At 48.3% G+C, this 122,817-nt stretch overlaps 5 protein-coding genes and 1 long non-coding RNA gene across 12 annotated transcripts in view; 1 reads left to right on the forward strand and 5 right to left on the reverse strand.

Annotated features, from left to right (window-relative positions):
- Piwil2 (piwi like RNA-mediated gene silencing 2) overlaps positions 1-17,522 on the reverse strand; it is a 52,143-nt gene extending 34,621 nt beyond the window's left edge. The window contains exons 1-9 of one of the 2 annotated variants that reach the window (XM_027390207.2): positions 17,304-17,522; positions 14,946-15,033; positions 14,643-14,781; positions 13,339-13,545; positions 12,458-12,568; positions 6,733-6,850; positions 5,989-6,113; positions 4,919-4,999; positions 4,498-4,611 (exon numbers count right to left, since the gene is read on the reverse strand). In XM_027390207.2, coding sequence (XP_027246008.1) covers positions 4,498-4,611; positions 4,919-4,999; positions 5,989-6,113; positions 6,733-6,850; positions 12,458-12,568; positions 13,339-13,545; positions 14,643-14,781; positions 14,946-15,033; positions 17,304-17,495 — 1,175 coding nt within the window. In that variant the 5' untranslated portion in view covers positions 17,496-17,522. The remainder of the gene's footprint in view (positions 1-4,497; positions 4,612-4,918; positions 5,000-5,988; positions 6,114-6,732; positions 6,851-12,457; positions 12,569-13,338; positions 13,546-14,642; positions 14,782-14,945; positions 15,034-17,303) is intronic. The other variant, XM_035452329.1, reaches the window with a different exon arrangement.
- Positions 17,523-30,110: 12,588 nt separating this feature from the next.
- On the reverse strand, positions 30,111-35,406 carry Polr3d (RNA polymerase III subunit D). The gene is given in 9 exon segments (XM_027390200.2): positions 30,111-30,879; positions 31,012-31,164; positions 31,328-31,593; positions 31,903-32,071; positions 33,037-33,161; positions 33,304-33,455; positions 34,572-34,615; positions 35,207-35,300; positions 35,302-35,406. Coding segments are annotated over 9 exon segments (1,194 nt in total). The 5' UTR covers positions 35,370-35,406; the 3' UTR covers positions 30,111-30,756.
- Positions 35,407-54,925: 19,519 nt separating this feature from the next.
- On the forward strand, positions 54,926-60,404 carry Phyhip (phytanoyl-CoA 2-hydroxylase interacting protein). Its single transcript, XM_035452743.1, has 4 exons — positions 54,926-55,090; positions 56,318-56,492; positions 58,501-58,618; positions 59,870-60,404. The coding sequence occupies exons 1-4, from the start codon at positions 54,926-54,928 to the stop codon at positions 60,402-60,404; spliced, it is 993 nt and encodes a 330-aa protein (XP_035308634.1).
- LOC118239649 lies at positions 56,813-64,284 on the reverse strand. The gene is made up of 3 exons (XR_004772375.1): positions 64,083-64,284; positions 59,623-60,426; positions 56,813-58,671 (listed from the first exon to the last, which is right to left on the reverse strand). It is a non-coding gene; the product is annotated as an uncharacterized LOC118239649 (long non-coding RNA).
- A 3,389-nt stretch (positions 64,285-67,673) lies between these two features.
- Bmp1 (bone morphogenetic protein 1) lies at positions 67,674-114,530 on the reverse strand. 5 transcript variants are annotated; one of them, XM_027390192.2, is made up of 20 exons: positions 114,177-114,530; positions 105,639-105,752; positions 102,663-102,833; positions 102,367-102,484; positions 101,903-102,081; positions 101,376-101,481; positions 99,164-99,288; positions 98,514-98,629; positions 88,346-88,448; positions 85,464-85,580; positions 85,119-85,264; positions 84,802-84,997; positions 84,106-84,231; positions 83,271-83,431; positions 82,674-82,854; positions 78,795-78,920; positions 73,468-73,595; positions 72,886-73,099; positions 71,140-71,390; positions 67,674-68,386 (listed from the first exon to the last, which is right to left on the reverse strand). In XM_027390192.2, the coding sequence occupies exons 1-20, from the start codon at positions 114,343-114,345 to the stop codon at positions 68,252-68,254; spliced, it is 2,982 nt and encodes a 993-aa protein (XP_027245993.1). In that variant the 5' UTR covers positions 114,346-114,530; the 3' UTR covers positions 67,674-68,251. The 5 variants fall into 5 exon arrangements, with proteins under 5 accessions (XP_027245993.1, XP_027245995.1, XP_027245996.1 ...); XM_027390194.1 differs by lacking the exons at positions 105,639-105,752; positions 114,177-114,530 and having other exon boundaries at positions 101,903-102,118; positions 102,663-102,805; XM_027390195.2 differs by lacking the exons at positions 67,674-68,386; positions 71,140-71,390 and having other exon boundaries at positions 72,959-73,099; positions 73,383-73,595; positions 114,177-114,461.
- A 1,116-nt stretch (positions 114,531-115,646) lies between these two features.
- Sftpc (surfactant protein C) lies at positions 115,647-118,096 on the reverse strand. Of its 2 annotated transcripts, none has more exons than XM_035452135.1 (5): positions 118,055-118,096; positions 116,904-117,062; positions 116,461-116,583; positions 116,120-116,230; positions 115,647-115,787 (listed from the first exon to the last, which is right to left on the reverse strand). In XM_035452135.1, exons 1-5 carry the CDS (start codon positions 118,094-118,096, stop codon positions 115,647-115,649), a joined length of 576 nt encoding a protein of 191 aa, XP_035308026.1. The 2 variants fall into 2 exon arrangements, with proteins under 2 accessions (XP_035308026.1, XP_035308025.1); XM_035452134.1 differs by having other exon boundaries at positions 115,647-115,811.
- Positions 118,097-122,817: the final 4,721 nt, after the last annotated feature.

The raw sequence follows: 122,817 nt of genomic DNA on the forward strand, positions 1-122,817 counted from the left end.
CTCATACATATATAATAAAGTAAAAATAAATATTTTAAAAAGGAAAATATAGTATTTTCAGCATCATAGAATATTGTTCCATGCAAAAAGGAATGCTGTATCATGAATGGATCTTAAAAACATACCAAGAAAGTTTTTCTTTTTTTTTTCTTTTTTTTTTTTAGATTTTATTTATTTGTTATGTTCTGCTTCCATGTATATCTACACACCAGAAGAGGGCACCAGATCTCATAAGGGATGGCTGTGAGCCACCATGTGGTTGCTGGGAATTGAACTCAGGACCTCTGGAATAGCAGCTGGTGTTCTTAACCTCTGAGCAATCTCTCCAGCCCACCAAGAAAGTTTTTCATATGAAATATTTGTAATAGACAGAAAACAAATTAGTGAGGCAGGAAGATTACAAATCTGAGGCCAATCTCAACCAGTAGGAAAAAAGGAAGGGAGAGAGGGAAGGAAGGAACACCACACACACACACACACACACACACACAGAGAGAGAGAGACGAGAGAGAGAGAGAGAGAGAGAGAGAGAGAGAGAGAGAGAGAGACAGACAGAGAGAGAGAGAGAGAGAGAGAGAGAGAGAGAGAGAGAGAGAGAGAGAGAACAGCAGAGTGGTAGTTTCCCTGGACCTGAGGGAAAAGATGGAAATTGATGGCCATGTGTGGGCTTCTCTCTGCAGTGATGATAATGTCCTAAAACTGTCTACAGTGACAATATACAGCACTATGCATACACTAACAGACACAGAACAGCACACTCCAAGTAAGTATATTTCATCATTTATCTCAATAAAGCTATGAAATAAGATCACACTGGGGCCAGCTAGATGGCTCAGTGGGTAAAAACTTGCTACCAAATCTGAAGACCTGAGTTTGATTCCTGGATTTTCCAGGTAGAGGAAGAGAACCCATTCCTTCAAACCATCCTCTGACCTTCACACCACACACACACATATACACAAATAAACAAACAGATGTAAGAAAAATCACACACAGGCTAGACCGTACTCAGTGCTGGGATGCTAGCTTAACATGCATAACAGCCTTGGGTTCTGTCTCCAGTAACAAAAACAACGACAGCAATATAAAAAAAGACCAGACATATACTTATCTCTGTCTTTGTGGATCAGGAATTGAGTGCGGCTTAGCAAGGCAGCTCTCACAAGGCTGCAGACAAGGTTCCAAGCCAGCTGTAGCCACCTCAAGGCTGAACTGAAACAAGATGTGTTACTAACCCACGGAAGTGAGCACTCCACAGGGCTGCCCTGTAACATGGCCACTCGTTTCCCCTCAGGGCTTCCCCAAAAGACCCTCAGACAGCACACCCAGTCAGAAAGCACAATCTTTTCCTACTCTACCCTCCTGCATATTTTATAAATAAGATACACTCAAGAGTGAAGGCCAACATAAGGACCTCACAGACCTCACAGTACCATTATTAGGAAGTGAGAAGAGCCTCTCCTTGACCAGACTCTAGTCTAGTAGGGCCCTTCCATGTCTACTACTGTACTAGATTTTAGCAAGAATCCGACTGAGTCAGTTTAGCCAGAATCCCAGCCTTGATATCTGATTGCCTTCCATATCTGATCAAAGCCTTCATTGCCATCATCCCTCGAGGCGATGTCCTAGGCCTGCCACATCATGAATCCTCTTCATTCTGCTTGGCTAGAGTCCCTCCCTGCAGTGTTTCCTTCCCTGTTAGTAAACCCTTTACTCTCCCCTACACCGTTATTGTTTTATACATTCCCATTTCCCAAGTCAGATATGTTGATGCAAAAGGATTGCTTAAGCCCAATCAGGAGTTTCTGTTTTGTTTTGGAGACAGAGTCTCTCTCTGTGTAGCCCTGTCCTGGAACTCACTCTGTAGACCTGGTTGGGTCTGGCCTTGAACTTGGGAGATCTAGCCTGCCTCTGCCTCTGCCTCCGCCTCCCAAGTTCTGGGATTAAAGGCATGTACCACACCACTGCCCGGCTCCAACCAGGAGTTTAGAGACAAGCCTAGCAACACAGCAAAAGCCCACCTAGAGCAGTCCCATTTTGCCTTGTGGTCTTCACAGCTGAGTCCATCCCTCCCAAATGGACCTCATGGTTTCACCAATGATCCTCACAAAGTCCACCTTACCATTTCTGAACAAGTGTCATGACTTTTTTTTTTCTTTAACAGAACTAAACTAGATAAACTATATCAAAATTTCTGAAATGCAAAGACAAAAATTAACAATTTAAAAAATAATTGTAACACAGGCAGTTGACTTGTGAATACAATGTAAGCTAGAAGATACTAGAATACAGACAAAATGTTAGAAGAAAATAGCTACCAAGTGCAGAATTTTAAAAGTAAAATAAACATCTAAATTGCCATCAGCAAATCTATACTAAATAACATACTATAGTATTACTTCAGCCAAAAAGAAAACTGTTCCAGACAGAATCCTAAAATGCACAGAAAGGAACACAGAATAAGTAATATTTCAGGAGACTACATTGAGAAACCCGCAGGAAACTGGGTCAGTCAAAATTCCATCATGGGGTGTGAGGGGTTACTCGCCCCACAGATTTACAGGAAGTTAATGGTTGCCAGTGGGGACAGGCTAGCAAGGTCCCACCCTTCTCTAAGGATCCAATAGCTACTGGGTGATTGGAAAGCATTTTATTTTTGGTTTTTTTTTTCAGAATAAAACAATTTTATTTCTATGAACTCACAAAAAAGAATACAGATGGGTTCAAGGAGGCCAACAGTTTCCAGTCCCCAAACTACAAGCCGAGCAAACATACAATTAGAACTCTTTCATGGCCATTCTGAAGCAATGGAGCTATTAGAAATAAGGTTTATTTACTCAGGGTCCACACTTGCAATCAATTATCACTTAGGCAGAGCCCATTTTAATTTCTTCATTTTGAACTTCCTGATTAGATTAAAGCATTTGCAATTCTGCACCCCGCAGCACCTCCTTGAAGCCCTCAAAGAGCTTGACATCACTCTGGTTCTGGGCACACTCTGGAAACTGTCTGATCTCAACGTGTGCTGTGGTCTTTGTACAGCAACAGGAAGCATTTTCTGTAGTGGCGCACAGCTCCTGGTAAAGCAGCTCTCACCTGTGCTCACATGAGCAACCCTAAACTGCTGAACTACAAAAAATATGCCCAACAGAATAATGCACACGAGGGAAAGAGCAACTGACTAGAAAGAGGCAAGGAGTAAACGTGAGTACAAGAAAGGGGATGAGGGCAAGATGACCAAAACTCATCACAGACATGTGAAATATCATGGAACCACCATGACTGTAATTAATACATGCTAATAAAACAACAAGAGACATTTTGAACCTTCCAAAGGGACAAGGACTCATGGTAAAGACAACACTGAAGACTTGAGAAACAGAACTAAATGGCTCTGCTCGCTCAATGATCAGCGGACTGACTGGAAAGCAGCAGTGCCCTAATTCTGAAGGAAAAGGACTTCCTGCCCAGAACTTCACTCAGTCTAAGGTAAACACCCGGGGTGCACAGCATTTCCTCCTATGTACCCTTCTCCAAGGAGACAATGGAGCACATGGCCTGCACCAGAGCAGGGGACAACACAGAGATGCGTTAGACCTGACAGGTGGCAGCACCAGGAAGGAGATGGGGGTAGCCCAGCCAGCCAGAAGAAAACCCAGCCAAGCCGACCAGCACCAGTGCTCAGCAGACGTGAAGATGGTCCTAAATTTCACTGGGAGAATCATTAAGTCAGTTACTGAGAATGTAGCAGCAAGAGGTGACACTGAACCCATCGGGTAAACCAAAATATGCAAGTTATTCCTGGGCAATGAAAAAAATCTACTATTTCTGAAGACTGAGCGAGTGGCTCTGGCCATTTCCTGGGTCTATAATAACACAAAAGGTCCTCAGGTTGTAGTGGCCAGTCCAGTGGCAGGTTCCCCTGAAAGCCGAAGATCTGCTCTAGAGCTAAGTGGCACTGCACTGCAATCATACTAGCGGCCAGCCTGGACTACAGTCTTAAGTTCCAGGTTAGCCTGTGACTATCTTATTTAATATACAGAATAAGACCATCTGGGAAGTACAAAAACAAACAAACAAACAAACAAACAAAAAAACCCAACCAATCACTTCAGCCTGTGTGTGACAATAAAAGTGATGCCAGACACAAGACTCAAAAACAGGGCTCACCCACCCAGGAAGTATGACTTGCTGGAGAACAGCAGATGCCAACTCAGATGCCCTAGCCTCACTAGACTTCAGGAGAGAGCACACTCTTTCAGCTCTCTGTTCTGTTTTGTTTTCTGAGACAAGTTCTCACACTGTACCTCAGGCTGGTCTGGAACCCTCTAGACAGCCAAGGTCAAGCTTGAACTTGAGGTGATCCTCTTGCCTCAGCCCTGGGGGAGTCACCGTACTTGGCTTCAATTCTTTTAATACATTTTATGATTAAAAATCCCCACAGGACAGAGTCCAGTGCCATCATGGTGTTAAAGGTGGATTCCATCATTCACTCACATGACATCCAGTACAGAATCATTCCGAATGACTTTATGAGAGACATCAGCAAGCAGGAAGAGACCTCCATCTGTCCTCCGGATGCTAGCTGCGTAGCCAGGCCAGATCTGCAACCTGAAGAAAGAGGTGTTCCAAGAGCATCAGGGCCATGGAATTCCATGCCCCTATTTGACACAACACTGATACTGCCTTTCCTGAAATAATGAGGAAGCCCTAGGGGGAAAACATAATCAAATCAATATCAGAACAAATTTACTAAAAAAATATAAACAAACAAAAAGGTTTAGTTGATTAAACTGCAGTTACCATCCTAACATACTGGTGAAGTTTTGTCCTAAGTATAGTGGGCATAATGAAAAGTTTCTTTCCAGAACATTCAAAAGTGGAGGAAAGCAAACAAACAAACAAAAAACCCACCAACCTGTGTTGCTGTAGCACCATGGCACTTGTAGGGTCGTAGAAGTTTCTCCCCACAAGCTTCATATCCAAAAGTTTCATTACCCTGAAATAAACGTGAGGGCTGAGTTTCCTTTCTCCTTCTCAGTGGGGGTGAGAGTGGGTGGTGGTACAGAGCCTAATACTCTTTAGGCAAGCACTCACCATGTAGCTGTGTCTCCCCCCCCAAAAAAAAAGCTCTTTCAGCTATGGCTTCCTCTACAAACCTGAAGGTGCTTTTTGCACAATGTAGCCTATGTTTAGAATAATCTAAAGTAAAGTAGCAAGGCATCCACCTGGAGTCTGTTCAAATGACTGAAGGCTCTCAGTATCAACCTTGCCACACACAGGGCTATTTCCCAGCCTAATTATATTACTAATTATATTACTGTCCACCATGAACTGAAGAGAATGCAGGTGAACTAGTTACCAGATTTGTCAACAGCCCATCAAGGGGACTGTGTGTGTTCCAGCAGCTCACTTTAGGTTCTTGTTCATTAAATGAGAGGCAGTTTGGGATTAATATCTGTGCAAAACTGAAAGCCTCTCAAGAGAAGATCAACAATTATAAGCTATGTATTATCTTTAAAGGCTAGAAAAGATCTCCCAGCAAACATGTTTGTACTCTGAAAAGCCCCTCCACTCATAACTCATGAAGTAAACAATACTGACATCTGTTTAGACTGAGCATGGTTGCTCGTGCCTATAATCCCAGCACTAGGGAAGCTGAGGCAGGAGAATCAGGATGGGCAATCCTCAGCCACATATCAAGTTTGAGACTAGCCTGAGTTACAGGAAATCCTATCTCAAAACAAACATCTGGTCTGAAAATTCTTAAACTAATCCAAAGGAACCCATTTGCTTACTCAGCTACCCACACGCCTAATTGCAGGGACCCAAACCTGGCCCATCAAGTGAGAGACAATTTTTGAGTGAGTTGATGTTAAGGTCACCATTAAGTGCTTCCTAGGTGTGTGTGGCACCACCCACATTTTCTGGGGAGCCTTACTCAAAGCGCGGCAAGTTACCAGCACAAGACTGCAGCAGCTTCCTTACCGTCGGAAAACAACATTGTAGAAGGGAATGCACAAGTCAGAGCACGGCTCAAGGATCTTCGTCAGCTGAATCTTGATGTTGATCTCAGCATCATCAGTTTTCCTCTGGCTTTTTAACTCAACAACCTTACAAATAAATACGCACAAGTAACAAGAAATGACAGATATGAAGCCTCAGCCTTAACTTACCAACTTCTAGAGCCCAAAATATAGCTTCTATTTCTCCCTCACTTTGCAGTCTACGCTGGCAAAATCAATGTGACAATCAATAAACAATTAAATAATTCAAAGTTGAAATTTTAAATCTTCATTTTTATTTTTCAATTGATTTTTTGATTTGTACATGTGCACCATGTGTGTGCAGGTGCCCAAGGAGGCCACAAGAGGGCGCTGGATCCCCTCGTATTAGACAGATGACTGAGACCCACCCAGGACAGAGCCTAGGAACCAAACCTCTGGGTTCTCTGCAGGAGAGTCAAGTGCTCTTCACTGCTGAGCTCTCCAGGCCCTGAAGTTGAAAATTTATGTGATTCTTTGCCACAGAGGCCAAAAGCTTCCTACCACTCTACCTATGTGAAGTTACTTTTTAAACATAAGTGGGGGGATTCCTGCTCTGCTCTGCAGAAGTCTCCCTTCTGTCTAAAAACGGGAAGGTAAAAGCCAAACATCCAGGAAGTCTGTACTTCGCTACCACTCAAACCACTGGAGCATGAGTTCCACCCAGACCATCTCCACTGGGTCTCACTTGTTGAAGCTTAACAGGAAGATAGAGAATAGACCCATCAAAAGCAGTGACGCTTCCCGTGACAGCTTGGTGGTCCTTCAACATGCCAAATCTCATGCTTTTGCACTCCACATTAGGGCTGCAAAACAACAAAGAGACTTTAGTTTGGATTACCTCAAACGGCAATCTTACTATTATTACTGTTCTTCTGCAACTGCACTCCACCTAGTGGTCACATTTATAATTACACACCTGGTTAAAGAGACAATGACTCAAAGATAACCTGCTTGGTAGAAACTTCAGAAATTGTAAATAATATACCAGGATTGGAGTGTATGCCTGCAATTCAGCCATGTAAGAAACTGATGTAGGAGGGTCAGTTAAGACCTCTCTGGACAACAGAGAGAGACCTGAATCGAAGGAAAACAAAACAAAAACTAACCATAATTCTTAGCTAGCTTCACATGTCATGTGTATCCTTCTAGATTACAGAGCAGGGGTCAGTCCATGCTGGAAGTATCTAAGGCTTTACAGGACCATATGACCATGCATCTCTGCTGTCATAACACAAAATCAGCCACAGCACAGAAACTGGCAAAATCTCAATAAAAAAAAAAAAAATCTCAAAAAAAAAGTTCACTGTAGAACAAGCCATGGGCCAGGCTGACCCCTGGACTGAGTGTAGCTTGCCAGTCCCTGCTGAGTCTTCAGGGACACACATTTTTAGAGTGCTCTTTTTCTTCTAAGTGTTCAAAGCCTTTTTTCAAGATTTCTTTTTACTTATGTGTATATGCATGTGTGTCTGCAGAGGCCACAGCAGGTAGCAGATCCCCTGGAGCTAGAGTGGCAGGGGGCTGTGAGTCACCTGACATGGATGCTGGTAACTGAACTCAGTCCTCTACAAGAGCAGCAAGGGTTTTTGTTGTAGTGGTGGGGTTTTGTTTTTATTTAGTTTTTACCTCTGAACCATCTCTCCAACCCCTAAACTGTTTTTATTTATTTTGTTGTTGATACAGGGTCTATGTAGACCAGGATTAAAGGCATGAACCACAATATCCCACCAGAAGGTATTTTTTAAAATGAGATTTTAATAATTTTTCAGTAATGGAAATTTCAACTTTTTATTAACTTGTTGTAACAAACTGGCAGCTTAAAAAATTCCAACAGCTACCCTATAGAATGATTGTTCCACTATATTACACTAAGATACAATCTTGTTCTACAACTATAAAGTGTGAATAAATCCAAGACTAAAAAATAGTCAAGTATGTTCAAATATAGGAAGACTTTTAAAAAGTTCACTGCATCACCCTTAAAATTAAATACATTAACATTTCTCCTCAAAAAAAAAATTCTCAAATGCAGGCTGAGTATACCTTATGCCAAATGCTTAAACCCGAAGTGTTTTTAATCATGGAATATTTGCATATACATAATATCCCAGGGATGAGACCCAAGTCTAAACATGAAATGCACTCATGTGTCATATACACCCAGTTCAAAGGTGTATATGTTAAAAAGAAAAAAGTATATGGGGGCCTGGGGATTTCTTAAAGGGTTTTATTATGTAGCCCTGCTGACTTGGAATTCCCTGTGTAGACCAGGTTAGCCTTGACCTCAAAGGAGATTAGCCCGCCTCTGCTTCCTGAGTGCTAGGATTAAAGTCCTGCACCACCACAGCTGGTCTAGATTGGTTTCATGTATGAATATTTCGCCTAACTGGTTTGTTATGTACCACATAGGTGCCTAATGACCATGGAGGTCAGAAGACATCTCTGAATCCCCTAGAACTGGTGTTACTGATGTTTCAGTCATCGTGTGGGTGCCAAGAACTAAACTTTAGCCTTCTGTAAGAGCAGCCAGTGCTCGTTACCACTGAACCATCTTTCCAGCCCCTTACATAATGCTTTTCAGACAATTTTGTAGACAAAAATTTCTAGGTATATAATCTACTCATGGCATGGCATCATGTCTACATTTTATAAACTTCAGATTCTAGAGGATCTCAAGTTTGGATTTTCCAGATCAGGACAATCAACTTGAACACACTCAGAGCAACACTCTGACATTTGTCTTCCTGTTCATATTCCCTGAAAGCTACGGAGATTCGGAGATTCCTTTCGTGCACTACATCAGCATTTCCCATATTCTCGGTACCTTCCCAGTCACCTCTTATCACCTTCACACTGGGGCTTCAAAAGTCCCTAGGGCTAGGGAGGTGACTCAGTCAGTACTGTGTTTGACACTTGCCCTAGTTTGCTTTTCTATAGCTGTGATAAAACAACATGACCAAAAAAGCAAATTAAGGGAGGAGATGGCTTATTCCAGTTATAACTCTCAGGTCACAGGGCCGGGACTGAAGCCATGGAGGAGTGCTGCTTACTGGTTTGCTCTTCATGCTTTCTTACATCACCCAGGGCCACCAGCCCAGGGATGCCACTACCCACAGCGGGCTGGGAACTCCCATGTCAGTCACTAATCAAGAAATGCCCTTCAGACTTGCCTATGGCGATCTAATAAGAGCATTTCTCAGCTGTAGTTCCTCTTCCCACATAACTCTAGTTCGTGTCAAGTTGACATCAAACTAACCAGGATAACACTATAGCATGAAGACTCAAGTTTGACCCTAGCACCCATGGTGGCCTACTTGTAGTTCCACTTACTGGGAGCAATAGACAGGTAGATACCCGAACTTGCTGGCCAGCCAGCCTACATCAGAGCTGCAGGTCCTAGTAAGGAACCCCATCTTTATAAACAAGGCTGACAGGCTGCTGAAGAACAACACCCAAAGCTTACCTCTGAACTTCTGTGCATGTTCACACACAAGCACCATTTGGATTATACAATTCCCAACCCCACAAATCAATTCATGGCTTCTTCATGGCCCAATCAATGCAAGAAGCCCTTCCAGCTTCATCAGAACTTGCCAGTCCATTCACAAAGGGGGCAAGCATTCTTCCCTGACATCCAGCCTGGCCCCTCATGGTCCATGATAGGCCTGCTTCCTGAGACTCCACTTGGTTGTCTCTTCTGCCTCCCCCCCACCCCTCATCAAATGTGAGTTGTACTCTGGTTGCTTACCCTGTAGGAAATCTTCGTTTTGTTTTTGGTTTGGTTGGTTTTTTGAGACAGGGTTTCTCCATGTAGCAACCCTAGCTGCTCTGTAGACCCGGCTGGCCTTGAACTCACTGAGATCCACCTGCCTCTGCCTCCAGAGGGCTGGGATTAAAGGTGTGCACATTTCTAGTTTTTGAAATGAGTGGTGGGTTCATGGGCCAGTCCTCATGTGTTCTCCCTAGTTCCTTTAATCTTAGGCATTTTCTCTGTAACCTAAGACTTTATAGAAGACCACCAAGGGTAGGCTGAAAGCAAGTCAAGTAACTTTTTTTCTTGTGGCCAAAATCAACCTTGTCCTTCTCCAGATGGGTCCTTTCTTTGGTAGTTACAATTCTTCTGGGTCCTTTCCCCCAGCCATCACTTTCTCCTCTCTTTTCACTCCACTTTTTCCTCTTCCACAATATCACCATTTAGTAGTCATCCTTCAAAAACTCATATTTCTTTGTAGAGCCATTTTGGAAAACAGTATGGAAGGCTCTTCAAGAAACTGAAAACAGGGCTGAGGAGAAGGCTTAATTGGTAAAAGTTCTTACCTAGCAAGCACAAGGACCTGCATTCAACACCTCCCACCCAAATGCACGTAAAAGTACGGGGCATGATGGCATCGCATTATTTATGCACTGTATACGTGTAGTACCTGTGGGGGCCAGAAAGGGTGATATAGATGGTTGTGAGCCACTATGGAGATGTTGGGAATTGAACTCAGGTCCTCTGGAAGAGCAGACAGTGGGTTTAACTACTGAACCATCTCTCTAGCATGCCCTATAGTCACACAGTCAAGAGGATCTCTGGGGTCTGCTAGCCAGACAGTCTGGCCTAACTGGCGAAGTTCAACCCAATGAAAGACCTTGTTTTACACTGATGACAGTTTATGATGGAGAGGATGTGGAGTAAGGGGAACACTCCTCCATTGCTGGTGGGAATGCAAACTTGTACAGCTGTTTTGGAAATCAGTATGGCAGTTTCTCAGAAAATTGGGAATGGAACTACCTCAAGACCCAGCCAAGATTCACTCTTGGGCATATACCCAAAGGATGCTTCATCATACCACAAAGACACTTGCTCAGCTATGTTCACAGCAGCTTTGTTCTTATTGCCAGAAACTGGAAACAACCTTAGATGTCCCTCAACCAAAGAATGGCTAAAGAAAAGCCTTTAAATCCTAGTCCTTAGGAGACAGAGGCAGGTGGATCTCTGAATTTGAGTTTAGTCTAGTCTACAGAGTGAGTTTCAGGACAGCCAGAGCTATACCAAGAGCTGTCTTAACCCCCCCCCCAAAAAATTGTTTAGTTGGTGGTGGAGGTGGCACATGCCTTTAATCCCAGTACTCTGGAGGCAGAGCCAGGTGGATCTCTGTGAGCTGGAGGTCAGCCTGGTCTACAAAGTGAATTTCAAAACAGCCAGGACCACTACACAAAAAAGCTTGCCTCAAAACCACAAACAAACAAAACAAAATGAAAATGTGGTACATTTACACAATGGATTACTACCCAGCTGTTAAAAAAATGACATCATGAAATTTGCAGGCAAATGGATGGAAATAGAAAAAAAAAATCATCCTCAATGAGGTAGCTCAGACCCAGAAAGACAAATATGGTATATACTCACTTATAAGTGGATATTAAGTAAATGATAATCATGCTACAATCACAGACCTAGAGAGCTAAGCAACAAGGATGGGGGAAGGCTGCATGGATCTCCCTGGGAAGGGGAAATAGTTGCAGGTGGACAGGGGTTGGGCGAGTACAGGAATGGGAGAGATCAGGTGGGGTGGGGATGGATAGAGGGAGAGTATTCGGGGAGAAAAACTGAGATTGAGGGACATGGGGGAGGGGTGATATGGAAACCTAGTGCAGTGAAAACTCCCTGGAATCTATGAAGGTGACCCTAGCAAGGACTCCTAGTAATGGAGGATATGTAGCCTGAATTGGCCATCTTCTATAATCAGGCAAGGCTCCCACTGGTGGGACTGGAACACCAACTCAGCCACAAAACCTTCAAACTATAATCTGTCCTGCCTTCAAGATGTGTTGAGGCAATGGTGGTGCAGAACTTGTGGCAGTGGCCAAGCAATGACTGGTCTAATTTGAGGTCCATACCAGGAGAGGGAGACCATGACTGACATTGCCTGGATGACCAGGAACCTGAGGCTGGAGAGCCCAGAAACCTAGGGTAGAATCAAACATGATTGAAAAACTGGATTCATTCGATTTCTAATGATGTTTTGGTATACTCATATATGGGTGCCTAACACAGCTGTCATCAGAGAGGCTTCCTCTGGCAGCTGATGGGAGCAGCTACAGAGACCCACAATCTGGAGAGAAAGCCCGGGTTGGAGGCACCATCAGGTCCCTCCCCTTGAAGCTTGGGGTACTCCACAGAAGAGAGGGAGGAAAAATTGTGGAAGCCAGAGCAGTCCAGGAGGCAGCCTACAGAAACTGAAGTGGCAAAGAGCTAAAACTCAAACAAATACTAACTTTGAACTTCTTCCCAGAACCTTGAGTGCAAGCTTAGTGCATGTGGTGTAGTTAGTCAGGAACAGTTCAGAGCAGTACTGAGTTACCTCCAGTGATCTAGGCCATCCCTGTCCTCTAGGAAGTGCACGAGGGAGGAAAACAGCTGTACACACCTGAAAGTCACATGATACTGATAAACTGCTTCATTGTGACACTGGATTTTGATGAGGTTCAGTCCCAAAGACTGAGGTGTTCCTTTTGATCCTTGCTTGACCAAAACCTCTCTGGAAAAGAAGGAAAGTAAAAGAGAAAGGAAGGAGAAAAAAAAGTACAAGCCAAGCATGATAATACACAACTTAGTTCCATGCATTCTGGAGGCTAAAGCAGAAGTTCCAGGCCAGCTGGGACTACCACATACATACATACATACATATATACATACATACATACATACATACATACATACATACATACATACATACATACATACATATATACATACATACATACATACATATATACATACATACATACATACATACATACATACACACACACACCATATACCTCAATAACCAACTGACCACTCCCCACCTCATCAACTGGGAAAATACCTTTTTTCCATTTCACTTACAGATACACAAACAAGAAGTCAAGGTATACAAATGCAGCCACATCCAATTATACATTAAAGTCACCCATGCTGCCCTACAAATAGTGCCACAATAACCAAGGCCAGCTACTTAAGGACAAAGAATCTGTTCCACAGAGACAGATGTGGGGCTGTTAATATTGCTCCTAGGTGACATCCTTATCTTCAACATGACAGCAAACTGTCAGTCTGATGTGGAAGGGAAGTGACAAGTCATGAGTCTGCTCACCGGAACAGCCAACTGTTTATTTTCATAGTTAAACCCACTACTTCTTCAGGAATCTCTTCATCTGTGGACTCAGAACAGTATCCACATTTCTACCCAAGTGCCTGAGAGCAGGCCGCAGAGGTACCTCTTCCTCCACCATCCCTGCTTTAGAGCAGTAGGTCATCTTAACTCACTTTTCCTTTCGTTCCATAGTCAGGACTGGAAGGGGATCTGCAGAGTGCAGTGAGGTTGGAGACAGAGTGGGAGGCTGTGGCAGCCGTGGGGGATCCCGAGCCGTCAGGCCAAAGGCACTGGGAGGTTTGTCCACCCCTCTGCCTATACTGCTGGCTGCTCTTCCCAGCGGTAACAACGATACATCAGAACTGCCTCTTCCCAGCATTCTGAAATGAGAAAGAGGAAATCAGGGCTTTCCTGGTCTACACATCTAGACCATCCATCCCCTCAAGTGTACCAATCCTTTCATTTTAAAAAACTGGTTGTGAATTTTTTTACTGAACATGATTTGGTGGAGTGGAGGGACCACACTTGTTCAGGGGACCACTACTAGGGTCTATTTGACCTCACAGCCATCAAGGAAGAGCTGCTTCTCAGCTATCCTGTCTTCAAATTCATGTGCATAAACTTAGTGAAGCATGGATCTCCGTTTTTTTGTTGTTTTTGGGTTTGTTTTTGATTTTGATTTTTCTAGTTGTGGTTTCTCTGTGTAGCTTTTTAGACTATACTGGCCTTGAACTCATAGAGATCCACCTGCCTCTGCCTCTCAAGTGTTGGGATTAAAGACGTGCACCACCACCGCTGGCTAGCATGTATTTTCTTTGAGGTATGGGTCTTCTGGTGGCCTGGGAACTTGAACTTGGCTCTACACAGGGCCTCAATGACATGTTCCTTATTCTGCAGTTTGGTGTGGATGGACATGATGACCTGGCCAGTGTGAACCCTGGCCATCGCCCTAGGGCTTCTCAAAGGCTCCACACAAACCTGTCTGGAGCCTAGGCTGGGGACAGCACTGACATCAGAGACATGACTAGCCTCCACAAAATTGTTTCCAAGGTCCTTTGGGCAATCATGTTGGCAACATGGTCATGCATTCCCAAGGAAGCTGCTATTTTCATCCACTGCCTAACATTCTTTTCTTGTAGGGCCCAAGGGGGCCCAAGCACAGCCTTAAGATTCTCTTAAAATAATGACCCATTCAATAGCCAGTCTTGGTATGCCTTCTCAGAGCCATCTCCCTAGGCAGAATCAAGGGGAGTGTGACTCATTTTACCACCTGGGGTCATTCTGAAGAGTCAAAATAAGCTGTGAGGTGCCCAATGGGAACTATTCTCCCTTCCCAATGACTTTCTGGATGAACAGACACCAACTATTCCTGGGAAACACCCACCATGAATGCCAGCTTGAAAATGTTCATCTGGGTTGTAACATGCCTGTCCCAGAGCCTGCACTTGAGGCTACAGGACAAAATGACTTTACCTACCTACTCCAACCAACGGAAGCTTCTGCCAACTTGCTGTCCCCAGCTGCCAGCACCGAAGGATCAGGCAAAGAGGACCGGGGTTCTTCTCTGTCTTTGTGGACCATGCTAACAGACAAGCCTCGACCTAGAACACCTCTGCCTACAAGAGCCAAACCTCAGCTGTTACTGTGAGCTGAGCACATTGTATAGTTAGGTTTTTGAAAACAAACAATGTGAACACAAAAACCAAGCCATACAGGTCTCCACAACACAAGAACTAAGCGGCCACACATGCCTCCACATTTCCAGTTGATTTCCACATACCTAAAGGCGGCACTTCTCGTTTTGAAGGGGTCCGGAAGGCTGTGTCAAGACCCATGCCACGGAACATGGACACTAAACCCACAGACTCCTAGGGAAAAATAATTATTAAGATTATCCTAAGAAATGGATTGGAGCCCTAGAAACAATGGCTTTCTAAATAAAAAATCGCCTTCTTCAAATCCTATTAATGATATAAGAACAAGAGACATCAGCTGGTGAGGTGGCTTGGAGACTAAAAGTAACTATTGCAAATGTGAGAATCTGAGAATGATCCCTGGGACCCACATGGTGGAAGGAGAGAGCCACTCTCAAAAGCTGTCCCCTGACATTCACATACACGCTGTCATGTGTACATGCGCACACACACAAAATGAATGCAAATAAAAAACTTTTAAAAAATGGATACAATTCTTCATATGTTTTTCAACACTTATTACCACTTCATAGTAGACTTTAAAGTAAATGTAGTTGGGTTAAAATCTATGAATTTAAGGGGCTAGAGAAAGGGTTAAGCAGTTAAGAGCACTGGCTGCTCTTCCAGAAGATCCTGGTTCAATTCCCAGCACCCAATGTCCTCTTATGCCTCCTCTGGCACCAGGAATGCATGTGATACACAGACATACATGCAGACAAAACACCCATACACATGAAACAAAAATATGTATATCTTTTAAAGTCTGTGAATTTAGCTAGGCTTGGCTGCACACGATTTTAATCCTAGCTCAAGAGGCAGAGGCAGGTGGATTTCTGTGAATTTCAGGCCAGCCTGGTCTACAGAGTGAGTTCACAAAATAGCCAAGGCTTCATAGAGAAGCCTGTCTCAACAACAGCAACAAAAACAAAACGATGGACAGTATAACAAAATGCCACAAAGTAGTAATCTCTTTTTCCAGGTTTTTAATTTTTATTTATTTATTTAGAGACATGGTCACACTAAGCAACTCTTGATGACCTGGATTAAAAGCATATGCCACACACCTAGTTACTTATTTTTTTAATTTTTATTTATTTTTATTTTATATGCATGACTGGATTTGCCTGCATGTATATATTTGCATTATGTGTGTGCTTGGTGCATGTGGAGGTCAGCAGTGGGCATCAGATCCCCAAAGGCTGGCACTGCAGACTGTTATGAACCAACATGTGGGCAGAAGAGCAGCAAATGCATTTAACTGCTGAGACATCTTATTGACCCTGTTTTTGTTTGTTTCTTTTTGTTTTTTTCAAGACAGGATTTCTCTGTGTAGTTTTGGAACCTGTCCTGGAACTCGCTCTGTAGACCAGGCTGACCTCGATCGGCCTGCCTCTGCCTTCCAAGTGCTATGATTAAAGGTGTGTGCCACCACTGCCCAGCTTGGTTGGTTTTACAATTAACTTTAAATTTAATTTTAAAAATTAAAAATATTTTCTATCTTTCTTTGTGCATTAGTGTGACTATGGACATATGTGTGTACCATGTCTCAAAAGATATCAAAAGTTTAGGGTTTTGATTTTTGCTTGTTTTGTTTTACAGGCTGGTCTCAAACTTGCTATATAGTCAGAGATAAATACTGAACTTCTGGCCCTCCTTTCTCTGCCTCCACAGTGCTGGGATTACAGACTTGCACATCCACACCAGTTTTCGTGGTGCTGGGGATCAAATCCTTGGTGCCAAGCACTAGGAAAGCACAGAACTGAGCTGCATCCTCAGTCCCATTTGTGCTTTTCTTCTCTTAAACAATGTTCACTGAAACCTGCAGCTGCATTGCTGTGGTAGTCCTGAAAGTTTGCTGTTACACCAGTCAGAGCTGCTAGGTGGATAAAAGCCACACAACAAACAAAAGCACTTAATCTGACTAAACACACAATATTGCTGTCAGCTTTCCTATAAAACCTGGTACCTAACCCTTCCAACTCTTCTTGGGGTAATCCCAACTCCATTACCTATATGTATTCTTTATCCTTGACATATTAACCATAGATGAATTCTATTCTTAAAATCACCATATAACTGGGAGATCAAACTTGCCCACACTACAGCAGCAGCACTGAGGATCCTCTTTATCCTCAAGGAATGTCTGGCAAGGGATTTTTGAAAGGAACAAACTTATTACCCAAGAGGCAAGAGCTGTGGCCAATACAGAGCTAATCAGAGTATTATATAAGAAAGGATGAAAATCTGAAGAAATGAGAGGGTAGAGGACTGAAGCTAGAAACCAACCTAAGGCATCCAAGTCTATCTAGTGTTTACTTTCAGGCACTTTCTCTAGGACTTGACGTGTATGACCACAAGATGCAACCAACTACTTGTCAAAAATGAACAAAATATAAAATTAACAGACCTTGATTTTATAGAAAGCCCTCTAAAAGTGGTCTTACCTTTTGTACTGGCTGGACTTGTGGGCTGGATTCCTCTGGCTTTCTAAACACAAGGCCTCTGCCTGCAGGTCCTGCCCTACCCCAGGCTGAGTCCAAAGGTCTGGGAGTTTGTGGCCAACAGCCCGGCATCCGAACGCACTGAGATGGATGGACAGGGGTGGGCCCCCTGAACAATGGCCGGACAGGATCCATCGAGAGACTGTAGAATTGACTGTGGATTCTGTTCTGATTGGTTTACCTGCCAGCATTTTCAAAGGATTAAAGATACACCATCTATTGTAAATAGAACCTTTTCTGGTGAGAGTTGAGAGAGAGATGTATCAATCTATGGGTGTAAAAAGTCACTAGCAGTCAGTTTAATATTGTGTCCATTAAGCAGAGTAGCAGTAACAAGATTCTACCCTAGGGCCTAGGACCTGTCTAGGCCCATGTTCTTGGCCCAACAATGGTGCCAGGTATGACTTTCATCTTGTACAGTGGGACTTATATGCAATCAGAACGTGGTTGGCTACTGCTCAAGCCATACCAACTCCCAGCATGGAGACGAGTCCCATCCCTAGCCAAGGAGCTACTGGCAACTGGATAGCTGTGAGGGTGGGGGTCATTTTGTTTTTAATCAGTATAGCCTCTAATAAACTGACCATGCTCCAGGAAAAGGTCACGTATACAGGAGTATACAGACTGCACAAACTGGATTTGAGGGGGAGAAAGAGAGAAAGAGAGAGAGAGAGAGAGACTGAAAGAAAGAACACAAAGTTAGGCAGATAGGGAAGGGGAGTGGATGTGGGACAAATTTGGGGAGGGAATAGGTATAATTGCAATACATACTTGTGAAATTCTCCAAGAACTAATAAAAAAAATTCCCACTGCTTGCCTTTTCCTCCCTCCAAACAAGTCATCAGTGACAGGACCAGTCTCCTGTCACTTGTTAAACTAAAACAATTTTTTCTTGCTGGTAGTAATGAACACCTTTAATCCCAGCACTCAGGAGGCAGAGGCAGGCAGGTCTCTGTGAGTTCGAGGCCAGCCTGATCTACAGTGAGTTCCAGAACAACCAGGGCTACATAGCAAAACCCTGTCTCAAAACAAAACAAAACAAAAAATTTCTTTAGAGGCAGGGTCTTGCTATGTAGCCCTCCTGCCTCAAGCTCCCAAGTGCTGAGATAACAGGCATGTGCCACCACACCTGTCTTATTTCTAAGAACGGAGCTTGCTGTGTAGCTCAGGCAGGCCTTGAACTTGCAATCTTCCTGTGTGTTGGCATTACATGAATAGGATCCCAGGTTCCGTTAAGGCTCCTAGTTCAGCTCAGAACATCCTGAACACCTCTTGCTAACCAAAGCACTCCCTGAGGCTCTCTACCTAAAGTCTCTCTGGAAACCATCCATCAACTAAACCCCCTATTGTAGAAAGGAACAATGTTTTATGTGTGGGGATGATTTCGGTTGAGGTTAACACCTCCTTATCATAAAATTAACAACAAACATGTATATTTTTTACTTTATTTTCTCTTCTATCAGCTCCCTGTCACACTCTCACTCTCTCTCTCTCTCTCTCTCTCTCTCTCTCTCTCACGAGCACACACACACACACACACACACACACACACACACGTCCCGTCCCCAATCTGTAATTACACTCTACTCTACTCTCTTGGGTTTAGTTGCTTTTCTGAATCTTTACCCAGTTTTTTTTCAAACACCATCAGGACTGAGGGCTCCAGGGAACAAACCTTCCTGCTTTGAGCCTACACTACCCGCTGACTCTCACAGGTTCCATTTAATGCCTTCCCTCCCCAGCTAACTAGCGGGGAGCCCCTGGGCCTATCTATCAAATCTATCAAGCCGCTTCAAAATCATTTTATAGTGTACAGACTTCAAGACTCACTCTGTAAGGGTTTCTTTCATTGTCTTGACCTGTTCCTGACCCTTGAAGAATCTTTTTCCTTTCTTTATTTCCCCTCTGGTTCTGGGGATCCAAATCAAGGCTTTATGTGAGTTAAACTTGCATTAGACCACTGAGCTACACTCCAATCTCAGGAATCTCTTCTGAGCTTTTGAAAACCTGCACTCTTAGCTACAGAGAAAGTAGTTGGCCACTTGACTCCTCAGTGCTGGTCGGGATGGAGGTAGCTCAAGGGCTTCCCAAATCCTCTGAGTTAAAGTACTGTCTCTTGTACTATAAAAGCTACCAAGGCTTTCCGCTCTCAATGACTCCGACAGTTCTACCCCAATTGCTAAAACTGCTCCTCAGTAGCTCCCACCTTTTGCCACACCAACCCTAGCCTTACCCAGAAGTCAGTGGTCTAACTGGTTCATACGAAGCGATGCTATAACACAGACCTCTGGGGCCCTTTTACCCTCTTATGACCACATTCACAGATTTGGGCCCCTCCTCCACAAGGCCCTTCCTTCAATTGGGTTTCCACACTGGGAAGGTCGCAGGCCAGGCCTATCTTCTACTTCTCCACGTGTGCCCTTTGGGCTGGGGCACTAGGCCTCAGGCCTAACCTGAGGCCAAGTCCTTCAAAGCGAATCCCACCCAGGGTCCACGATAGCAAAATACCTTTCGACCAACTGGATTGTGGCTAGCCGAGCCTCGGCTAGATTTCTTTTTAGGTCTTGTGCCACTGAACCCCAAGCGAGTGCCCTTCCTCCTCGAGCCACTTCTTTCCACTCCTATTCCAGGCCCTGCGTTCCTCTCGCACACTCGGCCTGGAATAACGAATTCCAGTCCACCCTGCCCCCGCCCACACCTCCTCGTGCTTATGGGGGAGGGGCGGGGGTGGGCAATAACCCAAGAGGAGGGCCTGGCTGAGAGCTCCCTGTTGACCACCAGGAGTTTGAGCAAAAGCCTATCAAGTCCGCAACAGAGCGCCCTTGACCCTCCTGGCTGTCCACATCTGACTCTCGTCCTCTCACCTGGCCTTGAGTCGTCAGGGCCCTGAAGCACCCTGCCTTGGGAGAACACAAGCCTTACCACCCTGCCCGCCACTTAAAATGAGCCACGTGCCCCAAGCCCTGATTTCCGGGTCTCCCTACCCAGAAGCTCAGCCCATTGGCCAGACAACATGCCGCTCATAAGGCTTCACCGCCTCATTGGCTCGCTCTTTCAAGGAGCCTAGCTATGTGGAAGTTGAACGGCACTAGAAGTTATGGGAGTAATTTTAAAGTGTGTTGGCGGCATGGATGGTCCTGAATCCCTTTCAGTGGGCTGCTCCGGTGAACAAATTTAGCTAACATGTTCATGTTGACAGTGACCTGCTCTGTCCTCCCAGCTTACGGTTGTAACAAAGCTTGATACAGGGCTGCTAGCTCAGTGGTTGAGAGCTTCCCCTGTCCAGAACTGAGGGGCACACCAAAGCCACCACAGTGGGGGGAAAAGAATAAGAAACTGTTCTCCAATGCTAATAAAGTCTCAACTCCCTATCCTGTTTGGAACACTGACTAAAGCTTGCATGAAAGATTCACTGTGCATTCAAACAGTCGCTTAGGGAAAGGATTCGGGGGTCTTCCAGATGAACACTAGTTCTTTGAGCACACCTGATTTTAACCTGACACAAACAGCTTTCATTACAAAGGCTGTAGATTGGGTTCCTTAGCGTTTTGGTGTTGAACCAAGAGTAGACAACTTCAGTACAGTGATTCCAAGTAATCCATACACGGTGAGTGGTGTTTCACCAAAGGGAAAATCCAGACAATCTTAGTGTTAGTTGGAGATAAAAATCAGAAGCATTTGGGACTATCATTATTTGTTAGGCTTCTCTCCAAAGCTAATCAACATGTCTTGCTGTTTATATTTCCTATTGGGGCGCTAAAGTTGTCAATAAATGTGTCATCTCTAGGATAGCCATTTTTAAAAAGCACACACACATACACCACTTGTCTCCTGTATGCCAGGCCCTGGCTGCAATCCCAAACACCCCCCAAAACAACTCTTATAAAGCACACACTATCTTACCAGGTGCATGCCCACAGAGAGAGTGGTGTGTGTGTGTGTGTGTGTGTGTGTGTGTGTGTGTGTGTGTAATAATATATTTAATTTACTGCCATCATTCTATAATGAAATACATATAAAACATCACATTGTATCCCCATAAATATATGCAGTGACTGATTTATCAAAACACACACATATTGTCTGAGATAAAGTATTTAGAGTTAAATGATAGATGAAGTTTTTAACTCAGAAAAATCATAACCAAGTTTTAGAACCTAGGGATGAAAATGGGCCCAAAAGTATATATGGTACAGATTTCCATAAACATTCATGGCTTCAAATACTGTGGCCCTGTAAGAACCACAGATTCTGACTTTACTGTTGTTCTTTAGAAAATAAAACCACAAAGCCACAGCAAGACTGAGCACAGGGAATTGCATTACCCAGCAATTCTGGCCAAGAAACTACAGGGAGGATTCCATTTTAAAGTACATGTATGACTTCAATATCTTAGGCAGAAGTAAATATAAATCTTCCCAGGAGAAACACACCCATGGCCAGATCCCCAAAGCTCCCACATAAAAGGTGTTAACAAACATAAGTCCATACAAAGGAATAAACAGCAACAAAATCCAAAATCCAAAAATGGGCAAGATATTTGAAAAGACCAGCATGGGTATATGTGGTGCCACTTAACTCCAATCCTTACACACTTGGGCTGGGGAGGGGATCTCCAGTTCAAGGCCAGTATGGGTTACACAGCAAGACCCTGTCTCTAAAACAAAATTAAAAGAAATCCTATTTGAGGTCAGCAAGCTGACTCATCTGGTAAAGTTTGCACCTCCAGCCAAGTCTGATGACCCAAGTTCAAAAACCAGAACCCAAAAGATGGAATCAGAACTGGAGAGATAGCAGTTCAGTAGCGAAAAGGACACGACAACCCCTTCACTAGCTGCTCTTCCAGAGGACACAACACCCTCCCTCTTCTGGCCCTTCTAGTCTTCTTGGAAATGGCACACATGTGGCACACAGACATATATGCAGGCAACGCACCCATACACATACAATGGGGGAGGGGGTTAATGATGGAAGGTGAGAACAAACTCCTGAAAGTTGTTCTCTGACCTTTACATGACTACCATGGTGGGTGCCCACCCACAGGCACACATAGTAAATGCAACACATTTTACAAACCTTTTCACCAAGAAGAGGAGGACAAGGAAGAGGGAAAGGAGAGGCAGAGGGGGGGAGAGGGGAGAAGGAAGAGGAGGAGGAGAAGGAGGAGGAGGAGAAGGAGGAGGAGGAGGAGGAGGAGAAGGAGGAGGAGGAGGAGGAGGAGGAGGAGGAGGAGGAGGAGGAGAAGAAGAAGAAGAAGAAGAAGAAGAAGAAGAAGAAGAAGAAGAAGAAGAAGAAGAAGAAGAAGAGATGCAAATGGTAAGCCAGAAGAAGAAGAGATGCAAATGGTAAGCCAGAATGCCCTGCCCTAATATAATCCAGCCTACATACTCTACTAAAGGGCTAAACAGAACCAAAAAGCTGAATTATCCCAACTAAAAAAATTCTCCTGTTTAACAGCCTTCAAACTGGGGTATCAGCCTTTTCCTGCTTTCAGATGCAAACAGAAACATCTGATCTTCCTGGGTTTCAAGACTGTCAGCTGCTGGACTACAGCTATCCCCCTGGTTCTTGTGGCTCTCGATCTTTCCAGCTCCCCTATTTATCCTGATTAGAACCCAGAGAGTCACGAAAAGGAAACAGCCCTGCCAGTGACCAAAACATCTTACTACTGTAGTTTAGACCTGATTTGTCCCCATAAGAACTTGCCTTAAAATTTGATTGGTGAGATGACTCAGTGGGCAAATATGTTTACATCGAATCTAAGCCTAATGGATTCCAAGGACCCACATGGTAGGAGAGAAGTGACTCTCACAAGTTGTCTTCCAACCTCCACATTTGTGTTGTGGCATGAATGCACCCCAAACACTAAATGTAATATAAAGAATTAAAGAAAGAAATTTGGCTGGGTGTTGGTGGCGCACACCTTTAATCCCAGCACTCGGGAGGCAAAGGCAGGCAGGTCTCTGTGAATTCGAGGCCAGCCTGGTCTCCAGAGCGAGTGCCAGAATAGGCTCCAAAGCTACACAGAGAAACCTTGTCTCGAAAAAACAAAAACAAAACAAAAAAGAAATTTGATTTCTAATATGGCTAGTTGCATAGCCCATGGCAATACACTCTTAATTTCATAAAGCAAGCCTGGTGTCTCTTGGTTTCTCTTACACATATGCCTCTATTCGCAGATGTACTTTACCTCCATTATCTATCTGCCTCAGTGGACCTGCATAGAACGCCAGAACTGTAAGCCAAAATAAACCACTTTCCTTCAGTCCAGGCACTCTTTTACAGAAACACAAAACACCAAGACACTAGCTATATAGATCTCCCCCCCCCCCCCGGGGAGGGGGAGGAACAACTAATCAACCAACAGAAATCCAAAGTAGTTTGTCAGCTGATAGGGAATTTTGGAAATTTTTTTTGATCATAAAAAGTCTGACTTCATTAATAGTAGGTAAATATGTGATGGATTCATAATCCAATAGCCCTACTGGGAGGTGCTGGGGGCTTGGGAGGTAGAGCCTAGTTGGAGGAAGTTGACCATTGGAGGCATGTCTTGGGGCTAGAAAGAAACTTTGCAGTTAAGAACACTTGTTGCTCTTGCAGAGGACTCAAGTTTGATTCCCGGCACTCACACATGTCACGACTGTAACTCCAGACCCAGGGCATCTGTCAGCCTCTTCTGGATTCCTTAGTACCAGACATGCACATGGTGCACTTAAATACACGCAGACAAAATACTCACGCACAGAAAGTAAATGTTTTGTTTGTTTGTTTTTTTGAGACACGGTTTCTCCGTGGCTTTGGAGGCTGTCCTGGAACTAGCTCTTGTAGACCAGGCTGGTCTCGAACTCAGAGATCCGCCTGCCTCTGCCTCCCGAGTGCTGGGATTAAAGGCATACGCCACCACCACAAGGCTGACAGTAAATATTTTAAAGAAAGAAAAAGTACACCTCCTCTAGTCCCTTCCTGTCTCTGTGTCTCATTTGCATGAGTGGGCACCTCCAACCCACGACATCTTTTTACTGTGACTATCTCCAGAACTACATATCCAGAAACAATGGAGCCAGTCGGCCTGAACTGTGGTCTTTAAGTTCCTTTTGAACTGTTTCTACTGAATACTTGTCACAGCAACGAAAGCTAACGTGGAAAAGCTCAAGGGCCTCATGCTGTGCCATGTCTTGCTTACCAAGAGACAGTTTATGTATTTATTTGATCTCATGTATTCTAGACTGGCCTTGTGTTGAATGACGTTTTACTCTTGCCTTTTTGAGAGGCCCGCCACCCAGCTCCCAAATAAATCACACGCAGAGGCTTATTCTTTGTTATGAATCTGGGCCTTAGCTTGGCTTGTTTCCAGCCAAATATATATACCTGTCTACCTTCCTCTGGGCTTTTATCTTTCTTCTGTATCCCTTTTCTTTCCTTCTTACTACACGTCTGGCTGTGTAGTTGGGTGGCTAGCCCCTGAAGTCCTCCTCCTTCCTGTCTCTTGTTGCTCCACCTTACCAATTCCTGTCAGCTAGTTGCTGAGCCAGCCTCCTGGCCACAGGTGAATTTTATTTAATCAAACACATCTCTGCATCATTAAACAAATGTCTCAGAGCATAAACAAAAGTAACACACCTTAAAATAATATTCTACAACTGCCTTGAGCTTGAGGCTAACCTTGAACTTCTGATCCTCCCACCTCCACCTCCAGAGTGCAGGGATTAGAGGCATGCACTAGCACACTGTTTACGAAGTGTTAGGAATCAAACCCAACATGCAAGTCAAGTGTCTTATCAACTGAGCTACATCCACAGCCTGCCTCCCCTTTTTATTTTGGATTTTTATAGTTGCATCACATCTGAAACTGGCCTGGAATTCACTATGTAGCCCAGGCAGGCCTTCATCTTCCAGCAATCCTCCTGCCTCAGTCTCCCAAGTGCTTGGATTACAGGTATATGCTATCATGCCGTGGTTGGGTCTGTGCAGCTTGTGCATGGGTCCTTTAGCTATGGGTCCTCAGTCTATGGTGATGGGTGTGCTGTCATGTCTAGGGTACAATGAATCCAAGTAGCAAAGGTAGCAACCAAGGAGGTACAGCTTTAGCCCATGCCAATTCCAGTTGGTTTCATTAGAGAATGAACCTTCACTATGGTTATCTATATGATTGACCCAACTGGTTCTATCACCTTTGTTTCCATGTTTCATGGTTCCAAGAAAGGAAATCTCTACCTTCCAGTCTGTAGTTTTCCAAATGGCACCAAACACATAGGCTACTGTCAACAGTCGGAGTCAGAAAAAATAGTATTGGCCAGTGCTGTGAGAACAGCTTTGAGTTCTGTCCACTAAGCGGAGCAAATACATCCATTTTCCTTGCCACACATTTGGTGAGGATGCTGCCATAACAGCCCTTGGGAACACCGCTGGTTTCAGCTTAGCAAACATCAGTGAGCCAGGGCCTGGCATAAAAAGAAACCTCTGTGAAGTGGGAGCTTCATGAATCATCCATCGGCTTGCTTTGGGCTGTGGAGCAGAGGATAAATTTACCAAAGGAACAACAGCTATCCCTGCTCCCAACCCCCACATCAACAGAGCTGAATGTCAGGCCAGTGTATTGCAATACACTGTAGTACTGTGACACAAAAGGCTGGTTAGGCCCTACACACATGCATGCTAGATTAGATGCTGAATCAGAGTTAGCCCACCTCAAAAGGGGAGTATCTGTCATGAGGCCTTGATGGGTACAAGTTGGGTTACTTCGCCAAGCAGTTTTTTTTTAATTAATTATGTGTGTGCATATACTATAGCACATGTGTGGAGGTCAGAGAACTACACAATTGACAATTGGTCCTCTCTCCTTCTACCATGAAGATATGTTCCAGGGATTAAATTTAGATGAGTCTAGACAATAGGTTCTTTACCTATTGTAAAGAGCACAGCACCACCGAGGCACAGCACCACCCTCACCCAGGTGTTCAGTCTTAATGAGAACTTAGAAGCAATCTCAAGAGTTGTTTTCAAAAGGATTATGTCAGCTGAGTGTGGTTGTGCACGCCTCTAATCCCAGCTGAGGCAAATGAGGAAGATCAGGAGTTTAAGGCCAGCTTTTTCTACATAGGAAGTTCAAAACGAATCTGGGTTATGAAAAACAAAAACAACAAAAACCCTACCTGTTTCAAAAGGCGAGAGAGAGAGAGAGAGAGAGAGAGAGAGAGAGAGAGAGAGAGAGAGAGAGAGAGAGAGGTATTATTCCCATCCTAGGAGCAGCAAATCCCAACACCACCATAGAACCACCACGCTGTGGAGGCTACTTCCCTTTGATCATGCTAGTCAGCAAAGGGCAAAGACTTAGTTATCTCACAGCAACCATTAGGGTTGTGGGGTCCCAAAGATGGGAGCACAAGTCTATATGAAGCAATTTCCATGATTCCTTTAACATTTATGAGCATGTGACACATTAATGGAAAACAAGTGTATACTTTGTACACCCACAAGGGAAAGCCACAAAGCAGTACAAGGAACGTGCTCAAAGCCCAACCCACAGGGTTTTCCTAACTCTTTCTTCTTCCTGGAAGAGAGAAGGACACTACAGTTGGATCAATTTTCTCACCCATTTGCTTAGAGATGTAGGTGTTGACTGGGACACATGCAATTTGCACATAATAGTTACTTCTTGATTCTTTCAACCAGAACTTACTGGTTGGCTGTTATGTGCAAGAAACTATTTTATGTACTAAAATATCACCTATGCACAAGACTCAGCTGTGCTCTACAGCCATATTCTAGTGGGAATATCAGCTAAAAAGTGAAAGTATCACTGGGTGATGAGTGGCGTAGAGGGAAGCAGGAAAGAGGAGTAAAAAGCACCAGAAATGTGAGTTTTCTTTTTGTCTCTTCTGAAATAAAGCCTTGTTGTGTAGCCTAGATTTACCTGGAACTGTGTAGCACAGGCTAGCCTCAAACTCATACCCTCTGGCTCTAGCATCCTGGCAACAAGGGGAGAGCACCAAACCTGAGTTTGCTAATTCATGTAGAGTGGCCAGGGACTCTCAGACAACCAAAGGGTCTCAGAAGTAAGACCTAGAAACATCTGGGGAAAGTTGAGTCTAGGCCTGGGGAAAAGATGGGGGTGGGGGGCAGCCTACACACTATGTGACATGGCAGCAAGGTCTGTGTGGCTGAAGTAGAATAACTCAGGAGACTTGGAAAGGATGCAGAAATCACAGGAGGGTTCCATGCCTTTTTATGATTATGAATAGACTGGCTTAATAAAAACTTGCTGATCACAAGTGTATGCTACTGAAACCTATCTATCTGGTACTCAAATTCTTTCTAATTTAAAAGCAACATGGTGCGGGGGTGGGGGGTAGGACAGGACTGGAGAGATGGCTCAGAGATGAAGCGCATTTATTCTTGCAGTAGACCTGGGTTTGGTTCCCAGCATCCATATGGTGGCTCACAACCATCCATAACTTATGCTCTTCTGACTTCCGCAGACAGCAGGCATGCACGTGGTATACACACATTTTTTAAAAAATTAAAAGCAAACTAGGGAGCTGGGTAAAAGGACGTGCTGCACTTCATGACTTGAGTTCTATCCCTGGAACTCACGTTAAAAGCAGCAGAAGCCGGGCAGTGGCACACGACTTTAATCCCAACACTCGGGAGGCAGAGGCAGGGGGATCTCTGAGTTAGAGGCCAGCCTGGTCTACAAATCAATTCTACGACAGGCGAGGGTACCCAAAGAAACTCAAAAAACAAAAACAAACAAAAAAGCAGCAGAAACAAGAGGCCCTGTATCAACAGGTAGAAAGTTGAGAGCCCAATCGTAAAATTGTCTTCTGACCTCCACATGTATGAACCCCAACTCACACAAGTAATCCTTTTAATTAAAAAAGCATCACTATACAATAAGAGCTATGGTAGTACTATTCTTTTAAAAAATTAAGTAAAATAAACTGAGTGAAGACAAGTGATTTTTTTTTCCTCCCCAAGATGTCTCATGGAGTTGAAGGCAATCCCAAGCCTGACTTAAGTCTATTGAAGTCGCTTACACAAAGAAATGAACAAGTCTATCGTTCTATTTCTAACACAATATATACACACACAGATGCAGGTAGTAATACATTTGCATTCATTTGCACCCTTATATGAACTGCCTTCCCAGCCCCCGTTATTTGCACATATTTTTGGTAGGAATGGATGCTTCGATTCAGAGGCTCAGCCAAGAGAGTACTTGCCTCACTTCCCAGCCTTGTACCCATGGATGAGCTCTCTAACTCGTGCATCAGAACTTAGAGACAGGTGGTGAGAACTGACACGGTTGAAAGTGTCACTGTTAAGCCATTTTAAATGGTGAAGTAAGTACAAAGGTGTTACACGCTCTTCTTGGAAGACTCAAAGGGTGCTGCACGCCTGTAGTTAAAGCATTTAGGAAGCTGGGGGCAGGGTTGAAAGTTTGAGTCCAGACTGAGCTATATAGAGAAATTGTCTCAAAAAAAAAAAAGAAAAAAAGAAAAAAGAAAAAAAGAAAAAGAAAGTAAGTTCTCCAAGAACTACCAATTGCAAAATAGCAACCATCTAAAGACACAAGGTCATTTGGTTACACCACAAAGAGGAGGGTTCTGAATCATGATAGAGAGGATCCCAGAGACTCAAGGGCAGTATTTAAAAGCACAAAGGCCTGGAGCCCAGAGATAATCAAAGCTGCCTTAGATCAGACAGGATTTCCATGGCACACACTCCCAAGGAATCTTTCCTCCCATTCTTTATGAAGACTAATCCCATGACCCAACAGAACCGATATTAGCTTTTGGTTCCAGGACAATAGGGCCACTAAAGATTCAATCTCTTCATACAGCTGATTGGACAGCCTAAGAGGCTCTGTAGGAAAAGCCCCTGTGGTGCTCAACAGACTAGAGAAGGAGAAAGAAAAGGGAGACTACAGGAAGAAGTACCCAGAGGCTCTAGGGCCACCTGGCAGTCCTCATTGTGGGGTTCATCAGTATAGATGCTACATGCTAAGACATTGGCAGGGGAGCGCTCCAACTTGAATATGCCTCAGTCCTACTGACAAGGAAGAGATATGTTCTTCCAGGCACCAAACACAGCACAATGATCCCACCAATGAAGAAGGCGACAGGCAGCAGTAAGTATGGCAGTGGGAACCAGGCAGGACATGCTGAACATGGTGATGCTAGGAGGCAGAAGGGAACCTCTCAAATGCCAAGCTTCTAAAGTAGGAGGTCACATCTATCAAGGATCAATCCCAATGCCCACTAAGGTTGTTTTACTATTTTAAGCAGTACTGGATGTAGTGCAATGGGAATTCTGTGGCCAGATGTTTCTTTTGAAAAATACCTTTATGAAAGTTAGTCTATTAGCTACTAATCACAGAAGAGTAAGCCACAGCCCACTTCATCACCTAAAGACCTTTGAGGGTGCCAGAAGGGGCCTCTAATTTCTTCCAACAGAAACTCCAATAGGAAGCAGATGGCTAGGACAGCAAGGGATAAAAGGTACAGAAGAGCTGACATGAACATTCACTGTATCAGCCTAGGGTGGGAATGAGATGCAGACTAAGGATCGTGGCCTAGGCGCTGAGGCTCAGTGGTAGAGCCTAGCATGCTCCAGGTCCTAGGCTCAGCACCAGAGAGAGAGAAAAAAAAAAAGTAAAAAGCAATGAAGTCACAAAAGTAGGGATGTGAGCAGAACCAGTTACTCCTTCAGAGTATGATGTTCATTTGTTTAGAAAATGACCAAGGAAAGGAAAGGGAAACTAACATTTATTGAGCACAAATATATATATACACATATATACAGATATATAATGGATGCTGGTCTTGTGCAAGGAATTCCCAGCTACAATATTCCATTTGATCCTCACACCAACCCTGTGAGGTAGGTATTATTCTCGTGTTTGTTGGATGAGGAATATGAGGCTCAGAAAGTTTAGAGTAGTTTGTTTAAAAACACAGAACCAGTGAACTGGGACTGAGTCTTAAGTCTCAAACTCTACCCTTATTCTTTCCTATCTGCTTGAACACTGCCCCTTCCTATCCATGTAGCCCATGGTTCCCCAACAAGAAGCCTGTCCCATCCTACCTTGGGAGGATGCAGTTAGTAATGGGGATTAAGACATAAATAAAAAATAAATTAACAGGGTCAAGTTCCCAGCCAGCACTGAGGATGTATCTTCCATACTCATGCTGTGGGAAGGTCACTGTGCCATTCACAGCTGACGGGGGTAGGTGGTGCAGCATGGGCCCTAATCCAGAGAAACTGGAACTACAGCTGCCAAAGGCTGCAGTGGGTGGGTTAAACAGGTCCCTTCTGGGCTGCATGGATTTGAGAAGAAAACGTCTGGAGCAGGCAGCAGTCGTGGGCAGTCACCGTCCTCCTCCATCTGTTTATTTCACCGGTGTTTGTGATCCAAGAGGGATTCAAAATCAGGAGAACATACAAGTTTGTGCTTCACATGTCCCAGGACTGTCATCTCCCCTGTCCTGCTGTCTCCAAGGCCCACAGACACCAGTTCCTGCCATTCAACAGAGACATCAGTTAGGACCACACACCCAACTCAGCCCTCAGTCCTGAGTTGCCCTCCCAGCCTCAGCCCTGGCTGCTTAATACTCCCCCAAAGCCACTCCCTGGCCCACAGGGGTCGCACCTGCAGGAAAGAGCAGGTTGTTCCCATGGTCACATCCAGGGTCACCTTGCCCAGGAGGAGCTGTACCTTCCCCGATTTTCGGATGAGCAGCTTGCCCACTTGACCCTCTGTCAGGTCAGCCAAGGTACAAGCGTTCTCTGCCAAACGGGCTTCCTGTGGAGAGAAGCAGTAGATCAACACTGGTCAACAATTTTTATGAAGGAACCCCATTCAGTTTCCCAGAGAGAAAGGCACCAGCAGCAGAAGTTTCTGCAACGAGGACTGTGTGCTGGAGCTATCAGCCTGGAGTATCCCCAGAACTCGCTCTTGAACATACCCGGTCTTTTTCCTGCTTTATAACTACCATCTGTCCATCCTCGCCCTGCACCTCTGTCTTGATAGGCTTGATGTCCTGAGTGGGTGGCTGCCCAGGGAGGGTATCAGGCAGCTGAAGGAACAGCAGTTCTTCATCCTTCGAAAGGCTCAACTCCCTGAGCAGCTCTGCAACAGACACATCCTTTGGGAGACCAGGAGTCTTCCTGGCTGCTTTGGGAGGGGCCTTCACCTTGGCCTCCTCTTCCTCATCCCGCGGCTCCTCTTTCACTGTCCAAAGTGAGATAAAGGAAAAGACATCAAGTAGCTACCCAGAAAGCCAGCTCACTGTTCCCAACCCTTCACACCCATGTGTCCCACTGTTGCTCAGCCAAGAGGAGAAAGAAAGAAATCCAAGAGGTGTGCGACTTCTCTAAAATGGGACCGTTGAGGCCACGTGTACTGATATACAATGACAAGTAAACTCCGAGGAGAGAGTCTGTCTTTGTTCTGTGCCTATACTTCTGAGTGGGAATGAAAAGGCGGTGATTGTGAGGTGATGCAGCAGTCTTGGAGGTGATGTGAGAGCTCCAGGGATACCTTTTACAGAAGGCACGTCCACTTCCATGTCTTCTTCCTTAGGGCCAGCCGAAAAAGGCTTAACATCTGGCTCTTCACTCTCCTCCTTAAAAAGCCACCCTGAGTGAGCCAGTGGCAGCTGTACCGGCATGTTCCGTGTGTCATTCTTTAGCCCTGGGTCATCGATGAACTGCCAAAGAGTTGAAGTCACAGAGAATGTCAGCATATGTGCCCAGGTCACGGCCTATTACTTATCTCTCATGTTTGAACACGTGTGCGTACGTGCGTGTGCGTGTGCGTGTGCGTGTTACTAGGGACTAAATCTAGGGCCTCACACATGGAGACACCACTCTGACCACTGAACTACACCCCCAGTCCCACTCTAGTGCTTCTGTAACCAAAAGCTCCAGGACATCAATGAGCCCTGCATTCCCTGACCTAGCTCCCTAAAAAGCCCGATCTAGGAGCTACAAAGAAGCCTGTCGACATGTTGTGGAATATCACTTTAACAAAGATGTGTTACATTTGTTTGTGCTCCATTTGTTTAATGATGTAAAGGTGTGTTGCTTTGCTTGCCTAAGGCACCTCATTAGTCTAATAAAAAGCTGAATGGCCAACAGCTAGTCAGTAAAGGGATAGGTGGGGCTGGTGGGCAGAAAGAATATGAGGAGGGATCTAGGCTTGGGAGAGAGGGAGAGAAAAGGGAGAAAAAGAGGGAGACACCAGACAAGACACATGGAGGAAGCAAGAAAAGTAGGACATACAGAAAGGTAAAAGACCCCAAGGAAAAACGCTGATGAAGAGAAGCAGATTAATATACATTATAAGAGCTAGTAGGGGGGCTGGAGAGATGGCTCAGCGGTTAGGAGCACTAGCTGTTGTTCCAAAGGTCCTGAGTTCGATTCCTGGCAACCACATGGTGGCTCACAAACATCTTGAATGAGATCTGGTGCCCTCTTCTGGCCTGCAGGGCACATGCAGGCAGAATACTGTATACTTAATAAATAAAATCTTAAAAAACAAACAAACAAAACAAAAACAAAAAGCTAATGGGACAAGGCTAAACTAAGGTTAAGCAGTGTCTCCGTGTCATGATTTGAGGGCTAGCGTCTGAGAAGACCTGTTACACCTGTCCACCAGGCTTCTGGTACCTACATCATCCTTCTCCAGCATACGCAGGATCTGCTTGGTTTCTTCATCTGTTTCTCTCTTCTCTTTTTTGATGTTGATGATATGAGAAGGTCCCATGTCCGACATATCCACTGTCTTATCCCAGTTCCCTGTGGGAAATCATCCTGTTTACTAGGGATAGATAAGGAAGACGGCAACAGCAAGGAAAACCAAATTGGGAATGGAGAATTCTATTGCTCTGCCTTCTCCGGCAACCTGAACCGAAATCCAAAACTGATCCCTTCTGGGTACCTTTTTTTTTCATCATTTCTGCAGGGCCCTGCTCGAAGATAGAATGGGACTGGATCACTTCTGGGCGGCCACGTCCCCGTCCATGACCCTCACGCTGGCGGTCTCTATCCCGCTCACGCTTTTCCTTCTTCATGGTTACTTCTTCCTTTGGTCTGGAGGTGAGAACAGATAAAGGGGGCTGCCTCAGAAAACTAACCTTCCTTGCCCACCCCATTTCATCCAACTGAGCTGAGCTTGTGAGCCAGTAATAACATCCTGAACAGTGGAACCCAATCATTTGCTGGAACGTTTCTTTCATGAGGCAGAGTCTTTCATTTCCCTTTATTTTACCTTCTTGCCCAAAATGTGGGGTTTTTGTTTTATTTTTCATTGCCTGAAACAGAACGGCTGGGACGAAGAGGAACTTAAGGGCAAGTGTGACGATCTTAGCCCCACCTTAGCAGTATTAGAAGGCAGCCTAAACTATAAGAGCTAGATGGTTGTCCAGCCCCTGAAGTTTTCCTTTCCTTTCCTCTTCTCATTCCTGTCTTCCCTCAGGTACTCTCTGCCATGTATTCACTGTCACACCATAGGCCCAAAGTGAAAGAACCACTTGATCATGGACTAAAATCTACAAAACTTTGAGGTTCAAAATAAAATCTCCCTCTCCGTAAGTTAATTATCCCAGCTATGTATTACATTTTTAAAAAGAATAAGCCAGGCGTTGGTGGCGCATGCCTTTAATCCCAGCACCCGGGAGGCAGAGGCAGGCAGATCTCTTTGAGTTCAAGGCCAGCCTGGTCTACAGAACGAGTTCCAGGACAGGCTCCAAAATACAGAGAAACCCTGTCTCAAAAAACAAAACAAAATAAAAAAAAAAACCTCTAATACAAAGTACCTTGGAAGCAAGCAGATCTCTAAGTTCTAGGCCTGGTTTACAGAAAAGAGTTCCAGGATATGCAGGGCCAAGTAAAGACCCTGTCTCAATAACAAATGTGCCTCTACCTAATCTGGGATGAAGGGAGAACCATCAGTGAATAAGCCAATGGCATAAATTTAAATTTTTTTCTTTTTGTTTTTTTGAGACAGGGTTTCTCTGCGTAGCCTTGGCTGACCTGGAATTCACTGTAGACCAGGCTGGCCTCGAACTCACAGAGATTCTGCCTCTGTCTCCCAAGTACTGGGATTAAAGGCATGCGCCCCAGTTGCCAGGCATAAACTAAAATTTCTGAGCGACACACCTAAAGTCATAGCGATTCAGGTTAAGTATTCTAGTCCTAGCTACTTACTCTTCTTTGATCTTCCGACTGATGATGTTTGGGGTGAAGGTTTTCTGAAAAGTAAAATACAATAATAGTATTTTCCAAGTGCTATATAGACCAGTCAGTTTCATTGGGGAAACAATTCTGGGAAGGCTTAGAAAGACAGATCTGTCAGTGCTCACAAATGGATGATATGGTATACTATTACCAGAAGTATCCAAGGCAAAGCTAAGTAGCTTTATTCTTGTGTCTCTGTCTTTTTCCTTTCAGAACTATTCATTAAATGCACAGTTATGTACAAAGAGCAGCTAAGGCCATGCCTACGAGTCATCACACTAGAATAGTAGTTTCGGTTCTGGCATCCAAAGAGTTCTGAACACTCAAACTGCAAGTTAAAGCTTATGGCTGCCTGACTTTCATGGGATTTCCAAAGGTGTCCAAAACACAAGAAGCACTTTTGGACGTCCTGAATTAACTAGCTTCTCTGCCTTTTAATTGCATGTGAAACCAACCCAGTATCTTGTACCAAGACTTGAAGGTCTCCCTAGAGGTTGACATGGCATCAGGGAACATGTAGGCCCTACAAAATACATCAGGAGTTACATCCCTACGGCTTGGAACTCAAGGTATTTGGGTTTCTGTACAAACAAGCTCGCAGGTACCTTCTTGACTCCGCCAAGGGTGAGGTCCCGGGAGCGAATGGAGGGAAGGCGGCCCGGAGTAAGCGGGGGTGCAGGCCGCCGGTGATCAGCCCCCGACCCCCGAGAGAAGGGGTCGCGGCCCTCCAGGGTTGCTGGGCTCGCCCGCTGCGTTTCCTTCCGACATGGTGCCTGCAGGAAAATGGGCAACCAAGTGACTCCAAGGGTGGGACGCGCGGACCCTGGGCGGAACTCCACCCACGTCCTCCCGCCCCCCGTCGTGCGTCGTTCTCGATGCGCTCAGCTCCTCCCCGTCCCACGTGCGAGGCTCCCCGGAGCGACCCCTGGCTTTGGTCTCCCACATGCCCTCATCCCGGGACCGCCGGACGCACCTGTGCTGAAGCTCCACGCCGAATGTCAGCCTCACCTCCGACACGACCCGCCACCGGCCTGCTCTTCCCACAGACGGAAGTCTGCGTGGCAGGGAAGGGCGCTGCCTTTGGGGCGGAAGTGGACATCAAAGAGGCGGGACCGAGCCATAGTATTTATCCACGGCGCCTCGCTACCCTCCGCCTTCTCTCCCGGTTCTCCCGGAGTCGGGAAAAGCTGTTAGAGGGCAGAGAAGCTGGACGAAGGGCGGGTGGACCCCCGCAGGGGGGGCAGCGTGTCCTCAGGGACGGTTGGGGTTCCAAGGTCGGCCACACTTGTGAATCCCCCTAAGCAAGCATGGGGGTGGCAGGCGTGCACAGGGGACACACAACCTCAGATCACGGCGGGCACCGGTCCCAGTTCCCTTCGCAAAGTATGTTCATGTCCATACGGGCTCACACATACCCACATTCATGTGCCCCTCATCATCACAAGTCATGAGTAGGGAAAAGAGGAAGCTACAGGCACCAACATATATGCATGCTGCCTCCCCCAAGAAGACAAGCAACCCACATGGCCGCCTGGGCACACATGTGCATTTGAGCACAGTCAATCCTTGCCTGAATTCTGGTATTCTCCATGGAGCCTTTGTAGGTTCCAAGACACAGACTTTGAAAATGTGTTTGCCTCTGGCCACATTGGTCAACCTGCTTCTTCACAGGCCAACAGGTTTGCACACCTACTCAAGTTTGCCCACAAACAGAGGTTTGTGCCCACACTTCCCACCTACCCACCTCGTCTTGCCCCGAAGTTGCCCCTCCCTGCATAGAAACAGCTTGGTTGCTACAGTACTCCCTCAACATGTACTCCCACCCACATGACAAGTGACATGTCCACCCCCTAAAAATACTGCCTCTTGGGGCCCCTGCCCACATATGCCCACAGGCTACTCAGATAGACACTGCCCCCGCACACATGTACCTCACACGTAAAAATGTTCTGAAACATGCCATAAGCTGGTCAAAAACCCCAAAGGAACCTAACTGCGTGGAGACAGTCCTTATCTACACAAGCTAGCCTCCAGCCTCCTCCCAACCATGCAGACACCTTGTCCACACTGGGGTCCCTTCCCCAAGCCCATTCCAAAAAGCCACTGGCATGCCATAGGGAACGCTCCCCCACCCAGCTGAACCTTTTGGCATTGCCGACTGCGCAGAATGGTCACGGGGTAACTAACTGTGTCGCCCCGGAGACCAGATCCAGCTGTTAAGCTCTTTGCCAAGGACTTAGGGGAAAGGGGACAAGGTCGCCAGGCCTGGCAACCCAGGTGGACAGCGAGGGCAGTTGTGGGACCCTGGTGGCCACAGCTCTCAACCTTTCTGGATTGGCAGGATGATTTCGGGGGGAAGACGCGCACTCACCTGGCTTCAGCCGGCCCTGCAGAGGGAGACTTGGAAGAGATGGAAAGGAGAGACCTCTCTGTGGATGATGAGCTCCCCAGGCAAGGGACAGCAGCCTGACTCCTAGGTCACAGGCAGCGGGGCTCGCTCGTTTCTCTCTGGGCTACCACCGGGGAGGCTGCTTCCATACCCCACAGGCAGCCACTCCTGTTTGGCTCTGCAGCTACCGCTACTGCTCCCGGCAAGAAGACGACGTTGCTCGCAGCCCAGCGAGAGAGTGCACAAGAAGAGAGAAGCAAGAGCGAAATCAAAGCAGCGTGGAGGAGAGAGAGGCAGAGAAATCGAGAAGGAACGGGAGAGCCAGACCGAATCTGGCTCCACCAATGGGATCAGAGGCTGCTCAGCGTCAGGTGATAACAAGCAAGCTTGGTCCCTGCTCGCCCAGGCTTGTGGGAGGGGGAAAGGGCAGAGGGTCCCCGGGGAGCTATAAAGATGTCCTTGGAGGCAGCAGCTGTGGCTTCTGCCACATTTCCCCCATTCTTCCAGGACAAGATGCCTCCGGAAGTCAGTCCAACACACCCCCTACTTGGAAATTTAGGGTTTGAATGAAGCCCCCGAACTTTAAGGTATTGGGACAGGGGTGGAGCTTAACGCAATGGCACGGGAGATTGGGGTAGCAGAAGAGTCCCAAAGAGGTGGCTGAGCTGGGGTTGAAGGAACCTTGTCTTTAATCTAGGTGATCTCCTAGGGGACCTTCACGGATGCACGGCTTCTTACCAACTCTTATTAAGAGAAACCATCCCCGCAGCCTCGGAGACTCTGGAGTGTCCAGGGAGAATCTTCTAGCTGCTTAAATGTCCCCAAGAAAAGGAGTGGGAGAGAGGCGTTGTAAAACAGGGAGGGATGCACAGAGGCAAGAATGTGGGGGGTGGAAGGAGACAGAGCTTTGAGTGTTCTCATCCCAACCACCCTCCAGGCTGGAGGCCACCAAAGCCCTGAGACTGCAGTCCGAGAGGACAGTCAGCAGGAGGCTTGTCTACCACTAAGAACTGAGGACAGCTGGAGGTTCCCAGAACATCAGGGAAATTTGATGGAAGCAACAGTGGCCAAAGAGTTGATACTATGATGAAAAGAACCGATTTTGAAGTCTGATGGAAATGGAAACAATTTAGCTCTACGGTTTTCTAGCTGGGTGACTCTGTCTCTAAGCTTCGGTTTCTTCATTTGTGAAGTGAGATGATAATACAGGTTTATTGTTATCGTGGAATGAGATCATTATGTAAATCACTTAGCTCTGGGCTTGGCACCTGAGAAGTGTCAACCAGTCAGAGTTGCTGTCTTTCTCATTGTTGGTGGCAGTCTCTGCCCTGCAAAGAGCCTACAGTCTTCTAGGGGAGGAAGGAGGGACATTTAGAGGGTACTGGTGGAGAATAAGAAGACCCCAGTTGGTCCTTCTGCATCTGCTGATACAGCCAAGAATCAAAAAGATGTTTTAGGGGCTGGGGAGATGGTTCAGAAGAGTACTAGCAAAGAACCAAAGTTTTATTCCTTGCTCACAACCATCTGTAACTCCAGTTCCAAGGGAATGCTCTCTTCTGGCCTCTCCTGACATTGTACACATGTGGTGCTGTTGTACAACGGTTTCCTCCGAGATTGAAACATTTCATCCTACAGGGAAGCTCCTTAAACAGGAAAGTAAACAACTCAAAATAAATTCAGGAAGTCCCTGAAACAGACCAGATTCACTAGGCTCCTCTCTGACAGAGTCAACAATAAAAGCTGTCATCTGCAAAGAAGACCCAGACAAACCAAGAAGCTGCTAAGACAAGGCAGCTGCCTGGAAAAAGCAGAAACCAGCTGAGCTTCTGGAAGAGGTTTAGACCAACAGAGAAACCTGGAAAGGACACTCTCCAACTGGCTAAGCTGCCTACAGGATTTGCAAGCTGTCTTGCACGTTGGGGTGGGCTTTCTGCTGGGGAGGGCCTTGGTGATGCAGCTGTCTTTGAGTCTTTTCGGCTCCTGTAAGAAACTGCAATAAAACTCATTGGTTCACCAAGTTGCACTTTGGTGGTATCCGTACTTTGGCCTGTCATGAGCTCTCTATCTGTGGTAAGTAGATGTATGTGTCTTGCCTTCCCAGGAAAAGTTTTGTTATGTACAACAGCTGCAACAGATAAACATGCAAGCAAAATACCCATCCACATAAAATAAAATTTCAACCTTTTTTTTTCCATATTGAATTTGTGGTGATGAGGATTTTGCTCAGTTTGTAGAGTGTTTGGGTGTTTGCCCAGAATGCACAAAGCTCACCCCAGGAGTGGCAATGCATGCTTATAGTTTAGTCCTTAGGAGGTAGAGGAAGAGGAAGATCAGAAATTCAAGATTGTCCTTAGCTACATAGTGAGTCTGAAGCCAGCCTGAACTACATAAAATTTGATTTAATTGTATTTGTGTTGAACATGCACACAGACTTTTATTTCTTAAATCTCACATAATATTTAGATGGCATTAGATAGTAGAAGTAGATTATGGAGGGTACACTTAAGTTGTATGTAAACTCCATGCAGCTTTTATGTAAAGTACTTGAACGTCCTCTGGTTTTGGTGTCTGTGGAGATGTTGGAACCAACCCTCCGTCAGTGCATAGAGATGGTGTCCAGCTAAGTTCTGGGTACAGATAAGGATTCAAAGCACAGAGGAGACGGCAAATGAGAAGGGTAATGGGGTGGAAAGGGAGTGACCAGGGGACAGCAGATGCCACTTGACCTTGGAGTGAGGACCTCAGAAAGCAGAAAGCAGAAAGCATGAGCTGAGCATCAAAGGACATGCATGGAGAGGAACTTGGGGTCTGTATTTATTGGTGGTAAGGGTCAGAGATGGTGACAATGACAGAATGAAGAATCCACAGGCTACAAAGCCCAACAGAAGCCTTAAATGGGCGTGAGAACCTGAGCGAGTCTGGTCAGATCATGTACCACAGAATGTGGAGTGGTGTGTCACGCTAGGCAGGATTAAGCACCCCTTTGGCCAAACACAAGGCCCTGCCCCTCACACACCCACACTAAGATGTTGAAACTCAGAAGAGATTTGAGACATCAGCACCCAGTTAGGAGCAGTTTCAGTCTAGCCTAAAACCCTAAGATGAACCTGACGGGCAGCAAGGGAGAAAAAGGCAGATTCTCTGACTCAGTTTCCCTTCCTTTTAAGTGGAAGAGTCCTGAATCATTTGTGCTTCTCACCTTCTCAAGATGGCACTTGAAGTCTGCCTGAGATCAGGAGCCTTGGTGGTGGTGAATAGCAGCCGCATGAATGACCCTTTGTGCAGCTGTGAGCCCGTGAGCCAGGTGAGCAGGTGAGGACACAGCCCTTTATGGCTCATGCCTCCTCATGCCTCACAAGGACTCCTCTCAGAGCAGGAGGGAAACTCATGGTCAGAACAAAGCACAGCCAAGTATAACTAGCTGCATATAGGAAATCTGCCAAACAACCAAAGTTGATGCACTTCTGTTCTTAGTTTGGTTGGCTTGTTTCTTTAAGACAGGGTTTCACTATACCACAGTGGCTGGCCTGGAACCAGTTCTATGGGCCTTGACCTCACAGAGATCCGCCTGCCTCTGCCTCCCAAGTGTTGGGATTAAAGACATGTGCCACCATGCCTAGGCAGCTCTATTAGTTTAATAACTTTCCTTACACAAGTCATACATGGTCACTGTAGAAATATGTGAGTGCTTCATTGTAAAAATTAACGGGGCGGGGGGGCTAGAGAGATGGCTCAGCAGTTAAGAGCACTAGCTGTTCTTCCAGGGGTCCTGAGTTCAATTCCCAGCAACTACATGGTGACTCACAACCATCTATAATGAGATCTGGTGTCCTCTTTTGGCATGCATGCAGGCAGGCATGAAGAACACTGCATACATAATAAATAAATAAAACTTAAAAAAATTAGGAGGGAATTAATATCATTAGTTTTCCCATTTTTCAGAAATAGGTGCACATATATATGATATGTGCACATGGTTTATTAAAAAGAATTGGAACCTGCTTTTCTGACTTAGCAATACCCTTTTATTTAAGATATGGTCTAAATTGCTTCTTATATTCCATTGTTGGGTTCCTTTTGGAGTCTTCTGTTCATCTGATTTTCTCTCTGTCTTCTAAACAACACTGCAATGAACACAATTATAACTAAATTCCTCCTCATGCCTTATTTACACTTTTAATTAATATGAAAGCTTAAGTAAGCTATCAAAATACAGATGTAACAAACTATTTTTTAAAAGATCAGCAGATGTGATGGCAACAAAAGAGTTGTCTTTAAGTTCCAGGTCAGCCTGGACTACAAAGTGAGATCCTGTCATCATAAAACCCCCTCCAAAAAAAAAAAGAACCAAACCAAAGCACACAAAGCAAAAACACTATCCAAGGGGCTGGAGAGACAGCTCAGCAGATAAGAACACTGGCTGTTCTTCCAGAGGACTCAGGTCACTCCAGTTCTAGGGAATATGACATCCTCACACATACATACATACATGCAGGCAAAACACCAATACACATAAAAATAAATAATTTTTAAAAATCACTACCCCCAAAAACAATCCAGTTATGTGACAAGTGTAGAAAATGACGTTTTTTAGTTTTGATTTTGTTTTTTCAAGAGAGTTTCTCTGTGTAGCCCTGACTGCCCTGGAACTTACTCTGTAGACCAGGCTGGCCTCCACTTGCCTCTGCCGACCAAGTGCTGAGATTAAAAGGTGTGTAACCGCCAACCGACCCAGGAACTAAAGCCCTCATCCAGTGGCTGATGGAAGCAGAGACAGACATCCACAGATATACACTGAGCTGAAATCGGGGCAACTATGTCCCTCTAGTAGTTACATCGAAAATCTGCTCCCATCCCCATAGTGGGGATTGAGTCTAGGGCCTGAGGCATGCTAGGCAGAGTGTATCTCTAGCCCAGCGTAAAAAAAGCACTTGCAGTTGCCCTTTGCTCTCTTCTTTTATACACTCCCTTCTTTCATACACTCAGCTCTTCCAGATTCTCCCAGTTTCTTACCACACATCCCTCACCTCTCTGGTGCACGCCACCATCACTTTTGGTGGCTCCTTTTATTATAATAATTTCCTGCCTGAACTCCCTTCCAGATGGGCCTCCTGATCTAATCTCAACAGCACAAGTGACATAGTTCCCATCAGGTCACCTCTGTGCTTAAACTTGCCAGTGGGTGCCTATTTCAGAAGAGCAGCTTTAGGATGGCCTCCCTGGCCGGCATAGCCTGGTTCTCCAAGCACATACTCTCTCCGGCCTGCACCCCTGAGTCCCTCGCTAGCTGTTCCCGTTACCCGAGGCCCGGCTAGAACATTCCTGGCTAGCTTCTGCTTGAGGAAGCATGCTCTTTCCCCTAGAATGCTGCATGGACACACCCGTGCCTTCTCTGCTGGCCTTATTTAAAACTGTAAAAAACAAAAATCCCTCCCCTGACTCCTTCTGTTTCCTGACTTATTTTTCTCTATCACCACGAAACAGACTATAACATCAACTTGTTTATGTGTCTGTCTTCTTCCTGCCGGGAAACAAGCCCCATGTGAGGAAGAATTTCTTGGGGGTGAGGAGGATGTCCGTCACCTATTCCTTCTGCCCCCAGCAATGCCTGAAACATAATGGGTGTCCAATAGACCTTTTAAAATGAATGAATGACTTCCAGTTTGTGCTGAGAGTATGGAGCAAGTCTGGCTGTGGATAGAAATATAAAGGTGGATTGTTTTTAGGAGGTAAATTTAAATCTTGACACCATTCATGTAAAAGCCAGTTCTGGCCTGGGGTAGGTGAAGGTGAGTAAAGCCATTGTCTGGCATACACAAGTCCCTGGGTTTGATTCTCCCGATTCACAGAGACAAACACATAAATACATAAATGTCATTTTTGATTTATATTTTCATGTTTTCTCTCTCTGACTCGAAATACTAGGATCAAACCTAGGTCTTCATATATGATGCTAGGCAAGGGCTCGATGTTTGATCAGTGGTAGTGGTGTGTGTTCCTAAATATATAAATACAACTTGCTTAGTCTGTATAATGTTACTTGTATTTATGTTTTCAATTCTGATCATTTGTTTTTTTTTTGTTGTTTGTTTGTTTTGAGATGGGGTCTCTCTATATAACCCTGGCTGTCTTGGAACTCTTTATGTAGACCAGGCTGGCCTCGAACTCACAGAGATCTATCTGCCTCTTCTTCCTAAGGGCTGGCACTAAAGGCGTGCAGCACCATACCTGACTTTGACCATTTGGTATTTAATTGGTGTATTCTTCCCTGGGAAGACTATTTCTCCTTCTCTTAGCATTCCTTAGTTGTCTCTAGTTCTTTGTCTGGGGTTGGGGACCTCATGGACTTCCCCTCTTCCATGTTAGTTAGCATGTCTATTGGTGTCATCCTTGTTCAGGTCACATTTAGGCAGCCATGTTGATGAGACTTCATGGATGTAGCTATGCTAACTTTCCTAGGAGGCACAACCCCACAGTAAACTCCCTATTCCTCTGACTCTCACAGTCTTTCTGCCCACTCTTCTACAATGACCCCTGACTCTTCTGCACAGGAGTTGTGCTGTGATGTATCGACTGGTACTGGGCTCCACAACTATATTTTGATCAATTGCAGGTTTCTGAGTGGTCCCCATCTATTGCAAAGAGAAATTACCTTGATGAGGGGTGAGAACTACACTTATCTGTAGGTGTTAGGATAAGTAATTAGAATGTAGTTAGGGATTATGCTGCTTTAGTAAATTGGTGGTTGTAGATTCTCCTCCAAGAACCACGACTTCACTAACTCCAAATAGTTAGCTGGGTTTCCAGGCCCAGACATTATTTCACTCTTGTTGAGGTGGCCTTAGGTCCAGTTAGTGAGCTTTTGGTCACCACCAAGGAATGGTGTTGACTACTGCACCCTTAGGGTTTTTGTGCCATGCTGATCATTGTGCTTTGTAGGTATCATAGCTGAGTAGCACTGTTAGCTGCTTCCCTTTGGAAGCTTATATGACCTTCTGGTACCAGGAACGCTAGTCCACAGGGAGGAGACTTGGAGGATAGATCCAGCCTGGGTCATCTGGGTCCTGTGTCCAAAATGCATGTTGTCATCAGTGATAGGGATTTATCTTTCCAGAGTGTCTTAGTCAATGTTCTATTGCTGTGAAGACACACCACAACCCCTGAAACTCTTACAAAGGAAAGTCTTTAACTAGGACTTGCTTACAGTTTCAGAGGTTTAGTTCATTGTCAGCACGGTGGCAGACGACATTGTGCTGGAGAAGGAGCTAAGCGTTCTACATCCAGATCCAAGGGAAGCAGGAAGACAGATCCACCAGGCCTGGCTTAGGATTTTGAAACCCCAAGACCCACCCCCAGTGACACACTTCCTCCAACAAGGGCAAACCTACTCCGCCAAGACCGCATCTTTTGAAGTAGGGCCACTCTCTGATGACTAACCATTCAAATATATGAGCCCATGGGGGGCATTCTTATTCAAACCACTATACAGAGGCAGAATTTTTTTTTAAGTTGCCCTGGTTAGCAACAAACTTGTGATCTTCCAGCCTCAGCCTTTTGAGTAGCTGTTCCACTAGACCCAGTTCATTAATGTTGTTTATTAATTATGAAAAGTGTAGTCACTGAGAATTGCAGGATATCTAAATGCATTTCCAACAGTGAAAGTAAGTGAGCAGTGGGAAACCTGTGCAGTGCTGATAAGCAGCTGTTCACCTCACCTCTCTCTCATTGTAAGCACAAATGAATGAACAAGGGGCTTTATGGATGTGTGTGCTTTGTTGGCTCATGGGCTCTCCATACTCAGCTTACCAAGAAAGAAAATCTATATATTTTGATTTCATAAAGTGCATAAGCACTATTAAGTCTGTAAGCTTGGGGCTGGTTACATGGGTTGGCAGTTGAGACTACTTGTTCTTGCAGAGAACCCAGGTTCAGTTCCCAGCACACACATGGTAGCTCCCAACCACTTGTAGGTATACATGTAGTGCACATACATGCGTGCATGCATACAAAACACCCCTAAATGCATCTAACTTTTTAAAAGACTGGCTCTTCTACAGTGTATCAAACACTGTATTTGCTATCCATCTCTCCACCTTGTAGAATATAGTCTTTACATTCAGACTGAAACTGAATACGACTTTTCTAACTTTGGGGCTGGGCCTGCTTTCCATTTTCCTTTCAGTTATGAGGGTGATGAATCAATCTCTCAAGTCTGCCTTCAGAATCACATGTCTGGCACTGTGTCTTAGTGCTTAATAAGTGCCTTTGTTATTGTTGCAGTCTTGGCTTAGGTATAATGTTTAATGTGGAAACTTCCAACAATGCACAAAAGTAGAAGAAAATAGCTCATTAGCTCTCCAGGAGCCCAGCTTTAATTATCCACTCTTGTTTTATCTCAATCACCACCCACCAAGATCACTTTGAAACAAACCATATATAGTATGTTATTCATTTATAAATATCACAATATATGTTTCTAAAGAATAAGGACTTTAGAAAAATAACTACAAAATCACTACAGAGCTAGAGAGATGGCTCAGAGGTTAAGAGCACTTGTGGCTCTTGGGAGGACCTGGCGTCAATCCCCACCACACATATGACTGCTCACAACCACCTGGAACTCAAGTTCCAGAGGATCTAATGTCCTCTCCAGCAGCCATAGGTGCTGCAGATAACCAGTGCACAGACATGCATGCAGGCAAAACAAACACATAAAAGAAAAATCTTAAAAAAAAAAAACAACTAAAACATTACCATCTAAACTAGTGATTCCTAAATATTTCCAAATGTCCAGATAAGAAGTGGTGCTGTAAGCCTTTAATCCCAGTACTCACGAGGCAGAGGCAGGTGGATCTCTGAGTTCAAGGCCAGCCTGGTCTATGGAGTGAGTTCTGGGACAGACAGACAGAGCTACATGGAGAAACCCTGCCTCAAAAAACCAAAACAAACAAACAAAAAAGTTAATTCCTCAGAGAAATTTAAAGTCATTATTCTTTAGAAACATTAAAAGTGGTTACACACCTTATTTATTTATTTATTTATTTATTTATTAGTTCTAGTTAGGGAACAAGCTTGTTTCACATTTAAGTCCCTTCTCCCTCTCCCTCCCTCACCCCATCCCTCTTCGCCCACCCCCAGCCTACCCCCCAGCCCATCTACCCACCACTCCCCAGGCAGGGTAGGACCCTCAACAGGGGCTCTGCAAAGTCCACCAAATCTTCCTGTGCTGGTCCTGGGCCCTTCCCCATGTGTCCAGGGCCAGAGTGTAACCCTTCATGTGGGATGGGCTCTCAAAGTCCCTTCTTACACCAGGGAAAAGTACTAATCCACCACCAGAGGCTCCCTGGAGTGCAGAGGCCTCCTTATTGACATCCATGTTCAGGTGTCTAGATCAGTCTTGTCCTGGCCTCCCAGACAGCATCTGGGGTCGATGTGCTCTCTCTTGTTCAGGCCAACTGTTTCTGTGGGTTTCTCCAACCTGGTACAGACCCCTTCGCTCTTCATTTCTCCCTCTCTTCAACTAAATTCCCGATTTCAGCTCAGTGTATATCTGTGGATGTCTGTCTCTGCTTCCATCAGCCACTGGATGAGGGCTTTAGTTCCTGGGTCGGTTGGCGGTTACACACCTTTTAATCTCAGCACTTGGTCGGCAGAGGCAAGTGGAGGCCAGCCTGGTCTACAGAGTAAGTTCCAGGGCAGTCAGGGCTACACAGAGAAACTCTCTTGAAAAAACAAAATCAAAACTAAAAAACGTCATTTTCTACACTTGTCACATAACTGGATTGTTTTTGGGGGTAGTGATTTTTAAAAATTATTTATTTTTATGTGTATTGGTGTTTTGCCTGCATGTATGTATGTATGTGTGAGGATGTCATATTCCCTAGAACTGGAGTGACCTGAGTCCTCTGGAAGAACAGCCAGTGTTCTTATCTGCTGAGCTGTCTCTCCAGCCCCTTGGATAGTGTTTTTGCTTTGTGTGCTTTGGTTTGGTTCTTTTTTTTTTTGGAGGGGGTTTTATGATGACAGGATCTCACTTTGTAGTCCAGGCTGACCTGGAACTTAAAGACAACTCTTTTGTTGCCATCACATCTGCTGATCTTTTAAAAAATAGTTTGTTACATCTGTATTTTGATAGCTTACTTAAGCTTTCATATTAATTAAAAGTGTAAATAAGGCATGAGGAGGAATTTAGTTATAATTGTGTTCATTGCAGTGTTGTTTAGAAGACAGAGAGAAAATCAGATGAACAGAAGACTCCAAAAGGAACCCAACAATGGAATATAAGAAGCAATTTAGACCATATCTTAAATAAAAGGGTATTGCTAAGTCAGAAAAGCAGGTTCCAATTCTTTTTAATAAACCATGTGCACATATCATATATATGTGCACCTATTTCTGAAAAATGGGAAAACTAATGATATTAATTCCCTCCTAATTTTTTTAAGTTTTATTTATTTATTATGTATGCAGTGTTCTTCATGCCTGCCTGCATGCATGCCAAAAGAGGACACCAGATCTCATTATAGATGGTTGTGAGTCACCATGTAGTTGCTGGGAATTGAACTCAGGACCCCTGGAAGAACAGCTAGTGCTCTTAACTGCTGAGCCATCTCTCTAGCCCCCCCCCCCCGTTAATTTTTACAATGAAGCACTCACATATTTCTACAGTGACCATGTATGACTTGTGTAAGGAAAGTTATTAAACTAATAGAGCTGCCTAGGCATGGTGGCACATGTCTTTAATCCCAACACTTGGGAGGCAGAGGCAGGCGGATCTCTGTGAGGTCAAGGCCCATAGAACTGGTTCCAGGCCAGCCACTGTGGTATAGTGAAACCCTGTCTTAAAGAAACAAGCCAACCAAACTAAGAACAGAAGTGCATCAACTTTGGTTGTTTGGCAGATTTCCTATATGCAGCTAGTTATACTTGGCTGTGCTTTGTTCTGACCATGAGTTTCCCTCCTGCTCTGAGAGGAGTCCTTGTGAGGCATGAGGAGGCATGAGCCATAAAGGGCTGTGTCCTCACCTGCTCACCTGGCTCACGGGCTCACAGCTGCACAAAGGGTCATTCATGCGGCTGCTATTCACCACCACCAAGGCTCCTGATCTCAGGCAGACTTCAAGTGCCATCTTGAGAAGGTGAGAAGCACAAATGATTCAGGACTCTTCCACTTAAAAGGAAGGGAAACTGAGTCAGAGAATCTGCCTTTTTCTCCCTTGCTGCCCGTCAGGTTCATCTTAGGGTTTTAGGCTAGACTGAAACTGCTCCTAACTGGGTGCTGATGTCTCAAATCTCTTCTGAGTTTCAACATCTTAGTGTGGGTGTGTGAGGGGCAGGGCCTTGTGTTTGGCCAAAGGGGTGCTTAATCCTGCCTAGCGTGACACACCACTCCACATTCTGTGGTACATGATCTGACCAGACTCGCTCAGGTTCTCACGCCCATTTAAGGCTTCTGTTGGGCTTTGTAGCCTGTGGATTCTTCATTCTGTCATTGTCACCATCTCTGACCCTTACCACCAATAAATACAGACCCCAAGTTCCTCTCCATGCATGTCCTTTGATGCTCAGCTCATGCTTTCTGCTTTCTGCTTTCTGAGGTCCTCACTCCAAGGTCAAGTGGCATCTGCTGTCCCCTGGTCACTCCCTTTCCACCCCATTACCCTTCTCATTTGCCGTCTCCTCTGTGCTTTGAATCCTTATCTGTACCCAGAACTTAGCTGGACACCATCTCTATGCACTGACGGAGGGTTGGTTCCAACATCTCCACAGACACCAAAACCAGAGGACGTTCAAGTACTTTACATAAAAGCTGCATGGAGTTTACATACAACTTAAGTGTACCCTCCATAATCTACTTCTACTATCTAATGCCATCTAAATATTATGTGAGATTTAAGAAATAAAAGTCTGTGTGCATGTTCAACACAAATACAATTAAATCAAATTTTATGTAGTTCAGGCTGGCTTCAGACTCACTATGTAGCTAAGGACAATCTTGAATTTCTGATCTTCCTCTTCCTCTACCTCCTAAGGACTAAACTATAAGCATGCATTGCCACTCCTGGGGTGAGCTTTGTGCATTCTGGGCAAACACCCAAACACTCTACAAACTGAGCAAAATCCTCATCACCACAAATTCAATATGGAAAAAAAAAGGTTGAAATTTTATTTTATGTGGATGGGTATTTTGCTTGCATGTTTATCTGTTGCAGCTGTTGTACATAACAAAACTTTTCCTGGGAAGGCAAGACACATACATCTACTTACCACAGATAGAGAGCTCATGACAGGCCAAAGTACGGATACCACCAAAGTGCAACTTGGTGAACCAATGAGTTTTATTGCAGTTTCTTACAGGAGCCGAAAAGACTCAAAGACAGCTGCATCACCAAGGCCCTCCCCAGCAGAAAGCCCACCCCAACGTGCAAGACAGCTTGCAAATCCTGTAGGCAGCTTAGCCAGTTGGAGAGTGTCCTTTCCAGGTTTCTCTGTTGGTCTAAACCTCTTCCAGAAGCTCAGCTGGTTTCTGCTTTTTCCAGGCAGCTGCCTTGTCTTAGCAGCTTCTTGGTTTGTCTGGGTCTTCTTTGCAGATGACAGCTTTTATTGTTGACTCTGTCAGAGAGGAGCCTAGTGAATCTGGTCTGTTTCAGGGACTTCCTGAATTTATTTTGAGTTGTTTACTTTCCTGTTTAAGGAGCTTCCCTGTAGGATGAAATGTTTCAATCTCGGAGGAAACCGTTGTACAACAGCACCACATGTGTACAATGTCAGGAGAGGCCAGAAGAGAGCATTCCCTTGGAACTGGAGTTACAGATGGTTGTGAGCAAGGAATAAAACTTTGGTTCTTTGCTAGTACTCTTCTGAACCATCTCCCCAGCCCCTAAAACATCTTTTTGATTCTTGGCTGTATCAGCAGATGCAGAAGGACCAACTGGGGTCTTCTTATTCTCCACCAGTACCCTCTAAATGTCCCTCCTTCCTCCCCTAGAAGACTGTAGGCTCTTTGCAGGGCAGAGACTGCCACCAACAATGAGAAAGACAGCAACTCTGACTGGTTGACACTTCTCAGGTGCCAAGCCCAGAGCTAAGTGATTTACATAATGATCTCATTCCACGATAACAATAAACCTGTATTATCATCTCACTTCACAAATGAAGAAACCGAAGCTTAGAGACAGAGTCACCCAGCTAGAAAACCGTAGAGCTAAATTGTTTCCATTTCCATCAGACTTCAAAATCGGTTCTTTTCATCATAGTATCAACTCTTTGGCCACTGTTGCTTCCATCAAATTTCCCTGATGTTCTGGGAACCTCCAGCTGTCCTCAGTTCTTAGTGGTAGACAAGCCTCCTGCTGACTGTCCTCTCGGACTGCAGTCTCAGGGCTTTGGTGGCCTCCAGCCTGGAGGGTGGTTGGGATGAGAACACTCAAAGCTCTGTCTCCTTCCACCCCCCACATTCTTGCCTCTGTGCATCCCTCCCTGTTTTACAACGCCTCTCTCCCACTCCTTTTCTTGGGGACATTTAAGCAGCTAGAAGATTCTCCCTGGACACTCCAGAGTCTCCGAGGCTGCGGGGATGGTTTCTCTTAATAAGAGTTGGTAAGAAGCCGTGCATCCGTGAAGGTCCCCTAGGAGATCACCTAGATTAAAGACAAGGTTCCTTCAACCCCAGCTCAGCCACCTCTTTGGGACTCTTCTGCTACCCCAATCTCCCGTGCCATTGCGTTAAGCTCCACCCCTGTCCCAATACCTTAAAGTTCGGGGGCTTCATTCAAACCCTAAATTTCCAAGTAGGGGGTGTGTTGGACTGACTTCCGGAGGCATCTTGTCCTGGAAGAATGGGGGAAATGTGGCAGAAGCCACAGCTGCTGCCTCCAAGGACATCTTTATAGCTCCCCGGGGACCCTCTGCCCTTTCCCCCTCCCACAAGCCTGGGCGAGCAGGGACCAAGCTTGCTTGTTATCACCTGACGCTGAGCAGCCTCTGATCCCATTGGTGGAGCCAGATTCGGTCTGGCTCTCCCGTTCCTTCTCGATTTCTCTGCCTCTCTCTCCTCCACGCTGCTTTGATTTCGCTCTTGCTTCTCTCTTCTTGTGCACTCTCTCGCTGGGCTGCGAGCAACGTCGTCTTCTTGCCGGGAGCAGTAGCGGTAGCTGCAGAGCCAAACAGGAGTGGCTGCCTGTGGGGTATGGAAGCAGCCTCCCCGGTGGTAGCCCAGAGAGAAACGAGCGAGCCCCGCTGCCTGTGACCTAGGAGTCAGGCTGCTGTCCCTTGCCTGGGGAGCTCATCATCCACAGAGAGGTCTCTCCTTTCCATCTCTTCCAAGTCTCCCTCTGCAGGGCCGGCTGAAGCCAGGTGAGTGCGCGTCTTCCCCCCGAAATCATCCTGCCAATCCAGAAAGGTTGAGAGCTGTGGCCACCAGGGTCCCACAACTGCCCTCGCTGTCCACCTGGGTTGCCAGGCCTGGCGACCTTGTCCCCTTTCCCCTAAGTCCTTGGCAAAGAGCTTAACAGCTGGATCTGGTCTCCGGGGCGACACAGTTAGTTACCCCGTGACCATTCTGCGCAGTCGGCAATGCCAAAAGGTTCAGCTGGGTGGGGGAGCGTTCCCTATGGCATGCCAGTGGCTTTTTGGAATGGGCTTGGGGAAGGGACCCCAGTGTGGACAAGGTGTCTGCATGGTTGGGAGGAGGCTGGAGGCTAGCTTGTGTAGATAAGGACTGTCTCCACGCAGTTAGGTTCCTTTGGGGTTTTTGACCAGCTTATGGCATGTTTCAGAACATTTTTACGTGTGAGGTACATGTGTGCGGGGGCAGTGTCTATCTGAGTAGCCTGTGGGCATATGTGGGCAGGGGCCCCAAGAGGCAGTATTTTTAGGGGGTGGACATGTCACTTGTCATGTGGGTGGGAGTACATGTTGAGGGAGTACTGTAGCAACCAAGCTGTTTCTATGCAGGGAGGGGCAACTTCGGGGCAAGACGAGGTGGGTAGGTGGGAAGTGTGGGCACAAACCTCTGTTTGTGGGCAAACTTGAGTAGGTGTGCAAACCTGTTGGCCTGTGAAGAAGCAGGTTGACCAATGTGGCCAGAGGCAAACACATTTTCAAAGTCTGTGTCTTGGAACCTACAAAGGCTCCATGGAGAATACCAGAATTCAGGCAAGGATTGACTGTGCTCAAATGCACATGTGTGCCCAGGCGGCCATGTGGGTTGCTTGTCTTCTTGGGGGAGGCAGCATGCATATATGTTGGTGCCTGTAGCTTCCTCTTTTCCCTACTCATGACTTGTGATGATGAGGGGCACATGAATGTGGGTATGTGTGAGCCCGTGGACATGAACATGTGTGCGTTGGCATAAAGGCGACAGCTTTCGAAGGGAACTACTGGGACATTCTTAGACTGTGCAATGTGGAGGAGGGTACATGAGTGTGTGCGTAGGTGAGTGTGGAGGTATGAGGATGTCTAAGGAGGCGTGTGCTGAGGTATGTGGGTACCCCTTGTGCATGTGTATGTGCGTGCATGCCTGCCTGTGTGGGGGTGTGTACATGCTTGCTTAGGGTGGATTCACATGGGAGTGTGGGTGTTCCTCGGGTGTTGTCCCAACCTGTCCCTCACAGGCTGCCCTTCCCTAGGCATCTGGGTGTACAGAAGTTGGATTGACACCCGCCCTTCGTCCATGCTGGCTGGCTGCCCTTACAGGGTCGGTTGCTCCCACTCTCCCAGACCTTAGGCTAGGGTGGGGACCAGCTCTCCCAGAAATGGAGAGAAGAAGGATGAGCAAGCACCTGGCCTGGAATCTCCACCCACCACCAAAGCTGCCCTTGCCTCTAGGAAGACTCAAAAGTGAGGAAGGATCAAGGCAGAGACAGGTGTCTGCTCAGGGCAGGTGTAGGCTGGATCCCACGTGGGTGGGAGCCACTGGAGTCCTCAGGTGGGAGTATGTGTGCATGTTTGTGGGAACAGAAAGCTCCCTCAGAAGCTCCTTGTCAATATCCAGGGCATTGCTAACCCTTTGCTGCTTCCCAAAATTATGTACAGAAATATTGTTGTAGGATTGTTTCCAGATACCCCGTCCCATCTTTACTCATTTGGGAGGAGACCTGGTAGTACTCCCATGTTTATTGACCCCAGACTTCCTCTGCATGAAGCCAGGAGCATCTGGCTGCAGTGGGGGGGGGGGAGCTAAGAAAACACTGGAACACCTGGGCAGATAAGGCCATCAGCCATATCCTCAGTCCTCCCAGTACCTGCCTTACAGGCAATCCACAGGTTAAGTTAGTGGTGCCAGACTCTGGAGCAGGCTTAATTGACAGGGAAATGTGGGTTGGATTTTCTGGAAGCTATAAATAAAAGTACCTGATTTTGCAGGCACAAGGTGCCCTCACCCTAGCTCCTGGGCAAGGTAAGGAGAAGAAAGATGAGAGCAGAGAAGGAGGTACTGTGAGATGTGCTGGGTGATGGGCTGCAGAAGAGAAGCCAGGAAAGGCCCTAAGTGAGGCCACCCACAGCTCTGTGTCTCCCCCAAGTTCCCCATTCCTGGGAGAACCAGGCTATAGACAATCCCAGCTAATGCTAGCACAGTCAGGAGAAATAATGGTGTAGTCTTTTCATGCCCAAAGGGCACAGCCGGGTAGAGCTGAAGGAATGGTAGTAGGAGGCAAGGGAAAATTCAATCACTTGAAAAACACTGATAGGAAGAGAAAAGCAAACAGCAGGAACACAGTCATATAGCATGTACGCACTACACACGCGTGCACACACAACCTTAGTCCATAATAAAGAACTTGGCCTCCAGAGTGTAGGTAATTTGCTGGTTGTATGGCCATGTCAGCATCCCCAACTTTGGCTACCTGTCTGTAAAATGAAATAAGGAGAAAAACCAGTACCTGTATACCCCGCCCCCCAGACTTGTGTGAAATGTTATTAGTTTATTTTGTCAATGTTGAAAGTAATTCTGTAAGCCGGGCATAATGGTGCACATCTTTAATCCCAGCACTCGGAGGCAGAGGCAGACCACTCTCTGAGTTGGAGGCCAGCCTGGTCTACAGATCAGTCCCAGGACAGCCAGGGCTACACAGAGAACCCCTCTCTCAAAAAGACCAAAAGTAATTCTCTAAAAGAGCGAGGCAAGCACACACTTGTAATCTCAGTGCTAGTGTGGCTGAGGCAGGAGGATAGTGAGTTGGAAGCCTGGGCTGTAAAGCAAGATCCTGTCTCAGAAAAGGAGAGAGAAAGAAATAAAGGAAAGAAAAAAAAAAGAAAGAAAAGTCAAGGGAGTCTGTGGAAATAGAAACTGCACGTCAAAGTCATGGACCAAAAAGAGCTAAAGCAGGCTGTGGCCCATGCCACCCCCACCCACCACAGAGATATCCATAGCATTTGTCTCTCCAGCCCTCCACAGCAGGGCCCCTCACTGCTCCAGTCACTCCCATGGAGGAATGAGGCCGGAGCCCCAGGGTCTTGGCACCTGTGGATTCTGGCTGCCCCTGACCTGCCACCTGCCTCAATCCTCGGGCATTGGCCCCTCAGCAGGTGCTTCCTGTGTACCTCCTCCTCCTGATCCTCCCCACTCCCACCCTTTCTCTTTTCACGCCCGCTGGCTAAGGGCCCCTCCCTCCTCAGCTCCATCTGCTGCAAATCTGTCCCTGCCCAGTGTCTGCAGTATTCCCATTGCCTCTGCCACCTGTCAGGTGCAGAAGGAGAGCCAAGAGCCCCCTCCAGAGGGTACCCCATCTCAGCTTGGGTCCCTCCTAGCTAGTCTAGCCCCCTTGCAGTCTTTTCGGTCACTTTTACGAGGCCAGGGCATTCGATGGTATGCAAGACTCCACCTCACAAAGCATGCAGGAGCAGCACATTTCCAGAAAGCTCTGTGACAGGAGGGGCATGCTAATCTTTCCTCTGGCTCTCAATCCCCACAGGAGCCAAACCAGAGGGGAACATGGAACTGCTGTCCACCCCCCACAGCATCGAGATCAATAATATCACTTGTGACTCTTTCCGTATCTCCTGGGCCATGGAAGACAGTGACCTGGAGAGGGTCACCCATTATTTCATTGACCTCAACAAGAAGGAAAACAAGAATTCCAACAAGTTCAAGCACCGGGTGAGTAAAGGATATCCTGGTATTTCTTCCCACCACTTTTCTACATGGAAGCAGATTGATGGGCTCTCTAGACAAATAGGGACGAGCCAGATGCCTGGCCAAAATCCAGATTCTTCTCACAGGGTCGCCTTGCCTAAGTGATCTGACCATTCTGAGCCTTGGTGTCTTCCTTGGTAAAAGTGGAATGATCACACCACCCTTGTAGAGCTGTTGAAAAGACTCCATGAGAGATGTTTTCATGCTGTTTGGCCCCATGCCTAGCACAGCCCCGATGCTGCTATTCCTCATAACTAGAACTTCAGAGCACCTGGGTGTGTGGGCTGGGGCTCAATACCTCACATGTCCAGATCATGTTCCAAACCCCAATAAGTCCCAGAACTGAGGGGTCATACTTGTGGTTGGGTGGGCAGTGTAGGCCCCTTTTAACTGGGTATGTGATACTGTGCACCATCCTAGGTATTCTCTGCTCCTTCCCTGCCCTCTAGACTGTTTCCACAATGTAGAAAGAGATGTAGGAGGGTTCTCTTCAGTGTGTCCTTTCCCCAGGTTAAAAGCCAGCATAGGAGCAGGTAGGAGGGAAACTCTCATCTTCTCCAGCTGCATGCATAGGCAGGGGAGAGTTCAGCGAAGGAGCTGACTCCCAGGGTGACAGCCTTGGTGTGGGCGCGCGCTCTCTCTCTCTCTGTCTCTGTCTCTCTCTCTCTCTCTCTCTCTCTCATTCCCTCCCTCCCTCTCTCTCTCTGGATCTGGCTCCCCAGATCTGGGTGTCTTTTGGCAGGCCAGTTGCCACGGTGACGTGAATGTTCCACACCACCCCCTTGGCCCTCCCCCCGAAGAATAAGGCATATTTTTCTCTTCCTCCCTGGCTTCCCAGCATTTGCTGTTGCCGTGGAGACAGCTCTGCAGTGTGCAGATTTCTCAAAGTCTCCCTCAGAAATGAAGGTCTTGCCACCTTCAACTTTGGGGCCCTCCTCCCTAGTGGCCTTTCCCATTAGTTCTCAAGAGAATGGGGCATCATAGGGCTTGAAGGAGGTAACCTCAAGCCACTGCTTGCTGCTTCGGTGAAATGGTGACTGGGCCACAGAACTGTGGAGTCTCTGAAACTCTGTTTCTCCGTGGGAGGAAGAGGAGAGACCCTTTGGGGGAGTGGGGATTCTGGAATAATGCCAAGATGGGGTGTGACTTCAAGACTGATGCTTGGTTCTCCATCTGTACACCACTTCTCAGGATGTCCCCACCAAGCTCGTGGCCAAGGCAGTGCCTCTGCCCATGACAGTGAGAGGCCACTGGTTCCTGAGTCCCCGTACAGAATACAGTGTGGCTGTGCAGACAGCGGTGAAGCAGAGCGATGGGGAGTACCTGGTGTCTGGCTGGAGTGAGACTGTGGAGTTCTGCACTGGAGGTGAGACCCTGGTATTGTAATAACACCCTGCCTCCATAACACATCTGGCTTTGTTGAGCCATGGGAGGCCCTTCATCCTAGCTCGGCAAACTCAGAAACACCTGCTGCACTCTAGGTGCTATGCTTAGGCCAGAGGGGTGACACAGAGCCTGCCAGACAGATGCACACTCTACACATTGGCAATAATGCCTGCATGAAGGGATGGAACTACTTTTTTGAAGGGAAAAATATGTATACACATATATGCATACGTATTTTTAAGTTACTTTATCTTTATTTATGTGTACATGTGTGTCTACATATGCACATATATTTGCGTGCTTAGGGGGATGAGAAGAGAGTATTGGGTCCCCTGGAACTAGAGTTATAGGTGGTTCTGAGCCACCCTGCATTGATGCTGGGAATTAGACTCCAGTCCTCTGCAAGAACAGCAAGTGCTCTTAACTGCTAAGTCATCTCTTCAGCCCCAAGAGTATATATTTGTCATTGTGGTAAATAGATGTAGCATAAAACTGACCATCTGAACCATATCTAAGTCCAGAAGTGTTAAATGGTTATTGTGCAGCCGATCTTCAGAACTTCTCCATTTTGCAAAGCCAGGACGCTATACCTTCGGAGCCCTCACTTCCAATTTTTTTTCTCCTCTGGGCCGTGCTTACCTCTGTTCTGTTTTTATCTTTGACTATGCAGTGTTGCTCGTATGAATGAGATCAAGTATTTGTCCTTTGGTGACTGGGTTATTTCTTTTATCAGCATATCAGTGAGATGCATAGGTACCATATCATTTACCAGACTTTTCTTCCCATATAAGGTTAGGCAGTATTCCACTGTATTGGCTAGATCATGTTTTGTTCATCAATAATCTACCTGTGGTCATTTGTTAGCACAGTAACATTTTGTTTGTCCTAAGTATCTCCTTAGTCTGGGAAAATGGTTCCCATCTGATGGTCTTAGAAGGGTCTCTTAAGCAGAGCCAAACATCACTTTGTGTATGCTTGTCACTGATAGACCGTGACAAGCTGCCCCAAAATATTCTATCCCTTTGGTGTCCATGTGAGATCTGCTCCAGATTGCTCTCTGTCACAAGGAAGGGGCAGAGAACATTCTCTGCCCTGGGGCCTCCAAGGCTGCTGGCTCCGTACTCTGCCAAAATCTGTGCCCCTAGTCTCCTTGAGTTGCCATAACTGTACTTGAGAGGCACTCCTGCTCCTTGTAGGAATGGCGTCTTGGTTTGTGCTCCCCTCCCCAAACTGCACATGCAGTGGGTGTTTAATTTAAATTGAGGATCTGGAAATGCTGTAATTGGGTCTACCCTGCTCTTTCCAGAGACCAAGCACACAGAAATGCAGTGGCTACAATAAGTGAAGGGTGTTTACCTCTAATTTGTTCCCAGGCACTGTGTAGAGTGACAACTCTGTCTAGGTTCCAAGACCCCTGGTCCAGTCTCAGACATTTTCCTGTATTGGCCTTTTTATTTTTCCTAAATAGAGGCTCAAGTAGACAGCCAGTGCCTTAGCCCCTCTTCTATTGAACACTGACCTGAGGCCCAGGCTCTGCTCTTTGATGCATCAGTAGCCCCCACTTAGACTTACAATTAGCTACCACACTAGCTGTGGGTGGCAGACTCTCTCCTGGGTTTGAAGGGCCCTCCCAAAGGACCTTGTCCCTCTCACGTCTTCATTTTTCCTATGGGCCCTCTTTTCACTTGGATGACAGTCTTGAAGCTCCTAATGTGATAACAGGCATTCCTCTGTCCGTTTTGGACTCAGAGCACCCTGAGCCTCTGGCAAGGCTGACCCAGAAGTGAAGTGAGAACAGACAACAAGCAGTTCTCCATGTTCCCTGCCAAGGCCAGCTGGCCTATCCCATCTGAGTCCAGGCTATTGCAGAAGCTCCCTTGTTGGTCCAGAGGATAAGGTTGTCTGCGGGCTTGGTGGGTGGTATAAAGAGGAAGAAGTGATCCTGCAGCAGACCCATTGCTTGCCTCACCCTGCCTGGACTCTTACAGATTATGCCAAGGAGCACCTTGCCCAGCTGCAAGAGAAGGCTGAGCAGATCGCTGGCCGCATGCTCCGCTTCTCCGTGTTCTACCGCAACCATCACAAGGAGTACTTCCAGCATGCCAGGTAGGGCAAGACAGACCTGTTAGGGCTTCTCCCTTCCCAGCTCTTCCTCCATCCTAGAATGTCAAGGCAGAAATATAGTTGCAAGCTTAGGGCCAGCGTAGGCTACATAGCAAGACCCTATCTAAAAAAACACAAACAAACAAACAGACAAACAAAAAACCAAATAGTGACTACTACTTTGATATTGGGACTAAGAAAAGATCAAGAACATTAACGTGGGGCTTCCTGGCAGAGGGCCCTGCTGGCAAGGTCAAGTAACAAGTTCTGGGTATGACTCTGCCTTCTGGGAGAGTTCTTTTACTGAGGTCTATCGTGTACATGAGCTATCTCTCCATTTCAAGGCTCAGGAACACAGGAGGTGGGGAAGAGAAGGCATAGTGAAAGAGTCCTGAGTGTAGAAAGCTCCGAGGACTCTCAGGTGACTAGCTTTCAAGTTGGGTGCTAAGGAGTTCAGAGGCTCCAGAGAAGCACTTTGGGGAAGTCTTTCAGGGTACTGATCAGAGGCAGGTAGGAAGCCAAAGGATGGAGTTTGGAGGGTCCTACCCACACGACCCAACCAGAGTAGCCTCCGTCTTATTTGTCAATGGCTCACATGTACATTTGCTTTTTCTTTCAAGGAGAGGGGTAGCAGGGCAGGGAATGAGAGACACAGACAGACCAGATCGAGCACTACAGCCTACTGATGTTGAGCCCAAGGCACCAAGGTCTGGCAAGTCACTTGTCTCTCAGGACAGCCAGGATGAGGCAAGAATGAGACTGGACCAGGGCTTGTCCACCCTCCCCCATGCCTGCTGACACTGCTTCAAGTCCATGTCCTTCCAAGTTAGGTCAGGGCAGTCTGCCACGGTACTGTCTTTATCATTACTGGCAGCTGCGGTGGGCGTTCCCACCTTGCCCTAAGAAAACAGTAAAGAACTAGAGTCTTCGGTGTTTCTGATACAGAAGAGGCAACGGTCCTGTTTAGGCTCCTTTTTCAGGATGAAAGGGAGTCAAGGGGTACCCACCTGTGCCGGGCTCCTTATGAGGGGCCGGGACACATAGGCTGAGGCAGAGGTTATTCATCTTCAGAGTCTGGTGAGGGAGGCAGCCTGAAAGGACTGAATGTCTGTGACTCGTGGGGGCCGCAGGCTAATAGGAATGCAGGAGTTGGGCTGGCTCTTTTTTCTTCTCGACCACACATTGCCGCCAGGCTCCAGCAGAGCTAACCCAGGGCGTTTTTCCCTTCTCTTTGGCGTTCCTCCCGGTGGGCAGGACCCACTGTGGGAATGTGCTGCAGCCTTACCTGAAGGACAACAGTGGCAGCCACGGCTCCCCTACCAGTGGCATGCTGCATGGTGTCTTCTTCAGCTGCAACACGGAGTTCAACACAGGCCAGCCCCCACAAGACTCCCCTTACGGCCGCTGGCGCTTCCAGATCCCCGCCCAGCGCCTCTTCAACCCCAGCACCAATCTCTACTTTGCGGACTTCTACTGTATGTACACAGCCTACCACTATGCCATCCTGGTACTGGCACCCAAGGGCTCCCTGGGGGACCGCTTCTGCCGTGACCGTCTACCCCTCTTGGACATTGCCTGCAACAAGTTCCTGACCTGCAGTGTGGAGGATGGGGAGCTGATCTTCCGCCATGCTCAGGACCTCATCCTGGAGATCATCTACACCGAGCCGGTTGACCTGTCCCTGGGCACACTGGGAGAGATCAGTGGGCACCAGCTCATGAGCCTGTCCACTGCCGATGCCAAGAAAGATCCCAGCTGCAAGACCTGCAACATCAGTGTGGGCCGCTAGGGACTCCTGGGGAGCTGGAGGCCTGGGGAGAGATGGCAGGAGGGCGGGGGGATGTGTGGCTTAGGTTTGGGGAGCTGGCTTTCTCTCCCCTCCCCCTGCTCCCTCCACTCTGTCCATCCACCCCTCTCCCACCCCATGTTGGAGACAACAGAAGGTGGTTCTCTGAGTTAGCGTGGCCCATTTCAGGCCTTGGTGGACTTGGGGTGGGTTGTGTTCTCAGCAGGAGATAACTTCCTTTTCTGTTTCCCTTTTCTGTTTTGGGGCCTCAAGCAGGCCTCCATCTCCCAGAGTCCTCCTTGCCTCCTGGGCAGCCTCCATGTAGATGCAGAAAGTTTTGGGGCACCTCCTTCTTTAGCCCCACCTACCCCACTCAGGGCCACCCCAGTCAGCCCCCTCCCTACTCAGCTGGGCCCCAAGGTCTTTGACTCCTCCAGGCCAGGACCCTCCCTCTATAAATAAGCTCCTGCACTGCTGTCTCACCCTGGCTGCTCCTCCCCCACCCCACCCGACCCCATCCCGCAGAGCCCGCTTCCCGCATGGGAGAGCTGTCCATTCTTTCTGTCCCTGTCACTGTCCCACTTGAGATACCCTCCCTCTCATGGGAAAAATACCCTCTCTGTCTCATTTCCTAGTTGGGAGGGCTCTGGGCTCTTGAGCTTTTACTTTTCTCCTGTCTGGGGACGATATATTCCATGGCAAACCTTCTCCCTTGCTCAGAGAGCACCGGGGCCTTCAAAGACAGCTGCTGGGGTCGAGGAGGGGGAAGGAGACCCCTGAGACCTAGTCCTCAGCCAGAAGTGGGCCACCTCACTTCCTCCTGGGCAGGACAGATTAGAGAACTGTGTGTGACCCCCCCAGAGCCCTGGCACCCCGCCCAGCTGTGCATTCTGCTCGCTCACTCGCCCGCTCTGCCTTCAAGTCGTGACTGTTCTGTGCCGTGTGTGAGCCAGACGGTGGGCTCTCCACCACGCCACCTCCCCTGGGAGCTCCCGATGCATTCCCTCACAGCTCCCCATGTTTTCATATTGTTCCACTGTTGTCTAGGTCAGGAGGGTGGCGAGAGTGGACTCCCCAAGATGAGACAAGCAGGTGGAGAGGCAGAGGAGAGGAAGAGAAAATCTTAGTAACGTTTTCAGAGGTGACACAGATGATACACAGGCCACTGGATTTCTGTGAAGGACAGAGGAGCCGGCAGGCCCACAGAGCCATACCTCTGGGGGATAGATGAATGGCTGGTTACCAGAGTCAGTGTTGCTAGACAGTCAAGTACCTCACTGGGATGGGCCAGGAAGTCTGGGATCCTGGGGAATGTGTGCAGAAGAGGAGCTGATCCCCAAGCCCCCTCCCATCTGCTGATAGCATTGCTGTGGGCGTGGCCTGCTGCCTGGTCCTCTGTCCCTGGGTGGGGCACACCCTCCTGTGCTGTGCTTGCCATGTGCATCAATAAACCACCGTGGCCCAAGGGCTCCATCTGTCTTGGTCCATTTAGGCAGCTACAGTGGAATACTGTAGTCTTACAAACAGCAGGACCTTACCTCTCACTGTTATAGAAATTAAGACTTGACGTCTGGGGAGGGCCTGATTTCTGATGCGTAGACAGCCATCTCTGCCTTCTTTCTGTGCACCCCCCACCCCTGCCATGATGGAAGGGATGAATAAGTTTCCCTAGCCTTTAAATTTTTTATCTGTATGTCAGTACACCATGTGCCTGCCTGGTACCTGGCTGAAAGAAGGCACTGAAGGCTGTGAGCAACCATGTAGGTGCTGGGACTCAAACCTGGGTCCTCTGTAAGAGTAGCCAGTGCTCTTAACCACTGAGCCATATCTCCAGCAGGCCCCCTTTTCAAAAGCTAGGGTTTCAAGTCCAGGCTATCCTCCAACTCCATATGTGAGCTGAACATGAACTTCTGATCCTCCTGTTTCTGCCTCCAGGTTACCAGGATTACAGACATGTACTGCCATGCCTGGTTTATGAGGAGCTGGAGACCGAATGCAGGGCTTTTGCATGCTAGACAAGCACTCTGCCAAACCACAGCTCAGTCCACCTCCAGCCTCCTTCACAAGGGCGCTAATGCCATTCATAAGGCTCCCTCCTTATAAAGGGTAATGCCTCCTAAACCCAGCACTGTGGGAGTTGAATTTTGATATGAACTTTGGGATTAGGGCATTTGCTGGGCAATCAGGGCAATATGGTAGTGCCTCTCTTTGAGATGGAAGAGAGATGGACAGAGTGTTTGAGTTGCTCTTTCCACCAGGTAGTCACTTGGAACTGCCCCAATAGTGAGCCCAAATCCTACAGTGGGTGGCAAGGCTCAGAATTCAGAGGCACAACTTCACCCGTGGAAGCGACTCTGGAGATCATCTGATCTCACCTTGTTACTCCCAGATGTGGCACTGGGGTGTATAGAGAGGCCCCTTTGAGATGTGTGCCTAAAATCCCTGGGTCCCTGATGGAGTACTCCCTACAGCCACAGCCTGCCATGGCTCAGACCCAGGTGCCACTGGATTCCCTCTCCCAAGAGCCCCGTATCCCCTCCTCCCTGGCAGGACTCCTCGGCTGCAGATCTGAGTCACCTCTGTGCCTATTATTATAGGCTTATTAAAATGGTTCTCAGCTGCAGTGGAAATGTTCCAGAACTGTCGCAGGCACCTTACCAACACTGCCTGAGTCAGGGCCAGGGTTACATGTGTCATGGGGTTGGCCGATTTGGATTAAAGGAAAACTGAAGGGCAAGTCACCACACTGAAAGCCTCATGTGCAGGCACCAGGTTGGTACACACAGCAGCTAGGTTGGTCTGCACTGCATGGTGTTCCTACCTCACATATGGGAAACTGAGGCACAAAGAAGTTTATAGGCTTGCACATGTCTATGGCAATTCAGAAACAGGAATATTCCATCTGGGGCCCCCTGTGGCTGCCTCCTTTAGAGTATGTCAGTTTATGTGTGGGACAGGACCCATCTCCCACTCAGTGGCCCTTCCCACAGCTCTTCCAGCTCACAGACCGCGTGCCTTGTTCCAGAATGACGCCAGGGGGGGCTGTAGAGTCACAAATGTCACAGAGGCTTATTTTAAAGGAGTGGGAAGCAATGAACCCAGGGTTGAGGGATGGAGAGTGACTCTTGCCTCTGGGCAGTGTGGATTTAGAGTCCTTAAAAAGGGTGGGCCTCATCTTTTCTTTTGAAAGCCCTTCGGGGTCTCTTGGAAAGAGGGACTGGCTTTCAGAGTCCTCATACTGGGGACAAGGGTGGAGAACAGAAGTAACCCCGCTTCTTTCTCTGTCTGAATGGCCACTCTCAGCATGTGACCAACCCTGATCTGGAAGTACCCAGCAGAGAGAGAATTGTCAGAGCACCCACCAGGCTGTGCTGGGATTTTCCTGACCCAGGAGAAGGAGATGCATACACACATAGGAATACCATCCACATAGGAATACACACCCCTTCCCTTGGGCTGGCTTTGGAGGAAGCAAAGGAGGCCCAAGGTGAATTGTAGCTAAAAGGACCTGAGTTTGTCTCCAGTGCTGACTGTAAGGGGAACCAAAGCCTAGGCTTAGGGTTATAAATAGGTGGGTTCCCCTGTATATAACACAGGTACAAACACATGGTCGTACCCATCTCCCTCCAAAGCACACATGACCCTCACATTCTCCTCTGCACTACGGTGCACCCAACTTACCTAATTCTTCTTTCCTCCCTGGCCAGTATCTGTACTTTCAGTGCTTGGTGGAAAACAGCTCTGCCTGCCAGAGCCAAGTGAGTGGGATGCCAGCTCTAAGGCTTCAGAATTTGCTCTGCCTTCTTTATGTGACTTCTCTCTTGTTAGGAAAAAGGTAGCTGAGGTCCCAAGGAAAGGGACAAGGAGGGACTATACCCTGAAATGGAAGGAGGCCTGATTTAGGAAGCTGAGCTGAGGTGATTGCCCATTAAAGTGTGGCCACAGCATCTGGAGAAGATTGGAACCAGATGTTCCAGGATGGGGGCAGGGAGGGCGTCAGGCAGGAACAGCAGCTCTGGTCAGGAGGTTGGGTTGGGGGGGCAGTGGGGTGGCTCATGACCCTCTGGGGAGAACACCTGGCTGCCCTCTCCCTCCAATTCTCCCCCCACGGCAGGCACTACTGTTTTTGCAAACTGGAGCAGCCAAACTTTTCACAGATTCCAGAATCTGCCTTGTACATAGGGACAATCAAGTACAGGGCGAAACTTGGGAGGTACCCAGAAAGGCTACCAGCTGACCAGAAATATGTCCTTGTTGCCCCACAGGCACCTCCTTGCTATGGGTTAAGCATCCTCCCCCTGGCAGAGGAAGAGCTGCCTTGAGCTCCGAATGTCTCACTGGAAACCAGTATAGCCAGAAGTTTGTTTTCAGAACAGGAATAGAGAGCAGTCCGGGATGGGGAGCTCTTTGGCAGAGAAAGCCTGGTCATTAAAATCCTACTATTTGCTAGACACAGTGACAGGCTGTCTTTCAGAGGTCATTTCCTTCCTTCTTCATGGCAGGTGTTCCTATCATTAGCAGGACAGTATGACACAACTGAGACTCAGAGAGGTTAAGTGAGTCATCCAGGTCACACAGGCACCAGAGGTAGAACTAGGGCTTAAAAATGAGTTGTTGGTGTTAAAGCTTGGGACCTTTCTGCTTCTGAACAGCGTGAGAGGAAGAGGGGAATGAAAGTGTTGGGGGGGAGATTGGTCACCCAATGTTCCTGATTTGAACGTCGAGGCAACTGTGGGCCTTGGGTTCCTTGAAAGGATCCCAATGGCTTCTACAATCTAGTTTGCAATTTGGTGGCTTTAGAGCCTGGATGTTCGCATTTCTTGACCGTCTCTGTAACAGGAGGGGAAATGATGGTAGGTGGCAGGTTTTGGGAGCAAACAACCAGCCATGGAGCAGCTGGTCAGTGTCACAGAAGTAATTCCCTGGGTTGTGTTGGCCTCTCTACCAAGGTTTGAGATGTGCTCCCAGGGGAAGCTCTGTGGTTTGCTTCTCTTCTCCTGACTCCAGGGCTGGAAGTGAAGTGGACCTTCTTCCCTGATGTTATCTGGGGACTAGGGACACTCAGAGCTGAGAGACAGTGAAGGAGCCACTGGGCCTTCCTCAGTCATTGCATCACGTGCATTGCACTAGAGTTGACCTAGTTCTGATTGCTAGGTGTTTAGGGATAAGGGTGATCTGGTCATAGGGAGCATTGTGATTTACTCAACTCTTAGACAACATTTCCATAAGCCAGACCTGTCTGGAAAAGAAAAAACACAAAACAAACAAAAACAAAACACCCCTAAAATGTGTCCACATCCTGCAGTCCAGTACCCTAAGGAGGCGAGCCTTGCTCTCCGTCTTCCCCTTGCCCACCATCCTCAAAGACCCTCTCCTCTTTCCTCACCATCACTGACTATTCATCGCCCATGCTTTAGGCTGCCATTGCCTGATTGCAAGCATTTGGAGGTGAACATCTGGGCATCCAGACTTGTCTCCCCCCTTACTTCTCAGCTCAACATTGATAGAGAACCTTGAAACAGCTCCAAGGACCTACTCTGTGGTCTTCACTCTGTACCTACTCTACACACTTGTTTAGGAGCCAATACTGTGGCTCTGGCCCTACACAAATCTAGATAAGTCTCCAAGATGCTCTGCACCTTCCACTATTGGCACAGTGCCCCCTGTTTGTCACTCTCTGGAACTGAAATGCCATGGCTCCACTGGCCATTTCTGATGAATCCAGAAAAGGTCAGAAGGCTTACCCTGGAGTCCTCAGAGGAATATAAGTCTTCCTGGATGATGGAGTCTTGGGAGACATGTGTGGGGGGCAGCTGCATGGGTAGGTCATCTGTTTCTAGTCATGCTGTTGTTGTTCATGAGATACACACATACAAACACACACCTGCCTCCACCACCAGAATGGACGAACTGATGCATCTCAGTGGTTGGAAGCCTCTGGCTTTAGACAAGGTTGTGATCTTCTTGGCTCCTTTTGGCATATGCCTCAAGATCTGGGATTGCCTTCCTTTGGATTTTACAAGAGCCTTGAAAGCTGGTAGAGAGAACTGTGACCACTGGCTACACACTGTGTGTCATGGAGGAGCCAATGCAAAGTTGGTAGGTGACCAGAAGGTACAGGAGATGCCATGTGACTCCCATCATTCAGGAGCCCTTGAATTCTGCTCATGGCCCTACAGGCTTCGTTGAACACCTCTCCCACAGGAGGGGGATTAAGGATAAGTACCTCTGGGCATTTCCTGTATGCATGCAGATCTCCAGAGCCTCATCTATAGACATGTCTGGCCGTGGGGGGGGGGGGGAGAGTGGCTTCAGGCTGGCAGGGGAGCATTTGGTGTTCTGGAAGGCCCTGGGTGCATTGTCTACTTTCCATCACTGCTTTCTGCATAAAAGGCCTATATGAGGTCCACCATGCCATGCTGCTCCCTAGGGATTGGTCCAGATGGCCTGGTAGAGAGCCTACATCTGCCACAGGGATGAGCTTCGGACTGATGGAAGAATCCTAGCATCTCAGAGAGTCCTGCTTCAGGGCAAGCCAGTGGCTTGCACCAGCATCAGGGTATAGCCAGAAGAGGGGAGAAAAGCCTTGTTCTGCTTTCTGTGTGATGCAGTCAGAAATCCCAGGGAAGCCTCCTAGGAAAGGAGGGGGCAGGGCTCTTTTCTGGCTTCTCCAAGCTCCAGTCTGGGCCTCACTGTTGGCAACAGCAGGGAGGAGGAGACTGGACAAGACAGCAAACAGTCTTTGTCGCCTGGGGAGAGGGGCCCAAGCTGGAATGTTTACTCAGTGACTACTGGACCATCCTGGCTTTCCTCTCCAAAGAGTAGAAGATCCCTGGCCCTGGCACCCAGCATCTGCAGGTCAGGATGGACCTAACTTAGTCAATGTGGGTCTTCCCACTTCTAGTGGGCTTGCCAGCTGGACATTCTCACATATCCCTCCCTCCCTCCCCAGACCAAGAGACAGAAAAGCCAGATGGACAAACATACCCTAAAACTCTTTTATATGCCTCTTCCCTCCCCCAGAAAGCCTCTTTATAGAATGTTCTACTCCTGTAGTGTGGGAGGGCTATAAGCAGTGTGTGTGTGTGTGTGTGTGTGTGTGTTCACCTCGGTGTGAAATCACACCCTTAGGAATCCTGGAATTTTGAGAGGGAAGGGCAGCCAGCAAAACCAGGTGTTTTGGCTCCATCCTGGCTTCAGACACCCAGCAAACTGGCACATCTGGAAGAATCCACATGTCCCCACATCGAAGACAACATCTGGCACAGGATATTGGCTGTAACACTTTCTGTTTATTGGCTGGGGTGCCCTGGTGTGGCTGATGAGCCAGTGGGCCTAAGAGGAGCCCTGTCTTATTTCTCCACCCGCTCTTCTCCAACTCCCCACCATGGCTCCGAGGGGATACCCATAGATATTGTGCCCCAGGAAACCTGGAAGAGGGGAGTCAAAATAAAACCAAATTGAGGCTGGAGAAGGGGCAAGAAATGTACGTTACAATGAAGATTAGGGCCACCGGCTATACACAATATAGTGTGTAGAGACGGCAGGGAAGGCAGCAGGGTCCTGCACAGACACTGTCTTGCCCCAGGCAGGGCCCCAAGGAGGAATGGTCACTTCAAGTGTCTTGGTGAAAGCTCTGGTTCCCTGGCCTCTCTGGTGGGAGGCTGTGGGGAACTGGCTTATAAGGAGTCCGATCCCCCTACCTCCCAATGACACCTGGCCCATTGGCCCTGTAGGCCTTGGTGCCTGGGGGTGGGGACAGTGTGTCACCATCTGCCTGTCACCCCCATTGTCCAGTCTGGGTGATCAAGGAAAGCAGGACTCCAGTTCCTGCTACCATGCAGGGGTAGTCACTTCCTGCTATGGAGTGTGTCCTGGAACTTGGTGCTCGTGTAGCGCAGGTGGAAGCCTTTCTTGGAGATGGTGTCATCAGAGTGGAATTTCACCAGGACAGAATCTCCGGCCGAGTACACTTCCTCAGGAGGCTGCCAGGGAAAAGGATGGGAATGAGGAGCTGGGATGGGGCTGCTGTCTTCTCTCCCCAGAAGTTCTCAGTGTCTCAAGATTCCCCATGAAACTGGGTGGTACATGCCTGTAATCCTTGCCACTTAAGAAACAGAGCCAGAAGGAGAGCAGTCTGGGCCCTCTAGTGATATATATATATATATATATATATTATATATATATATATATATATATTTTTCAATTTTTAGTTTTTTTGTTCTGTGTGTGTGTGTGTGTGTGTGTGTGTGTGTGTTTATTTTTTTATTTTTTTCAAGACAGGGTTTCTCTGTGTAGCTTTGGTGCCTATCCTGGTACTTGCTCTGGAGACCAGGCTGGCCTCGAACTCACAGCGATCCGGCTGCCTCTGCCTCCCAGAGTGCTGGGATTAAAGGCGAGCGCCACCAACGCCCGGCCTGTTTTGTTTTTTAGATAGATGAGAGGCTGGAGAAATGGCTCAGCAGTTAAGAGCACTCCTGCTCTCTAGAGGACCTGAGTTCAGTTCCCACAATGGGTGGCTCACAACCACCTATAACTCCAGCTCCAGAGGATCTGATGGCCTTGTCTAGCCTCTAGCCTCTTCAGGTACTGCATAAGCCCTACCAAATCCCGCCCCATACACACAATTAAAAATAATTTTTTTAATGAAGCAATTTCATGCTACCAGGAATTTAAAATAAAATCTGGGGAGGGCAGCTTACTTTAAGACCACAATCAGAGCTGGGCAGGTACAGTGGCCTTTAATTCCAGTACTCGGGAGGCAGAGGCAGGCAAATCTTCAGTCCATCTAGGGCTACACAGTGGCATGCCCTGCCTCAAAACAAGACAAACTCACCAAAATATATTTATTTACTTTGTGTGTGTGTGTGTGTGTGTGTGTGTGTGTGTGTGTGTGTGTGTAGAGTCAGAGGACAGCCTCAAGTGTCATTCCTCAGGTACCATTCATTACTAACTAATTAATTGATAAGATAGAGTCCCTCTGGCCTGGAACTTGCCAACTAGTGATTGTCCAGTAAGCACCAGGGGTCCTGCCTGTCTCATCTCTCTGGTCATGGAATTACAAATGCATGCCACTTAGAGAAGATGGGACAACTCTTCTCTGTTCCCCACCCCTCAGCTAGGCAGGGAGCCCAGATGTGGGCGCTGCTGTCCCCCACCTGTTTCTAACTCTGCCCTGGTTCTGGTTCTAGACCAATTTTTTGCTCTGGCTCCAGATCCTGAAGAGCTGCCTCAAGCCTGGGGTCAGGGACTGAGGAAAATAGGCAATGTCCTTCTGAGGTGGCTTTATGGTTGGGGCCCTCCAACCATAGAAGGAATCATTCCTGACAGCCTTGAAGACATTTCCACTAACTGTGCCAAGAAGAGGCTCTGCCTGGGTTCCTCTCCCACTGCAGCCCCAGCCCAGGGACATCCTCAAAGAGTCCCCTGAAGACATTTCATTTGTCGTGTGGCTAAAAGGCAGGGGCAAGGCAGGGAGGAAGCACTAACTTGTCAGTCAGGCATGCCAGAGAGGCTAGGCAGCCAGGCTGCGGCTGCACATGGCCTCTCCTTCCTCAGCCTGTTCCACCTTGGCCCAGCCCCTGCTGCTCATGCTAGGCTGAAGCTCAGACCCTAAGGCAGTGGTTCTCAGCCTCCCTAATGCTGTGACCCTTTAATACAGTTCCTCATGTTGTGATGACCCCCAACCATAAAATTATTTTCATTGCTACCTCATAACTGCAATTTTGCTACTGTTATGAATCTTAATTTAAATATCTGTGTTTTCCGATGGTCTTAGGCGACCCCTGTGAAAGCTTGTTCAACCCCCAAAGACGTCTCGACCCACAGGTTGGGAACCACTGCCCTAAGTGGGAGGTTCAGCTGATGATAGGCCTGGCAGCTGAGAGCACTCCAGGGAAGTTTAACCTTCTCTGGGGCAGCAAAAGAGGAGAGAGAGAGAAAGGCAGGAGTCAGGGACTGTAGCAGAGTGTAGTTGTGAGTGTCGATGTGTGGGAAGGAAATGGGTGAGGATGACAGGATGAAGACAGGGAGAGAGGGGAGGACAAGGTGAATGAAGGAGGGAGGGAGGGGGAGGGAGGGAGAGACAGACAGACAGACACCAAGACCCTAATATGTTACTGGGAGGAAAATAAGTGTATCTTATAGGCTAGGCCTGGCCTTTCTTACAAACTAGCCAGTGACTGTGCCTGCAGCTTCTGCAAATACTTCCTAAACAGAGTCAGAAGCAACCCCGAAGGCCTTGGATAGCAGCAGCAGCTACCTTAGGACACGGTGGCCTCTCACCAGGCAAAGGCAGACAGAGGAAGAGATAATGGTGTTTATGGCTCAGCTGGTTTGGTTAGAATGACAGCTCAGGGCCCCTGTTTCTGATTCTTGTCCTAACCTTTGTCCCACTCCACACTCCCAGGTAAGCCTGGAAACTGGTGGTGGTGGGTCAAGGGTTGAGTGGTTCAGGGAGAACCCTATCACCTCCACTTCCAGATACATGCAATTCTGCAGGCCAGACCAAACTTGCCCCAAGGGGACAGAGATCAGGGTGGGGCCCAGACCAAGAGTTGTGGAAAGCTTTACACTGCCTGAAAAGGACCCTGGTTCTCTGGGTAAGGACAGCTGAGGAGTGATGGCCTCTGTAAATGTCCCCGGGTTTAGCATATTGGCTTCTGTAGAGGGCCAAGGCAGGGGGATTAGGATGAGGGTTGGAAAGCAATGTGAGGTATAGGGCCAGGAAGGTGCTCACCCCAGAGCCGCAGTATCGACCCAGTCTAGGAGCTGTGCTGTCATAACCATCGAAGAGTTCCATGTAGTCATAGCCACAATCGGTCTCCTCCTCCACCTCGAAGGTCTGGAACACCAACTCCACACCATAGCCTTCCTCAGCCACAATGACCCACTCGCAGTCCACTCCTCCAGGGTAGTTGTTATCACCAAACTGGGCATGGGAGTAAAGGTCTTTGGTCTTCACGTCTGCCCGCACTTGGCCCCCACACTCTGAAGGGGATGAATGACAAGATTGACCACCACTGATGAGAATCCCATATTAACAGTTCTGTGCAGCACCACCCAGAACCACAGAGACAAATTCCGGGTACAGAGGCCACGTGACAAGTGATAGGTGGGATCTAGCCTAGCCTCAAACAAATGCCCTGCTATGCCACCTCCAGATAGAGACCTGAGGAGGAGGCTAGGAGACCCTCTAGGGTGAAATCCCGGGGAAGAGGTCCCATTGAGAGGTGGTGTTGGGAAAGGTGAGCTTCACCTGAGAAGGAATCATTCCTGTGTTCTAGCTGAGGGCTGTCATGGAAGAACATACCCAGCACTGTCAGACTTTACACTAGCAGATAAAAGCTATACCTTTGTGTGTGAACTGGTTTGTAAGTGTTGGCTCAAGTTTAAAAAAATAAAAAATAAAAAACCAACCAACCAACCAACAACAAATAAACCCCACTACCTCAATGTGGGTCAAACACTGGCAGATTTCCAGCCTCCGATGTGTGAATGTGTGCTAGGCAGGGCAAATGGCATGAGAAACACAGACAGAGCAACCAGCCTCTCTGCACATCCCTGGCCTTCCTCCTGTACCTGAGGCTCAGTTTCTGGGGAAGAGGTGAGCCAGATAAGCTCTGTGTTAGGATGGAGGCAAATGGAAAGGTGGGGGGCTACATACGGGCCTACCAGTTCTGGGATGGCCAGGGCTCACCAGTAGACAATGAAATTTGACTGACATCCTTAGCCTGCATCCGGGTCTCTCAGGACTAGCCTCTAGATTCGCTCTGCAGCTACATAGTTTCCCACTGCCATCCTCACACACTCCCTGCTCTGGTCAGATCAGGTGACTTGCTATCCACCTGTGTGTGTACCCTGAGGTCTGCTGGAGCTCTGCCCCACCCCCACCAATGACTCTCGAAACTCCCCTGAGTCAGGTTCCTTTCTTTTAGCCCATGACTATGTTTTGTCTTATGCTGTAATCATCAATGCCTGCGCTTATCTCTCTGCTGGACTATGAGTTCCTGGGGCAGGTGGGGTAAGGGCCGATTCACTGCCACGTGCCGCCAGGTCAAATAAAGGAGCAGAGCACAAGCTCCCTGAGGCCTGGGATCTTCAGCTAGGCTCATTTTCTGGCCTGCACTTAGAATGATGTCTTTTGCATGATGGAGTGTGGGTGGGCCAAGGCTGGTGCATTATTGAACATGCTACGCTAGGGACAAACAGGTGATGCTCTCCCCATTCCTAGGTTCCTAACCATGCCTTCCTCTGAGCCCTGTCACTATACCCTTCATACTCCCTGACTTCCTTCCCACTTCCCCCTTAGTGTTCACTCTGATGATATGCACCTCAGAACACAATATTGGCCCTGGGGCTACAGGGCTATGCTCTATGGCCCTTCAAAGGCCCCATGTAAACTCAAGGGTTGGCAACCAGAATCAGCAATGCACCTGGAGCCAACATCAGCGTAAGGGCATCGCCTAGCCGAGGCCGGCCTCACCTGTGGAGTGGGATGCCTGGAAGCCTTTCCTCTGCACTGAGTTGTCTGAGTAGAAACGCAAGAACATGCGGCTGCCGGTAGCCAGGACGGGCTCAGGCTTCTTACTGCCACAGAATCGGGCAAGGACCGGAGCCTTGGCATCACGGCCATCGAACACCTCCAGGTGGTCATAAGCACACTCGGGCTGAGACTCAATATCCATCTCCATGAAGGTCTGGGGGATGCAAGAAAGAGTCCAGATTAGAGGCATGGCGAGGGCAGCTGGGAAGAGTCCCCAAATCTCTACACCTCTGGACCCCAGATATACACAATCATGGTGGCAATCAGGACTGTGGGATGATGGTGAGAGAGGACTCAGGAATGGGCGGTGGCAGAGATATCCCCAAAATATATTCAGAAAGAGGACTCCTGTTTGGGAAGACTTGTTTTCCATATGGACAGGTAGGCCCTGAGGCTTAGCCAGGCCACCCCGTCTACAGCCAACACCTTGGACTCACACTAGTCTTTGCTGATGGCAGAAGCAAATGGCCACTTGACATCGAGGAGCAGGGTGTCCACACAGGGTGCCAAGTGGTATCTTACCAGCTTTACCCGATGCCCAGGGGTGCTGGAGATAGCCCACGTACACTCCTTCTTGCTGGGGTACTTGTCAGGCCAGTTGGGACTGGTGATGGTACCACTGGTGGATGTCACCTTGTGTTCACAGCCAGCTGTGGGATGAGTGACAGAAGGGGATGACCAGGGAGCTCCCACCCGGGTGCCTTCTGTGAAGAAAGTGCTTCCCTCTTGCCCACTCCTTTGCTCTGCCTCTTGTCTCCCATTTACAAACAGACTGAAGACACACATTTCTTCCTCATTCAGTTACTCATGCTGGAGGAGAATTTAATGACTTGGTTTCTAATGAAGCCTTGGTTAAGACCCCTAGGTGCAGAGGTGAGGTCCTCTACCCCTTTGTGACCGTCTGGCCACACCACCTCTGTTCAGCTGTCACACTCTTTCTCTTCTCTGCAACCTGGGAGCTGTTGTGAACTGTGAGGCTGTGTTATCCATAGTCACTGGAGACTTTGGTACCTGACTCAATCATCCCCAGGCTCCACTCCTGCCTCTATCCCAGGTGGCAGAAAGAACAAGTGACCAGTTCATCCATCGCCACCCTTGGGACTTCTGCCTTTCTCCATTCTTCTGGTTCTCATCTCTCCTCACAACCTCACTCGGGGTTTTTCCAACATGCATCACTTTCTTGACTTTTTTTCCTCGGCATTCATAGAGTTCCCTAAGTATCCACAAAGGATTTGATCTAGAACCCCTCACAGCTACCAAGATCCACAATGCTCAAGTCTCTTGTATAAAATGGTGTAATATTTGCCCACAGGACTAACTTTCAGAAGGAGGTTGGCTGAATTCAAATAATGGACCCAACATCTAGAGGTCTGTCTTCCTACAGTATATTAGTTGGCTGCCCTCTGAAGCTAGGTAACATGGCTGGTCCCCAGATTACTGACAGCCTACCCTTCTACCTTAGAAGCCCCGGTCAGCCGGGCCTGGGAGCATATGCTGTAATTCCACAGGGGAGGCCAAGGCAGGAGGATCTCAAGTTCAGCTAGCAATTTAGTGAGACCTTCCCTCAAAATAAAAAGTAAAAAGAGATCTGGGAATATAGCTCTGTGGCAGAATACTTGCCTGGGGTGCATAAGGCCCTCAATTCAACCCCCAGTACAAAGTGAGCAAGCAAGCAAACAAAGAAAGGATTCTAAAGAGATGCTTCAATCAATGAAGTGCTTGCCAGCCAGGCAGTGGTGGTGTACCTTTAATCCCAGCACTCAGGAGGCAGGTGGATCTCTGAGCTCGAGGTCAGTCTGGCCTACAGAGTGAGTTCCAGGACAGCCAAGCTACATAAAGAAACCCTGTCTTGAAAAACCAAGCCAAACCAACCAACCAACCAACCAGTTTGCCACACAAACATGAATATGAGAGTTCAATCCCCAGCACCCACATAAAGCCAGGTGAGGTACCACACACCTAAAATCCCAGCATTAGTAAGACAAGGACAGGCGGATCCCTGGAGCTTGCTGGCCATCTAGACTAGCCAATTCATGAGGCCCCAGGCTCAGTGAAAGACCTTGTCTCAAAACATACGATAGAGAGTGAATGAGGAAGACACCTGATGTCAACCTGTGGTTTCCACATGCACAACCCCCCCCAACACACACACACACACACACACACACACACACACACACACACACACACACACACACACACACACACTCACACTTGAACACATACACACAAAAAATAAATCAAGTCCATCTGTGGCATCCATCTTCACCAGGACCCCCAGATCATTTGATCCTCGTTACATTTGTCACTCACCACCTTCATCTATCAGCAACTGTTCCAAACCTTCAGCCTTCTCCTCAGGCTACTGTCTCAACTATCTTCCCTCCTGGCAGAAAGCCAGTCTCCCTCCTGAGTCCTGAAGAAATGAGGTCCTCAGATATAAATCCTCCTTGCCTCTCCTTCCTTCCCATCCTGGGGCCTCTGAGAAGTTGCCCTGCCTCCCTGTGAAAATGGACTGTCCTTTTGGAAGCTGCTGTTCACTGATGCCAATAGCCAGGGAACACTGACACCAAAAAGGACCTCTCTACCAGCTCTGGAGCCCATGAGATCCTGTAGTCACCCTCCCCAGCTCTGGAGACCCTCCAGCCTTGGTTCTTTCTCTTGCTTTTTCTTCCCAGCTTGTCTTCCACAGATCTGGCTGCCACCACATTCTCATTACCTACGCCTCCTCTACCTACAGTAACCTGACTTCCACACAGAGCAAGGCCTCCCAAACACACATTTAAAAGTTGAGGACCACTGCCACAAGGTCAGGACAAGGCTAGCCTGGACTATGGTGTGAGACCCTGTCCCAAAACTAAAGCCAATGATCACTACTCATGGTCAGACCAGTGGCAAGACCCTTAAAGATAAGTGTATGGTATAGATCTAAAATGTCCCTTAGACATTCAAGAAATGTCCCCAGTGCAGCAATATGGTTTTGGAATGTCACTGGATCCCATCAATAATCCACGGATGCATTCATACTTGTACAGACTATTGGGGGGGGATTGGAAACTCTAGGAGGTAAAGTCAAGTTGAGGCAGAGTGCCTCACTAGTCTTTGAAGGGTACATCTTGCCCCTGATCACTTGATCACTGCTGCCTCTCTGCCTCCACCCTCTTCTGTGCCACCATAAGTTGGGCAGCTTTGCTTGTTGCTCCATCATGAACTCTCTGCCATGATCTTGGCCTTTCCTTAAATCCAAAGTGATGGAGCCAAGTGACTACAGACTAAACCCTTCATGAGCCATGATAAAACTCACTCCCCCTTCATTTGCATTTGTTTTTGTTTTTTTGAGAGAGGGTTTCTTTGTGTAGTCCTGGCTGTCCTGGAACTCACTCTGTAGACTAGGCTGGCCTCGAACTCAGAGATCCACCTGCCTCTGGTTCTTGAGTGCTGGGATTAAAGGTGTGCACCACTACCACCCCGCAAAAAAATTTTCCTTCTTTGAGTTGTTTTCTTCAAAGAGTTTTTTGGGTGATACAAAGCTGGCTAATACAGAAAGTCGACGTGTGGTGGGGTTGTCGAGGGAAAAGAGACAGGCAGGCACAGGGCACATTCGGAGACTAGAGCTAAGGTTCACCTAACTCTTGAGTCCTTGAATCTCTGTGGGTGTCTCACCTGCAGCTTCAGAAGGCCAGTCTGCCCACCCTACCTCCACACTGGGTTCCTGCTCTGCCTCCCAGGTACTGCATCTCTTCTCAGGCTGGGTGCTATCACTGTGCACATTCCCTCAAAGAACACTGAACGGAATTAGATCCTCCGAGGGGGCCAGGGATGTGGACTGATCAGCCTGCCTCCAAGTGAGGGGCAAGGAGTGTTTCTAAGTGCACCAGGAGGGGAGCTGATGAGCACGCCACCATCCCTTTCCACTTAAACTGCAGAAACGCAGTGTGGTTTAGAAAACCACAGGACTGGTTCTGCTAGCTAAAGGCAGTGGGTGCTCTGTGACTCAGCCGCTCCCTCCCCGGGCACCCTCCGTGGTTGGCTGAAGCTCTCAGTGCCACGTGGCTTCACTGTCGGGTGCTTCAGTTCTCTTAATTCTGCTCAGAAGCGTATTTACTTATATAGTTGGGTTGTTCACTTAATGACAGTGAAGAGTCATCTGTCAGGGACTATCTCAGTGCACAGAGTAATAGCAATTAAGCTTAGCATTCTGGAGAGCAGGGTTCTGTTTGTTTATTGTGTAATTAACGAAGAAACAAGCTCAGAGGGGTTAAATGATTACCCCCCAAGTCACACAAACTTTCAGTGGTAGAGGCAGGCCTGTTTGGCTGTTGGGATGGCAGTGCTCAAGCAGGCACAGGACACAGAATTAATGAGTTGAAACAGTGTTGTATCATGTCCAGCTGGATGCTATTAGTGTTGAGGGGAGAGCTGCCTTTAAACAGACTGAGCATCCCTCATCCAAAATGCTTGGGACCAGAAGTGTTTGCAATATAGGAATGTAGGTAGTGATCTGTAAGGATGGAACACAAGTGCCAACTAAATTCATTCATGTTTCATATACACCCTGTGAACACAGCCTGAAAGTATTTTTTAAATTTGTAAAATTTGGGGCTGGAGAGTTGGCTCAGTGGTTAAGAATACATACTGTTCTTTCAAAGGATCAAAGTTCAATTCCCAGCACCCACATCAAGTTTACAGTTCAGGGGAATCTGATGCCCTCTTCTGGCCTCCACTGGTAACTGTAGTCATGTGCAAACACACACACACACACACACACACACACACACACACACACACACACACACAAATTTATTACTATTACCACTGCATGAACACGTATGATGTCTGTGGCTGCACATGTGCATACCACAGCACATGTGGGGAAGCCTGAGGACAACTCTGTGGAGTTGGCTCTCTCCTTCCACCTTTATGCACGTTACAGGGGTAAACTCAGGCTGAGCCATATTGACAGTCCCTGAAGGTATTTTTCGTAATATTTTTAGTGTTGCCTATGTTTTGACTACAACCAATCACATAAGATCAGGGGCAGAATTTCCTACTTATACCATCATGTTAGTATTCAAAAAGTTTCAGATTCTTAGAACATTCTGGATTTTGAATGCTGAGATTCAGGTGTATTTGCAGAGCTATGGTGTCAGAGAAAGTAGCAGCCCTGCTCTGAGAGTCCCCAGGGTGAAGTGTGGCCCACAACAGCAATGCACTCCATTGTGGTTGCTGGGAATACTTCATCACTCATGATCTTCATTTTTACACGGGACAATCCAGGCACAGAGTGAGTAAGCAACCACTCAAGGGCACATAGTTAGCCAAGTGACAGATCCAGACCAGGCAACCTAGCTTCAGAGTCTGTGCCCTTAGCGGCTATCGTTTCTGTTCTATGTGTCAGAGGAGGCCATAACAAACAGAAAGGCTTTGATTCAGGTTCTAAGAGCCCAGAAATAAGCTGGGTGGTGGTGGTGTACGTCTTTAATCCCAGCACTCGGGAGGCAGGGGCAGGCAAGTCTCTCGGTGAGTTTGAGGCCAGCCTGGTCTACAGAGTGAATTCCAGGATAGCCAGGACTGTTGTTACACAAGGAAACCCTGTCTCCACCTCTCCCACCCCCATCCCCCCAAAAAAGAGCCGAGAAATGGAGCTTCAGCATCTGTGGACTTTTCTTCTGGTGTGGACAAGGGGAAAGCACTTGTGTAGGTGACCTGGATACCACAGTAAGGGAGGGCGGCCCATGCACCAGGTGGGAGATGCTAATGTGCATGTACGGATGACTCTAGGCAGGATAAGGTACCTGATGAGCTCTGGTTACTCTCTCCATCTCCCTCACCCTCTGCACAGCTCTTACCTTCTTTACAGTCATGCTTATTGTCATGAAGGACGAAGCCACTTCGACACTGACACTCATAGCTGCCAAAGGTGTTCACACAGTCTTGCTGGCAGCCACCATTGTCCTTGGAGCACTCGTCCTTGTCTGTAAGGATGCAAACAAGAGCAATGGGTCTGTGTGGGGTGAGTTCTGGTCACCCCAGGGGAAATGGGAGGCCTGGCAGGGATTCTTCCTGTGGGAGGGAGTGCACAGGAAGGCTGGGTGTGGAGCGGGAGATCAGGGTGATGATGGCGTTCTGGACACTGCCTCAGTGGAACCAGCTGAGTGGGTCTCTGCCTTGGGCAGAGAAGGCGGAAGTGGGCGGAAGTAGGTGGAGGGAGGGCTGGGGTCTGGAACTGACCAGCATGGGAACCTCTACCATTACCTGCTTACTGGACAGACGGACAAGTGGAAAAACAGACACAGGGACAAGCAGACTGCAAGAGAAAGGAGCAGGACGCAGGGGTCCCTCTTTTACTTCACAACAGGAAATGTCACAGACACCATCAAAATGGGAGGGGGCAGGGAAGGTTCCCCTGTCTGCTGAAGGGGACAGGGGAAGAGGAGAGCACCAGTTCTGTCCAGCCAAAGGAAGTGGCTGGAATGGCAGAGTGGAGGCAGGGAGTGGGTGGGCTCCTGAGCCCCCAGCCCACTCCGTCCGAGGTGAGCTTCCTGAGTAATGAAGGGTCTGGGGGCCTGGCAGGCCTCATTGGGGGGTCCGGTTTCTTTTCTGCACTCGGAATTTGAGCTGGTGGGGGCGTCCCCGAGGGGGCTGCAGAGCTGGCCTCTTTTCTGAAATGAGAGAGAGAGAAGGAGAAAAGGGACCGAGGAGTGGGGGTGGAGGGCAGGAACTGGGGAGGGAAATCAATGAAAACTAGACCCAGGGTCTCCAGACAGGTGGACAGGGCAGAGTGGGGCAGGAGGGCAGGCAGACCCACATGCAGGACGGCCATGTCACTACGGCTAGGTTAGCAAGAGGCACAGCAACAGGGGACAAGACTGAGCCTGTGGCAAGAAGGAGGGCTGCAGGGATGACACACTCTGAGGTGTGTACACTGGGGAGTCAGAGTTGTTGCTAGAGGGGAGCAGTGGAAAGGGCTGTGTAAGAGCTCTGTCCACCCTCATTTTGACAGCTTCAGACAGTGTGTGAGACACGGACATACACATAAACACAGGCTCCCCATGCAACCCTGAGCATGGAAGAACTGCTGTACAAACATGGAAACACAGATAAACATGTACACACGTCCTGCATCACCCCCACACAGGCAAACACCTACAGTATACCATGAAGACTCAGACACAAAGTCAGTCACACACACACAAAACCTACTCACCTATTGGTGTGTAGGTACACACACACAAGACCCACATGGCCTACTCCGTGTGTGTGTGTGTGTGTGTGTGTGTGTGTGTGTGTGTGTGTATGTGTAAACATATGCAGATAGAAACACACAGGCAGGAGCAGACACATATGGGGAGACAGACAAACCTGTATACATGAGGACCCAGTGTGGATGCAGACACACATCCATGCAGAGGGGCTCATGCCCATCTTGTTGCTCACATGCCGACAGGCACACACACACACAAAGATGCACACAGTCACAGGTTTACATGTGCCACACCACTGTTCTAAACTGGTGTACCTGGCACAGAAGCAAGCAGTCAGGACAGATGTGTGGAGCCCAGCTGCACCCAGAATTCCAGAGATGAACCATGAAGTGGAAAGATGGCTGCTGGCATTTTTACCAAGCAGGCAGATATGTGATAAGTGGACACTGTTCCTAATCTAACCTGAGGAGAGGAACCTGAGGGCTGCAGCACTGACTCCTAGGAGGCCCTACTCCCCCGACCCATGCTCAGTTGGGCTAGACCCATCAAGAGTCCACAGGTGCATGTGGCTAAGAGGTAGAGTTGTCAAGCCCCTTCCCAGAGGTTCCTCTGGACAGCAGAGCCCGACCAAGGGAGGGGCCATTGTACAGGTCTGTGAGGGATGTCCTGAGTGTAGAGAATACCTCTCCTGGGACTCTGCTAGGAGCTCCAGGGGGCTCAGCTCACGGAGTGAGCCACAGCTTCCCTAGCATGTTTGGACCCCCATGACTTCTTCATATATGCTCCCCAAATACCTAGTCCAGTGCCTGGAACACAGGTGGGGCAAAATAAAAACATTAAGTTAAAGAGCGGATGGGTAAGTGAATGACTAAGGAAATGAGTGAGGGAATGTCCGTTCTGTGGATGGCTGCCTTATCATCTGAGAGGAGACGCTGGCACATCGAAGAGTAGATGGCCCATTTGGTGATTGGAGAACACATTGCAGGGGGATCAGGGCAGGGGAGGTGGCACAGACCCCAACAAGGAGATGGCACTCACCCTACAGTGCCCAAATGCCCCGGAGGTGCAGGGGTCAGACTGAAGGTCTTCAGGCTCTTGATTCTCCTTCTTGTCTTAGGGTCTCCTCGATGGGTGTCCCAAAAGTCCACACAGCCCCCTCCTGGGGGCCAAAGTCACATGCCCCAGGCCCTGAGGCTGGACTCTGATGCCCATCGATGAGGGTCCTCGGCAGGTTTCTTGTGCAAGGGGCAATGCATGAGTGTGCATGTGTGTGTATATGGTGTGAGCATGTGTATATGCATGTATGTATCTTGTACCATGTTGAGTCTTACATTAGGGATGGGGAGACAAGGCAGTAACTCCAGACAGACACGAATATTGCCCCCATCCTCTCCAAGACTGGAGCAACAGAAGGGCAGAGACAGACAAGAGTAAGCAGGTAATGGTTTCTCTGAGAAGCCCACCCTGGCAGGTATTATATCCCCTTAGCCTCGGGAAAGCATCTTTGTTCTAGGTGGAACTAGGGAAGGAGGGACTCGGTGTTACACAGAGAGGGGCCCAGCAAGCAGTGGGTCAGGGGGCCGGGGGCAATAGCTCAACAGAGCACGTTAAGCAGAGCAGGGCAGCTGGCAGTGCCAAGCAGGGGAACCAGTGCACAGGGACAGGTGCATGGCATCCAGGTGGGACAGGCAAGGATGCAGGGCAACCACATAGGGGGGCTGAAGGATGCAGGACCCTGGGTAAGGAGGGGAGAAGGGAGGCAGCGTGAACGAAATCATGGGCTTCCTGCTTCCTGCCCACCCTATGGCCACCCCACCAGGAGAAGTCTGGGTGAAGGTCCCTAACCCACCCCTCCACAAGCCACTTGCTCCAGCCAGCCCACCAACTTCCTGCTCTTTCCACACTCCACCGCAGAGTATTCTCACCCTTCACGGCTAGGTCTGGGCCCTTTTGTTCCTGGCCTCACACTGACCCACGGCCAAAGACTTAGGGATTCCTAAAGCAGGGAAGAGGTCTCTCAAGAGCCCCAAGATCCAGCTTGGAAAATCTGGGATTGGACCACCCAGAGAGACCTTCAAAGAGGAGGACTTCAACACAAGATGAAACTACGGCATGGATCAAGCCGAGCTTCCATGGCAGGGGAGTGGGCAGCTTTGGTACTAAGGGCGGAGGCGACTCCTCTTTTGGGAAGGCCTGGCATGAGCCCAGGGGGCAGGGCAGGGTCTGATTAGAAGTCCAGCTGCTGCCAGATGAACTGCCCTACACAGTCCAAGGCAAACACCCTTCTCTTCTCTCGTCCCAGGCAACTGTTCTCAGGCAACTGAACTCCCTGTCCCAGGACCTCCCCTTCCAGGCCTCGGCTTGCAGGCTTCTTCATCTCTGCACTTAAATGTTCTGCTCCTCCCTAAGCCTAGAACAACTAAGGTTTGAGGAGGCAGGGGGAAGGCTAGGAGGCCAGGGAGGGCAGGGGAGCCCCCTTTTTGGGTGGGAGGTAGGGCTAGAGATCAAGGAATCCAGGGTTACCTGAGAAGAAGTGGGCCTTGAAGCCCTTTTTGGACACAGTATTGTCAGACTTGAACTCCACGCGCATATTGTTGTACTGGGAAGTGATGACCTCCGGCTTCTCGGAGCCACAGAACTTGCCATGCAGCTTAGAGTCAGCCGTGAGTCCACTGCGCACCTCCACGAAGTCATACTTGCAAACCTGCCGGAGAGCCCAGTTCTGGCTGCCTCCTCCAGTCAGCCTCTTTCCCGACCACTCCCTTCCAGGGGAACTGTCAGGCTGAGCAGCTGTTCCCCCATCAGATGCTGCTGTGTGTGTCGCAGAGGCCCAGAGCAGCTGTACTCTCTGTTCCCCCATCAAATGTTGTGTGCACTGCGGAGCTCCAGGGCAGCTGGGCTCAGGCCCTTTCTCATTCCACAAGCTTCCAACTCAATGCCCACTCTCACCTGCAAATGTTCCTCCACGGTCCCTCGAACCCACCAAGCTTCCATGTGTTGGGCAGTCTCCTTCCTGTTCTCATAGCCTTCCTACCCAGTTCTCTCCCAATGGGAGAAGGCAGGCACTGAGCCAAGTCCCCTAAGCCCCACCCAACCTTCCTACCCACCAGAGGCACTTACATCATTGCCCTCAGTCTCGAAGAAGTCAAATTGTAGGGAGATGCGGTACTGGGTGGGGGCCACCAACTGCCAGATGCAGTTCTTGTTGGGAGGGTACTCTTTGGGCCAGCCGGGACTGGTGATGGAGCCATTGAGCTTGGTAAGGAACCCACCACAGGCAGCTGGAGGGACAAGGGAGGTGGCATCATTCACCAGGAGTCCCCACTCTAGGGAGGGGCCTGAGGCCTAGGCTGGGCAGCAGTCAGGGGGAGATGGGGATCCGTGGGTCCCTCAACTTGGGGACATGGGACAGATGGAGGAGGTCTTTGGAGGTGAGCCCAAAGTTTTAGAGCGGGAGCTACATATATGGTCATTTCTACCATCTCTTCTGGAAAATGGGCAAGGAATCTGCTGGGAGGGGCCTCGGAGGGGCCTGGGGAATGTGTGTACATGGGTGTACATGTGTAGTCCTGGGAGGCAATGAGAGGAGCTATTCAAAGGCAGCAAAGACCAGCCTGGAACTATTGCCCTGAGGGATATCACTAGCATTCAGGCTAAGACTCTCTGAAAATAGTGACTTCCAAACTGTGGACCACGATCCTCTGGAGGGTGGTGATACCAATTACCAGGCCAAGATCAGTATTAACAAGGGAGTCAGAATAAAACCCCCTAGTGCCAGTGTGTATCACACCCTGCCAGTGATCTGGGGGCAAGGCTTCTTGATCTGACATATAGAACAGTTTCTCATCCATGGCTGGGAATGGGACCAGGGAACTTCTCTAGCTTATCCTGGAATGGGATCGACCAAAGGCACAGGAAAGAAAACAGTGGCCCAGGGACAGAGTGAGGCACTCACCCTCACATCGACGCTTGTCTGGGGCCAGCTCATACCCGGGGTCACAGCTACACTTGTAGCTGCCCAGGGTGTTCAGGCACCGTTGCTCACAGCCCCCTCGGTTGGGCCTCGAGCACTCGTCCACCTCTATGGGGGAGGAAAGGGGTTTTACAAACCAAAGGCATGACTTTGCTCCTCCTCCCTGCACTGTGCTGAAGGTCCAAGCCCACAATTGCAGGGGGGAGTCATCATTTGTCTGTTCAGCCCTGAGCTATCCCCAAGTTCCCATGGCAGTTGAGAACCCACAAGGATATCCTATAACACCTTCCTTCTGATCATTCAGGATGGCTGGCAGCTACCATCAGCTCCTATGCACCAGTCCCCATCAAAGTACCGTCCTCTTGTTTCTCCTTCATTCACTACCTGACACCTAGTGTGGAGGCAGTTATTGTGAGGCTTGGGGAAACAGTGTGCCCCAGACCACACTGGTTAAAACAACTCTCTCTGTCTCACTCTTTCCCCTAGCCTCCACAGTTCTGCTCCTCACAGGGCTGGCCTTTGCTACTGTTTATCCACACTGTTTTAATACCATGACCTCAGTGAACCTGCATTTGCATCTCTCTCACGGAGCCTTCACATTAAACGAATGAAGAATAAAGAAATAGGGGGCTGGGTATCCACCCTTAGAAGGAGAATTTGAGATGGCGGAGGAAGCACCTTTGAAAAAGTTGACAGCGAAGCCAGCTTTGTTAATGGACCCGTCGGAGACAAACTTGAGCCAGAGCCGGCTAGATGTGCTTTTGATGTCATCAGGCTTCTCATAGCCACAGTAGCGCCCAATGAGGTTGCTGCTCTCACTGTGCCCATCTCGTACTTCCAGGTAGTCATAGGCACAACTGTCATGACGCTCAATCTAGGAGTCAGGGGTTCTATCAGGGCAAGGAGCTCTGGTTTCCAGGATCCCCACCCCCAGAGCCTCCAGAGAGGTCAACTGTCCTAGAGACCAATGTAGGCATTGTAGGGTCTGTGGCTACCTCAAAGGACTGGAACGTGAGGCCCACGTGGAAACCTTCAGACACCTGGATCCGCCAGATGCAGACTTTGCTGGGCCGGTAATCGTCTGGGTAATTGGGCGACTGGATATGGCCATTATCCTTTTTCACATCACCTCCGCAGATGGCTTTGGGGATGGGATAATGGTGGTCAGTATACCCTGCCTCAGCGCCCTTCCCCACTCTTTCAGGTCTTCCAGCATACCCTATTCCCCATTGCCCACCCTGCTGACCCTGCTGGAGAACCCACAGCAAGCAGGGACCCTGGCGGCAACAGGAGGGAGTGACTCTGGACTAGCCAAGGGCCCCCTTCCCTTCCCTCAGTACCTTCATAGACGGCAAAGAAGCCCTTGCCAACCCAGTTGCTGCTGCTTCGGAATTCCACCCAGAGGCGGCTGTCAGTGGACACAATGGGCTCGGGGAGTTTGCCCCCACAGAACCGGCCTGCAGACAGTAGAGATAGACGACTCTTGAGTTCCAGGTATCTCCATATAAGCCCCAACTTCCCAGGAGGCCCAGGGCCCCAGTCAGCAGTCACCCACTTGTGCATATCCCTAAGACCACCAGAAGAGCCAGAAACCACTTAAGGGACAGGACAAGAGTTAAATGACATGTGTGTTTTACTGATTTGGGGAGTATGTGTGATTTGGGGGGTTATGTTGTTGTTTTCTAAAAATAAACAAACAATATAGCCCAGGCTGGCCTTGAATTTTTGGTTCAAGGCCTCGGTCTCCCCAGTGCTGAGATTGTAAGCATGAGCCTGAACCCAGGGCTTTGTGCATTTTAGGCGAGCACTCAACCAGATAAGCTACACTCCAGGCCAAGCCTTGAACTTTTGGTCTCAGTCTCCAAAGTCCTGGGATTAAAGTTTTATTGACCTTTTAAAAAGCATGTTGCCATCATGACTGATCTCTATGAGATCTCCATGCAAACAAACAATGGAAGGAAAACAGGCAGCTTTCTCTGCAAATGTTCCAGCGTGCTCTCCCTGGCATTGGCCACTGGATCAAATTCAGGGGATGCCCATGGAACGACAAACTCCAAAATCTGGGGACAGGGACAGAAGAAAGCAATCCTGTTCAACTAAAACTCAGTAATAATCAACACAGGATGGAGGGTCTGGCCATCTGCAGAATTCTTTAGAGTCAAGAATTTATTGGGAAAGAGTTGCTTCAAGAGCTGGGAGGTGGTGGCACACGCCTTTTGTCCTAGTACTTGGGAGGCAGAGGCAGGCAGATCTCTGTGAGTTCTCGGCCAGCCTGGTCTACAGAGTGAGTTCCAAGACAGCCAGGGCTGTTACACAGAGAAACCCTACCTCGGGGGGAAATAAAAGAATTTATTGGGGATCATTTGTGTGTTCTTAATAAGACTGGGTGTTTCTCAACTTTCAATAAGGGACAGAGGTAGGTTCTGGCTTAGGAATGTCAGTTCCAAGAAAGAAAGTATAATCTTGGAGACCTAGTACACTACAGAGGAAATGTTGTAATGTCAGTTGCTTTGGGTGACTGACAGGTCTACTAGAATACCAGGAATGCAAGTGAAGAAATGATTATCTGAAAGCATCTGGCTGCTTCCCTACAGCCTAGGGACAAGGATGCTGAGGATGAGGAGTAGGTAGCCCTGAACCATGTCAAACTGCATATAGATGGAACAATGAACAGTGTCACACAACACCTCAGGCTTGCTGGATCTTGTGGTAGACTAATCCCCATTTTCCCGAGGAGTCACCATACTGATTTCCAAAGTGGCTGTACAAGTTTGCACTCCCACCAGCAGTGGAGGAGTGTTCCCCTTTCTCCACATCCTCTCCAGCATAAACTATCATTAGTGTTTTTTATTTTAGCCATTCTAACAGTAGTAAGATGGTATCTCAGAGTTGTTTTGATTTGCATTTCCCTGATGGCTAAGGATGTTGAGCACTTAAAGTGTCTTTCAGTCATTTTACATTCCTCTATTGAGAATTCTCTGTTTAGTTCTGTACCCCACTTTTTAATTGGATTATTTGGTGTTTTGGAGACTAGTTTCTTGAGTTCTTTGTAAATTTTGGAGATCACCCCTCTATCAGATGTAGGGTTGGTGAATATCTTTTCCCCTTCTGTGGGCTTCCATTTTGTCTTGTTGACCGTGTCCTTTGCTTTACAGAAGCTTCTCAGTTTCAGGAGGTCCCATTTATTAGTGAGGAGGCCTTGGCAATCTATGGGGCCTCTGGTAGTAGATCAGTATTTATCCCTAGTATACGAATGGGCTTTGGGAGCCCATTTCACATAGAGGGTTACTCTCTCAGCCTAGACACACAGGGGAGGGCCTAGGCCCTGCTCCAAATGATATGACAGACTTTGAAGATCCCCATGGAAGGCCTCACCTTCCCTGGGAAGCAGAAAGGGGATGGGATAGGAGGTTAGTTGGGGGCAGGGGAGGAGGGGAGGGAGAGGGAACTGGGATTGACATGTAAAACAAGCTTGTTTCTAATTTAAATAAAAAAAATGCCTCAGGCTTGATGCAGATGTCCTCTTTGCTCTAATTCTATGTCCACTGAGTTGCCTCTTTGTTCAAAGGTGCTTTGTTTTTTGTTGTTGTTAAGATAGGGTCTTACTAGTTAGTGCAGGCTATCCTCAAACTCAGGATCCTTTTGCCTTGGCCTCCCTAAAGTTGGAAGTATAGCACCACTATGCCTAGCCTAGCTTTGTCTGTCATTTTGACCCTCTTTATCTCACTACACACACACACACACACACACACACACACACACACACACACACACACAATCAATGACAAAGTATCTTTCTTGTACAAAGAGTGCCAGGTGACTGTTCCAAGCCTACAGTTACCAAGGTGAGTTAAGGGCCTGCCCTAGTAGGTTTGAAGCCTCATAGATAAAGGAAATCCCAGTGAGGGTGTGAGCCTGGAGCTATGGGATGTGCAAAACAACCTACCAGATATCCTTGTATACTCCTGTGACTCCCCAACTTTTAATAGCATCTTCAAAGGGTGGCTCAAAAGTCTGCAGTAAGAATTGAAAGTCTGGACCCAAAGACAGGAGTTGCCCACTGTCACAGGACTAGTTAGTGATGGAACTAGCCGGGACAAACTACACCATAGCTTGTAGGTCTCCTATCAAGATGTCACCCCTTTAGGGTATTTATTGGGCCACAGGGTGTTCCAACAAGGAACCAGGGTGCTAAGGAGGCTGAGTGGCCAGTGCCCTTTACCTCGGAGGGGCGCCTTCCTCCAGAAGCCGTCACGCACCTCCACATAGTCATACCAGCATAGGCGGCTACGGTACAGGTCCATGGATGTGAAGTTCAGAATGATCTATGGAAAGCAACAAGGGGTGAGGAGAGAAGGTTACATTGCTCCCACTCTAGACCTGCCCCTGGGTCCAGGTATGTGTCACTGCCTGGCAGGAGTGAGAGCTAACCATCATACGCTATGGTCAGCAGTGTGTCTTCCCCACAGCCCTTGTCAGGCTAACTGAAAACACCTGTCTATTGTTCCCATTATCAATATCCAGGGGAAGTCATGGCTTTCACTGCCTTGAGCTCTCCACCCCAGTACAGGGCTATTGTCCTAGGTTAAGTAACCAATCAGGTTCCATCAAAATCAATATAAATCATGGTCCTTACAGTGGAAGAGGACAGGACCAGGAAGGGCCCAGGATGGTGTGAGGGTACCCATGGGGGTGTCTGAGATGGGAAAGAAGGGGTCAGGAAGGAGGTTGAGACATCAATCATACAAACTCCCTGGACCCTGATTCTAGAAAGGGGCATAGTATTTGCAGGGAGTAATTATCAGGTCACAGTTCCTCTCATGAATGGATTTAATATGTGTCTCTGTCCTCATGGAGCTTATAAATGAGATGACATATGTATATGAAAGGTTGTGCAGAAAAGAATGTACACTCCAAACCTGGGTTTCAGTCAGCCTATATTTCCTGCTAAGTCCTGGGGTGAATCATACAACTCCCAACATCACCCAGCTTACGTGACCGCAGCTGACACCACAGTATTCCCTGGAGACAGAAAGGATCATACCATCATACTGACTTGATACCTGCCACAGCCCTTTGGTAAGTCTCAATGCTCTATAACCATGGTCAAGAACTTTTTTAAAAAGACTTTACTTTCGAGACAGGATGTTAGCATATGCCTTCAATCCCAGAACTGGGGGGGGGGGGCAGAGGCAGGAGGATCTCTGAGTTTGAGACCAGCCTGGTCTACAAACCGAGTTCTAGGATAGCCAGTAATAACTACATAGAGAAACACTGTCTTTTTTGTTTGTTTGTTTTTGTTTTTCAAGACAGGATTTTTCTGTATAGCCCTGGCTGTCTTGGAACTCACTCTGTAGACCAGGCTGGCTTCGAACTCATGGAGATCTGCTTGCCTCTGCCTCCCAAGTGCTGGGATTAAAGGTATGCACCACTACTGTCATGCAAGACACTGTTGTAGGGGACACTGTAAGCCACACCTGCTATAAACTGGCTACAGGTGTGTCCGACCACGCCCATCAAGGCATGGTCAAGGTGATGTCAGGGTGACTCGGGATAGGGTTTAAAGGGACAGACAAGGCACATGGGGACCCCTTTCTCTAGCCTTCCTTGCCTTACTGCCTCTGGCACACTCTGGCTTGTGTTTGGCTGGCGTTTATCTAATAAAAGATATCTTAACCTCACAGATTACGTATCTTCCCTTAATAACTTCCCTTAACACATTGTCTTAAAAATGTTTTTTTTTATTTAGTTTAGTACATGTGTATCTGTGTGTGACTGAATATATGCACATGTACCAGCAGCCAGAAGGAAACGTGAGCCTCTGGAACTAGAGTTAACACACATAGATGCTGGGCATCAAACTTGTAACCTCTGCAGAAGCAATTTATGCTCTTAACCACTGGGCTATCTTTCCAGTATCCCCAGAACAATGGCTTTTTAAAAGGCAAGGACTTAAGGGAATCCACTTGCTTGGAAATATCCGGAGGGATCCCTAAGCCCACTGTGCTGTCAGAAGGTTCCAGGGTCAGGTTTGATGCAACCTGTGGGGTGTGTAGAGTGGACACTCAGCTAGTAGGCTTTCATGCTAAAGAAGGGACAAGGGTCCCCGCCTCCCCTCTGCTAGTGGAGAGCTAGATGCTGGTGGCAAGGTTAGAAGGAAACAGATTCCAAGGCAGGCACCAGCACCCAATGTCTGTATCACTATCAACAGGTACAAGGTCAAAGAACTGGTTCCTGGGCACTTGTCCAAGCCAGCTTTGTCAGTGCTGGGTGTGGATACTTTTTTGTTTATTTACTTATGTAGTGTGTGTATGAACAGGCACATAGAGGTCAGAGGACAACTTCCAGGAATCGGTTCTCTCTTCCACCATGTGGGATCTAAGTATCAAACCATGCTGACAGGCTTGGTGGGCAAGTCATCTCACCAGCCCTTCTGAGTGATTTTTAACCATCATCTTTTCCCCTTGCCTCTCAGTTCCATGGCATCTTCCCGTTCCCTATCTACCCCTCTGGACCACACCCCAGCACACCATGCCCTAGGCTCATTAATAAGTACTCACCCCTTCTACAATCTCCATTCCTAGGACCCTGCTTCCATCTCCTTTCCAAGCTCACACTGCCAGCAGTCCTCACTGTGACCTTCAAGGTCTTGAGACTATAGGCATTTCTACCACCTGTCCCTGCCCACTCCTTTGTTCACAGTCTCCGCTTTTCTTTCTTACTTTTTTCATGCAAGTTTTATCAAGTGTAGTGACCCGAGATGTATCTGAATGAGACTGTATTTTTGAAAAGTGAATTCTATATTGTGATTATTTACCAGTCATTATCATGGAAAGCAGTTGCTGTTACTATTACTACCGTCAGCATTTTCAAAGAGTGGAGCTGCAAATCATTCTGACTCTTCCCGTGGGGCCACAGTGCCACATTCCCCCACCCCCGATTGGTCTGGAACTCTCTGTGTAGACAAGGCTTACAGAGAACCATTCATCTGGCTCTGTTTCAAAAGCCCCTCCACCCAACTCAGCCCTTTTAGAAAAATGACCCAACGCTCCCACAGAGGAAGCAGCTAAGGGTGGGCATGGTGGCCTGCAAAGTGAGTCCACGGCGAGCCTGCGCCGACACCTCCTCACACTCAGCCTCCATGGTGTAAATGCCACACTCACAACTCACGCTTATCCTCATACATCACGCCTATCTCAGGACCTTTGTACGGACAGCTAGAAGCTCTCACCAGCTGCCTGAAGGTTCTCCCTCACTTTCTGCTAGTTGTGAACTCCATGGTGTGAACTCCTCTTCCAACTCCCTGTTCTCACCTAAAAACTACAAGCTGGTCACATCCAGATCATTGTCTTCGGTCTCTATGGACAGCCATACCTGCCTGTGTGAGAGGGACTGCATCACTTGGGATGCCATGCTACCTACTCACTGGGCCCTTGGCACTGCGAGGCTAAGTCTACCTTCCACCGCCAAGCTCTCACCTCTCCTCCCTCTTCCAGCCACTTCTTCCGGTCATTCACCCATCCCAGTCCCACCATCAGCTTTTTGTCTGGGATTAGTTCAAAAGTCCTTGCTCTTGGCTTTGCCTTGCCTGAGCCACAGCAATAGGGGAGAGTTTTTATTACGTGAATCTGGTCATACCCACCCTCTGCTCAGAATTCTTTAATATGAGTAACAGATGCAAAACTCGGAATAAACCCCAATGTCCTCGCTTTGAAGGCCTTTCTCCATTTCATCTGGTACCTCTGACCCTGTCTCCCACCGCTCCTCCTTAGTAGGCTCCAGTCACATGGTCCACGCTCATCCTCAAATGCACCGTGTCTATCTCAGGACCTCGTACGGACAGCTGCCTGCAGGTGCTCCCTCACTTCCTGCTAGTTTCTGTCCCCAAACACTTGCCTGAAAACCCCACGTGAATCACTCTCCTTGTTGATTCCCTCCCCTGCTCTCAGGGACTTTCTGATACATTCTTTCTCTGTTTCTCTCCAACATAGAAACATAAACCCAGACAGGCAAAAATCTCCTTGTCGCACTTGGTAGGTATTTAAAAACTATCTCTCAAATACAGTTTTGCTTTTAGGAATCTTTAGGCAGACTTGCTCAAATGTATAAATAAGGAAGAATAAAGATGTCTACTGAAGCATTTTGGGGGTAATAATGAGAACTTAAAAACAACTGCTCTTCACTAGAGCTCTGCAAGGGGTAGTTGAAAAATTACATGAAGAGAAATGAAGACAGTCAGGTGCTGGTGGCTCACGCCTTTAATCCCAGCACTCAGGAGGCAGGGGCAGGCGAATTTCTGTGAGTTCGAGGCCAGCCTGCTCTACAGGGCAAATTCCAGGACAGCCAGGGCTACAAGGAGAAACCTTATCTCAAAGAAAGAGAGAGAGAGAGAGAGAGAGAGAGAGAGAGAGAGAGAGAGAGAGAGAGAGAGAGAAGAGAAGAGAGGGAGGAGGGGAGGGAGGGAGGGAGGGAGGAGGGAGGGAGGGAGGGAAGCGGACTGAAGAATAAGCATCCATAAAAATCAATGGGATAAATCTATACAAGCTGACCCAAAGCAAGGACAAGATTTACTGTTGAGTGCAAGGCAAGCTGCAGAAATCCATTAGGTGAATGTGAGTCCTCTTGGCTTTATGTGTGTCACATAGACAAACACATCAAAGCATTCCTTGTGCTTAGTCCCTGTTGAGCCATGGGATATAAAAGATTAAGGAGGCGAATATTCATTTTTTTACATTGTGTTTATGGACTGTTCAGGCATTTTATATCATGCACATGTTATTTTTATATATCTAACAAACGACAGAAATACCCTTCACGGAATGCCAGATGGAGGAAGGGATGAGGAGAGCTGAGGCGCAGCACCCTGACTCCCCCACACACTCTCTGCCCCTCATGCAGACGGCCCCCTGGGCTGCCAGTCTTTCTTTCTGCTCAGCAGCTGGAATAAGAACAAACATCCACTTTCCCTCATGCTCCAAAGTCACCACGCCCAAAGGGCAGAACCCCAGAGGGCCCACCCAAGACCTCCCAAGGGACTGCACAGACAGAGGTCACCTGACTGGGGGGGGACTGTGTTGGTGGTCAGTTGCACCCTCAAGGGAGGCACAGCAATGGCTATATTGAGACCAGAGGTGTCTAATTAAGAGTTGTACTAACTTCTGTCATGTGGACACGGCTGTGCCCTGGTGGCAGGGGCACTGCCCTTTGCCAAAGAAAATCTGGCCAGCTCTACTGTTCCCCGGCTGAGGACTTAGGGCCTTCAGCTAAGCTTCCCTAAGCTTCCAGATATTTGTCTACAGATTGGATGAGGTCTCAGTAGCTGCACTGGAGACATGGGGGGGGGGGGCGCTAAGTGAGGTACAGTGTAGCCATCTGTGAAGAGCTCCCCCTCACACATGGTGGTGCTCTCAGGAAGAACCATTTTGAGGAGGAGCTGCATGAGGCCAGTAACCACATCACCCCTTAGACCACTCACTGGCTTCAAGGTAGCCTCACCCCACAATCTTAGACACGTCACTGAATTCTTTGGTACTATTTTCCTTATCTGTGAGTGGGTAATAGTGCCTCACAGGGCTTAGGGGAAATGAGATGAGTAAAGCTTACGTCACCATTTGGTGCAAGGCAGGCAGACAGTAAGCCTGAACTTCACTTTTAGAATGCAATTTACTCAAGTCTTAGCGGTACCGGAGATTGATTGAATTCTATGCCCTGAACATGCTAGGTCAGCGCCCTATCACTGAGCAGCACATTTGTTAGCCCTTCTTGCAGGTTTGGCTTTTTTTTTTTTTTTAAATCTTGAGACAAGGTCTCATCAAGTTACCCAGGCATGCCTTGAATGTAAAAGCTTCACGCCTCTGACTTCCAAGGAGGCGGGATACTAGTCCTCTGACACCACTCTAAGTTGTTTAAAACATTCTGAAATATGTAGTGGTTCACATCAGAATCCTGGAAGGAGAGTGAGACAAGTAGGGCATCTGGGAATCAGACTAGCACTTAGCCATCGAACCACTGGGAATACAGAGGCGACAGGTGCATCCAACCTTTGTTGAGATGTCTCTATGCTCTATGTACTGTTCAAGCTCTTTCTGGATAGGAGTTCCTTCAATCCTCACATAAACCCACAAATCACTGGGCCCATTTTGTAGGTAGGAAAACAAAGACACAGCTTGCCTCATTACCTGGGAAACACTGCCAAGTCCCAAGGCCAGGTGCTAAGTACAAGAGTGTTGACAGGCACTTGGGCCATCACAAGGCTTTTTATGTTTTTATTTTGTTTTGTTTTGTTTTTGAGACAGGGTTTCTCTGTGTAACAGCTCTGGCTGTCCTGAACTTGCTCTGTAGACCAGGCTGATATCAAACTCATGGAGATCCACCTGCCTCAGCCTTCTGAGTACTGGGATTAAAGGCGTATGCCATCACCTCCCGGCTCTTGAAGCAACTCTTTCATGAAGGTAACATCCCCATGACATGGTTCAGGATCCTATCACCCACACTTCTGGCCACAAGCTAAGCACTAGAGTAGAGAGTGAATAGAGAGCCAACCTCCCAGCAGCCAGATGTGAAGTCAAAGTCCATCTGCTCAGGCAGATGGCTTTAGTTAAGGGTTTCTGTTGAAAGGGCACTTTGGAGTCACACAGTTTAGAACTCCCTGGTCACATTTATGTGCAAGCACCATGACCCTCAATTCCCTCACCTACACAGTAGAGGTGACAGTGACAACCAGCTTGAAGATGGCTATAGACATCAAGAGACTATACATGTCACGTGCCTGATTCATTGCTTGGTATAAAATTGTTCTAACAACAAATCCAGGGTCCAAAGTTACGATTGTAAAGTGAAATACAGAGTAAGAGTAACAGAAAATGGCTATTATTACAAAAGTACCAGCCTCCAGAGGTCCTTTCAAGGTTCCTGTCCCCAAGGTGCCATCTTGTTTTTTTGTTTTGTCTTTCAGACAAGGTTTTACAATGTAGTCCTGTCTGTCTGAAACTCACTATGTAGAGATCTGTCAACCTGTGCATCTCAGTGCTGGGATTAAAAGTATGCACCATGGAGCTAGGCTGTATTCACTATTTTTAATTAATACATTTCTACAATCATGCAGTGATACATTTATAATTTTTATCTTGAATCCACTTCTTGCCCTGGAACTCTGAGCACGGTTCTGAAAGGGGAGGAAGGTTTTTTGGAAATTATGGAGGCTTACAGCTCAGGGAGGCTCCTAAACCAGGGCCCTGTTACCACTCAAGAGACTAGAACTGGCCCATGCAGTCAGAAAGTACTGGAAAGATCCAGGCCACTTGGCCTCACTCCTGATGACTGGGTCACACTCCTAACCAGGAAAACAAGCCATGATCCACTCTGACTGCTCCTCAAGGACCCGGCTCTTTTGAGCATCCCCTGTGCTAGGTAGGCTTACAGGTTTGCTGAAGGACGCCAGAACAACTGCTGAAATGCTGCAACAGGGCCCAGAACACAATAGCAGTGTAATCACAGTGTATCCAAATCCAGCTTCTATGTGACCTTGGACCAGGTACTAACTTTTCTAGGTTCACTTTCTCATAAGCAAAACAGGACCGTGTCAGTACCAAGACTTCAATGATGCCATGCTAATTAAAAAGCACAGTCTAGGTTGGGAATTACAGATCAGCAAAGCCTTTGCCTAGCTAACCCTGGGTTTCAGTCACATCACACACACACACACACACACACACACACACACACACACACACACACAAAGATAACACACAGAATTCACTGAACACATGCTTGACTAATCATAACTGTTAGCTATTGCTGTTATTATTATTGTAATTATGAGTGGATGAGATTTCCAAACACTGGAGTAGTAGAGACCCTTGGGAAGGCAGCCAGGGCTCAGCCTATTGAAAATAGCAGAAGGGGGGCTGGAGAGATGGCTCAGAGGTTAAGAGCACTGACTGCTCTTCGAGAGGTCCTGAGTTCAATTCCCAGCAACCACATGGTGGCTCACAACCATCTGTTATGAGATCTGGTGCCCTCTTCTGGTGTGCAGATACACATGGAAGCAGAATGTTGTATACATAATAAATAAATAAAATCTTAAAAAAAAAAAGAAAATAGCAGAAAGGCTTGCAATTTTGAGGTTTGGAATGAGAAGAACAAGGAACCAGATTGCTTTTGAGGGAAGATGGCAGAACACCAACTAAGGGAGAGATAACAGAATTACCAAATTCTCAATAAGAGTCTGTCACATGAAAGAATGATCTTCAAGCTGCAAAAACAAAATCGTGCATCGTCTGGAAAGCCGCTGCCCAGACAGACAGACAGGAGAGTAAGGAGCTCCTAAGTTGACACTCTGGGCTTCACAGATGACATCAGAGGACAGTCAAATAGCTTGCAGATGTGATCAGTGAGTGCAATCTCAACAGCTCACAGCAAAATCTTTCTCAAGTTTCAAGGGTATACGTGTGTGTCCACATGCATGTGCCTGCTGAAAGGGGGTTAGGAACAGATTCTGGGAACTGTAGCCCATGGAGCTGAATGTCAATCCATAATTAAAAAGACAGTCTGTGGCTCCTTAAGAAAGAAGTGCTTGGGGGTGTGTGTGGGTGGGGTGGGGAGCACAGGGTATAGTGCACTGAAAAGCGGCCCACTGCCGAGTACACTTCCCTTCCTTTCTGAAGGGACTTTTCTCAACTGTCGGGACAGTGGGTGTGATTTGGAAATGCACTCCAAATCTGTATTCATCACTGCCCGATAGGTTCCTATGCAGGGAAGACGACAGAGGTTTCTGAAGAGTGCATATCCCCATCAACAGCTGGTGGCCTGTAGCTGGAGGATAACATCAAAACTGGTGGAAACCTGCAACTTAGCAGGTCGACGGCAGTTTGGAGGGAGATCTTTAGAACCACTTTGGCCTGTTTCCCGCTCAATATTCTGGTAGAAGCTCAGGACAGAGCCACAGATAGCATACCTGTCCAATGGGCAAAGGCAGAGGTTCGATGCTGCTAGTGTCCTGCTGGATGGTGGGACTCTTGACTCTAAACCCTCTTGCACGAGGTGGTGGAAGGCTCCACAAAAACAACAGTAACACCAAATAAAACACCACATTCCAATTAAGGAAAAGAATGTAGCAGTTCACTCTTGGGAACAATAAAAATATGAAGGACACAGAAGGTTCAGGGTTGGCTGAGAAATCAAGACTCCATGTGGAAAGCCCACGTGTGGGTCTAAGAGGTCAGAAGAGTGACTGGAGATGTGTCTCTCTGCTCTTGCAGGGAACCCAAGTTTGGTTCCCAGCACCCTTATCAGACAGCTTACAAATGCTTGTAACTTCAGCTCCAGGAGGATCTGACGCCTCTGGCCTCTTCGGGCCCTGCACTCACATGTACACACCCCATACACATAATATAATTTAAAAACAAAGGAGGACATTAGCCTTCTTGGGTTGGAGAGCTATCTGGGAAACAGGAGGCGGTTTACAAGGGACTGCTCTTGAGAAGCCCTGAGGGTTTCCAGGGACAGAAGCTCCCCCTTTCTCCAACAGCATTAAGAGTCAGCAACAGAACAGAATAGTATGGGAAGTCCCAAGATCTTTTCACCTCAGGTATTCAAACAAGGCTAATCCATCCCATGCAGTGGGAGACTGCACTGGCAAGCTTGTGGGCCCCTCACGCATTTGGTTCTACTCTGCTGGCATATATGAGCAGCAGGCAGAGCAGGACCTGAGGGTCCCAGACCACAGGGGTGGAGGGACGGCCATAGCCAGAAGCATCTTGCTGGAGGCATTTGCCTTGCTCTTAATTGTTCTCAGGACCACAGCATGTGAGAACTGAGAAGGGCCCTTTGGGAATCCCTGACTCAAGCTCTGACGATATAGAGGAGAGAGCCAAGGGCTGGGGCTGAGTGGTTCACCCAAGGCCACCCAGGGCATCCCAGAAAAGGCTGGGATTGAACCCAGTCCTAGGAATGGTTCTCATCTTACCCTGTCCTTGTTAACTGTATGACCTGGACAAGTTACTTAATATTCCTGTGATCCAGTTTCCTCCTCTATAACATGAAGACTCAGGGCATCCATGAAAATTAAAAGAGGGGCCATATGACAGGCACTTTAGAAAGCACTCAAGAAGAGCTACACAATCGCAATAGCACTACCTGGCAACTGTACATAGCAACACTATCTTCAGATTAGCGCTGATGCACAGCTGGTCGGGGAGAATGGGGACAGCGTGAGGCTAGAACTGGTGGGAGCCCCCCTCATGGCATACTTAATGCATTCATGCTGATGACCAGGTAGGTCACCCTGTATCAGAAGTTCACGGGCTGAGGCTCCTGGAGGGAGATGCTCTCCCACTTCCGGGGTCCCAAGAGAGGAAGGAAGACTCAGACAGGTGGTCAATCACAGTTACCTTCTCCCCGGGCGTGACTGAGATGCGCCATACACAGTGCATGTGGGCAGAGTAGCCGTTGGGGAACTCGGGGGAGGAGAAGTTGCCGGTGCTGTCTTGGAGGGTCTCGCCACAGGCTGTCAAGGCAAAAAAGTAACCAGGCTACTGACTGCAGGTGCCAGACGCCCAACTCTGGCTCACCCCTAAGCTCTAGAATCCATTGGGGAGACAAGAGTGGCTGAAGAGAGGGGTTCTGTTCCTTTAAGATACACCCCCTCCTCCTTACATATAAGCAGAAACCATCCTACTTTCCTGGTCTAGTGCTGCCAGGGTAACCAGATGTCCTGTTGTCAAGGCAACATGGATTCCAGAGTTCAGGTCAAGCTCTTTCGGTGGGCCTCGCCTCCTCCTCACTGCCCAGGAGAGAGGCTAGTTGCTGCCCCTTCCTGCCCCTACTTATCCTCACCCTTCTGGTCCTCCCTACCACCTACCAGCCTGGCCCCAGTTTGGTCCTTAACTGGAAACACTGTCCCTTCCTTATTGTTCCCCCTTCCCAACACCCTTCTTGGAGACTGACAGCTGTGACTTTCTAGGTGGTCCTGGGCCCTGGCCTCGGCCTTCCTTGGACTCTACCCTCCATCCCCCCCGGTCTGTCCCTTCCCTGTTCTAACCTGGGCATTTGTAGAGTTTCCGGGCCTGAGCGATGTCCCCCTTGCTGAGTCTGGTCCTTTGACCGATGGACGGCTTCACCCCGTTCACCTCATACTTGGGGACAATGGTGTCCAGGAAGATACCCCTGAGGAGGACATGAGGAGACTGAGGACATGAGTCTTCTGGAAGGTGGATAAAGAAGAAGGGAAGTGTGCTCATCCACACCCACAGGGCATGACACTGCCAGGGCCCAGACATTCCTCGGCAGGGTCAGGGAAGGGTGGAGATGTCTCACCCCGTCATTAAGCTGCCCACTGACCAGCAGCTACCCTCTTCCGTGGCAGCTACACCACAGGGGCTGGGGGGGGCAGAAATGCTTTGAGGATGAGGGGCCCAGGCCCTTGATGTTCAGACTGGCTTCAAATCCCAGCCCCTGGGATAGCTTTGGGCCCTCATTTGTCATCTCTGCAATGCCAGCCAGCTCCCATCTTCAGACCTCAAATGATGACTCAGTCCCAATCAACTTCTCTCAGGACTTCCCAGGGTCAACTCATTGCCCTCTAACATGGCTGTGATTGGAGCAAGACTGACAGCAGGTTCCGCAGTGGCCAGCCGGCTCTTAGGGCACAGTGTCTCTATTTCCCAATTCCTTTCCACTAAACTTTGTATTTCCATAGGGGAGGAGCAGAACTAAGAGGAGACAGCAGTTCTCACCATCCCTAGGGTCCCTGACTCACATCCAGCTGGGCAGGGCCCAGCAGGGGGTGTGGGTATGATGGGAAATGCAAGGAGGGTCTGTGGGGGTGGACGGCTGAATGAGTTCACTCTCTTCTCTTGTCTCCATTCCCGGGTCCAGAGCAGGAAGAAAGGGTCTAGAGGAGCTTAGAGAAGAAGGGGGAAAGGGCCACCACCCAGACAGGGATGGTAGAGGAAGGGCAGTGGAGGGAGGAGTGTGAGGAGTGGGGTACTTCCCCCAGTTCTGTAGGAGAATCTCCTCACATCAGGCCCTGGTTAAGGAGGTATCTTGCGAACTGACAATGGAGACCGGTCCAGGGTAAAGGCCAAGTTTTGTTCTAATTAGCCAGTCACAAAGCAGACAAAGCCAGTCCTGGTCTGTAATGAGCTACTTCAGAGGCTGAGGCACGACACTCAAAAGGCAAGACAACCTGTCTGAGGGTTAGTGAGACAGCTTAGTGAGTAGACACATGCCACCACATCTGCTAAACAGAGTTCGATCCCTAGAACCCACACTGTGGAAGGAGAGAAACATCTCCTGAAAGTTGTCCTCTGACCGCCAGGCAGTGGTGGCGCACGCCTTTAACTCAGCACTCAGGAGGCACAGGCAGTTGGATCTCTGTGAGTTTGAGGCCAGCCTGGTCTACAGAGCTAGTTCCAGGACAGAGAAACCCCGTGTCTGGGGAAAAAAAAAAGGAAGTTTTCCTCTGACCTCCTCAGGGTGCCATGTGGCATGTATGCTCACATATGCACACAAATTAATAAATGTAAGAAAAAAAAGAGAAAAGAATTCTAAGTTCAAACTCTGCCTGGGTTACATTCAAGACCAGTCTGGGTAACTTGGTGAGACCCTCTCTCAAAAATAAAAATTAGGGGCTGGAGAGATGGCTCAGTGGTTAAGAGGACTGACTGCTCTTCCAAAGGACCTGGATTCAATTCCCTGCACCCACGTGGTGGCTCACAAGTGTCTGTAACTCCAGTTCCAGAGAATGTGACAGCCACATATGATGGCAAAACACCATCACATAAAATGTGATGCACATAAAATAAAAGCAAATAAAAGCAAAATCATTAATAAATAAGTAAAAATAGGACTGGAGATGTTAGCTAGAGTGCACAAGACCCTGGTTTCAATTCCTAGAACTGCAAAACAAAACAAGAAGGTGGCGAGAGGCAGACTAGAAACTAGAAAGAGGTGATCTCCCTCGGAATCACAGGAAAAAGAAATATGCCCTGGTGGCAGATGAGAGACAAGCTCAGCCTTGCTTCACACAGTAATGGGCAAAGCCTGGGCCTGCCAGCTCCACACTAATGGGAGAGGCCACTAAGGCATAGCCACAAGGCCTTTGTTTAGGGGCTGCAGGCACCCATAGGACTAACTTCGTCTTTGGTGCCTGCTGGGGCAGGGCAGGACAGAGAGACTAGGAAATCAGCAAGGGAATGGCTTCCAGAAGGCAGGCTTGGGCTACCCTGGGCAAGGCCCAGACCATTTCTTACCTGGAGAACGTGTTCCGAGCATAGTGCATGATACTGTCAAAGTCATAGGTCTCTCCCAGGGACTCCACTTCCTGAACCTCCATCTTCAGGAAGTTATACTCCTGCCCTGCAAAGAACGTGAGGAAAGTGGGGGTGGGGTCGAGGGAGTGGCCTGTGTCCTCCCAGTACCCGTGAGGGGCTGTCTATCTGAAGGTGTAAGGGATGCAGAAGGGGAAGGGGACAGGGACATCTAAGGAGGAGCCCTTCCCAGCAGAAAAGACTGAAGAACTTGCTGAAGGGGAGGGTCAGGAGACCACTGACAAGAAGGAGGAAGGACAGAGCAAAGAACAGAACTAGCAAAAGATGGAAGATAGGTAAAGAAATAAGCCTGTGGGAATATCCAAGGACAAGTTGGCTGCGGCTCAACCTTTTCACCAGGAGAGCTGGCTTCTGGCTACTCAGCCTGACCCTATGTCCAGGCCCTGTGCCAGACCCCCAAGCAGCTCCATAAGCCCTAGGATGGGATGCAGCCCCTGGGGTGTGTGTACCTGGCTGTATGTTCTCCCGTACAATAGAGACATGGCGGTCCCGGTCGGGCCGCGTGTGCTCGTGCCAGAAGCCAATGACATGGCCCAGCTCATGGACCACGATGCCAAACTTGTCACAGTTCTTGCCGATGGAGATGGCCTGGGGGCCCCCACCTCGGCGACCCACGTAGGAGCAGCACCTGGAGGGCGGGGCCAGCTCAGGGGGGTGGTCCCGAGCTGGGGGAGTGCATCCACTCAGGGGCCGGGCCAGGCTGCCAAGGGTTGTGCAGGGGTGCAGGGGGATGGGGATGACCCTGAGCACCCAATGCGAAGGCTGTATGCCAGGGTCAGAGCCACATCAATGGGCGATGCCCATAGCAGGGAGAGGGGATGTGCAGGCCCAGTTGAGGGCAGCAGGAATGCCTAGGGCAGAACCTGACTGGGGATCACCACCAAGGGTATAGTGCCCAGGGGTTCCTGCTCACCCGCAGGGTCGGTAGGTAAATACAATATAGCTGTCCTCATCGGTGCGCTCCAAGAAGGTGACGCAGGTATGCTTCTCCCAGTGTCTCATGGCCTGCCGGAAGACTGCCCTCTGGCTGCCTGTGGAAGGATAGAAGGCAGGCTGTCACAGCGTCAAGTGAATCGGGTTAGGAGGCAATTCCACCCACTGATACAGTGTTACAACCTGCAGGCACTCTGCCCGGCTAGGAGGCGGTGGACAGGACAAAGGTAACAAGGCCAAGGCCAGGTGCAGGCTTGCTCACAGCAGCACACTCACCAGTGAAATTCCCTCCGATAACAAAGGGGATGACCCCATCAGGCCACACTCGCTCAGGTCTGGATGTCGCTGCCCGCCTGCTCCGAGGTCTGCCTCTCCATCTGCCCCTGGTTTCCCTCTGTGGCTGCCCACTAGTGCTCTGGCCACCCAGGGCAGAAGAGTTTCCTGGAACTGAAGGAGGAAAGTGGTCAGTGGTAGCAAGTAAGAGGCAAGGAAGAGGGGGAGATATAGAAAAAATGAAACCCATTAGTTGTAGATTCTGGATTTACAAGTCCGTCTACTTTGTTAGAAATTTATTTACAACTCTCAAATTAATACTGCCAGGCTTTCATGATCATTCATGGACGCTAACAGAGCAGAAAAAAAAAAACAAAAACAAAAAGAAAAAAAACATTGAGTGGTCCAATGTGTGCACATTCCCAGCCAAGGTTAAATAAAGTATTCTGTCTGTTTTACTTCTAACACTATAAACAAGCATCCATTTCTAGGTAAACTGAGTGCCACTTTTTAAGTTTTTTTTTTTTTTAACTTGGCTGTTTAAAATGGTTCCTAAGCAAAGTGTTCATGTGCTGTCTTAGGTTCCCAAAGCAAGAAAGCTGTCATCCAGCTCCTGGGGAAGCCGAGGCAGGAGGGTTTTGAGTACAAGGCCAGCTTGAGCTCTACACTGAATTTAATTCGAGACAGGTAACTAAGAGAGACCCTATCTAAAAATGGAGCTAGGCAGTTGGGTGGTGGTGGCACATGATGGAGACGTCAGTTCTCTTGAGTTTGGGGCCAGCCTGGTCTACAGAGCGTTCCAGGACAGCCAGGGCAAACGAATACAAATCCTGTCTTGAAAACAAAACAAAAAAATGGAGCTAGGCAGGTACCTCAGTGGTAAAATGCTTGCCTGGCATGCATGAGGCTCCAAGTAATCTCCATTAGCACACACACACATACAAAAACAAAAGCAAAACAAAAGCTGGAATGTATCTTACCAAGAAATGACCACATTCAGTAAATTTGTTCTAGCTGAAGTCAATGTTGCTAGCCATGAGTCCACTGTTAATGAACTAACTTTATATTAAATAAGGTGTCTTTAAGTGAAACACACATAAAACGTGGTCATATAGTGATCAGTTTACACAACTGTAACCAAAGGCTGGTGGGAACTTGCATTTCTCCTAGGAGCAATGACTCAGTATTTGCTAATTCATTCTTCATGGTTGACTATGTAAAATAACTATAAAGTTCCATAATAGCTGTGGGGCTGTGCTCTAAGCAGCTGGAACTGCCACGGATAGCAAGAATGGGCTAGGACTCCAAACTAAGACAACAAGGCACTTGGTTCCCAAGGACTGTGAGGACTCAAGGGATCCAAGGTTGGGAAAATGTCCCCTTTTGTCTCAGTGAAGAATACAGAGTTACATGCTTTCTCAGGGCTTCAGGGCCTACATTCCCATGTGACACAGCAGCTCTATGGCATTGGGGCAAGTGCCATCGCCTGTATCTGAATGAAGAGGAGACTAAGACCAAGGTTGTGCCCAAAATCACCTGGGGGGCCGACAGCAGACCCTTGGTAAGACATTCCCCTGTGCCAATCCCACTAGTCTCCACTGAAGTCCTGTAAATATCTGTTATCACTGAGACACCAGAATACCCTTGGATGCCAACGGCCCTCTTGGATAGTTGGCTTATAGCCCCACATTTCTCACATTGGGAGCATGCCTCCTGCCGGGCAGGGAAGATGGCCTAGCACACCCAAGTATGCCCAGAACTGGACTTCAATCGGAATCCCTCACTTATGCAATGGAGAGCTCCATGCAGGTTTTCTTCAGTACCATCCTGATCTTAGACTGCCCCTCAGCACCGCAGCCAGAAGGCTGGGAAAAGACAATTCAGCCATTCTCCTTTCCCCATCACCAATACCACATAGGTTGGTAGGTACTTGGGCTGCCAGGAAACAAAGAGCTTTGAGCCCAGCTTTAGGACATGGAAAGATACAGAACAGAACCCTGGTGGTAAAGGTGAACAGCTGGGTCTTTGGGAGGGTTGTTGAAGAAGCTCCTGAGGGTGGCCCCAAAGAATGCATAGAAGCTGGCACACTGGGACCAGGAGACCCAGGAGGGACTTTGGTATTGGGCACAGCATGACGGACTGGGAGACAACAGTTTGAATTCTAGTTCCAGTCCTGTCACCAACACACTGTGTGTGTGACACTGGACAAATCACTTTACCTTTGTGAGACTTAGGCTCGGCTTCTGGGAAACGTGTGGTCCTGATACCCCTTATCCTGGCTGATTTTTTTTTTTTTTTTTGCCAACTTCACACAAGCTAGGGTCGTCTGGGAAGAGGAACTCTTAATTGAGAAAATGTCTTAATAAGGCTGGCCTGTAAACAAGTCTGTGGAGCATTGTCTTGATTAATGACTGATGTGGGAGGGCCTGGCTGACCATGGTGGTGCCACTCCTGGGCAAGCGGTCTTAGGGTGTGTATGAAAGCACAGTGAGAAGGTCAGGAGGCACAGGCCAGTGAGCAGCATTCCTCCATGGCCATTGCTTCAGTTCCTGCCTTGAGTTCCTGCTCTGACTTCCCTCGGTGATGGAATCTGACCTGAGCACTATAAACAGAAATAAACCCTTTCCTGCCCAAATTGCTTTGCCTCGTGGTATTCTATCACAGCAATATAAACTCTAGCTAAGACAAGCTTGAAGGTGGTTGGAGACCGACAAGAATGGATAATACTTTTGAAAGTACTCTGTGAGCTGTATGCTAGAAAAATGCTGGCTTTTGGTTCCCACGGGTGTCAACATTAATTTCTCCTCTGGGGAAAAGATAAAGATATCCCAAAGGAAGACAGTCCCTGTGCTGGGTTCAGGTTCGTGACCTCTGTCCTGTGAAGGCCTGGCTGGAAATGGGGGTGGGGGCAGAAGACCTTGTTTCCCAAATTTGAAACACATTTCCAGGACACAGAGAGCCAGCCTGTCTCCAGTGTACCTGCAGCTTTGATGGATGACCTTCCAGCTGTTTGCTGTCTGAGAGCTGTGGCCTGCTGCACCCGGAAGGCCCTCAAGTCCTCTTCATCCAGGGCAATGTCCCCAAGAAAGGCGGCTGGAAAAAAAGAAAGCAGCCAGAGGCTGAGTTAATCCTCTTACCCAAGGCTGTGCTCATTGTGCTCAGAGCCCTGGCACAGTGGATACACAGCCCTGACCCCTACAGCCACACTGATCCTCAGGCGCCACCTGATAAAGACCAAGGAAGAGAAGGACAGACAGGTCAGTTTCTAGAATCTCTTTGGGGATTATACTTGCTTTTTACTCCAAATCCCAACAAGAATAAAGTGTGATAACACATGCTTATAGCCACAGCTATTCAGGTAGCTGAGGCAGAAGGATCACTTGGGCCTGGGGTGTGCAGACCAGACTTAAATAGTGAAATGGTGCTGGGTGGTGGTGGTGCATGCCTTTGATCCCAGGACTTGGGAGGCAGAGGCAGGCAGATCTCTGTGAGTTGGAGGCCAGCCTGGTCTACAAGAGCTAGTTCCAGGACAGGCTCCAAAGCTACAGAGAAACCCTGTCTCAGATAAATAAATAGACAGATAGATAGGCAGACAGACAGACAGACAGACAGACAGACAGACAGAGTGAAATGGCTCAGTGAGTAAAAGTGCTTGCTTCCAAACCCAATGACCTAAGGAAGGAGAGAACCAACTCCTACAGGCTGTCCACTGATCTACACACACACACACACACACACACACACACACACACACACACACGAGAGAGAGAGAGAGAGAGAGAGAGAGAGAGAGAGAGAGAGAGAGAGACAGAGAGAGACAGAGAGACAGAGAGACAGAGAGACAGAATAAATAAAACTGTTAATAAGAGGCTGGAGAGATGGCTTAGAGGTTAAGAGCACTGACTGCTCTTCCAGAGGACCTGGGTTCAATTCCTGGCACCCATATAGCAGCTTACAACTGTCTGTAACTCCAATTCCAGGGGATCTGATACCTTCACACCAATTCTCATAAAATAAAATTAAATGAATTATTAAAAACTGTTAATAAATAAATAGTCCCACGAAGACACAATTGTGTCACTCTTCCCATTATCTTCAGCAAATAATTATTACCCACTATGGGCCAGACATTAAGTCAGAGAGTAGCAAGGCAAAAGAGGCCTGGGCCCCAGGGAGCTAACCCTTACAACACAAAGTTCACATAAATACTGACTCAGAGAAGTCCACAGAGACATGTGCTCTGACGGTAGGACACGTTGAAAAGAAGATGATGCTCTAGTTTCTAAGAGCCCGCATGTTAAAGGCTTGGTTCCCAAGGTGTTGCTACTGGGAGGTTCTGTGTACCCTTAGAAAGTGTGTCCTTACAGGTGCTTATATCAGTGTGTGTGTGCCCTTGAAGGGGATTGTGGGACCTGGCCTTTTCCTCATCCTCTCTTTGCCTCCTGGTTAGTTAGATGAGCCATTTTACTCTGCCAAGTGTTCCCACTACAATCTGCTGCCTCCAAGAGGCTCCAGAACCAAGTTCTCTACAATCTCAGACTGGAAACTCCAGAACCATGAGCCAAGATAAACCTTTTCTCTAAGCCAGTCCTCACTCTCAGCTGCTTGGTTACAGTATCGGATAGTTGACTAACTAGCACTCTGAGGTGCTTGGTCTGACAAGACAGGAGGCAAATCTGGGAGGTCAAGACTTATGCCAGGAGGCTTCCAGTTAACAAGGAGGGAAGCCTCCTGTAACAGTTCTCAAACAAATCCTAAGTTTCTGGGTCCTTCCTGGGGGGCAGGGGGAGGCCCAGGGGTAGGCCAATCTCCCTCCCAAGAGATCATTTCCATTTCTGGGCCTGGGAAGAGAGGCCTCTGGAGAGATGGGTTGGGCAGCCTGTCTTCTTTCTGAGAAGTCTAGGGTAAGAGGAAGCAGAGGCATAGTGCTGTCTGCTTTGGAAGGAACCCAGATGTGAGCTTCACACTGGGCTAGGCTGGACTAGGGGAGATGGGAGGCCGAGCTGGAGGTGGAAGTATAGCAGCTTCCCTGCAGCTGCCGTGACATCTGCTTCTCATCCCCACAGAGTCAGCATTACACAAATTGTTTTAACCTTGAGGCCTTACACACAGGTTCCTCCACCCCAGTTGGCCCCACTGGGTGGATACATATACATTTACTTTATCACATACTTAGTCACAGATGGCTAATGTCCCTATGGGCATATGGTGACATCCAAACCCATATTGTCTGTGCAGAGCCATTGGGGTCAGAGACTACACCCCTGCACATGCAAGCAGCACCCAGCACTGGATTTTGGGTAGAAAGAATAGAATGAATGAATGAACGAATGAAAGATCATGACAGTTTTCTTTTGGTCTGCAAACACGTGCCCACACAGACACAGATCACCTGAATATGGGAGTGACCTCTGCAGTCATCAAGTCAATCTTTCATTTAACAATTTAGGAAACTGAGGCCCAGAAGGGAACTGACTTTAGACTATACTGTTAAGCCTCTGGAAGGCTTGCTTTATACTCATACGTCACCATTCCTAGTCCAGTGAATTTACTCAAGTTCATTGCCTCTCAGGAACCCATATTGTAAATACGAATACACAAAAATAGACACTCAGACACACACATCTACACAGACAAAAAAAATATATACACACAGTCACAGAGTTCTAAACACACACACACACACACAGATACAAGCTCCAACACACACAAGCCAGTGGCAAGCTCTGAGAACTCATTAAGCCTGTAATAGTAGCAATAATGACACCTTATGTAAATGTCTGTTGAAATTTACCCAGCACTTTCCAGTTTACAAAGTGTTCGCTCATTAATGAGTCCATTTAATCCTGGCCCACCCACAACATGCCCAGTAAGCCATCTGACACCCCTAGGAGTGTCTTATTACAAACATTTGGAGAGATAACCTCATAGTTAGCTAGACACCAGCCCCCTCCTTGACTACAGAGATCAGAGAGGGAGATGGCATGTCCAAGGTCACCAGCCTGTAACTAGTCTCTTTTGCAAAAGGGCATGAGACAGGAGAGACTCCATAGAGGTGATGGTAGGTTCCTGTGTGCCATCTAGGAACACCTCGCACTACTGTACACTTTGTACTTGTACTTTTGTACATACATGGCACCTCCAGGCTTCTCCACCCACACCTATGGGCATCATCAGACCCAGGTGTCCCTCAGTCTCCCTAGGGTATCGATTCCAGGACCCCTACAGATACCAAAATCTTCAGAGGCTCAAGTCCATATATAAAATGGCATTGTGTTTGCATAGAGCATAGCCATATCTTCATATGTTCTCTCTTTTTTCTTCTTTTCTTTTTCTTTTTTGAGACAGGGTCTTGTGTAGCCCACCCTGGCTTCAAACTCCATATATAACCAAAGATGATCATGAAATTCTGATCCTCCTGCCTCTACTTCCCAAATGCTAGGATTACAGGCATGAACCACCCCATCTGCATAAGCCTTGGGCTCCAACCCAGGGCTTTGTCCATGCTAGACAAACCTTCTACCAATTGACCATATCCTCACCCCTCCTATATACTTCAAATTATCTCTAGATGGTTTATAATACTTCATCAATATAAATATTTAGTAGTTATTACACTGTATTTCTTAGGGAATAATGAAAAAGTCTGCAGACTACTTTTTTCTGAAATAATTTTGATCCATGGTTGGTGGGATCTGTGGGTACAGAACCCACAGATACAGAAGACAGCTGTACCCATGGGGCCCGACTAACAGCAAAGAGCAGTCTTTGGAGGCAGAGACTGAAGTCTTTGCATCTCAATTTGCTTCTCACTAGCTGACAGTCATGCAAAGTCTTTGAAACCTCAGTTTTCTCCTACAGAAAAGAAGGCACAAGATAGAATGCACCTCCTAAGATCATTGCAAGAAACCAGGTGTGTAGATGAAGCATCTACACCAAGCCTGAAACATAGAAAGCAACTACTAACCAGCCAGTTCATCACACCAACCCCAACCCCAGAGAGTCAACATCAGCTCCAACCCTTCCCTGGACATACTCATTCCCTTGCACTCACTCCCCAGCTGAATGAATCTATGAACAGAAAATTATTGAACCCCATTGGCCTGTAAGACCAGGCAGTGTGGGACCAGGGAAGGACAAGGAGAAGGAGCAGGCCTAGCTGCCGAGCTCAGCTGGATGCCCTGTGGTGGAGATGTCATGGCTGGAGAATGCATGGGAACAGAATGGGGGCAGGGTGGGGTTGGAGAGGAGCCTATGGCCAGGAGCTGGGCTGATAGCTGGTCCATCTGGAATCCTAACCTTAGGAAGCTGGACAATATAGATGCAAGAGGGTTCAGGATGCTTTCCTGGTCCAAAGGAAACCCCAGGGTCAAGGTCAGGGTCAAAGTAGAGCTGTTTTTTACACAGGATCAAAAGTTTTTGTTTTGCTCTGGGGCTGTAAACTAGCCAGGAAGCACTCGAGGGTGCTCTGTAGCCAGGCCCAGTGTTGGAGGGGAAAGATCACAGAGACACATCAATGTGCATGTGGACCTAGAGAGCAATCTTTGTCCCCTGGGTCAGCCTCTGGACTCCAAAGTCCCCTCCCCTTTGGCATGGCCAGGCCATGAGTCCCCTCCTATGGGAGCCTGGTCGGTGTGATGGAGTGCCCAGGCCATGTATGCAGGACAGGCATGTATCCCCCTCAATGAAGGCAGACTTGCAGCCAAAGGAGGGTGCACTTGTGGCCCCAGAATATACAAATGGACTTATTCTCCTGTCCATTTACACACCAGTGACACTTGTACCTGTGCTCACCCAACACACACAGGCAAACAGACCTGCTATGAAGCAAAGACACATATACAATGTACACAACAACCAATTCCCTGTGCAAGTTCCGGGGTATTCTCACATATAAGAAAAAGGCAGGACACTGCATTTCACAGTCCACACTCCTCAAAGGAGAAGGGCTCTTAGGAATGGACAGAGGTGTGCACATGTGTAGGGAGGAAGAGACCAACTGGGCCCCCATACACCTCCTCAGGAGTCGGCCTGCTCCCCTCCTTCATCACCCCCACCAATGTTTTTCCCAAATCACTGGAGAAACAGAATTCATGAGTCCCTTCTTCCTGCCAGCTGTGGTGGCACAAGCTTTAATCCCAGCACTCAGGAAGCAGAGGCAGGTGGATCTCTGTGAGTTCCAGGCCAGCGTAGTGTACAAAGTAAATTTCAGGCCAGCCACAGCTACATAGTGAGATCCTGTCTCAAAACAAGAGAATATCTAACTGGTCTCCCTCCATTAGGGCCCATGGAGATGTGTTTTCCTCCACGCCTGGGGCACCTAAAAGTGAGGGTGACTCAGACAGGGAACAGGGTCTTAAGTGGGTGGAGTGACTCACCCAGAGTGTCTGGAAGAGGGGATGTCTGCTGAGAGATAACATCATGTACTTCCTCTGGACTCCACACCTGGGCCACACGGCCCTGGGGTAAGGGTGGTAAGAAGGGCCCTTACCGACGGTCCGCCTCTCCTCCTACAGACCCACTGGCTGCCGGCTGAGTTTTAAGTGTAAGCCATACATGTCAGTGGCAAGATATCTGGGGCAGAGACGCTAACCTGGGAATCTCTGAAATCCTCTTTCATGGCTTGGCATCCAACATAGAAGAAACCAGGGTTTCCAGTAAATCCCCTCACAGCAGACGTGGTAGAAGCAGCCTTAAGCACACCAATAGCCCAGGCTGGCATCTGGCCCAAAAGTTAAGATCCTTCCCCCAGGACATCAAGGGTCTTAATTTTTGTCTTTACTAACAGCAGCCATAAATGGATATAGTGGCTCACCTCAGTAATCTCAGCATGTGGGAGACTGAGGGCAGAGGATGACGAATTCAAGGCCAATTTAGTGAGACCCAGTTGATAGAAGTTAATATATATATATATATATATATATATATATATATATATATTTCAAATAGTAACTACAGAAATATTTTCAAATGATGAGATTTGAAAATCTGGCTATGTTTAGATTAAACAGAGCGGTCTCGTTTAAGCTGGGAGAATCAAAGGGCTTTCATTGCTAATCCTCGGTTCGGGAAGAAAAGAGCTAGTGGAGGAGGAGGAAGGAGATGTCTACCAGCCACTTCCAAAGGAAGCAGAGACAGGCACCTGCCACGGGCACCCCTAGCAGCTGGTGGTCAGGGCTATGGATGGGCCAAGAGGCAAAGTCAGGCAGGAAAGAGCAACACAAAGAAGAGAGTTGGTGGTCTGTAGAAGGGACAGCAGGCGAGGTTCAGCCGAGGTGTATGTGTGTGTCCACCAGTCCAGCTCCCTCCAGGGGTGTGCCATGGGGCCTGGGCATCAGTCACACCCAAGAAGAAGGCCTGATCTGACCCTGAAGCTTGGCCTTGTCAGGCTTTAGGCCCTCTCAGCCACCTCAGGCCTGGCTGAGCTCCCCACCAGCCTCGCTTCACCCTGGTGGAGAGAGCTTCCTCCACAGCCCTTGTTTGAAGCTCCAACTCAGCCAGCCCCACCCTAGCATGAAATCTGAGACAGGGGATGGAGCCCTGAGCCTCTTGCCATTCCCAAAAATCACTCCCACTTTCAACATCAGCATGGCTTCGGCCTCATTCTTGGGGGCTAGGCTCCTGTCCCACACCCTCCAGAAAGCCTCCACTTGGCAAACCATCCCAGATCCCTGTCATCACTTTGCTCTGCCCCCCCCATCACCAGGAATGAAGAGATAACGAGGGACCCTACTCCTTCCTGGCTTATGCTGTGTAACTTTAGTGGGCTCTTGGGTCCTTGCTTAGATGGCGATCTCCTTAAGGACAGAGATCTGCCTGGCACCTCTCTGCACCTCCCACATCAAACCCAGGCCAGAGACATATCAGGGAATGTGCATTACTGAATGGATAAAGACACAGAAGAGGGCCAGGGAGATGTTAGCTCTTCCTAAAATCCAACTCTATACTCTCTCAAAAGAAATGAGTCAAGAGCCAGGGACACAGAGCACAATGGGTAAATGTTTATTTAGTGTTTATTGTATGCTAATAATAAATGATTTATAAGTGCTCTCAGATGTAGACCTTACTCCAGCTCTATGGAGGGATGTATCGTCATTCCTGCTTTACTAATAAGAAAACGGAAGTTCGGAGACTATGCTTAGCTTTCCTGGTGGCTAATGAGTCCTTCAGAGTCCATGCCCTGCTCAATCTTCTTCCTGCCAATCCACTACATACAATGAGATGGAGACAGCTAATGTTCTGGTTTGCTCACAGCCCATCAGGCATGGAGAAGGAAGGAGTGCGGGGTTTGGCTTGTCCTGCCCACACTAAAATGGTCCCTATCCACCCAAGGGCAGATGAAGCAAGGAGAGTAGATGGATCAAACTCCCTGTGGTTAGAACTATAGCTGCCTGTCCCAAGACTCCATGCCCACTTCCTTTCCTTGTGTCCCTGTCCCTGGCTCTAGCTCTTCACAGACAGACTGAAGTCAGAAGCAGGAAGTTGAGGAAAAGTTGTGACATCTTGTTCCTGGTGTATTCCAGGTAGCCTGCTCAGGGACATCACTTACGCCAACAGCCTGAGTGCCTGGTCATCTGGTCACTCCAGGGAGATCACAGCAGGAGGGTCCTCATGGACAAAGATCGTGATCACACACACACACACACACAGAGAGAGAGAGAGAGAGAGAGAGAGAGAGAGAGAGAGAGAGAGAGGAAGCCCTGACCTTGACTAATTAACCTCAGGTGTCTGTGGGGTGAGAGACCTGAGGTAGACTATCCAAGTTCTCTTTGTGTGGCTCATTTGCTATCCCAATTTGGCTCTGGCAGAGCTCTCCTAGCACTCAGGGGCACAGGTAAGTTCTCTCCCAGCCCGATTTCTCTGACTCTGACAGCTGTCTTTTGGGTGCCAGGAGAGCTGCTGCATCTGGTTGGAGTCACAGGATTGTCCACGAAGGAGTATCTCATGGAACCCCCTGAAAAAAACTTTCTCCTTCCACTGGGCTGAGTATCCGGGAAATCTATTCCTTTGGAGCTGCAGGCCTTCTGGGCATCAAACCAGACAGATGTGTAGCACTATGGCAAACAGACAAGCGGGCAAACACCAATAACCCATAAAGCAGAGGGTTAGGAGAGAAGGGAAAAGTACACACACACACTCACACACACGCTCACTCACACACGGAGTTTGGCCAGTAAAGTTTCCCTGTGGAGAAAAAGCCTCCTTGCCAGCGGGATTCGCTAAGACCCAGGGAGATTTCCCCAGGAATCCTCTTCGAAGGCAAGCGGCAAGCGGCAGCCGCAGCAGTTTCCACAAACAGCAGCAAAACTTCAGTCCTAAAAGTCCCCCAAACTTCCCCCTCCCTTTCTCCCTCGGTCTTTTGTTCCCCCACTGCATTGCCAACCAAGCAGCTCCCAGCTTCCCACACTGGACTGTCCTCCCCCAACCCCAACCCCAACCCCTGCCCGGCTCGCAACCTCGATCCCGGCCTGCTCACGCCCGGCTCCCGTGCGCCCCTGGAAGCCGGGGGTCGCTCACCCGCCTTGCAGGGGTCTTTGTAGTTGAGGAGCTCCGGGGCGTCCTCCTCGCCCAGGTCGTAGGTGTAGTCGGCCAAGTCCAGCGGCCGCCCGGCGCGCGGGAGCAGCAGCAGCAGCAGTAGCAGCGGCAGCGACAGCAGCGGCAGCGGCGGGCGGGCCACGCCGGGCATGCTGGCGGGCAGCGGTGGCGGTCGCGCCCGGACGCGGGAGCGGGGCGACGGGGAAGGGAGCGCTGGAGGCGAAGGGGAGGTGCTCTCCCCCCGCGGCCACCTCTTCCCGTCCCGTTTCCTGTCTCCCGCCCCCCGCTCGGCCCGGCTCGCTCCGGCCCTGGGCTCCGGCGTCCCCTCGCCCTCGGCTCGGTCTCTCCCTTTCTTTTTTTTTTCCGCCGTCCTCCCACTCCCCCCCCCCCCTTTTAGGGAAATGAGCTCGCTGGAGGGCGGGTTTTCGCCCAGCTCGGCCCCCCTCGGGGCCGGGACCGTGCTCGGCCGGGCCGGGAAGCGCGCCAGCCGGGCGGGGAGGGCGAGAGTAGCGCCGCCCGCCCCGGAGGGGGATCGGCTGCCTGGGGCCGGGGCCGGGGAGGGGGCGCGGGCCCGGGATGCCCGGAGGCACCGCTCCCGCGAGGGGCCCCCTAGTGGCCGCTGTCCCGCACGGGGCGGAGTACCTCCCCGCACGGGACACGCTGTCAGGTCCGTTCCTGCCTCTCAATCCCTGGATCAGCGGTCTTTCTCTCAGCCTGAGACACCAGTCTGTCTGAGACCTGCTCTCTTGCTTCTCGCTGTCTCTGTCTCACTGTCTCTCTGCCTGTCTCTGTCGCTGTCCTTCCCTGTGGACACACCGCTGGAGGGCGCCTAACACCCGTGTATGGCACCTAGGTCCCGTCCCCTATCCCCGCCTTTTGCCCCCTTCCCCACTACCTGGGGTAGAACCAAATCCCCATCACTCTTAGACAGAAAGGATGTGGCAAAGCGTCCCAACTCCCCCAAACCCTCTCCTTCCAAGGACGGCTCCCGCCAGGAGCGAAACTGAAAATGTGGAAGAAAAGACATGCCACCCTTTGTTTTTCAATCAGGCTGCTTTATTGCTTTGTGGTAGGAGACCCCCTGGCCTGTAGGAGACCCCTCTCCTCTACTGGCTTCTACTCTGTCGGGTCGAGCAAGAACAGGAGCAGCTTCCTGCTTGTCTGCAAGAGACCCTTCTCTGCGTGCGGGTCTTTCCTGTCCCCATGCGGTTACCACCGACCCTGTGAAGCAAAGAACTGATGTTTATCACGTGAAGGGCGGGGGGGGGGGGAACCTAGGGAGCCACTCGCTTGATTCCAATGTGGGCTGTCTGTGAGCCTGCCATCCTCTGCCGTCCCCAGACCACTGACTTCAGGAGAACCCTAGTAGGTTTGCTGACAAAGCCCGAAGCCCAAGCCTTCCCAACGTTGTGCAGGCACCATCAAAGGTACCCTTGCTCACCTGAGGGGGTCCTAGATATAGTACAGTGGTAGCTCTCCACACAAGGTGCTCACAGCAAGGCCTAGGAATGCCAGGTCTCTCCCGGAAGACTCAGAACCAATGCCATGCCCTTCCTCCTGACCCAGCTTAGGGGTGGACGCCGAGGGCTTGGCCTGGAAAGAACACATATGTTCAATCTCACCTGCAGTCCTTATTGTGGGACACTAGGCTAGCCAGGCAAATTCTCGAGGCTCAGTTTCCTCACCGATACAGAGGGACTAGGCTGAAATCAGAAGCACACAGGTGGTGTCTGAGCTCAGCCAAGCCAACAACTTAGCAGCAGGCCAGCTGACAGCTGGGATAGGTGTAACACAGGTGAGTGCAGAGAGAACACATCTGGCCCAGGAGAATCAATACCATGCAGATGGCACTAGCCATCATTTCAAATATTCCTCTCCCCAACCCTTGGAGGGAGACAGCTCACTCCCTTTACTCACACACCCACCTTGAAGTTCTGGAATTTTCTAGTAAAAGCCTCAAGACTGGGGATGCTCCCTGGATCCATCTTCATGATGTAGCAGTAGGTACCCGGGGCTGGCTTATAGGCAGTCAGGAGCTAGGCATGTAACACGGGAGGTCATTCAGGAAGGTCCCTTGCCTTGCTCACTCCCCAACCCTGATTCTCAGCCAACTCCCTTTAGATTGGCCATGGGAGACACATCTGAGTCCGAGACTCCAGCATCCGAGGGGAAGCAGCCAGGCACAGAATGGAGAGAGACCTCTGGAAAGAGGTGGTACAACTAGACAGTTCCAGTAAAGTCATATTGGTCCCTCAGGCATACTCACTCGCTGGTAGTCATACACAACAATGCCAGTGGAACCAACGGAGAAGGTAGCAATGGTGTCCATGTGCTCACTCAGGGCTAGGCGTTTCTGAGTTTCCGGTGCTCCGATGCTCATTTCAAGGACCTAGGGAGAGGCTGTCAGAGTGCTGCCTGGCATTCCTCTTTCTTTTCTCAGCCCTTTGGTACCCATATCTACCCAGAGCCCTCTGTTGGAACGCAATTCCCTCTTTCCTGAGATCTCAGGAAGGCTAAAGATCACTGGTGTTGGAGGGACTGGTGGTTATCACACTGTAGGCCAGGGCCTGGGGAAAAACCATCTATGCTGGTCTGCTACCCCATCTCTGCTTGTATCACTCAAGATACGCTCTTGTTTGCCCACCCCAGCAAACTTCCTCTGTCTGACATTCATCGCTGCTACTCTTTGCTCAACCCAGGCCTGCTCACCATCTCAGTATGTTTTTGACTCATGTGAAGGCCCATGAGCAGGGCCCCTACAATCACCACGACAACAAGGACCACCACCACAACCACGATGAGAAGGCGTTTGAGATGCACGGGGCAGCAGGGGATGCGGAACTGGCTCCTGGGACCTGCTGAGTAGTCCTGAAGAAGCGGGGGGGGGGGGGGGGGGAGCAGAGAGACAAGCAGGCAGTTGAGAGGATGCCCATTCCTCTCCCTGAACCAACCAGATGCACGCTCATACCCCGTTAGGCTATGAATATGCAGAGGAGCGCTGGGGAGACCAGAGGCTTTTGGGAAGGTGGTCGGATTCAAACAAACCCACAGAAACTTAGGAAGTTAGAGGCAAAATCTAGGTTTGGAAGGATCCAAGAGAGCCAGTTAGTAATCGTATGTTCTGTTTTCCCAAGACTCTTGGCACCTCAGACATAGCCAGCATTTTTGTGCCCTTCCCCCTCCCCAAGGATCCAGGTAGCACCATCTCCATATCTTTATGTAGAGTCCCTTTCTTCCTTGTATGCCTTCCTCCTTTGCCTTGTGGGTGCCTGCATATTCTTCCTAGGCAATTTCATGTGTCATCTTCACGCCTATCTGAGGAGCCATCCTTCTCCTTTTTTTTTTTTTTTTTTTTTTTTTTTTTTTTTTTTTTTTTGAGACCCAGGCTGCCTTCCACCTCCTTACATATCTAAAGATAACCCTGAATGATTGTCTTGCTTACACTTCCAAATGGTGTGGACCCCATGCCTGACTTATGGGGTCCTGGGGACTGAACCCAAGGGCCTTTGATTGCAGTGCACTCTTCCCACTGAACTCCATCCCAGCCTCACATGCCATTTTCTCTGTGACCTCCTAATTACTTGGTGACTCTAGCAGTGTTTTTCACAGGCCTTTCTATTGACCCCTACGGTGGTTCTCAACCCCTTTATACAGAAATTCATGGCTGCCATGCCTGCCTCTTCCAGGGACTCTTAATGATCATGGTGTCTCCATCCTAACAGCCTAATCCTAAACTAATTGAAGAAAAAAATCCTATGGAGAATGGAGCAGGCAAGTCCAGTACACTTATGTAAATACACACACACACACACACACACACACACACACACACACACACACACACACAAAACCACACTCACCGGTGGACTCTCCATCAAGACCTCTTTGCTACCCACATCCATTTTGTAGGCTTTCTTCTCTTCTCATCTCTCTAGTGTGGCCAGTGTCCTATATATATCATCAGAGAGAGAGGGGACAGAGGTGAAGGACCAGGTCTTCTGTCTGCCAGCCAAGTCCTTGGCTTTGAAGCTTGTTTATTCCAGGTTTTTCACAGCCTAGGCCCTGATAAGCCAGCTGCAAGAGCCCCCAAGGGCTCTTGGCCTAGGCACATGAATCCTCTTGGCCCCAACAAGAGCAAACCTGGGTGAGGTGAGCAAACTCACCCTCAGGCCACCTGCTCCTCTCACCGTGGGTGTCTTTCTGGCATGTCTGCCTCTCTTGCTGGCACCTGCCCCTGCAGCCCTGTGGCTTCTCTTCGTTTGACAGGCCAAACCTTTCCTGTGGTAGCCAAGAATCTGGCCATCCCTTTCTACCAGATAACCTCCCCCAGGCTCAGACATGAGTTCCATCAGGGACTAAGAAAGTGGTGATTATTGATGGGGGTGGAGAGGTGTCTACTGGAGGAACAGGGCTTGGAACAAAACTGGGGATCCATTAGTGTGGTTTCTGAGACAGGGTCGGTTCCTCTTTATCCTGCTTCCCACACCTGCTGTCTCTAACCTCGGATTTGCTCCAGTCATTTTTCTTACTCTGGAAACCCTTTCCTCACAGCTGCAAACCTCTTACTGGGGGATAAGTCCTGTTTCACTCCTTGCCCCGGGCCTGTCTGTAAGTTGAATGCTCTGACGACTATTCCAGGCCTTAGTTTTTGCCTTCCAGTGCTGAGGATCAAACTTAAGGTCATGAGCATGCTTGGGAAGCCGTTTTCCACTGAGCTACATCCCCAGACATTTTCTCAAGCCAAGATGACCTTGCACAGGGCTGAGTGTGGTCCCAATCAGCCACCTCTGCCCTTCGACCATTCTATCTACCCTTCTGACCTCCTGTTTATATCGTCTAAATTTGCCCAATGTGATTTAACCAAATCCCATTCACTTTCATGACTTCCTCCTTCTCCTCTCTCCCTCCCTTCTCTCTTTCCCCAAATTCTCTCCTGTTGCTTGGGGTACTAAGTCAGTCACATCTACCAGTGACTTCGGATTGGTTGCACCCTTTCAACTTGGCCTTGGCTACATGCCTTCAATTCCCTTTTAAAGATTTATTTATTTTTATTTTATGGGTATGGGTGTTTTGCCTGTGCACCACCTGCATGCCTGGTACTCTTGGAGGCCAGAAAAGGACATGGGACCCACAGGGGCTGGAGTCACAGAGAGTTGTGAGCTTCCATGTGGGTACTAGGTATCAAACTTGGATGCTGTGAAAGAGTAGCCAATGCTTGTAACCACTGAACCTTCTCTCTAGCCCATCCGGTTCCCTTTCAGTTGCTGGCCAGGTGGACTTGAAACATCTTTGCACCTCTCAACTTTTATGAATGTGTAAGCTGGAGCCTAGTACTTCCTTGTATTGACCTGGCACCCTTGTTCTCCTACAAAGCTGCCCCTTAATATCTCCAGATTGTTTTTAGGACTCCTCATGGACACGCCAAATCCACAGGCATGCAAGTCCCTTATACAAATTAGACTATAGAAGTTACATACAACAACCAGGCAGTGGAGGCGCACACTTTAATCCCAGCATTTGGGAGGCAGAAGGATCTCTGTGAGTTTGAGTCAACCTGGTCTACAAAGCTACACAAAGAAATCCTGTCTCAAAAAAGCAGAAAAAAAAAAAAAACAAGAAGAAGAAGAAGAAGAAGAAGAAGAAGAAGAAGAAGAAGAAGAAGAAGAAGTTACATACATATGCATATTCTCACATACTCTTTAAAAACTGCCTTTGAGTAGCCAACAGCTCTCTACTTGCAGACCCCATCAGCAAGACAGAATCCATGCCTAGTACTGGAAACCTAGCTAACTACTCAGTGCTAGTGAAGTCATAATTATTGGAGGAGAATCTACAACCGCTAACTTACCAAACCAGCATAATCCCAATAACACTCTATAAACATTGTCCTTACACCGAAGATAAGTGTAGTCCTCACCCCTCATCAAGGAAACTTCTCTTTACAACAGATAGAGACTGCTACAGAAAACCACAACCAATCAGAATGCAGAGTCGTGGAGCCTGATCCCCACGGATACATCTACAAAAACACGTCACACATAATGCTCAAGGACATTGCAGAAGAAGAGACAGAAGGCTTGTAAGGACCAGAGAATCACGATCAGGGAATTTGCTGTGAGACTTTGTTTCCTAGAAACATCAGATGCTACACACATAGTCTCACCAGCATCACCACCCAAACGTGAATTGAACAAGGATTACACCAACAAATGTACCAAACTAGATGGGAAAAGCCCACAAGACCTCTGTCCTACGCAAAGAACTACAGGCAACTGAGGAAAGCTGGGGCAGGGGGGGTTCATAGAGATGGCCTTCCCCAGGGAAGAGCACACCAGTTTGTTTTCCAGTGCCAAATGGTCAGCCTTGGAAACATCCATATACAGTATCAAAACTAAAAATATGGAAAATGTTTAAATCTTTCCAAAGAAATTGTTTTTTAGGGGCTTGAGAGATAGCTCAGTGGACAAGAACACTGGATGTTCTCCCTGAGGACCTGGGTTCAATTCCCAGCACCCACATGACAGCTCATAACTGTCTGTAACTCCCATTCCAGAGGATCTGACACCCTAACACAGACATGCAGGCAAAACACCAAGGCACATAAAATAATAATAATAATAATGATAAAGATTAAATCTTTTAAAAAAGAAATTGTCTTTGAGATTTATGTTTTGCTTGCATACTTATCTGTTCACCATGTACATGCAGTGCCTTGGAAGCCATAAGAATGAGTCAGATTCCCTGGTCATGGAGTCACAGACAGTTGTAAACTGCCTGACTTGGGTGTGGGGAACTGAACTCTGACCCTCTGCAAGAGCCATCTCTCCAGTCCCTTGTTATTTTGAGACAGCCTTATTTTCTACCCAAGTGGGCCTGGAACTGGTGGCCATCCTCTTGGCTTAGCTTCCTGAGTGCAAGATTTCAGGTATGTGCCACCATGCTCAGTCCCATCTACTGTTGAATTAGTGAAGGCCAAACCTAGAGATGTAGACAGCCAGCTGTACTGGACTTTGAAATATCATTCCTTCCTAGCCTATGCCCCAGGCTCCTTAGCGCCTTGCCCTTGCCTTTGATCATGAGCAGGCCCCTTTCTCTCCAGCCCTGGCAACTGCCCCTGCCCCCCAAGGATCCCTCCCCAGCTGCAGGGCCTCAGTCTCAAGGTTATACAACAGCATAGCATTTGAGATGAGAGCTCCTGAGCACTTAGTGGAGAGGAGAAGGAAGGAAATGTTTGCTCCTACCATCCTCCTCGCCCCTCTAACTGCCTCCTTAAATATTTGCCTAAGCCTCCCACCGCTCAGCAAAGTGTCTTAGCATGAGTGGAAGAAGGGAAGGGCTGAGGGAAGGAAGAGAGGGCAAAGCCAGTGTCCTCTCCCCTTGGTTGTGTGCAGGTGACAGACGTAAAAGACAGCTGGCCTGCACTGCCCACCTCCCTGCCCATCCCCCAGGCTCCCACTCCTACCCTGGGTTGTCCTGGAAACCTCGAGATTGATGGCTGACTCACACACACTGGGCCTGAGCCAGGTGGGCAGCAGGCCAGCAGGAGAGCCAAGAACTGCAGGCATCTCGGGGTCCCTTTGGGCATCTCGGGGGGCCGCAGTGTCCAGTTTGTGGTACTTATTCCGAACAGGAGCTACAGCTGGGGCTTGTCATCATCACTAAGTGTGGAGAGAACCACTCTGTTCTCTCTCAGGTCCTCAGTCTCCCCTGCAGGCTGCCCTTAGGCTGGGTTCTCGTAGCATTGCGACTTTAAAACAACAGCAACAACTTGATCTGTCTGTTTGGGGACTGGGAGAAGCTGCTGTCAGAAATTTCAGATGTTTCTCAATACCTGGTAGGAGTCTTGGGTTCCTTGGTGAGGAAGAGAGGATGGGTATGGAGAGAGGGATTGGGGAAAGAGGGAAGCTGTCTCTTCAATTGGGCAGACACAGCCCTCAACCTTGCCCTCTAGGCCAGCCCTGGGGTACAGCATTCTTTATTTGCTTTCACTGAAGCTAGTCCTCACTGTGACTACCATTCACCCTTAAAGGCCAAGAGTCAATGGCATCTGCTCTGTGACCCCTCTATCCTAGCTCCAGATTCTGAAATCCTTTCATTGCCCCCCCCAAGTTTATTCCATTTAGCACACATAATGTTAACTGGAATCAACTATGAAAGGTGGGAGGAAGGTTGTCACCCTGCCTTTTGTGAACCTGTCACAGGGGAAGGAGCATGCACACTGCCCCACATGTGATGATATGCAACCACAAGACAGTTACCCAACACAAGGAGTCCTTTGGTACCCGAGGTCTGTGTTCTCCCTGGAAGCTCTGGAACCCACAGAGCTTTTCTAAACTTTACTGTGTTCTGAAATGGGACTACTACCACCTGCCTTCTCCCCCTCACTAAGCTGTCCTGACACTGCAATGACTTCCTGGATATGAAAGGCCAACCGTCATCACTATCATCTACTTCATCCACAGGGTGCCTCTCACTAGCTAAGCCTATGATCCAAACTCCTCCCCCTTGTCTCTGGGTTGCCCTCTGTAAAACTGCGCGCAGTGGAAAACCTTACAGTGGCCACTATCCCTTTCCTGCTCCCAGCCCCTCAGCTGCACGATCCAGGACAAGATTCACTCTGCCC

Source organism: Cricetulus griseus (assembly GCF_003668045.3).
Source record: "Cricetulus griseus strain 17A/GY chromosome 1 unlocalized genomic scaffold, alternate assembly CriGri-PICRH-1.0 chr1_1, whole genome shotgun sequence".
Taxonomy (NCBI): Eukaryota; Metazoa; Chordata; class Mammalia; order Rodentia; family Cricetidae; genus Cricetulus; species Cricetulus griseus.

Excerpts from the sequence above, each read along its gene's own strand:
- Phyhip (XM_035452743.1), top strand. The coding sequence starts at position 54,926 with ATGGAACTGCTGTCCACCCCCCACAGCATCGAGATCAATAATATCACT. Across the intron at positions 55,091-56,317 it reads CCAACAAGTTCAAGCACCGG|GATGTCCCCACCAAGCTCGT; the intron begins GTGAGTAAAGGA and ends ACCACTTCTCAG. Across the intron at positions 58,619-59,869 it reads GAGTACTTCCAGCATGCCAG|GACCCACTGTGGGAATGTGC; the intron begins GTAGGGCAAGAC and ends CCCGGTGGGCAG.
- Bmp1 (XM_027390192.2), bottom strand. The coding sequence starts at position 114,345 with ATGCCCGGCGTGGCCCGCCCGCCGCTGCCGCTGCTGTCGCTGCCGCTG. Across the intron at positions 88,449-98,513 it reads CAGTCACGCCCGGGGAGAAG|ATCATTCTGAACTTCACATC; the intron begins GTAACTGTGATT and ends TGCTTTCCATAG. Across the intron at positions 71,391-72,885 it reads CCAGGCATCCCACTCCACAG|AGTGTGGGGGCCAAGTGCGG; the intron begins GTGAGGCCGGCC and ends CATCCCCTTCAG.
- Sftpc (XM_035452134.1), bottom strand. The coding sequence starts at position 118,096 with ATGGATGTGGGTAGCAAAGAGGTCTTGATGGAGAGTCCACCG. Across the intron at positions 116,584-116,903 it reads GTCAAAAACATACTGAGATG|GTCCTTGAAATGAGCATCGG; the intron begins GTGAGCAGGCCT and ends GCCTCTCCCTAG. Across the intron at positions 116,231-116,460 it reads TTGTGTATGACTACCAGCGA|CTCCTGACTGCCTATAAGCC; the intron begins GTGAGTATGCCT and ends TTACATGCCTAG.